Source organism: Mixophyes fleayi, chromosome 2, assembly GCF_038048845.1.
Source record: "Mixophyes fleayi isolate aMixFle1 chromosome 2, aMixFle1.hap1, whole genome shotgun sequence".
NCBI classification, from domain to species: domain Eukaryota; kingdom Metazoa; phylum Chordata; class Amphibia; order Anura; family Limnodynastidae; genus Mixophyes; species Mixophyes fleayi.
In genome coordinates, this window is record NC_134403.1 from 281,713,494 (window position 1) to 281,857,672 (window position 144,179).

Genomic DNA, 144,179 nt, shown 5'->3' on the forward strand with positions numbered 1-144,179 from the left:
AGTGAACAAAGATGTAGCGTCAACATGAGAGTGGATATTGTTTTCAACTGGTTTTTGTAATACAAATTATTGCATGTTATTACTGTCAAATGTATCAATTGTAGAAGAGGCAAAGGTAAGTAGGATATTTTTTTTGACAATTGTATATATGCTTATCACTTCTATTAACATCTTTCTGCATCTTATTCTTGTTTACAGACTAAGTGAGTACTTTTATACCAATTCAAAGCCCTGCGCTACAGGTGGACAGAAAGTCATAATTAGGGGTGCAACCTGAGGGACACAAGCTCAGGATTTGGGAGGTGGGCTATTTATAATACCCTCAGTGGGTTGGTAGTTTCCCCTCCAAAGTAGATCTGTGACTGCAGGCTTTTGTTTGATAATTACTGTTTATAGAGAGCAGTTGCCCAAGCTTATGAAGGCCAGCCCGATCTTATGGGGCATTCTTAGTGGTTGCTCTGGACAGGTGCAATTTTCTAATTTCTACTGGCCGATGCAAATCAACCTACAGATTCCTGACTGTTTCAGCTCCCTGTCACATGGAGCAGAGCGGTCAGATACAGTTCTGGAGGTTAGTCCACAGTTGACACCATTTTTCCCCTTAATTTTCTCCACACTCCTCCCCCATTGAGGCCATAGACAGTGAGCCACACATGAGTCATACAACTCCTGACATGCCTATGCTACACCTACATTTGTTGGTAGCAGCTATAGCAAGAGAAGCAGACAGAGGAATATGTGTTCTGCAGCGTGCATCTATGGATGAAAAAAAGTTAAGTCTTGGAAAGCTCAACATAATGTGGGTCGAGTGGTGTACTATTAACTTAATGATGGGGTGATGTGTTGGGGCATTGATGTCTATTCACTTAGTGAGGGGCTGAGAAGGTAGAGCTTATGTATTAAAGGTAATTGTTATTAATTTAATGTCAAGCTGTGGGGAGAAGTAGGCCTATTTTTTTCAATTAAGTGTAACTTTGATAAATATAGACCTGCACAGTGATAAATTCACTTAAGCACCAGACCTGTAAGAGTACATTGCACTTACTTTCAGGGGATAACGTTTCCTTGCACATAAATTAATGACAGTTTTCATTTGATTTGGCCTGTGCTTATTAATGTGTTGCCTTACTTATTGCTATTAATTATTTATATTACTTATTAATATGTTGTTAACTTACTTAGTGCTTCTTATTTCATGTTATCAATATTTCTACAATATTTCTACCTATCACATTTTATTTATTTTAGTCATCCGGTACTTAACCACTTAAACCCTTAAATTTTTCCACGATTTTGCTTTTTTGGGTACTGAATATCTTTCCACCCTTTTTCAATTTTTTATACCAACATACACAAGTTTTGATCCACTTGGGTAAACTCAGGAACTCTAATCACTATAATAACCCCTATATTGTATGTTTTATATTTCCCTAATGTTTGTCATTTTCATTAGTGATTGCTCTCACTATTCCTTAAAACCCTTGAAACCAGATATTACCTTATTTCCCATAAAAGATGGAGCAGATAATATGTACAATATATTTGAATATTATTATAAGCTATTCCACACAAAGATTTTGTCATTGTTTATGTGTGATATCTACCTTATGATTCTATACATGAATGCTTTAAAATTTTGATCTTGGAACATTAGAGGTGTCAATGCATGAAACAAATGCAAGAAAAACATTACTTACTTAAATAAAACCAGCAGATGTTACTCTACTCTAGGAAACATATTTAATTAATACAGAACATGACTAAAACAAAAGGTAATTGCATATGCATCTTATACCAGCAAATCCAGTGGTGTGGCAGTTTTAATATGAAAGGAACTCCATGTTGATACACATCAGACATGATCATAAGATTGCTGACAAAGTAGTATGCTATATTATATTTAACTATAACTAATGCTAAATATGTTATATCCCCCAAATGATGACTGTTAATTTTTTTTTACATTTAATCAACAAACTTTATACCTATTCGGATTACCAACTCATAGTCTGAGGAGATTTTAATATGGTTACATCTGCACACTTAGATAGAACAGCCCCAACCTCATGTCAAAAATCCCACAACCAAATTAGCATACAATATATTAAAAACCAGCAGAGATTTGCTGGGTAAATGGAGAACTAGACATCAAAGTGATCTGGAATATAATTGACGTCGACAGCCCATGATACTTTGTCCCGCATTGACTATTTCCTAATTTTCCAAAACCTCACCACTAAAACTATAGGATTATCAGACCTTGCATTGATTTCGGTTTAGATAGAAAGCAGAGCCACACGAAGAAGTCATAGACAATGGCGATTTCCCGCTAGTCTCTCTAACTCACTAAATTTTCAGATACCTAAGTATATAACAATCAACAGCACACTGAAACAGTTATCCAGGGAGATATTATCTCCTACATAAAAAAATATTGAACAGATCAACAAGAAGCTTATCTAATAGCCCAATATGACTTGACAGATTCTTTTAAGAAATTCAAACACCAACCCACAACAGAAAATAGGACCCATTTCTGAGAAAATCAAATTAATTTCAATCATATTTTACAACACCAACGTGAGCACCAAATAGCTGCGGGTAAATTTACTTTTTATAGATTTGGCAACAAATCTAGCAGACTCCTCTCCAATTTATTGAATAGGACCAAAATCCAATAAACAAGTAATGGCACACTTAAACATAAGGGGACAGAGATTATCAAGATTTGAAGAGCCTGTTATACTAAACTTTATAGATAAGATCCAATTAATGCAGATTTACGTGGCTCTTTTTGGAAGTCAATATACCTTCACAGATTGACAGATCTACAAGCTGAATCAGGAATCTAAAATCTTTTAAATCCCCAGGCCCAGAAGGACTTAGCAGAGAATTTTATAAACTTATAAGACAAGTTTATTACCCCACTAACGGAATTTTTCAATATAATACTCTCAGATAATAAGATTCCGACACATTTTAATAATGCTATAATCAAAGTACTCCCAAAGACAGGAAGAAACATTACACTCCCAGAATCTTATAGACTCAGCAATTGATGCTACCCTATTATTATCTTTAGATGCTGAAAAAGTATTTGATCTTGTGACATGGGATCACCTCTTTGGGACTGTCCAGAGATTTGGATTCCCTGGCCAATATATAGACACCCTGAAAACTTTATACCAAACCCCTACCATGCAAATCCTAGCAAATGGTTTAATTTCTTCTCCATTTGTAGTAGAGAGAGGTACAAGACAGGTATGCCTGTTATCCCCACTACTATTTGCACTCGCCTTAGAACCATTAGCAGTGGCATTGAGAACTAACACAGACTATCGCTGCATTTATCTATGGAGATGTGAGACTAAATTTGCACTTTTTCGTGGACAATATGCTAATCACAATATCTAATACCGATAGATCTATCCCCGCTATCTTACATACTATTCACGGGTTTAACTCTTTTGCGGGCTACAAAATCAATTTTGATAAATCTGATCTGATGCTGTTATCGGGAATTTCCGCTATTATGTGTAATGTGGAACTCAACTCCCAGTTCATATTATCACCAACTAAAATAAAATATTTAGGAATTTACATTTCTTCTAAATTAAATAATCTATATACATTTAACTACCCACCTATTATCAAAAAATATCAACACTTATGCTTAATTGACATAATCTCTCACTATCCCTCTTGGGCCACAATGCTCCCCTAAAAACATAATTTTTCCTAAATGATCTTTTCCACTTCAAATGCTCCCAGTCAGCTTAACGAAATCTAATTTATTTACATTTTCTATATTTATATGGAAGTCCAAGAAACCTCATATAGCCAGACATAAACTTATCCTTGGATTGGTCCAAGGATATTTAGGATTGCCAGACATATTTTCCTTAACATAAGCTTCCTTGTTCCATTATGCTTTAGATTGGCTCCTTCAACATGAACATTTTACAAACCAAGTACTGGAAAATGTATTATTCTTTCCATATTCTGCAGCGGCTTTACTACGTTTACCCAGATCCTTGATACCTACACAGTATTATCATAGTTTCCTATTATGCTTAGAAATCCTGGAGTTACATTAATAAGACATATAAAGAGACTTAAAAAAATTAGATTCCTCCCAATTTGGGGCAATCCAGCATTTCCTCCAAGTCTAGAAAATACTAATTTCTCGGCATGGTGGGTGAAAGGTGTAAAAGAAATTATGATCTTTTTAATTAAGCAATGTATAGCTTGAATAGAAATAGTTAATGTAGAAGTCAATTAGTAAAAAATGATTGATGTACAGACCTTCATAGCAAAATAAATTCCACTTAGATTAATGACTTCTGTTTTAAGCATGAGCGGTTTTACTTCAAAACTTAGATATAACTAATTTTCAGTAAAGATAAGCAAGATAAGCTGTCTGTCCTGCTCTAAGTAAGAAATATTTATAGATGTCTTTGTACAATTGATTGAAGGTCATAACTACAAGGTAAATGAATCTGTTAATTATTATACTATGTAACCAAAAGAGTATATGCTCTGTTTTCTGTATAAATATTAGGATAGCAGTTTCAGTAAAACAGAACTGATTATTGCAGACAACTGTGTGTGTGTGTGTCTGAAATCAATTCTCCAACGCGCACTGTATACCTGAATTAGAAGGGATTTTACAGGTGGAAAAATGTATATTACCTTTAACAAAGGGATAATAGTAATCAAAGATGTATTTGACTCAGGAGGCAAACTCTATACTTTCCAACAATTGCGAGAAAAAAAATAATATCCCAAATGCACAATTTTACATGTATCTTGAACTCCACAATTAGATAGACTCAATACAATTGCCAATAATAACACCTGAACACCCTGATGGTTTAGATACCTTACTAACCTTTCTAAAATCATTACCTTAGATACCTATACACTGATCTCATCCATATAGACCAAGCAGCCACCTGAGGATGAACATTTGAGGCATGGCAAAAAGATATCCCAAACATTAATGATTCCAAAACTTGAGTTCATTACTTTGAATCCACATGGAAAATCCTAACCTCAGTTTGTCTTCAGGAGGTTCACCTAAAAACAATTCATAGTGCTTACATTACTTAGTCCAGATGTCGATTCATGATTGAAAAGGAAAAGGGGCTATGCCCAAAATGTAAAAGACTAATAGCAGATTTTACACATAATTTGTGGGATTGTAGAAAAATCAAAAAATTCGGGAATAAAGTTATTAATTTCATTAACCATAGTTTCAAAATACATGCAACTATAACTAAATAACCACTCTTTCTTGCTAATTTTGATGCTTGGAAAGATGTTCTATTCGCCTGTGAAAAATTTCCTGCCCTAACAGTAATAATTCCTGTGGCTAAACAACTAATTCTAAGGCAATGGACATCCCCGGGTAGGGTCCATAACTCCGATGTCGCCACTTAACCTGCCAACAAGACTATGAGAGCAGTGTAAATGCAGACACTTGCATTGTGTTGACAAGTGGTCAACATCATCAGTGCGCTTGGCGGCATTCACCATGCGGTCAATCACAATGCCAACATGAAAAGACCAATGCCTCTGGGTCTAGGGTATAGCCGCCGCTGCATTGTTCTTTTAATGACAGCATTGGGATTGGCGATATTGTGAATATCACCAATCACACTGACGACATTGTTCACCTGTCAACACAATGCAAGTGCCAGCATTTAGCCTGCCAACATGAAAATGGTGGCAGGTTAAATACTGACATTTACACCGTTGGAAATCTGACCGCCAAAGGACATCCCCAATCCTGGGGCAGGGACTCATGTGAGTGAGTTCTCTGTAAAGCGCTGTGGAATTAGGGCGCTATATAAATAAATGGTGATGATGATCCCTCTAACCTTGGGTGAACTCCAGACAATGTTATTAGACATTATTTATCTAGATAGAAAAGCTACACTCACTGATATCGAAAAGGGGTAATAAAGTTTCACAGAAAATGGGGATTGTACATGGAATCATTAGCAACTCCTATTCATCAAAATATTTTCAAACTTTTTGAACTCACTACATGGTATCTTTTTAGGCAACTGGACTGAAGCTAGATAAACCTTGCCCTCATAATTTTTGTTCCTCTATAATGTATAACTGCTATAATTAGATTCTCATTTTGTTACCATCCTTCATATCCTCCCCATAAGTATATACGCTTTTTACTCAGGATTTTCTTACCATTAGAATAATCTATTCCTACTCTACTGTAGACAACTACCATTCCTTTAATCCCCCCTATTTATATCCCTATTGGACTTTTTTCTGTTTCTTTATACATCACAACCTGCGCGACTGTCAGAACGAGACACAGGACCGAGGAAAGGTACATTTCCTTACATTACTTTTGTTTTCCCCTTTAAAAAGAATAATGCAGTTTAAAAAAAATGTGTTGCCTTATAATTGAATGAATTGGTATTGTGAAAGAAAAAAAGATGGCCTTCAGGAAATATAAGCAGACTCAGAATAATGAAGAAAGAGGTGCTAGATGGAAGGAGGCTAAGAAGGTAATCAGATGTGCAAAGGCACAATCTGAAGAGAAAATTACCCAGTCAGTAGGTAAAAGGGGGCAAAACTTTTTTAGGTATATAAGTGAAAAGAGAAAAAACAAAAGGACGAATAATAAGATTAAAGACAGAGAGTGAAGCTCTTGTTGAGGGAGACAAGGTAATAGCAGATCATCTTAACAATTATTTTAAGAGCTGGTAAGGGGCCACAGTTAAATTGCAAGTATACTCATAATAATGAGGTAGATACAAGTACATTTACAGATGAGAAAGAGCTCTCAAAACTGAAAGTGGATAAATCAATCGGGCCAGATGGGATACATCCAAGGATGCTAAAAGAGCTTAAGGAGGTGCTGGTAACACCATTAACAGAATTATTCAATCAGTCACTAGCTACAAGAGTAATTCCAGAGGACTGGAAAAAAGTAAATGTAGTCCTACTGCACAAAAGTGGAAGCAAGGAAGAGGCAAGCAACTACAGACAAGTGAGCTTTACATCAGTAGTGGGGAAATTGATGGAAACACTCTTAAAAAAAGAGTTCTAGAATATATCAAATCCAGTAATTTATAGGATCCCAAAAAACATGGATTTACCTGGGGGATATCATGTCAAACAAATCTTATTGATTTTTTTGACTGAGTGACTTAAGTAGCAGATCAAGGGGATGGGCGTAGATGTAGCTTATCTAGAGTTTAGTAAGGTTTTTGACACTGTCCCACATCGAAGACTGTCAAATAAACTCGAAAGCTACATTGACATCTTGTCTTCCCTTACCACCCCCTTTCCCTTCCCTGGTTCCTTCCCCTTACCTACATATATACAGAAAAATCCAACACTGTACTTTTCCCAGGCTGGATTCCAGGATTAGATTCAGATCCAGGCTTTTTCTGTCAGAAGCAGGTTTACTGAATTTCACTATTGCAATAAGTTATTTTGGAACATGCTCCTTACTCTACGAATATATTTAGTAGGACATGTATAAACTCTATTTTCTAGCTATGTAAAATATATGTAATAATATAATTTTTGTTTACAATTCCAATATCTAATCCCAATTGTTTTTCACTTCATGTTCCTGTTGTTGTTCCAAATAAACAGATTTAATAAAACTTGAAAGCTTGGGATTGGATTCTAAGATGGTTGTATTGATACAATCTTGGTTGCAGGATAGAAAACAGAGAGTTATAGTAAATGGAGTGCATTCACAGGAGGGAAAAGTTACCAGTGGAGTACCCAAAGGATCTGTACTTGGACCAGTGCTTTTTAATATTTTTATTGGAGACATAGCAAATGGTATTGAAGGCAAATGGGATTTTTGCAGATGACACGAAGATATGCAACAGGGTAGACCCACCAGAAGTCATATAACAAATGATTGATGATCTAGGTAGACTAGAGGAATGGTCAAGAGAGTGGCAACTATAGTATAATGCCAAAAAATGCAAAATCATGCACTTGGGTTTCAAAAATCCAAAGGCTAAATATAGTATTAATGGCATTATAATGGAAACTACTGAAGAGGAAAGGGATCTAGGAGTCACTATGTCAGGGGACTTAAAGTTAGCTAAGCAATGTAACAAAGCAATGAGGAAGGCAAGTCAGATGCTTGATTGCATAGGGAGAGGAATCAGTATCCGAAAGAAAGAAGTAATAATGCCACTGTATAGGTCATTAGAACGGCATCATCTAGAATACTGTGTTTAATTCTGGAGGCCATATCTCCAGAAGGATATAAATACATTAGAGACTGTACAAAGAAGGGGAACTAAAATGATGCATTCCTACAGCACAAAACTTACCCGGAAAGACTCAAAGATCTTAATATATATAGTTTGGAGCAGAGAGGGAAATGGGGGATATGATAGAAACTTTCAAATATATTAATGGTTTAAACAAGGTACAGGAGGGAAACATTTTTCAAAGGAAGAGAAATGTTATAATATGAGGACATGCACTGAAAATGGAGGAAAGTAGGTTCAGAGTAAATTTGAGGAAAAACTACTTCACAGAAAGGGTAGTGAATAAGTGGAATAGCCTCCCATCAGAGGTGATAGAGGCTAATACAGTAAAGCAGTTTAAACATGCTTGGGATAGACATAAGAATATCCTTATAAAGAATAAATGATCAAATAGGGTTTAAGGTAATAAAAAATGAACAGACTGGATGGGCCAAGCATTTTTTATCTGCCGTCAAACTCTATGTTTCTCTGTTTGGGAAGCTCCCTATATGCTGTACCCACCTATTGTATTTCAATGGGTGGGTACAGATTCTAATTTTGAATATTTTTATCACTCAATAAAGTTGTTTTTTTCTCCCCTCTGACAGCACCACCCATAGTTATGAGTGCACCTGCTTGGACTTGAGTGGGGTGGAGTGACCAATACCCCCTTCCCTCCGCTAGGGGAAGGGGGTGTTTGTCATCCCACTGTCCCTCTACTCACTACAGGGCATGCACCAATACACCCCTGCTTTGGTGCCTGCACCTACACCCCTGCTTCCACCATGCCCATTGTCTCCCCCCAAATGAGAATGAAGCTGTTTCCTACTCCTTCTCTGCCCTTTGCTTGATGTGTTTCCCTCCACCCCATTGGCAGTTATAGTGAATTGAGAGTCAGACAAGCTGATATCTGCAGGCAATATCCAGATGACAGCAGCTGCTGGCCCTCCTCATGCAACTACTGTCCCCCCTCCAGTGCAGACCCCGTTCTCTCAACCCCCCACATATGTTCCCAGCCTTCCCCCTCTTTCATAACATGTTGCCCAGCCATGACCTGTCCCCAATCCCCCCCTCTCTTTTATGGGTGCCCTCCCACCTTTTGTAGTGTGCCCCCGTTGTCGCCTGCAACTCCTTGGCCAACTCCTCCATTGCTTATGGGCACCCCTCCCACCACCCATCCCCTGGTCATCTCCCCTCCCATTTCTTCAATGTCCATTATTTTGCCAGTACCCAGGCTGCCACCCTTTGTGTCAGAGGTCTCCTTCAGTCAACTATGGCCTTAACCCCTCACTTGCTGGCCACCCCTTATAATATCATATAATATAATAATTAGAGATGAGCAATTTGGATTCGGAGAAATCCAACTAATCCAAAATTTGGGGTTTCAAGTGAAACAGACTTGTTTTTTTGCGCCATTTTCGGATCTCAAGATGAGGCAAAACATAATTTCTGGGAAAATATTAATGAAAAACTTCCAAAAGTGTATATGTTCTATATATATATATATATATATATATATATATATATATATAACCCTCCCTCATTTTCTCATGTGCCATTTTAGAATAGGCAACGTCTAGGGAGGATGTTAGCTGCAGTGTTCTGCTCTGAAAATAGCATTCAAGGTGAAAGAGGGACATAGAAAACAATTTAAATGTTGTTATTATTGTAAAGCAGGTCTGAAGGGATCAGTCAGCTACAGTAGTTTGCTGATCAATTGGTTTTAATTTCAATTTGTCAGAGAGTTTAGTCGGAGTAGTAGCTCCTGGTTGCTCTTAATGCATATATATGGTACTAGTATATAGACTAAATTAGATATCAATCTGAACTACGCAGCATATTTAGTGGAGGAAAACTGTGTTTTTGCTGTATGTCTATTAGCAGCAGAACCCCCAAAACAATTAGATTTATTTATTTTAAAAACTCAAGTTTTTCTAGTGAAAGCAATCTTGTATGGGCGGTGACATTTGTATTAAGTGGGCATTTTCGAATTTCAGTGTCTTCATGTAGAACATTGCAGTGGGTGTTAAAAAATGTCATCTGCCATGCCACCAACTTAAGCAAGCCAATTAGATAAATTAAGGAACAAAAACATTTAGTGTAAGGTGCAAGAGATAAAAATGTTGAAACACTACACACGCTAAATTTGGAACGTTAGACAGCATGCATCATGGAGAGTGAAGAGGCAGTAATAATCAGATGTTATTAGATGGACAGGGGCATCAGTAGATATTTAGACAAGTAGATACCCAATTGTAAATCACTATGTAATTTGCTGTCGCTATATATAAATAAATGATGATGATAGATGAAGATAGCATACACAAATATTAAAAAAATTAAAGGCTAGTACTACGCACTCCTCTATGGGCAGAGCATTTATCAGTAGCCATGAGTGGAGCTTTCAAATATTTTTTTTTACTTGAGTGGTTGTTTATGCTACTATTATGGTAGATAAAGGCCATAATGCTGCACTTGTGAATCAATCAAGGGGACTCTGATATATATGCCAGTTACAATATACTGTTCATCTACATCCAGTTACCATTTATCTACATACTAATGTCAAGTTTGAGATTAAAATGTCAGTCTATATTCACTCTTTTGGCTAAACTCAAGTGTAATATATGACCTAGTGGAGTTGTTTCGGGACGCCCTGAATGGGTTTGTCTCCTTGGTCTAATGCTGGAAGGCCAGTGATGTTTAGAACTCGAGGTGCCCGTGTCTCCAGAGGACAGGGCCCATAGGTGACATGAAAATGCAGTGGGGGTGGGACTGGAACTCTCACCTTGCACACCCCTGGGGTGAGGGGGACTGCCTGAGACTTGCGGCGGAGGCTTTCCCGAAGACCCATGTATATAAATATGGAACGTATAAATAACACAGCCCAACAAATGAAAAAAAATGTTTAGTAGCTAAGGATATTTGTACGAATTTAGGGTATTTTGTGGCTGTTTAATTAAAAAATGAAAGTACTTTTTACAAATTGTATCAATTAGGAACTTAGCCATAATACCTGTATATGGGAATCTGCCAGAACATTCTAGAAGGTGAGACACACGAAAATATTCTAGGTGTTCACTCTATATATACATTTTTTTTGTTTCTCATCCGCTATATATTTGTATCATGTAATTAGTGTAAATAAGTCAAGTTGTATGCAAAGTGGTTTTAGTGACAATTTGTATACACAGAATGGTTCAAGTAAGAATAAAGTCAATTGGTTGAGAGGGAAAAATAATTCTCCCACCATTCTGCATCAAGCTGAGACTAATGAAACAAATTGTTAAGGCTTTGGACAAAGAGGTTGATTGCTTCAAATACATTTGTAGATCCCTGTACTAAGTATGGAAAAACTAAAATCTAAAAGCTTTAAGGCCCTAAATTCCTCAACTTATCAAGCATTCTAATTGCACAACATTTATGAATGGTGTGGAAGCTTCTCTTTGGTACTGTTATGTCTCAGTTGTCAAGAACTTCCTGGGTAACCACAAAACAGACAATTATGAAGAATTGGTGCAAAACATGTTTTAAAAATGGGAGTACTAAAATGAGCATAAATGTATACTTTCTCCATAGCCATTTACACAGGTTTCAGGATAATGATGATTTTAGTGAGAAACAAGGGGAAAGGTTTCATTAAAATATAAAGGCGATGGAGGAAAGATATCAAGGCACATGGGCAGACACATGAAAGCAGACTATTGCTGGAGCCTCTAACACTGATAACCCAGATAAAAGAAAATCAAACAAACATAATTTTACTATGCATTAATAGTAAATATCCAAATCAGCTTACTATATTTATCTGTTATTATACTGTATAAAATGCCATCATGTATTTCATATGTTTTCTTTTGTTTAATTTAAGACAATGTCAATGCGATTTGTAAGTAGGCTCTGCCTGACATGAAATTTTTGTCATTTTTATTTTTTCCAATTATCTGAAAAATTAGAGCCAATCTATCAAATCCAATGTCATATTTGGAGTCAGCACCACAAAATTAGCCCAAAATCACTCTATTATGATTGGCAATAAAGTGAGTATTGATCAGTGTAATATATATATGTTATACAGTAAAGTGTAATAAATATGTAAAACAGAGAGTAAGCCTTCCAAGTGCCAGAATAATATAATAATTCAATAATTTTGCTCCCTTAAAAAAAACTTTTCATTTTTTTTCCTCATTACAAATTATAAATTAATTTTGCACTTATATAAATTATTGAGGCGATCATTATTTATTTATTTATTAATGATTGATGCTTCCTCTTATGTTCTGAATGGCAAAATAGTTCAAACAGCATGCAGTTTCAGCAATCTTGCCACTCACAATCACCTCTTTCATTTTGGCCGTTTGGATGGCTGTTTTGCCGTGGCTTTGAAAACCCTAGTTTAGAAAATCTGGTTGCTTGTATGTTCATCATTGTTAATATTGGGGTGGCGATATGTAAAATGGTGGTTTTGAAAAATGCCCATTCTGGCCGTTTTAACGGCGGTTTGGGCTTTAGTAAATCCGACGGTTTCAAAACCGCTGGAAAAATAGCCAAAAAAAAGTTGGTTTCACCAAACCACCCTTTAATAAATCTAGCCCTAAGTGTCTTGGGAGGAGGGGGATGTGCAGGCCTTGTTTCAAAGATTTGGTGCATAATATGATTGCCAGAGATTGAGCTCCAGAATTTTTATTGATTCATTTAGGAGACAATAACTTGGGTAAAGGGAAATCTATTGGGCTAATTTTGCAAAGCAAAATTGCAGCTCATTTGCAGCTCAAAGCCAATAGCTGGCCTACAATTAAGATTTGATGGTCCAATGTCATCCCTAGACTATCTTGGCAGGAGGTTCCCGTAGTGGACTGGTCATGGAAAAGGTTAGACGACAGGTTAACTGTTCTGTTCCTAATTACATGAGGAATTAGGGTGGAGTGGTTATTCAACACTCTTTCATTGTATTCAGCCACCCTCTTCTTTATAGACCCAATGGGGTGCATATCACGAGTGAAGGTTTAGGTATTTTTTATAGCCTAAAATTTTGGCTGTTACATTTCAACCAAATGTAAATATTGTTCAATGAACAATGAACAATCCTTTTGATCTTAATGTTTAATGTTTAATGTTTAATATGAAAACAAGATTGTAATATACTCATTGTTAATGTATTAATTTGAAATTATATGTGAATGTTTTGGTCTGTACCAAGCTCTGCTTCTGATGTTTAGAAACTTTACAATATGTTTGAAAATTTTATGCTAATTACTTATCGAGTCACTTTTGAGATTAAATCTGATTGGATAACATAACTTTTTTATTTGATGGTTAACGTCATTTCCCTAAATCTTGAAAAAGATACTTCAGCATAGTAACGCGTGGGTTAATTACACACTCCATGCAGTTGGACTCTTTTTCCTTCGTTGATTTTCCTCCTATGGGGTCTTCTCAACCCAGGTGTATTCCAACTTTAGAACTGCTGGAGATTAAATCTCACACTGCCTTTTACCACCTGTCTAGTAAATATTGCTTGCTAGGAGAAGCTTTTTGTTTCATATTTTAACTATATTTTAAAGTTGTTTTGATGTAATATTAAAAATGTTTACGGTTTAAAGAAATCATAAGATGGGATTTTCTTATATTCTACTGGGTGTACACTGCTGAAGTTCAAAAACCTGCCTAAAGAGGGTTGATTATTTGATAAGCAGCTTTATCCTTGTTTATATGTGTATGCAAAATGTGCCATCTATTATAAGAAATTGTTAATCAAACAATATCATACCATTGTAAACTTATTTCCTTACTTTTTTGAATTGTCATTACATAGTGTAAGTAACACTTCAATTGGCATACTTATTAAGTTCTGATTGCATGTTGGTTTCTTTTGAGATGTGAGTGTATCACCGGGTTTTTACTTGTCACAAGATACACTGATGTTGGATTGATTTAAAGCAGATGTTTTTTATTTTGCAGACATTTTGGTGTTTTACTGACACATCGTTTCTTATTAATACGAGGTATATTTTCTTCAAAAAAGTACAAAGTCTGGATACAGTTCACTAAAGAAACATCACTATCCATTATGGTTGTTTTGAAATTTGTAAGCTAAGATAAATTTACGAGCTAAATCAAAACTAAAAGACCAAACTCCATCTGATATACACTCTTTGTTGCTCTCCAAAACCATTCAAACAAATACAAGGCAGTTTGCATTATAGTTCTCCTGCAGAATTCATATAATGTGGGTATTATTTTATGAGCACCAATTTCTTTGAAAGGTTTGTTTTTTTCAAAGGAGACACTAAAAGATTTGGTGCATTATTTTCAAATTAAGCTTCAAAAAGATGTCTAAGTTGAGGGTATCTGTGAAATGCAGATTTAGGTTTAATTCTTTTTGAAGAAATGTAAAACATTTTAAGTAATTTTTGGAAAACAACTGACGAATCTTAGTAATATAATAAAATAAAAGATAATCCAGCCTTCTAAAACAAACAATATATAAATCACAATGTTTTAGCATATATAGAAGTAGGAAGCATTTTGTGCACAGTATAGCTATATTGCAATAAGCTCACCTGCCAACGTTAAGGCATCTCCTTTACTTAAATCCCCTACCTGTGTAACAAGTGTATTCGAAGTGCAACAATTGAAGAATCTTCTGAGTCTCCATTTTTAAAGTATGTAATTGTGACAAAGTTTTGCAACAGGCCTCTAAGAGAGGAATCAGCTAATCGGGTAAAGGCTGCAGACCGGGGTACATACAGGTATAGCAGTGCACCTAGGTTAGGTATACAGGTGTAAGATATATGTGACAAAGTAAAAGTATAAAGTGTAATTTACGTTCATTGAAACTGTCTTTTCCACAGCTATGGCAGGCTGTGTCTGTGGTGAAGAGTGGCTACAAAGCATCTGCAGAGTTTTTCTTTGTAAAGGCAAGGTAGAAGTGTCGCCTGTCCATAAAGCTAAGACTGTGGGAAGAGTCTCAAATATATAAACCTGTGTTGTGCACTTATGCTTTGTGACCGCTTCCAGCTAGTGGCTGGTGACCAGAGAGAGAAACTGGGACTAGCTAGGTTGCCTGGTGTCATCCTGACGAAAGTATGCTGTGTTATTATGATGAAACAATATAAGCAGTGCTTTCAACAAGATGTTGTTTGTGTATGAATCACCTAAGGGAGCCTGTGTCACAGTAATATTATAATGTATAGTAATATAATATCCAGACCAAAATCTGTAATTTCCCAGTTTAATAAATGTGTACATTTTATCATTTTACCAGATTGTTTTTTCTAGGTCTGTTCTATTGCATTCCATTAATGAATGCACAGTGTTGCAGATATTGATAGCTTGTAAAAAAGTGTGGCTTCTTTTGATTCTGCCTCCCAAACGGGCCTGTAGAGATGTATGACCAAACCAAACTTGTTCGAATAGGAATGCATGCAGATCATTACTTGGGGAAGTGCCTACAAACCAGTCTCAGAGTTGGGCCAACTGGAATGCAAAATAATTTGAAGTGAGGATATGTAAGACCTCCACAAGCATGGTTTCAATATAATAAACTTAATATTATTATTACTTTTTTATCCTCTGAGATATCATTATTTATAATTTTCTAAATATATGTCCAGGAATATAAACTGGTGAATGTTGAAGTGCATTAAGGATGTTTAGTTGAATCAACATTTTAATGACATTAACTTTGCCAGGCACTGAATGGGTTTTCATAAGCAGGTAATCAAATAAATTGTTAATTTTAAGATAAACATAATCTGCTGAGTTATAACTGGTTGATAATAAGAGAAACATAAACTGCTGGTTTGTGAATAATACAATCCCTAAATATTTTATTTGATTGACCATAACAAGGAAAAGGAAACAGTAGAATCCTGTGGTATGTCCCTTCCAATTGGAAACATGATCAATTTGGTCCAGTTAATTTTTGAAGTATAAAACATTGAGTCTTTTCACCAACTGCATTAAATTTTTAGTGGACTTTGATAAATCTTATAAAAATAGCTACAGATCATCTTCACATAAAGCAATTTTGTCGATATTGGTTTCAATAGTTAAACAACGAATGCCATTATGATTTTCAATGAAACATGCAAGAGGTTTTATGGTCAAATAGGGTTAATGATAGTGGGCAACCTTGATGTGTTTTCTTTAATATTTTAAAAATACTAGAAATATACCCATTTACTAATACCATTTTCTTCTATGTCCTTCCTATACAACCTAGGAAGCACATACTTTCATAAGTATGGTCAATTTCACATTACATTCGATCATTTAACAACTATAAGCAACATATCTTTTCAAGATGCAGAACAATACAATGGGCCAGTATGCTATAGTGATAGTTTTTGATAAATTGGTCCAATAAGTAATTTTTTTTAAATAAATTATATTGCCGCTGTTTTAGCCTATTAATGTAACTAGTACTTAATTATTAGGTAGTTGGAGCCATTTCAGAAGGTGTATTTGCCAGAAATGTGCAGAGAACAACACTATAATATTGCAAAGAGCTTATTATGGATATAAAGTGTGAATGTACACTGAGGTCAGATAATAAATGTCCAAAGTGCAATCTAATATCTCCAAACCAATCTTATTGTATTTGGATATGTTCTTAAATACAAAGTTTGGGAAATCAATTTTAGTTTTTAGTCTTAAGATGATGATTACTTCCACTAAACTAAATTGCAGTTTAGTGTTTTTTTTATAAAGGTCAAACTGCTCAAAATTGATTGTCACATTAGAGATTAATAGTCATTCCTAAAAATATCAGAAAAAATTCCAGAAAGACACTATAAATGGCCCCACATCATGAAACAATGAGGATTGCCCAGCTAGCAATTGAAAAAAATAAATCATTTTACCCCTTAATATAATGTTAAAATAATATTGACATTAATTACCCCCCTTCCTCAATATATTCATCAATTATTACCCATGAGATCATTATTTGTTTTGCCCCTTAATAAATAATAATATGTCATGTAAGTATATTCTGCCTGTATTTATGTCCTAAATGGCAAGATATCTCAAACAGAATGCAGTTTGAGCTTTTTGCCTCTCGCAACAATCTGTTTTTGGCGCTTTTCAAACCAACACCCGTCTCCGGTGTTTTAAGTTTTCACTCTCCGAACCACTAATTAGTAAATCTTTTGGTTGCGAGGGGAAAACTGTTTAGCAGTTTGAAACTCCACAAAACTTCGCTACTTGATAAAATTTCACCAGTCATTAGGTTTCTGCCTTCAAAATGAGAAATGTCTAAAATTAATTCTTAATGCAGAATACTGCATAATCTGGATTAGATACATGCTGACAGTAGCTAGGAGAGGTATTATTATATTATTATTACATTGGGTCAAGAATGCTCCACTAACTCTAGTCATTGAACATTTTAATCAATCCTTTTTTTTATCAAGAGAGAGAGAGAGTAAAAGAGAGAGAGAGCGAGAGAGGGATCCTACAACCAAAGATTTCAATCTGAAAGAAATATGGAAACTATTTATAGATAAAAACTTGGGCCTACTTATATTTGGTAGATTTAAAAATAATCCATTTATGTGATGATCAATAAAAATAGTTTAATCAAACATAACCTGAAGCTGACTAAACACAAGAAGTTGCTGAAATCTGTACTTTCTAAGCACCCTATGCAGGAGCAAACACTGTATACTTACATGTAAAATAATGTATTTAGGGAACGATGATTAAAATAATAGTCATTTGAAATAATTGCAGATCTGATGCCTCTCAGGAGTCATATGAAGTTATATGACTTTCAGGACTTACATGAAACTTACATTAGGGTAACCTACCAGTGGCCATCAGACTTGGAGGATTGCATGTACATGAACCATAAGATTGGGAGGTCTGTTTCATTTATTAGCCAGGCTTATGTTTTATCTACTAGCCACCAGGTGGGGTCTTTCTAGGAGGCTGAAAATGTTTTAATAGTGACCCCAACTGAAATAGTTCAGATAAGATCAATATTTATATTTCAGTTGTTAATGGGCTCCAGTTTTTTCCATGTTTTAAATATTAATATTTTTTACTTTTATTTGCAGCTAATTATCCATTTTGCAATACAATTATGTAGTATGTTTGATTATTCAAATTTCTGCAAAAGGGGATAATATTTTGAGTATAAAGAAATTTTAACACAGTAAATAAAGTAAATCCAGAAAATTTCAATTTGAGAAATAAATACAAGGCAATTGTCTGCACAAATGTCTCACAGTGTAATGTTACATTGCCAAGAATGTTGCATTTGCTTAACTTGAATAGTATTGTGCTCCAGCCACTTGTATCTATTTATCTTGCTCTCACAATCGCCTATGTGCTGGGAAATGTTAAGAGTGTTCCTTTATCAGCAGTGTCTCTATTTGCAGCTACCAGCAACTTTTCAATTGTAACAAGATGATAATTTTCTGCTTCTGTGGCTCAGCTCTATTCATCTACTGGAACATAATTAGCATCTCCGTTGTGCTCCTTTTATGACCAAATAATTACAGCTTGGTTCAGGAGCCGTTAATACCTATCTATTTAAACCTGTTATATCTAATTAGAGACCAACCAAGGCAGAAATTTGTAATGTGGGAATAATGCTGTCTGACAAAATGAGACTGCACTGATATCAGACCAATTATACTGGAAAGTGGAGCAAACAAATAAAACATAGCACTTGCATGACAATATAAATGTGTGTGCATTGGTGTTAGGAAACATTGTGCTATGATACTTCTTGACTGAGGATGGACATTAATTTGAAATTGCCAATCAGTCAGCAGGTGTTTTGGAAAAATCATAGACTGCTGTCATATGTTTTCTCAAAATAACATTATTACTTGTTAGATTATAAGGGAGCACTGATTTATAGATGCAGGAAATGCAGTGCACATGGGCCCATATTCTCATTGATCTGTAATTCCCCTGCACCCATTCCCACCTCAGCTACCTTGTAATAAATGGGCTTGTGCATGCAGCTACTGGTTTGATATCATGATCCATCCTCCACTTTGTTAATTTTGTGGGAGGAGATAGGCGATTATTTCCAGAGGTTCATGGCATTCATAAACAGCCCCTCTAAAGGAATTTACTTTGTATTCATGGTCATTTATGTTTGGAGGTTGTTGAACAACCAAAGAGAATATTTAAATAACCAGTTGGAATCAACTTTCTCTCTTTCCCACCAACCCAGAAGTATAGGCAGCTAGGATAGAACAGTGATCATGCAAGTATTAACAGGAATGGACTTTAGATAAAAACTGCAGATGTAGTTAGAAGTAATAGTGTTCAGGCTACCCTTAGTATCTAGTTGACATGTTCTGATAATTAACAACTTTTATTGCCTGGTTTAAATATATAGCTAAAATAATTAACAAGATTTTATGTAGTTAAGTTGTGATAAATATCAAAGATTTGAGGATTCTGGTAGATGTGTTATTATATTACATGGGTGTATGCTAGGAGAACCCTGAGCATATTGGGGCTCATTTAGAGTTGGACGCATATGCGCTCTGAACATACTGTGGAAAAAGTTGGATGTATTGAGTTGGAAATGTCAGCATTTGTGCTGATGTGCATCAGCCCCTAAGAGTGTTTATAGAGAAAGGACAGTTATTAAATTATGTGAAAGCCACATTTTTCATATAAAAGTCATTAAAAACAGTGCAGTAGTCCAAATGTAAATTTTAATTATGTAATGCAAATAGACAGCTGCAACTTTATATAATATAGCACAATGCTAATGAATGAAATACCATCATCTAGTGATAGAAATATGATTAATCCAATCAGAGACAGCTGGATAGCACTGCTGATAGTCTCTATCTTTATTGCATATCCCACCTGCACTTTTCCTCAACCATCTGCAAGAAATATAACTCCTAAAGGTAGTATCTGTGGATGCACCCATGTCTAATAGTAGGGCCCCCTGCCCACCTCTTTTCCAACTCCGGAAGACGCAAATCATCAATATTCAAAAATGTATATATGGATGTATATGTACTCATTTTTGGTGTGCATATTCAGTATGGAAATACTTATTTCATACAAAATAAAAAAACGACTCTAAATGGGCCGCATTGGGTGTTTATGTATGTATGTATGTATGTATGTATGTATGTATGTATGTATATATGTATGTATGTATGTATGTGTAACGTGATTACACCTTCAAAACCCTCTTTTGGATCAGAATCCACTTTTTCCACAGTTCTTGCACTGGCAACAACTGTGTTTTTTATAGAGCACTTGCAGCTGGAAAACACATATTTAACCTGGTGCTGGTTTATTTCTTTTCCATTTTGCTAGCAACTAAAAGAGCATGATGCTCTCCCAGAGGCTACCATCTACATGCTGAAAAGTGCTGTGGTGCTTCTACACATTCCTAGGCTGAGTGATTTTGGATAGTTATCAAGTTTGAGACCCTAGTGGTCCTTTTGAGATTGGGGCTGACTGCCTGTGGGTGGAAGCTGTTTTTGTGACCCATTCGCAATCAGGTTTTCACTATGGTAGGGGGAACCCCACACTTGTGAATTTTATGTTATATTGGAAAGCAGCCAAGAATCTCCAGATTTTCACAACTGTCATCTTTTTAGCCTTCATTGTAGCCCACCAAAATTCCTTCCTTTGCTCGAGCTTCCCGCTACATGCACTTTTTCTTTGCTCACAAAAGCCTTACTTCTAAATGATCTAATATGCTGCAGCTCAGGCTTCTTTCTGTTCTACTGTTCACTTGCAGGCTTAAAGGATAAACATTTTTTTAGTTCACAGATTGTCTTTATTGCTTCACCCTAAAATGTGATTTGCACATCTGCATTTAAGAGCATACTTCTCTAACTTTCATAGAGAGTACAGTACTTGATATCTCCTATGCCAATCTCTCCAGGGGTGCATGGTACTGTTATCTGGAAGATAATCCATTTTTATTCAGCATAAAGCAAAGAGTTTCCAGCGCAAAAGAATATTTTCACACAGACAAACAAAAGAAGAAAATATTTGTATCTTGAAGACTTTTCAGTCTCTCTTCCAATGGTTGTTGTACAAATTATCGGCTCTGACAAAGCCGACACACTTAAGCACTAAAAAATTAAGTCTGAAAGCAATAACATTGATAGTATGAGAATGTAGACTTACCATATAGCAGGCAGTCATTCTGTCCAGAAGCTCTAACGATCTACAAATCTAAAATGCGACTGTGAGAAAAATCTAAATAAAGAAATGACATAATTTTAATAGACTGAGTGCAAATGGCGCTTTTAAAGTGGCAATGACTGACCATTGCCGCTTTAAAAGAGTCATTTGAGTATTTTTTACAACAGGGTATAGGGTATTTTCTACAACACTTGTAATTAATTGGATACAAGATCACACAATATTGATTTGTGATTCCACTTTATGGATACCTTCTTCACTATAGAGTGATATGGCTGACGGCTCTAGCATGAACTTCTAGAACAGGTGGTAGAGGTCTTCACCTATGGCAGCCACCTTTTCACTAGAGCTTGTTATGCCCACAGGAATTTGGATGCCCCAAGGTCTTAACTTTTAGGTAGTAGGAGCTTATGTTCATAGACCATAGCGCAGGAGGTAGGAGGAGTAACTGAAAAACAGGAGACAATCCAGGAAAGGTCCAATGAGTCGTTGGTCCGAAGCAAACTGAATGGTCTGAGGCAGGCCGAAGGTCAGGGCAGGTTGTATGCAAGGCAAGTCCAGTATACAGGCAGAAGACAGAGCAATCAGCAAACAATCAGGGTCCAAAACTAGCCAAGGGTCATAACAAAGCTCTGTCAGAATTCAGGCCATGTATTCACAGGCAAACCTGGAGCTGGTGCACAGAAGCTATAAGTTTAATAATTGGAAGAAAGTGGTAATAAATAATTTCTGTTCACTACAATTAGTTGTGCTGCGATTAATATGCAACGTATTTATTATGGTATCAACATTTAACTTGTATTTTCTATCTTCTAATACAAAATATAAAGTGGTGAAGAAGCCAATTGAGTTTGAAATTGCATGAGAGCGTTTCCGGTGTTATTTATGTAGTATTCGCACCTTGCGAATGTTAGTTCTAAATAGTATCACTTTTCATACACTAAATTAGCTAGTTCACAGGGATCAAAACAGAACCAGTTTGTACAAGTTTCGAGGCGGGAATCTGAAGAAGGACACCTGGCAATCTAAGAACCAATGACCAGAGAATCATCCAATAATACGCTGAGTTCTTGGGATGTCAATACCCTTCGACCTATGAATGTGGACTTTGCTGTAACTGTGTATCTTTGTGATATCACTGTTTTTTTACAACTGTACAGTGTAAATTGTTCACCTCTGGCTTTTGAAACCAGAGTGTTCTGATAGAAGCTTTTGTAGGTGTCAACAGGCGAAAGCATATGTATGCCAAACTCTGGCTTTTAATACATTGCGGATAACACCTATGTGTTTTGGAACCACAGCAATCACGTCAGAGAATCTTTATTGCAAACATTAAAAACAAACGTATGAGAGGCTAGGCCCTCCCTGCTTTAAATAGTACTGGTAGCCAACGAGAAGGGGCCAGAAACGAGTCCAACAATTGGGAGATAATTAATTAATAATAATTGCACGTGCCGCAGGAGCCTGATCTTAATGCTAGGAGCAGCGTACTCACAGCAGCATCTCTGTCGCCTAGGCAACGGCCAGGACACGTTGGCTGTAAGTGACATCCTAGCTGTCAGTGGAACAATCATGGCACAGCCAGTACAACAAACAGCCGAGCCGTCACAAGTAGTGTGGCGACTCGTGACATAGAGACAACCCATTATAGTACATGAGGCATCTCCTAATGGTTGTTTTTTCTGTTAGAGAGACCTACAACAAACCGGATGCCCAGCCCAAGAGATAATGTATGTTACATGGATCAGAGACCATGGGGATATGTTAACGAAGCATTGGCAACACTATAACCTAACCAGTTAAGGGCTCCATGTGAAGATATTCAGCGCACCACAACTTTGTAACAATGACTTAGGTGGCAGAGATACTGTCTGTGGTAGAAAAGAGTCTTTTTAATATGTTGCAAGATAGAGTGAGAATGCAAAAGTTTTATTTGAGCATCAATTAGTACAGATTGTGTATCTCTAAAGCTTCAAAAGTAACTATTACTCCACTACCGTTTGTTTCCCGCACACTTCTTAGAATGCAATCTCATCTGGACAGGGCCATCTTTGCCTTCTGATTCATGTTTTCGTATGTAATTTATTGGTATTATGATCCCTCAATGTATAGCGCTTTATAACATGTCAATGCTTTATAAATAAAATAAACAATAATAATTACTAATTTTTGGTAATAGCAGACACATATTTATTGTTTTGTGCATTCTGATTGCTTCCAAATGAAAAACACAAAGAGCAGCATCTGCATTGAATGTACCCAGAGAAAATTTAAAACCTATAGAAGCTTAAGAAAATTGAAAAAGTACAAATAAAAGCTAAAAATAGTTGAATAATTTTGTTAAAGCCTATGGCATTGATACATGGTTTAACTCCCTAATATAATTGGCAGCTTTTTAAAGAGAGCACATAACATTTTCTACAGCATCGTTGTTTTTCTCTGTTCTTGCTCAATCTGCAGTAAAATGTTCCCTGTAGTGATTTGCTTTATTGAATGCTCTGGTCAGTAAAATCAGATGTAAGAGTGGAAAAAAAATCAAAGCCTGAAACATCAATAAAGCTGATTAAGGCTGTGTGCAATGAGTAGCAATAACCCCAAAGGTATCATGAAAATAAACTCATGAACAGACTTGGATGTGAAGCTTATTCAAATCCTTCCCGTCGGGATGTGAATGCAGCCGTTGCCAGTACCTTCTGCCCACAGCATCAATAAAAATAATGTTTGTTTTATACTCCAATTTTATTCATAGTACTTTACCAGATTAAATATTATTATTCCCTAATTTTTACCAGTTAACTTTCTATCTATTTCAGGAGGATGTGGTGCTCACCTGCTCAGCATTTGAACTTGTGACCCAAATTTATCAGACTGACTTAAAGGTAAAATTACTTTGTGTATTTGGGGAATAACAATATTCAGCTGTCCAGAATTTGCTGAATTACATCAATCATGGTAGATGACTCTACATGAGGTAGTTCAGTAACTAGAATGAGATTAGGTATGGGAAATACCTGCTATTCATAGAGTTCAAGTTGTAAAATGCTTGCAAGTTGTAAAAGCTGTTATTTCATGAAGAAATGTATAAGTTGCAAATAATTAAGTCCGAAACAAAAGCAATAGTAAAATTTTTTTATTATGGACTACAATCTCCCAAATTGTCTGCATGGAGCTATTTCCGAAAAGCAAAATGGGTGCATAAAGCTAGGTATGAGAAAAGTCGAAAGTGGGTGCATTTGTGCATCAATTAAACCTGTGGTAATAAAATTCTTAAAGAAACAATAAGGGGTAGTGGCAGTGGGACAGGAGGGAGTTGAAGTTGTCAAAGAAGTGATGGGGGTTAAAGGATTGGGAAGAAATGAGAGCTTTGAAGTAGGGCTGTTTAGTGAATGGGGTGGAACTGTAAAGAGGAGAAATTAAACTTAAAGTCCATGATTTCTTCCAGATCTGTTCCATACTATGGGAAAATATTAAAAGATAGTGGGTAATTTTGCAGTGCCAGGGTTGAGACAGTGGCCAACAAAGCTTGATAGTAACAATTGGGGCAAGACAGGGTCAAGTGCAGTGGTAAGGGTGTGATTATAGAAGGAGACAGCCTGATCAGGGCAAGAAAGGGTGGTGATTGGGAAAGAGTGAGACCAGGGAGGAAGAGAATGTGGTGGGATCCTTCTCGACCTCTTTGCTCCTTTGATACTGTTGACCACTCCCTTCTTTTATATATAAGGGAAAGAGCCCACCACACAGGAAAAATGTTGGTCTTAAAAGAAGTAATCCTCTAATTTGTAGAGTAGATGTATTTGGGTGCTCTCAAAGTAGTACATTGGAAAATGCAATATGAAAAGACAAAAGAACTGCTGTTTACATGAAGCACTACTTGGGTATTTATGAAGGTGTATTATAAAGGGATCTAGTAAACAATACACATGTCAGTTACAAAATAATCATAAACATACGTTAATCAAAGAAGGAATGTCTTTGTGATGTCAGCCACAGAACGACTGGGGAATTGGGGATAATTCAGATTAAACAAATCTAAGGACAAATAATATAATGCAACTAAGTGGTACGCTATATGAGTCAGGACAACTTTGTAAATAGAACATTTATAACACTAAGGGAAAGTCACGATCAGACTTCGCTAGTCAGCATGATATTGCACTATACTCTGCATTTGAAAACCTCCCAGGCATCCAGCACACAGACAGACACGAACACTGTGTTGCAGATGCATGCAGTGACAGATCCTACAAGCAAAGACATGTATTTACTTATTGAAGTGAGAAAGCTAATATACAAGGCAATACAATTGTGACAAATTCCAAACAATGAGATTAAATATTGATGATGCAGTATTTATATTATTAAATAAATATTAGCCAATAATAAATGAGGATAATATGCTGTTGTATTTAATAGATCTGACATGTGAGGAAGAGCACATGTATCAATTTACAAATAGCAACACCATGTTGCAACATTGTATTCATACATCATACATACATCAATATTTTGTATGGGTCAATATTTGTATGTGTATTCCACTCAGTAGAAAGGATTAGAGTAACAGTATAGGTCTCATGTTAAATATACCCTTGTTATAACACACTGAATAATTAGTGGTATCATACAGGAGCAATAACAACTTCAATCTGTTATTTTTTTTTCTTGTTACAAACTACTGTATGTGAATGGTATTTTGAGGAAATAATGCCAACTTATATTTGTTAAATACTGAAATTAGTTTCCAATTGACCCACAATTTATTGACTTTCAATTTGGCTCTGAAATTATTATAGCCTATTTATAAATTATGGAGCTCAAAAGTTTATCTCAACCCATTATATAATATACCCTTTATAAGGTATAGTGAATGCATCACTTGCCACTGGATTTAATAGATTCTCCTTCTTTTCGTTCTAATTATTTTAAAGTTTTATATTTCGCTTTAATTTGAAATGTTTTTAAAGATCAATAATAAGAGTTATATTTTATCATCCTTCCATTATTTTGTGAGTGACATGGATTTTCTACTAGATTCCTATATAATGCACCCACTCCTTTCTTTTACAAAATCTCCAATCTATGTCCTCTTCTGGTTTTCCTCTTTCTTCACCAACAGCTCCTTTTCTTGGTGACCTCATCAGCTCATTTGGCCTCCAGTACCACCTTTACACTGATGACACCCAAATCTCTCATTCCTCGCTGGACTTCTCCAGTATCCTTTTATCTCATGTCTCCTGCTGTCTGTCAGGCAGAATCCCCGCATCACTTCCTTACAGCTGGGACGACCGCCTGACATTTCCTTTCGGGGGAAGCCCTGTTGCTTTGCAACAGGGACGCAGCTTCACCCAGCCGTCCGAGGGTCTCCAGATGCATCCTGACCTTTCTTTTGGATCACCCTTGGTACCGCATTTCCTGGTTGGCTTGACCAGAATTGTCCTGACTACTCTCACCACTATTACATTAGTATATGTCCTGAAGAAACATAACCTGCGCACCTCTTGCAATGAAGACCAAACCTCCTTGCGGAGGTCCCTGGTGAATACCAGGGGTACGTTAGACTCCGCATCTCCTTGTTCAGTTGCGGCAATACCATTTAGTAACTCCATACAATACATTATCATGACAGTATACTCTAGCGCCAAGATGGATGGACAGGGTGAACCGTCTGCACGGAATATTCTACTCCATTTAGCTCAGCGTGTGGAGCAGCAGGAATCCAATCAGGCACAGTTGCTTCAATGTATCCAAGAGTGGTTTATCACCTGGATTCTCTTCAGGTCCTCTAACCACTCAACCCTATGTTCTGGCTATCACAGCTTTCTCTTCCACCTTTACTGGCACCGTCAACACCTCTGTTTGCAGGGGCCTGCATATTCCTACCCCAGAAAAACATGACGGCTATCCTAAGGGCTGCTGAGTCTTCCGCAAGGTCCCTTTCTGCCGGACAATATGCAGTTCACTTATGGACCTTAGCCTTGGAGCTTAGGTGGAATAATGAGACTCTAGTTGCCACCTTCTGGCAGGATTACTCTGACCAGGTTAAAGATGACCTAGCTTCTCGTGATCTACCTGCTAACCTTGATGATCTCATCTTCCTTTGTATCAAGGTGGATATCCGCCAATGGGATTGCTCCATAGAGAAAGATCAAGCCCGCCAGTTCTCTCCATGCCTAGCTCCTCGTTTTCAAAATCTTGCTCCTCCCATTGAAGAGCCCATGCAGATTGGCCAGTCCAATCTCTCTCGTGAAGAAAGTGAGCGTTGCATTAAAAATCATATATGCCGTTACTGTGGGGAGGCCAGACACTTGCTATCTTCATCCTAGGGTTCAGTTTCCACACTCCCTGTTCACTAAAGAAAGCCAATTTCCTTATGCATGTCACCTTCATTTTTTCGGATGATCCCTGCACATGTTCTGCCTACGTGGATTCTGGATCTGCAGGTAACTTCATATCTGCTGCTCTAGTTTCGGAACTCCACTTATCCTTTCATTCATTGCCGCAATCCCTGGTTTTACCCGCAGTGGATGGTAATCATGTATTCAAAAGTTCTATCTCCTGTATCACTAGTTAAGTATGGTTGCAGGTAGGAGTCCTCCAAACAGAGTGGATCAAGTTCCTAATTCTTCCTCAAACCATCAATTCCACCATCCTTGGATTACCATGGCTAAGGACACATTCTCCGCAATTTGATTTGAAGAGAGTTCAAGTCACCTCATGGAGACTCTTTTGCAAGAAAGATTGCCTTTCCGAGCTTCTTCCTCTTGACGCTCAGATCCCATATTTCTCCCTCTCATCCCAAATGGTTCTCCTGGAACCCTATATAAAGCTCCTGGATGATTTTAACAAATTTGCATCAGAAAGATTGCCTCCACATCAGCCTTGAGATTGTCCCATTGACCTTATTTTCTGGTAAAACCATTCCTAGAGGCAGAGTTTATCATCTATCTTTGCCCAAGACATAAGACATGTTGAATACATATCTAATAATCTTAATAGGGTTTTATGTGGAAATCTACTTTTCTGGCAGTAGCGGGTTTTTTCTTCATCAAAAAGAAGGATAATCCTTCAAACCCTGTATAGATTATCGTCGCCCGAATGCTATCACATTCAAAAGCCATTATCCTCTTCCTTTTATTTCAGAATTTTTTGATCCTATTCATGGAGCCCAAATCTTCTCTAAATTAGACCTCAGAGGAGCCTACAACTTGATACACATTCACAAGAGTGATAATTGTAAGGCTGTTTTTAATACTCGTGATGGGCATTACAAGTATCTTGTGTTGCTTTTTGGGCCTTACAATGCCAATGTGGTATTTCAAGAATTTGCAAATGAGATATTTTGAGACCTTCCATACCAATCTGTGATAATCTAACTCGATGATATTCCCATTTTTCTTCCTGACATCTTCACCCATTGCAAGCAAGTCATGGTTACAGGCCAACCACCTCTACTCTAAACTCGAGAAATGTCTTTTTGAACTCCCCCTAAGTTTCCTGGAATCTATTCTTGACTGGTCGACTGGCTACCCAGTGGTCTCAAATCCACTCAACGCTTTATTGGTTTTGTGAACTACTATGACCAGTTTATGAAAGGATTCTCTAGGTTGATTGCCCCCATTACCTTCCTAGCCAGTCCTTGTGATACAGTTTCTGCCTTCAAAACCTTAAAAGAAGCCTTTATTTCTGCTCCATTTCTCAAACAACCTGACCAAGGCAAGCCCTTTATTCTAGAGGTCCATGCTTCCTCGGTTGGCATGGGTGCAGTCCTTCCTCAGACTCAGAAATCTTCCTTTGGACTCCTCGAACCTTGTGGATTTCTCTCCAAGAAATTATCTCCTTGTGAAAGAAATATTGGTATTGTGGACAAAGAACTTTTAGCTATCAAAATTGCATTAAAGTATTTGCGTTATCTCTTTGAGGTTACAGTTACAGTCTTGACTGACCATAAGAATTTAACCTACTTACAAGAAGACCAATGTTTCAACCCCAACCAGGCCTATTGGTTCTTATTTTTCTCATGCTTTACTTTAAGCTTGACCTATCATCCTGGTGCTAAATCTCTAGAGTCAATGCCCTTTCCAGATCCTTTGATAGTTCTGATCTCATCTTTTTTCCCTCTTGCAATCCCATGTTATGTGCGATACATGTTGTGGCCTTGACAGATTCTTCCGTGGTATCTCCTCCTGTTGGGCCCTCCTTTGTAAGCCCCTTACATTCGTCCCAAAGTCATGAAATGGGCTCACAATTCTAAGTTTGCTGAGCATGCAGGCTCTAAGAAAACCATTGCCATCCTTTCCAAACATTATTGTTGGCCCTCCCTCAGCTCAGATCTCCACAAATACATGCAGTCCAGTAACTTCTCCCTGTTATAGATTCTCCCTGGCCCAGCATCACTATAGACTTTATTACTAAACTTCTGCAGCGATATGGTTATAATAAATTTTGGTGGTGGTGGACCAATTTTCTAAAATGGCCCATTTCATTCCTTGCAAATGGTTACCCTCCTCCTCCAATTTTTTTTATCAATAACATCTTCCGCCTCCACGGTTGCTCTTGCGAGATTATCTTGGACCATGGGTTAGAGTTTATTTCTAAATTCTGGAGGAACTTTTGTAAAAATCTTGGGATAAACCTTAAATTTTCTTCTGGATATCATCGCCAAACCGGTAAACCAAGATTTGGAGGCCACTGTCAGGCGCCATCTCCGCACCTCTGTTGGGTGCCAGAGATGGATGCCCTCTGGCCGCAAGTAATGTCCCGTTGCTGGGCAACGGGACGCGATCACATGATCGCGGCGCATGCGCGATGCGCTGCTTCGGTTGCTAGGCAACCCAGACGCTTCCCGGCGATCAGCTGGGACTGATCGCCGGAACTTTCACTCCCAGGGCTTCCTGTTTGCCTCTATTTAAACTCCACTCTGGCACCATTAGGGTGCCAGAGTATTGGTTCTATCCAGCTCCAGCATTATCGTTGTCATACTGTTCCTGATCTCCTGTGAATTGACTCCTTGGCTTGTTTTGACCTCTCTCCCGGATCTCCCTTGTACTTCGCTGCCCGCACTGATATTGACCTTTGGACCATCCCTGACTACTCTTGTCTTCTCTTCGTGGTACCTCGCTTCTCTGGTTTCGACCCGGCCTGTCTGATTACCCTTCATTCGCTGCACTGGTAACTTCCTGGGAGAACTGTGACCTGCACATCACACGCAGCAAAGCCCAAACCTCATTGCGGGGGTTCCTGGTGAACACATCGGTGGTGTGTTAGACTCCGCGTCTCTCAGGTTAGTAGCGCAAATACCAGTCAGTGATATTCCTAGTGAAATACGTGACAGCCACTTTACAGTACTACTTGTCTGAATGCCAATCCTCCTAGAGACACCTTCTCTGTTAGGCTGAATTTACACACAATAATAATCACGTACATAATTCTATTGAGTTTTCTCCCTTTTTTACAATTTTAGAGAGACATCCTGTTTTACTCAGTCTTGTCCTCTCCTTAAAAGTGGGAGGCACATATAGAAACCGTTGTAATTCCTACACCGTTCACCTGATTTGGGTGTAAATTCTTCAAATTAAAGCTGAAAGTCTGCAGTTAAAGCACATCTTGTTAGTTTAATTTCAAATCCATTGTGGTGGATATGAGAATTGTGTCGATGTCCCAATATTTATGGACTTGACTGTATAGTATACAAATCACTTTTTATCTTTTGCAATATGGCTGGACCAATATGGAGATGTAGATTTAACCTCATGAACCCGACCCCCATTGACCTATAGATTGCAAGCTTGCGAGCAGGGCCCTCTTACCTCTTTGTCTGTTATACCCAGTATAGTTTATTACAGTTTATCCCCAATTGTAAAGCGCTACAGAAATTTTCTGGCCCTAGATAAATGTTGATGATGATGATTATTGGAGAGGCACCTACTATATAAGAGACTGTACTCCTCAATATGAATATGGGATTAATATGCCAAGTTTACTGTACATATAGAACCAGCAATAAACTTTAGCAATTTTATGCAATGTGATGTAATACAGAGTAATGTAATACAAATTATATTCCATTCATACAGAATGTGTAACCTACTGTACTGCACATTATAGTATCACATAATAATATAATGGATAATCCAATATTTAAATTTTTGAGCACTATATGTTCATGTACATCATAGTTGTTCCTGGAGGAACAAAACAAAGACAATAAGCTGGAAACCAATACTGCAAATGTGTGATTCAACACTTTGTATTCCATTAAAATAACATATGTGCAACAGGTTATCAAAATTATTTTCATGAAATACTAGCTCAAAGAAAGAATGGCAAACTGGCATAAAATGTATGGTATAGGAATTTGACACGTTGGAACTGAACTACCCAGCATCGTTCTGAGAACACTGATTTGCAGCATATACTGCTGCCATCCAACAGGGGATGAGGTCAGGCAAGTGCAAAGGAAATTTACGGCAGCTCCCTAATCACAATATCACCAAAGTCCAGCCTAAGAAAAGAAAGGTACAGCTTCTGGTGGCTGTATTGGATCCTCTGGTCTTGAAAGAAAAGGAGAGATAACTCCTCTGCAGGCTGACACCTAAAATATCCTATCAAACAAAGAGAGGGACACTTCTGAAAAAAATACCTTTACATCTAAACCAGCAGGGGCTGGCTGGCAAATTTTAGCCCTGGGCACAGCAGCCTATTAGAAACATTTTAAAAGAAAAATAATGCAGGTAACCCAGTGACCCAGCCCAAAGCAGCTCACTGTTGGACTGGCACAGGGGACAGATGCCCACCTGCCCTCCAGCCCAGGCAGCCCCTATATACCAGTAAGAACGTTTGCTATATTATACTGGCAAAATGTATTAAATGTAATACCTCAGTGGCAGGAAAAGACATCATCTTAACCAAGCATCAGCAACATATAAATGCTCCCTCTTGAGACTACCACTTATCTGGAGCATACCCAGTATTATATAACTGCTTGAGATAGTATCTGCACATTTCCTCCACATGTGCAGTAAATAGTTTCAGTTAATCAAGAACTAACATTATAAATATGTCACTATCACAGAATCCAAAGAAAATACAATGCAGTTCTAGCAGTAGAACTGAGAAAAACAGAGAAAATAGAGAGAAAAGGAGGCTACGGAACACAAAGAAAAGAATACAAAAAAAGAAAAAAACATGGATACATTTGTCAATACCCCAATAGCTGCTAAGCAGCAGCACTTTAATAGTAAAAGGAAACATGCTAATATCAATAAAATGCAGGACAGCGAAACAAGTTAATCTAATCTACATAAGATTTGATTGCGAATTTACTTTCACTAGCCAAAATCTAAGCACCAGCCCTTTCACAATTGCATATGAAGTAGTAGTCAGTGCTATTAAAGAAACCATGAAGCCCCTGTTGCAGGAGCAAGTCAATAAGCTTACGCCTGCAATACAAAAATATACAGTCAAGCAAGTTAACTTCAATGAAGAGAAAATTGGGGGAAAATATGCAAGAAATCTCTATTCTGAAAAATCAAGATTAACTACAACACAAACCTCAGAAGTAGATGATCAATAAAATTGAAGACCTGGCAAACAGATCCAGGTGGGACTATCTGCACCTGGTAGTTCTCTCAAACGCCATAAAAGGACAAGCATTGACCAATTTTCTGTTATCAATCCTACCAAAAATTGTCCAGATCCCGTTAGAACAAAGATCAAGTGAAATAGAATGGGAACACTGAATCGGCCCTCCGTAAGTTAACATGGAACAAATGCCAATGACTGTCATATTTAAGTACCTAAATTTTACACAGAAAGGGATATTATGGCTTGATTCATTTTATTGGGAGAATAAATGCCTACTCCTCCTCCAATACTTATCAGCAAGAGTTACAAGAGTGATTAAAGAATTCTCCCCAGTGTATACATAAATGAATAAAACAGGTAAAACATTTGTTTTATTGCACCCAGCATGTCTGAGAGTCTTTGTTGCCGGCCCAAAATATTTAATAAATACAAATATTTAAAAAATATTTATTACTAATAGAAATAATAAAATATCTTGCTTCTCAGTGCTTAGCTCTAAGGGTTTGTCTGATAAGCTCTTCCAAAAAATAATATAATTTTTTTTAAACTTAATAGAACTCTTTGGCAAATTTGATCCTGTTATTTCGACTCACATGGAAAAAACAGGACAGATTCAAAAATTCATTATCTGAGCAAAGAATACAAATGATTGTTATTATTTGTTATGTTACATGCAAAGAAAACTCTGTTCTCATTGAAGAACACTTTTTATTCTACTTAGAAGTGGATGACTCAAGTGGAGAGGGGCTGTGTGACTTCATTATCAACAAATTGCACAACTGGATTCTGAACATTTGACATATAAGAGGTCAAGGCTATGACAATGGTGCCAACATGAGAGGTAAAAAGATTGGCCTTCAGAAGTTAATATTAAACAAAACCCATGTGCTTTTTATGTACCATGCACTGTCCACAGTCTTAATTTGGTAGTTAATGATGCTGCCAAATTTATTTGTGAGACAATTCGTTTTTTTTGGAACAGTTAAAGAAATAATAAAAAAAATTCGCTTTATATGATATTTTAGCAACAAAAATTTTGATAAAGAAACAAGATATGAGGCTCAGATTTTCTGCACCAAACTTAAAGATTTTCAATTTTTATGCTCCCTCGTACTGTGTCATGACTTGCTGAATCATATCAATCCTGTCGGCAAGATGCTTCGGAATACAGAAAAAAATATTTGCCTTGCTTTGACAGAGATAAACAATTTAAGAACATTTGCATTGAAATACAGTACTGACGATGGCTTAATTCAAACCTCCAAACAACTTTGTGAAGATCTTGATGGAAAGCCTGAATTCAAAGCAATAACTAGCATTTGTAGAAGGAAAAAGTCTACACAGTTCCGATATGAGCACAAAGATGAATCCCCTAAAACACCTGAAGATACATTAAGAGTTATTTTTTTCTACACTGTTTTAGATGTTGTGATGTCATCTCTTGATGAATGTTTTGAGCTGTTGCAACAACATAACAGTAGATTTGCATTTTTGTAAAATATCAGTACATATGATGAACCAGACCAGGACACATTGATACAGCAATGCAACAAATCCATTTATCTGACAGTGATAACAGAGACATAAAAGGGTCAGAATTATATGATGAACTATGTACCTTCAAAGATCTATTTAAATCGGAATTACCTAAATTAAGTAATCCTTTTAAAGCGCTGAAATTTATTCAAACCAATGATTTGTCATTCCCGAATTTTAGCATTGCCCTAAGAATATTACTGACAATTCCGGTTAGCATAGTCAGTGACAAACCATCTTTATCAAGGTTAAAATTAATAAAAATTATTTGCAATCCAGCATTTTCCAAGGAAGACTTGTAAACCTAGTGCTAGTTGCTTTTGAGAGCGATATATGTGCCCAGTTAAAGATTGATGATTTGATTTCTAAGTTTGCAAGTATGAAGGCACGCAAAGTTAAATGGTTGTAACTAATATTTTTTTTAAAACAATATCTCCATCACCCTGTTACTGCAGCATGGTCTGCAAATCTCCTTCATCAGAATGATTCAATGACTGATATGTTAGGGTGGAAGATTTAACTCACTGTTGTGTAGAGACTTTAAAACAGTTATTTACTTGTTGTATTTTAGTATTGTTCACATTTTTTTCTCCTATACTTCTCATCAAACTAATTTGCTAAAAATGTAAAATTGTATTTGAAAGAATACATATTCTTTATTTATATTACTCATTTATCAAAACATGTTAGCTGTTTCATGTATTTTTTGTATTACTCTCTTTATTACAGTTTATTATATGATTTGTATTAAAAGAAGAAAAGCATTATTGAATTAACAAATTATTTATACAAGGGCATATTTTTTTTTTTTGCAGGGGGGCACCAGACATGCTAGCATCGGCCCTGCTTCAATGACAGAGAATATAAAGATTTTCTGACTGCAGCATGATGAATGCAGAAAAGTCAGATGGATGAAAAAGATACAGGGACAAGCTCTACCTACATAACTATATTTGTCTTAAAATAAAAATGCAAGTTTGCTAACTATTGCATATAAACTGCTCTTTGTATGTATTACTTCTAGCTCACATATTTTAATCCAAGACCTCTGAACCTGAACATGGTGCCACTGATGATTACAAGTAATTTATTATATCAGCAGATCAAGATTGGTTCGGATTTCAATATAACTCTTCAAGAGCGTATTTCTTTAAATCTAAATATTGTTTCTTCTATTCTTAGTATGTTTACATGTCTAACTGCTGTTGCTGTTGAATACATAAATTTGCAATATCACTTAAGTGTGGAACTGAGTGCTGTGATGCTCAAGCAACTAATGTATCCGGATGGTTCAAATTTACATAGTTATGTTTATGTCTTACAGTTTAATCACAATCTCATATTTCAAAGTAATCCAAATCATTTGATTGCCAGATTGGTAATAATTTACATTTGTTTATGTTGTCATTTTGTATCTTTCAAGGAGCCCTTTTCAAAATTTCGGGATGGATAAGAGGATGGGAGGGCAAGGGGACAAGGACACAGATATTAACATCAGCTAAGGGCCACTATGTAGTATTATTTATAACCAATACCTAATTAATATGAGACCTAAATTTCTTTTCATGGAATGTAGGAGGTTTTTATTCTCCTATAGATAGGCGTAAAATGATTACATATATAAGTAAGTTAAAGGCAGATCTAACTAGCAAGAGATGCACCTGATAGACTATGAACACACCAATGCTGGCCTGTGCCTCGTATAACTCTAGATCGAGGGTGTAGCAATTCTAATTTGAAAAGGTCTCCAAATAGAAAAACTTTATACATTTATATATTAATCAGGGAGATTTGTGATACTGGATATTGCCATATAGGGAACAAGATACACACTATATAATGCACCAAACAATTACGTTAAATCCTTTTTCTTTAGTATCTTAAATAAGCTATATATGTTTATGGACTCTAATATAATTGGTGGTAATCAAAATCCTGACGCTTGGGATATCGACACCAACTATACCTACAAAAAAATCACTGAAGACTGAAATAACTACCTAATTAAAAATTACACTTACCTTAACCCTGACAGCGGAGATTAGCGAAAGCACAGGCATGCGACTACTGGTACATGCTCAGAGGCTGGATGCCACCGCTTCATTATGACATCACCAAAAACAATGACATCTACATTTAAAGTGGTAGGTTAGGGGTTAGGGTGCACCGAACATTGCTAACTTACCTGACATCACAATGCAGCACCGGAATCCAGCATCTTCGCATTTACCAGCAGTTACATACCCGTGCTTTAGCTAAGCTCTGCCATTAGGGTTAAGGTAAGTGTACTTATTAATTTGGTCATTATTTCAGTCTTTGGGGGTTTTTTTGTAGGTATAGTGGGAGTTGGTATCCCAAGCGTATGGATATTTTACCCAACCCAATATAATAATAAAATGTGATTTTTATATTGTAGCTTCACAATACCTTGAAAGGAATGGAGTAATAAACATAAAATAGGGATAAACTACAATCCAACAAATTTGGAATATAATTGCATCTCAACATCTCACAATACATCATGACCTATAGATTATTACCTGATTTCCTATTTTCTAGAGCATTGATCTCTAGAACAGTAAAAACCATGATAAAGTCCATAGGCTTATTAGAACACACTCCAATCTCGATAACCATAGATGGATGTAGCCCACAAGGAGGATATGGAAAATGGAATTTCCCTACAAATGTAGCTAACTCAATCAAGTTTAGTAATATGCAAGAGACAGTGTGGGTCACGTATGTGCACTATCAACAGCATCACACTGAACACCCATTAGAATTCTGGCAAGCGGCTAAGGCAGCACTAGGGAGATTATTTAATTTGTCAAACAACAAGAGGCACCAGTCTGAGGTATACCCATAAACACAAAGAGAATTAACTGAAGCATGTAAACAGCTGAAAGCTAGTCCATTAGAATTAACTTATATATCAACAGAAAAAGGCACACTTCAATAAAATTATGTTCCAGTTGGGGAATAGGTAAATCAATTCCAATTTTACAAGCATAGGGACAAATCAGGAAGACATCTCTAAACTAATTTAGGGGGGATAAACCTAATATTAACTAGACTACAGTGTGTATTGTTCTCTGTATATGCGCATCTACAAATGTCTATTTGTCTATAGAAGATCACACAGGTGTGTGTTGTGAAGCTGCCTCTCCATATAGTGGAGAGTGAAATGGGTCAGTGGTGAAAATACAAGCATTATGAAGCCACTTTTTAATCACTATTTCGAAACCTGTAGAAAAATTGCTAAATTGTGGTATAAAATAATAGTGTTCACAAATAGCTTCATAATTACTTTACAGAAAGATCAGGAGACCTTCTTTCTCACAGATTTAAAAAAAAATGGCTACAAGATATGCCCACCCATAATATAAAACCCACACTGACAGCTATAATTGCTATAGCAAAGAAAAGTGATATTTAGATATTGGATTTCCCTCTCTGCTCCTTAGCTCAACAATGTAAATCCAGAATTATTAGACTTGATTGCTCATTATCATTGAGTTTGACATACTCTAAATGGCACTGAAAAAATTTAGTTATATTAATATTTTTTTTGTTTGTTTAAATTGAAACTTGGTGTACATGCTTAAGATTACTTCTTACTATAAAACAGAATTTAGATATTAAATTAATGAGAAAAAGACAAAAATAAGAAAAGAGAAAACACTATACACCAAGGGCCTGATTCATTAAGGATCTTAAAATAAGAAGTTTCTTATTTATGTCTCCTGGACAAAACCAGGTTACAATACAAGGGGTGCAAATAAGTTTACTGCTTTGCACATAAGTTAAATATCGACTGTTTTTTCATGTAGCACACATTACATTTTATTAATGAAATACAAGATTAAAAGGGTGTTTAGGTGACAGCAAAATATGTTCAGTGACAAGTTTAGTGCTGATGAATATAAGACACTTTCAGATATATGGGTGAATTGATAGGCCTAGGAGAAAGAGTTATCAAACCAATAGATCTAAACAGTAACAGGTTCTAAAGGAAATCAGTTTCTCACCCTCCAATAAACCAGAGTTGTTCCGTTGCATAATTATGGATGTTAAATCGATAAGACTAGAAAATATTTGTCCACGAAACCTTTAGACATAGGTTAGATTTTGGTCATTCTAGCCATGTATGGCCACAGTCCTGTATTGCTGAAATAAATAGGAAGTTACATTATTGCTCTATGTATAAATTGTTGAAAGGTAATCTTTCTGTACAATCAAAATAGATTAAGTTCTTTGTTAAGGAGACAGTTGCGCTGCGTTATTCAACTGTGAGTGGCATTATCCAAAATTTCCTAGGCACCTTGTGTGATACATGTACATGTAATGAAAGCTTGATGCTATTAATAGGATCAGTTTATTTTGCCATATAATTTGGCTGGATTTAAGGTGGTTACTCACGAGGGAAAGAAGAGACAAATCAACTGTCCTATGCCTTATAAAAACGACACCACCAGACCGAACAAGGCACTTCTCTGGTGCTTGAATTTGCTGGTTCCTGGAATGCCACTGGATCCAGACCCTCACTCAGTTGGAGCTGCCGCACTCCAATGATCCTTCCCAGCCTCCTCAGCTGCAGGCATTACACATAAATCTGACTCCTGATGATTCCCAGCACATCACTGGTATCAGACCCTCTCCGTCCCACTCTGGTCAATTAGCCCTACCTTCCAGCAGCACCTCCAGTTACTCCCCCTTTGCCTCCAGCATCGATGTTCCTGAAATCTGACCTGTCTACACTCCACCATTAACCTGCTCATACATCTTTGAACAATACTCCAGCAACTGATTATCTACCCAACCTCCTGTGAAACTTTACTCACTCAAGCCTCCTTTGACTCTTCTGTATTTTTCCTATAACAGACAAGCTACCTACCCTTCATCCAGCCCTCCTGTGTTCACTGCTGCCATCCCTTTGTCTATTTCTTCTAGTGTGTTTTATACCATATACCATTACCATCTACCCTTTTGGGCATTATGCTTTCCACTTATTACCATTCAGCATCCTGCCTAACTACCTTCTAGCATTCTATTCTACCACTACTCCCATAGGAGGTCTGTCTTTTCCCTCTACCCTACTTCCATCACACATAATCAACATGTGCCATCAACCTTTCTCATTTCCCCTTCCTTCTCAACTTTTTTCTCTGCTCTCCATCATGCCTAATCCCTCACCCCTGGTACCCCAGATTACTACCCCCATCTTTCTTCTTCCACCCATAACTGTTTACCCACCTCTTGTACTCTCTCCTATGTCTCTTCTGAATCATTGTACTTGATCCCTTGTCCCATATCCACTCTGCTTCCCCTTCCCACCAATGGTCTTTGCCTTCCCCCCTTTCACTTTCCTCCACTTTCCTACTTACAAATTCCTTAACCTCACCATTCCATCCTCCCCTCCTCCTTCCCCTTCCCCCTTCCTCAGCAAGATATGATCTTACCTGCATGAAGCTCTACCCGCTTTCCCACTTCTCCAACCATCTGTTCTATGGCTAAGATCCACTCACCCCCTTCACTCCCCTACCCAACACAATGGATTCTTCTAAATCACTCTCTCATCCACTGCCCTTGCACACTTTTTCATCCTCCTCCCTTTTGACTGCAGGCGATGCCTGACTCATCCCTGAGCGTCACCTTATTTCCGCTATTTGCCAACTGTTCTCTTCCCACAATTATCATCCCCGTCCTTCACACTCCTCCAACCTCCCCAACCTCTCCAATATTATCCTCATAACTTTTTCTCTGTCTGTAACAGGCTTGCTCCCATCCATAACCTATATCTCATCACTCCTTCAGCCCACTTACCCTCAATGAAACCAATGTAACTGCTCAACTCTCCTTGACCCATTACAATTTGGATTCCACCCTCTCCACACCACTGAGATTGCCCTCATAAAATGATCTACATTAAACTAAATCAAAGGGCCAATTTTCCCTTGTCTTACTCTTTGACCTCTCATCCACTTCTGACACAGTGGAGTGGACCACTCTCTCATCCTTGATACTCTGGCCTTTGTGGCACTGTCCTTTCCTGGCTTAGCGCCTACCTCTCTGATTGTGCCTTCAGGATCTCATCACTGAAGAAGCCTACTACTAAGGATGAAACGCATTGTACCAATCAACACACCGATAAAAACAACACAAATAACTTTCATCTCTCAGCCGTGTACCTCCATCACGCCCAAGCATGAAAGGAGCAAGAGTGGAATGTACCTGCATTCCAAGTAATAATCACCTGAGCAAGAACAACTATGTACCACTTTCAGCCTGGAAAAGCAGTAACAGAAAAAACACAACTGACCCATAAAGAGCACCTCACATCAATCACACACAGGCATCCCAGAGTCCTCACTCATCCTACTTAGCCACATAAACAGTTTCAGCACCAGCACCACGTACCACAGTTAATAACGTGTAAGAACATCCCCATCAACACACCTGAACATCTGCTCCTCGTACCAATTTAAAATTACTATCTGACACTGCTTAGGATTTAGCAGCAAATATTATAACACGGAGCATGGGTAACCACTATATTCATTACCAGTGGCTGTTTTGGGTGCAGAAGGAATCTTTTCCCCAGGCCAATCCCATAGTGGGCTACCTTGGGCTGAGTAAATGGGCTACCTACATTTTTCTTCCTTTAACATGTTCCTAATAACATGTTCCTAATAGGCTGCTGAGCCGAGACTCATCCTGGGCTAAAAATTGCCAGCCAGTCCCTGTTCATTACCACTGACTCACACAGGGAGCCATTGACATGCTATAAGATAGTGTGAGCCATAGACATCATACTCACTGGGACCTAAACATATTCCCAAACCTGAGAGCCATAAACATTTCACACTGAGCAACAATAATTATATCAGCTATTAACATTCTTAGTTACAAACAGAGTGGACCAGAAGCAACGGATGCTATGAACATTTATGTTAGAGATGGTCACTGACCCCTGTGTTTTGGTTTTGGATTCGGTTTTGGATCTGGATTACCATCGTGTTTTGGTTTTGGTTTTGCAAAACCGCCATTGCGTGTTTTGGTTTTGGTTTTGTTTGGTTTTTTCTTGCTATTTTTTTGGAAAATCCATGTTTTTGGGCCTAAATTAACCCAATTTAGTGCTCCAACTGTTTTAGAGACAAGTAATCTAATTGTTGAGGTAATAAATCATCCAAAAAAACAGTTTAATTCTTCGTTGGTAGGCCTATTCTACACACAAAACAGATTGTCTTCCTCTCCATCTATGCATATTGGCAATGCAGCCATCGTCTTTGAATGTATATTACACCCTACACTTATAGTTAAATATGTAAAGAAATGGAAAAAGCCAGTTTGGTTTCTGTCTCTCAAGGCCCCCCTCCACTTGTATAAAATACCAAAAAATTCAGCCATTATAGACTGTACAATATTAATTAACATGGAGAAAGCCAGTTTGGTTTCTGTCTCTCTAGGCCCCCCTCCACTTGTATAAAATACCCAAAAATTCAGCCATTATAGACTGTACAATATTAATTGACATGGAGAAAGCCAGTTTGGTTTCTGTCTCTCTAGGCCCCCCTCCACTTGTATAAAATACCAAAAAATTCAGCCATTATAGACTGTAAAATATTAATTGACATGGAGAAAGCCAGTTTGGTTTCTGTCTCTCTAGGCCCCCCTCCACTTGTATAAAATACCCAAAAATTCAGCCATTATAGACTGTACAATATTAATTGACATGGAGAAAGCCAGTTTGGTTTCTGTCTCTCTAGGCACCCCTCCACTTGTATAAAATACCCAAAAATTCAGCCATTATAGACTGTACAATATTATGAAAAATGGACAAAGCCAGTTTAGGGTCACTCTGTCTATGACACCCTACCCTTAAGGATAAATTGCCCTAACAGCAGCCTTTCAAGATGGTATGTGATATGGAAATGCCACAAGTCCCTTTCCTCTTTGGGGGTAGATTGCACCCTACACTTACATAGAAAGTTTTAAAAAATGTTATCGGCATCATCTTCAGCTTAATCCTCACCCTCATCAGTGTGTACGTCATCATCACAGACTATCAATTCATCGCCGCTTGAATCCGCCATTAGAGAACAGTCAGTGCTTGGATGTCTTGGATGGTGAAGGCCTTCCTCGTGGAAGATGTAGTTCATTTTTATAAACATCATTTTCTCCACATTTTTGGGAAGTAACCTTCTACGGCGATCACTGACTAAGTTCCCTGCTGTGCTGAACACTCGTTCAGAGTACACACTGGAGGGTGGGCAGCTTAGGTATTGCAAAGCAAGTTTGTACATGGGTTTCCAAATGGCCTGCTTTTCTTCCTAGTAAGGAAAGGGACTGTCTGACATTTCCATATCAACTACCTCTTGAAAGTAATCCTCCACCATCCTTTGCATGTTTATACTTGTATTAGATGGAGTTATGGGCAAAGTGACAAATTTTTTTGAAAAATCCTTCAAACCAGCCCAGATGTTAAATTGTTCTGGTCTCCCCCTGTGTCTTCCCTTCTTCTTTTTGGAAATTTAATTTTTTACGAGCAACAGCTTGAGAAAGTGAAGGAGGACACGTCGTCAAGCCGAGGCCCAGTTCAGCGGCCAACTTGCTGAGCAATAGCTCCTTGCAAAAGTTCACATCTCGCTCATTTACAAGTAAAGACTCAATGTAGGTTTTAAACCTTGGATCAAGCACAGTGGCCAAAACGTACTGATCCGAGTTCAAGATCTTAATAACTCGAGGATCATTGTGAAGCGAATTAAGTACTTGATCGACAAGGCCAACATACTTTGCTGAATTGCTTGCTTTCAGCTCCTCCTTCATTTTCTCAAGCTGCTTTTCCAATAGTCTAATTAAAGGAATTACTTGGCTCAAACTAGCAGAGTCTGCACTCACCTCATACGTCACAACTTCAAATGGTTTCAGCACCTTGCACAGCACTGAAAGGATTCCCCACTGTGCAAGAGTGAAATACATCCCCCCTCCTTTCCCAATGTCATGGCTTGTGCAATATGCTTGGATGGCTTTGCGCTGTTCCTCCATCCTCTGAAGCATGTACAGGGTGGAATTCCACCGAGTTACCACCTCTTGCTTAAGTTGGTGGCAGGGCAAGTTAAACTGCTCTTGGAGCTGCTGTAATCTCCTACATGCTGTGGCTGAATGCCTGAAATGGCCTGAAATTTTACGGGCCACCGAAAGCATCTCCTGCACCTCACTGTTATTTCGTAGGAAGCTCTGCACCACCAAGTTGATGGTGTGAGCAAAACAGGGAATATGTTGGAAATCACCCAGCTGTAATGCTCGCACTATATTGTTGGCGTTATCTGAAATTACATACCCTGGGGAGAGTCCGAGTGGTATAAGCCATGCATCAATCACATTTCTCAGTTTGCGTAACAAATTGTCAGCCGTATGCCTGTTAGTGAAGCCGGTGATACAAAGAGTGGCCTGCCTGTGACAAATGTTACGTAGTGGTGTACATGCTGCTGCTGTTCCTGCTGGTGAAGGTGAATGACCAACCCAGTGGGCTGTCACAGTCATATAGTCTTTGGTTTGGCCACTTCCATTTGTCCACATATCTGTGGTTAAGTGAACAGTGGGCAGAATGGCATTTTTCAGCGCAATCTCTACATTTTTACACACTTTTTGGTATAGTTGTGGAATAGCTTTACGGGAGAAATGGTGTCGCGATGGAATTCTGTAATGCGGACACAAAACCTCAATTAACTGTGAAAAACCAGCTGCGTTTATTGTGGAGATTTTGACGCAGATCTAACACTAACATTGCAGCCATGGCGTCTGTGATTCGCTTGGCGACTGGGTGACTGCTGTCATATTTGCTTCCCCTCGCAAATGATTGTTTCACAGTTAATTGCTGAAATGTAGGACTGCTCATTTAATTAACCTGCCTCTGGGATGACGATTCACCCCCAGCAGCAGCAACAGCAGCAGCAGGACTAACGCTTTCTTCAGAGGAATCAATAATAGTGCCGGAGTCATCCAGCCTTAAGTGTGATGCTGGGCTAACTCCGAGCGCTACTGAGGATATTGATGAAGATGGTGTGGTGGGTGTATTTTGTAGCCGTCGGTATGTCGGTGAGCGGAGGGTCTTAGCTGATGAGGGAGTGCTTGTATTCTTTTGGGAAGAACTTTCAGCTTTTCCCAACACTTTGCTATGAACTCTCGTTAAATGGCGTAACATAGACGAGGTTCCAAGATGGTTAAGGTCCCTCCCTCGACTGACTGTGGCTTGACATACACTACAAATGGCTATATAATTGTTGTCTGGATTTGGGTAGAAATAATTCCACACATAAGAAGTGGATTTTTTTGTTTTATGCCCAGGCATGACAATGGCCTTTTTCTTGTCACGTGCCAGAACTGCTGCCATTGGTGCAGGACTTACACAAACAACCTCATACTCATCAACATCCTCATTAGCGCCCTCGTCGCCTACACAAATCTCCCCCTCATCCTCTTCTAATTCCAAAGTGGCATCCTCAATTTGGGTATCACCGGCTACACTCGGGCTATTAAGGCACACATCAGCAGAATGCTCACGATTAGACATCCCACTGTTGGATGGACTCTCCACAGGGATTGTTGTCATTTGTGAATCAGAGCAAATATTCTCCTGTAATGCCTCACTGTTATCTTGCAGCTCGGCTTTGACGCGTAACAGTAGTTGTGCACCAATTGTAGGCTGGGTAACTTTTTGGGATCTGCCACTAATAGCCAAAGGTGAAGGCCTCATTCTCTCTTTGCCACTGCGTGTGTAGAATGGCATGCTTGCAATTTTTTTTTTATCGTCACTTAACTTTTGCTCAGTTACACTTCTTTTTCGCTTCAATACAGTAAATTTTTTTTTGTTTTTTGTTTTTTGCACTAATTTGAAAACACTCTGTTGTTTGACATCGCCTTGGCCAGGTGACGTACTGGGAACACTAACATCAGGACTGGTGACAGAACCTGGTTGCTCATTCAGATCATATGTTGACTGCTTTGAATCCATTCTGAGCGCAAACCACTGGGGAGTGCTAAAAATTATATGGTAGATACTGCTGAAAGATATGACTTTTGACAGCCAGAAATATTAATGCACAATTAGGGAGGACACCCCAAAAGCACTGAGGAGTGCTAAAAATTATTTAGTAGATACTGCTGACAGATATGACTTTTAAAAGCCTGAAATATTTATGCATAATTATGGGGGACACCCCAAAAGCGCTGGGGAGTGCCAAATATTAAGAAAAAGTAATAAACCTCTATCCTCCTCTCTGCACTAGCGATTTTGGTTAGAGCAATTGCAAGAACAATATTGTATTCTCTGTCCCTGCTCTAATCAGCCTATGACTACACCCTGCTCTCTCCCTCTGTCAAATTGCGATGGATTGCTGTGGAGGCGTGTATTTATAAAGTTGAAGTATCGCGAGGACCGAGCCCCGAGATCCGACGACGTCACGATGACGTTCGGCCTCGATTTGGATTCGGAACGGGCGGGAGAGTACCGAGCTGCTCAGCTCGGTACTCGGATACCCAAAGTTTGGGTGGGTTTGGTTCTCGGAGAACCGGACCCGCCCATCTCTAATTTATGTCACAAACATAAAGTGGTATAAACATTGTGCACTATAAACAGAGCTGTAGACATTTTATGTACGTTATAAATTGAAAGGACCTAACACCATCAGCTTATATTTAAGCACAATCCAGAAAAGAGCTATAAGTCACTGCTAATAAACAGCATAAATATAACAGTGTCAAATATCTAAGTAAGCAATTTCCTATAATAATTGATCCAAAGACTTCCAAACAAAGATAACTGATACAATTTTCCAAGTTCAAATCATCCACACTGAGGAGCAGAGCATCAAGTAAAAGGACATACCTATAAGGTAAGCCACCACTTGCAGATGTTTATCTCCTGTTTTCTACCTACATACAGGCAATAGAGCTGAAAGGCATCCACACCTCCACAAATACTGTGCCGCAGGATCTCTCAACACTTCCGATTTACAGGACTGGACTTGAATGCTTCTATCTGCTGGGGTTCCCAAAGGCTCTGTTTTTAGCTCATTGCTTTACTCTCTTTACACCTCCTTTCTTGGTCAACTCATTTGCTCCTTTGGCCTTCAGTTTCACTTTTATGTTGATGATACTCTAATCTACCCTTCCTCCACTGACCTCTCCCCTTCTTTCCTCTCTTGCAAGTCCAAATGCTTATCTGCCATCTCCACCACCAAACCCCTTGTCCAAACTTGTATGATCTCCCGCCTTGATTACTGCAATATCCTCCTTTATGCAAAGCCCTCCACTGGCTCCTCATTCTCCCTAGAATACAAGTCATGCGGCTTACTCTCACCTTACTCTTACGGACCTCCTGCTATCTCACATTCCCCTTACCCACCTGTTCCCACTTCAATCCATTTTAAATGCCACTTCAAGACTAACCTTCCTCTCTCACTACACCAGATCTGCAACATCATGTTGCAAATTCCTATGCTGGCTCCCGGTGTCCTTCTGAGTCCAATTAAATTTACTCATTCTTGCCTACATAATCCCTCAACACCACCACCTCATCATACATCTCAAATATCATATCAAAATACTCTCCTTTTCACCCTCTTAGATCTACTTCTCACTTGTACTTTGCCTCATCTCTTGTAGCCACTTTTAACCGCCAATATTACTTGCACTAATTCACCTTCACAACTGTCCCTATCAACACTATGAGCCACAATCGCTCCTCTTGTTTCAGCTGTACCCACTTCTGCTTATTCCAAGCAAAATATGTGAACACACAATAGTGCACCTAGTTCTCCATCTGAATATAAAAATGTGTTTTTTATTAGCTCGATTACATATTTTAATAAAGTTGAGAAACTAATTTGGATGTGGTGGTAATCTTGTTTTGTGCTTTATCTAAGCCTATTTCAAAGGGCATTCATATGCACATGCAAACCAATGCAAACTCAAAATGTATTAATGTAAACTTAAAACTGTTTTTAAGCACAGATAAGCAACAATTTGGGAGAAAAATAGAAATATTCTAATTTACAGGGTGGATTAAATATGATGGTAAGGAGTGCTTTCATGTGAAATTTTCATTTTTGCTGACACAGCTATTTCAATCCTAAAATACTGCTTGGTTTAGCTCATTTATGTCTTCAATTAATCATGAAGCTGTGGTAGCACCTAGACCGTTTTTATTACATGTCACTTTTGTGTGTTTTATTACATTGGCCGAATTCTGCCTAGAAATGCACTTTCCTTCAGAGGTACAACTCTAAAGTGTTAAAAGCATCCCATTAAAAGAAAGAAAATAGAAAAAACAGAGAAAGCAGCATTAATGAAGCATGAAATAAACTGTAATTGTATTCGTTGCATTACATACAAGGCAACGGATTGGTCCTAAACCTTTAATAAGTCATAAATATTATACAATGGAACCTCTTATATTTTCATACATATGGTACCAGAAATAGCTTAATTATCTTATTGTATCTCATTCGCGAACAGACACAAATTTTATTGTATGAGCAACTCTTGAGATCTCACATATCAATTAATCATTTGTATGATAAACAATAATAACAGCTCACAATCAAGTGTAGTAAACTAACAAACTATGCACTATCATGTGACTATAGATGTCTTAAAAAGAAACTGCTTAAATGGAAAGTTGCTCTGGTGCCTGTAGGTCCTTAAAACTCCGGTATTAAACCGAAAACAAAAATAAAAAGTACAGTAGTATACACTCACCAATTTTTGGTGGTCTATGCACTTTAGACATTATTACACTGCTATCCTCTGGTGGATGTATGGAGTGAGACAGAAATGGAAGTTGCTCAATCAATTTATAGGTTCACAGCAGGTGCTTGAAAGGGTGGGGTTATCCAGAGAAGCACAAATACAGAGAAAAATCTTCCAGCACACTGCTGTGAACCAGTAAAAGAGCTAATATTCTACTTGTATGCATAAACCTCAGTTACAACCATTTGCAAATGAGCCACCTACCCCCATTTCAGGGACTCTCATTGTTTAGAGTTAGGGCCACCCTGTTAGCACAAGTGCATTGACATGGTGGGTGGACTGTCATACATTTGCAAATGTGTTTAACTGAGGTTTTTGCAATTTGTGTACAAGTAGAATAGCATATCTTTCATTGGATTACAGTAGTGTGCTGGGGGGTGTTTGGAGTTAGACTGTTGATCCTTGTGTCCCTATGATCAGACCTTATGGGGTACGTTCTCCTCTGAGTTGTTAATTTTCTGGAGGCTATGTCCCCAAACAAGAAAAGTAGACACACCAATAGTGTACACTGTGGGGTATAGAGAGTTGTACAAAATTCTAATGTTCATGCACTCACCTTGATTAAAAAAATACACCACTTGAGTCATTCATTATACCCATGTCCGTTGGTGGCCTAAAAAAATCTCTCTTGCGTGGAACACTCTCAGAATAATAATTTTTTCATATACATGTGAACGAGTGTTTCTTTATCAGTAAAATTAATTTCATGGAAATATTTTTTCATATATACTGTATATAAATCATATTTATTCTAATAAAAAATGACAAATGATTTAAAATCAAATTGCCCAAATAAAAACAATACAAGTCCTTTCAAACTAATTAAAAGTATATAGAATATTATAGAGTTAAAAATACACCCCTACTCATCAGATACAACGCGTTTCCCAGATCTCTGTCTACTTCCATAGATGCTGTCTAGAAGGTTTGCCAAATTAAATTTTAAAGTTGTGAAAATAGGCCATCATAAAACTAGTGCAATATCATAATTAATATCCTTTTCCTGAGGGTATAGTGAAGCTCATTTGCGAAGAGCAAATTGACTGATGTGCAGAATCCATTGGTGGGGCCATGTGTTCAATTTGCGCAAGTGCACAAAGATTTCTGATAGAACATATAGGATTGCGATACAAGATTGTGCTTGTGGAGAAGTAGCCATTTGCATTGGCTGATGGTAGAAATTGGATGCAGTCAAGACTTTCTTCACATAGTAAAGAGGAGGCAACCACTAGTTTTGTAGAGTGAAGCATAAAATAGTATTAATTTTGGACAGTCTGATAATTGAAATGATATGAACTTATGGGGAGGGTGCATTTTAATAGGATTCCTTTGCATTTTCAACTCCACAAAATGACTTGATTTTACACCAGCTCTGAACTGCTTAAAACCAGGTAATTTTCTATAATTTTAATGGGAAGCATTTTGTGTCTTTCAGTTGCACTGTGGCAGAAAAAAAGATTTCTAGGTCCAAGGTAAAACAAAGCTTTAAATATGCAAAGTGCAACATATTATAAAGACAGTTATGATGTCCCATTACTCTCATGATTAATTTAGGCCATAAATGAGACTTAAATAAAAAGGATATATTTATGAAATGTTTTTTTGTAAATGGGCTGTCAGACTTTTGCTGTGATGTTTACACTTTATTCCCTTTTGTCTCTTTTAGTCTTTTGGGGTCTCCCCACACAAAATGCAGTCTGCATTCACTGTGCTTAAGACATGAGGCCCGGTGTTCCTAACACGTGTATCCAAAACAATTCCTTATTGAATAATTTTATTCTCTCAACAGTAGTCCCATTACAAGTGTCAGATCACTGGTACTTCATAAAAACTTCTCTTTAGAGACAAAAAGGCTGTATCTGTACTGCTCTGTAGATGTGTCCACTCAATCCCCTTATTTCATTTAGCTAATAACTCCCCTCAAACAAAATATTATTTTGCATGTCAGTTTTCTTTTGTGCCTAATCAGGGCCAGCGCTGCCATTTTCAGCACCCCCCTTTCCCACCCGCCAGAGCTTTTCATGCTCAGTGAAGCTCTGTTGGGACTTTGCTGTGCATGCGATGCTCCCCAACACACACTCACCTATTCTGATCTCTCATCTGTTCAGACTCAGGGACTAAGGGGGAAGGTGCCCATGCCAAAATATATGTTTTCATCACTTGGCAGGCTGGTGGGGAGGCCCTTTAAGTGTAGGCCTTCCTGCTGCTCTTACCAGGCTTACTGTGTGCCACCTGTCCTGGGCCTAATTTATACATATATATATATATATATATATATATATATATATTTATTTATTTTTATTCTGTTTTGCACATAAGTTAAATACTGTCTGTTTTTTCATGTAGTACACAAATATCAACTTTAAAATTCAGCGTACAAATAAGCTATCAAGTATTTGTGTGTTACATGAAAAAACAGTCAGTATTTAACTTATGTGCAAAACAGAATACTAATTTGCACCCCTTGCATTGTAACATGGTTTTGTCCAGAAGACTTAAATAAGAAGTTCCTTAAGATCCTTAATGAATCAGGCCCATAGACTTTAAAATTTAGCCACAACAAGTGGACAAATCAGACAGATCCCATACAGCACAATGAGTGTGGTCTTAAAATGTCTGCACATATGGTGAAACAGCCATCATCACCTGACCGTATTTTCTTTCAGTCCCGATCAACATTCCCATTCAGATGTTATTCAGAATTTGTGGTCTTTTAATGCCCTCACATGTTGTGATTTGCATCCAATTAGAACTAAAATTATTTATTCATTTGACAGCCTACTATGCAAAAGCAACTTTGTATTCCGAAAGAAAACGCTATCTAAATGATTGTTCTTAAAATTACTATTACTTTAGTGTAATGTCACTTTAAGTACATTTGCACAAACACATGTACTCCTGTAGATGAGACTGTCCGCTGAGTTTTAGTGCATGGTTTATGGAAAAGCATTGTCTCTGCCTGTCACATTGATCTATGACCCACAACTTTACTGCACAAGATTTTTTTTCTTCTTTTAAGCATCTTTGTGAGATGAAGGCAATTCTAGATCTCTGACACGAGGAATGCTAATGTCAGATTAATGTGCCGAATGCCTAATGAGATACAAGTTGGATCACTTAACATTCATTTTGCTAGGAAAAATATATCTCAGAATACTACATTACTATTTTTTTCTTATATCATGCAAAGCCTAAATTTGTACAGATTGAAAATGTAAATGCATGGCCCAATTTCAAGATCCTTTATGAATAATGGATTAGTTAGTACATTTACCTAGTATAATCTGTGCAACCTATAGCAATGGAAAATGAGGAAGTGTACTGATGCTAAATTGAGCCCTGAATAACAACATAATAATAACAAATAGTGACAGATGGATAAACACATATGATTCAGTACTAGATCATCTGAACTGAAATCCAATGAAAGCTTTAAACATAAAATCTATGTCGCTTTCTCCATCTTTATTACTTCTTTCCCCATTCTTTTCATTCACATGCTCTCACCTTGTCTTACTTGGTCCTAAGGATGAGCAAAATTAAATAAAAGTTTTGCAGAATCCAGTTATGCTGTGGAACAAGCTTATTTACAGAAGTGTGAAGTGTTAGCTATACAATCTTCGAGTTCCACGTTTGTTTCGCAAATTGGATGTCAATGTATTTTTATAGTTAGCATTTTGAGGGAATTATAGTCTATAAACAGAGCTGGGACAACAGTCTATTTAGTCTATTGTGGGGTGAGGTTGGGGTAGGGCCGAGAGTGTGGATAGAAGAGGACTAGCAGCAGGGGTGTCGAGACGGGGGTACAAAGTAGGCTGAATACACCCTTGGCCTTAACACACACAGGTGGTTTAATGTGGTAATTAGATCAATGGGGAGAGTTTTTCATATATAAACCTGTATTGTACATATGTGCAGGGCAATGCCACATAATGACTGGTGACTAGACAGAAGGACTGTGTGTAGTAAGAGTTAGGGCACCTGGTGTCATCCTGATGGAAAGTTTTATCTGATGTGAACAATAAAAGCATTGTTTATTCATCAAGAAGCTGTTTGTGTCTGATATCTTTCAGGTGTCAGTGTCACAATGCATATAACCCAAAATAAGATGCATTAAAGGGGGTGTGCTCAACTTGCATCTGCACTCCCTAACTGTACTGCTCTTATACGTGAATGTCTTTGATCTGCATGTCTTTGAACTGCAGGGCCTGATTAAGGGTTCTGGCCGCCCTAGGCTAATACACCCGTAGCAACCCTCCCCTCCCCCCAAATCATTAAAGAAAAATTCAGGAGTATTCTTCTGCAAACAAATTCTCTTACCTGTTCTTGCTGTTCTTTCTTGCCTGTTCTTGCAGCTTTCTTGTCGTTTAGCTGTCTTCTGTAAAGTTAGGCTCCTATTTGTAAAATGTGCAAACATTAAAAGCCCTCAATGATTAGGCTCTTTAGAGGGCATTCTCATGAACGCCACACAATACAGAGATCATGCCCCCCAAAAGCAGTCAAATCATGAACCCCCAGTCATTTCATTACACCACAGAGGCCAATTCATGACTTTCCTTTCTAATATATAACTCTATAACCTCTCAAAAATGCTACTTTGCCAGATCCACATCTATCCACACAGTCCCCCCAGATTCCAGCATCCCAGGCTGCAGCCCGATCAGCCTATTGGTTGATCAGGCCCAGTTGATCTACCTCTTGAACCACAAATGTTGTAACCAAAAATACCGCAGTATGCTGTGTGCACATACAAGAGCAACAAGTTTTATGAGAGAGGCATATTTACGGTCCAAAAATGTATGTGCTTCTAGGTCTAAATCACCCCTGTAGATTCTAAGTCATTTGAGATAAACATTATAGGTTTTAATGCATCTTAGTTTTACTTTCATATAATTTTAATCTATGTACACTAGAGATGTTCCCTAACCCCCATGTTCTGGTTTTGGTTTTGGTTCTGAATTAACTTTGTATTTTGGTTTTGGCAAAACCGCCCTTGCGTGTTTTGGTTTTGGTTTTGGATCCCCAATTTTTTCTAAAATCATTTTTTTTTTTGCTAAAATCACATCATTTTGCTTTTTTTCCCCTACATTTTTATTAACCTCAATAACACTAATTTCAAGTCATTTGCAGTTAATTTGGAACATCTCACAGGTCACAATATTATTTTCATAAACTTTCAAAGACTGCAGCGACCTGGCTGGATGCTAAGCAACAGAGCAATGACTCAAACACACAGCAGTTCATAGCACATCTATGAAACATTGCCACACAGCAGTGTCAGTAAAGAAAAGTGGTGAAAGATGGAATTGTCCTTGGATCATTAAATCAGTTATGGTTCATTTGATCGCTCCACCCATTCCTTGGATAAATGTGGTAATTCTACAGCTAAAACATGGCGATGAGCGCTAAACCCCCCTTTCCGGAATGCGTGCTTTTATCAGACCCAGACGAATTCAGGGTGCCAGACAATGCACTAAAAAGAGCCATTGTAATTCACAGCAAATAGCAAGTTCGTCACTTAGCTTCGAATCAGCCCCAATTCACAAAAATGATAATAAAGTTAGGTACCTTTGATGTAAAGTGCTGATTACAAACACTCTCTGCAATGCTGATAAAACAGCAACAAAGTGGAAGGTAATACATATACACGTCTATTTAGGCATCCATGCTTACATTACTTCTGCAAGCAACTCTGTTCTTTGTTAATAAAACTGTTGTCTTTATTCCGTTCAAAAAAATTAAAAATAATCCTCCACCATTCTTTGGATCTTGATAGTTGATAGTAGGATCAGGTGGAGTTACAGTAGAGGTATTACTAATACTGGTCATTTCTTTTACAGTAGACAAGACCAGATGTCAAAATGTTGTGCCAAATCATCTGCATCATCAATGGGTATCTAAGATTGGCACACAGCGGTAGCTGAAAGGAAATATGGAGCAAGATGGAATTGTCCTTGGGTCCTACCACCCACCCTTATGTTGGATCTTAAAAAGGTCATGCTCACTTTAACAAACCAAGCACTTCAACAACAAGGAGTGTCACTTTTGAGGCTGAGATGCTTGGTTTATTTGAGCCCCCACAAAACAAGCTAACAATGGGCTTAAGGCCCCTAAAGAAACAGTGCTGTTAATGAACTCTACTATGGCAAGATGTTGTTGTCATCATCCTCAGCCTCATCCTCACCCTCATCAGTTTGTACATCATCCTCACACATTATTAATTCATCACCGCTGGAATCCACCATTACAAAAGTCTCAGTATTTTGATGTAATTGGTGGGAAAGGCCTTCCTCTTGGAAATTGAAGTTCATTTTTTTGAACATCATCTTTTCCACATTTTAAAGGAAGTAGCCTCCTACGCAGATCGCTGACAAGGTTCTAGTCTGTGCTGAAAACTCTTTCCGAGTACACATTGGAGGGTGGGCAGCTTAGGCTGTACAAAGCGAGTTGGTACATGGGTCTCCAAATTCCCTTTTTTTTCCTCCCAGTATGTAAACGGACTGTGTGCTGTGTCTAATTCTATGCTGTCGTGAAAATAATCCTCCGCCATTCTTTGGATGTTGATAGTAGGATCAGGTGGAGTTACGGCAGAGGTGTCACATTTTTTGGTCCATTCTTTTAGACCAGTCCAGATGTCAAAATGTTGTGCTGAGTCATCTGCATCATCCCTGAGTCTCTTAGGAAAGCTAAGTTTTTTCCCAGCAGCAGTTGAGGGAGAAACTGAAGGAGGAGACACCATCCTGTCACGTAACATTTGAGCTGTCATCTTGCTCACCAGGAGCTCCTTGCATCTCTTCAGATCTGGGTCAGTTGGAAACAAAAAGAGAAGACATAGGTCTTAAACCGAGGATCAAGCACAGTCGTCAATATGTAGTGATCCGATTTCAAGATTTTGATAACTCTTGGATCCTGGCAAAGCGAGTAAAGTACTTGATCTACAAGTCCACCATGCTTAGCGTAATTGCTTTGTTTAATCTTCTCCTTCAGTTTCTCATGCTGCTTTTCCAAAAGTCTAATTAAGGGAATCACTTGACTCAAGCTAGCAGTGTCTGAACTCACTTCACAGGTGAATACTTCAAATGGTTTCAGCACCTTGCACAACACGGAAAGTATTCTCCACTAAGGGTAGATGGCTTTTCGCTGTTCCTCCATCCGCAGAAGCATATATAGGGTGGAATTCCACCTTGTCACCACCTCTTGCTTCAGTTGGTGGCAGGGCAAATTAAAATGCTATTGTAGCTGTTGCAATCTCCTACATGCTGTTGCTGAATGCCGGAAATGGCCAGATATTTTACGGCCCACAGACAGCATCTCCTGCACGTCCCTGTCATTTTTTTTAAAAAGCTCTGCACCACCAAGTTTATTGTGTGAGCAAAACAGGGAATGTGATAGAATTCATCCAGCTGTAATGCTCTCACAATATTGGTGGCATTATCAGAAATGACATATCCTGAGGAGAGTCCAAGCAATTGTTGCAATGACATTGCTTAGTTTTTGTAACAGATTGTCAGCTGTATGCCTCTTAGTGAAGCCGGGGATACACAGAGTAACCTGCCACTGAAAAATGTGACGTACTTGTGTACATGCTGCTGCTGTTCCTGCTGGTGAAGGCGAATCACTAACCCAGTAGGCTGTCACAGTGATATAATCTTTAGTTTGCCCAGTTCCACTTGTAAACATAACTGGTTAAGTGTACAGTGGGTAGAATGACATTTTGTAGCCCAATAATTAAATTTTTACGATCCTTCTGGTAGAGGTGAGGAATAGCTTTTTTTAGTAAAACGGAGTTGGGATGGAATTTGGTAACGGGGACACAAGACCTCAAGTAGTTGTCTAAAACCAGCTGCATCAATAGTGAATATTAGACACAGATCTAATACTAGCCTAGTCATCATGGCTTCTGTGATCTGTTTTTTGGGTGACAGCTTTTATACTTGCTTCCTCTTGCAAAGGATTGTTTAACAGTCAATTGTTGTAAACTACTAGTAGTCTTCTTCTTGGTCTGCTTCTGGGATGAAGATTCACCTCCAGCAGCAGGACTAACGCTCAAGAATTCTTCTGAAGAATCCAGGATAGGGGAGGAGTTATCTGGCCTTAGCAACTTCTATGCAGGACTAACTCCGATCGCTACTGAGGATATTGATGAGGATGGTGTTGTGGGTGTAGATTGCAGATGTCGGTATCTAGCTGAAAGAAAGGACCTAGTTGATGATGGACTGCTTGTTGCTATTTTTTAGCATAAATTTCTGATTTACCCAACAGCTTGCCATGAACTCGTCTCAAATGGCGTAACATGGATGAGGTTCCTAGATGGTTAAGGTCCCTACCTCTACTGACTGTGGCTTTGCAAATACTACAAAAGGCTAGAAAATTGTTGTCAGGATTTGGGTAAAATTAATTCCACACATAAAAGAAGGATTTTTTGGCCTTATGCCCAGGCATGACAATGGCCTTCTTCTTATCACATGCAAGAACTGCTTCCACTGGTGCAGGACATACACAGAAGACCAAGGGGTAAATGTATCAAGCTGAGAGTTTTCAGGTGGGTTTGAAAAACCAATCAGATTCTAGTTATCATTTATTTAGCACATTCTACTAAATGAGAGCTAGAATCTGATTGGTTGCTATAGGCAACATCTCCACTTTTCAAACCCACCGGAAAACTCTCAGCTTGATACATTTACCCCCAAGCCTGTCAGACCATTATTTTTATTTCAGCAATAACATTTATTAATGGAGCTCTGCTCTTTGTATGTTACCTTTATAACACAGTACAATGTGACTGCAGATTTAGAAGACCAAGCCTGTCAGACCTATTATTTCTATTTCAGCAATGATAATTAGAAATGGAGCAATAGAGCTCTCCTGAATTTCACTGGAGACTTTGAAGAACACTGCTACCCCTCCTCTTTCTATTCTACCTATAACGCTGCCCACCTGCACTAGAGACTGCCAAGAACTGTGCTACCCTTTCTGTGTCCCTCTGTGAAATGACGCTGGATCGCCGTGGAGGGCGGTACTTATAGAATCCAAAACTCGCAAGATCAAAGACAACGTAACAACGTAAATGACGTTTTGCCTCGTTTTCAATTCCAAGTTTGTGCGAAAGTACCGAGCTGGCTTGACTTGGTACTCGGATCTGCTAATTTCGGGTGTGTTCGGTTCTTGGGGAACCGAGCCTGACCATCTCTAATGTACACACTTACATATTTTTTTTCAGAATTTGTTTTTCTGATGACAAAAAAATTAGATTCATTACAATAAGCATTGTTTAATGTAGAAAGTCCTACACACAGTTGTATTCTACTTTACCCAGCTAAGCATTATTGCAAGATGCTGTCCGTAAGATGACTGTTGTTACCAGACTAATTCACTTCTTTTACTTTTCTTCTACATTTAATCATCCATGCACTCCAATAAATTCACATGAGCTCAAGAAATTATGGAAGTGCTTCTTTACCTTAGTAAATTACCCTAATAACTTATGCTGGTCTGTCAATGATGCTTTGCGATTCCAACATTCTCCATACTAGGAAGTACAATATTCAAAAACAAATCTACTCGAACATAATCAGTGTCATGCTGGAGTGTAAAGGTCCCACTAGTAAACCTAGCTATAGAGAACGTCTTCTGATTTAAATTTATAATATTTGTATCTTACATATCATTGTACTGTAAATTTGCAAAATATACAGTACAGAGATTGTGTTGGAGTGTAACGGAGACATGCATGAAAATAATGTATCATTTCATGTTTTACATTGTCAAAGCAGGGCAGGGGGCATCATATGTTTAGGTCCCAACAGAGAATGATCTGGTAGCTTTAATGATAAATTTACAACTGCATAATATTCAATGGAAAGGTCTATATTCTTGTCACGCAAAAACACATATTCTGGATGTATCTTTACTGTAAGGGAAGAGATGAATAAATGTTTCTATTTTTAGAATTTGACCTTAAATTTTCTATGTGGAATTCCATACTGCTACCGCAAACTCACCACAGAGCAAAATGAATCTCTGCGACCATTGCCCCAGCTCTATTTTTAGACCATATATTGAGCAAAATGCAGATTGTGGAACTTACAAATACAGTGCAGAGTAGCAAAGCAAAAACATTGCATTTCTGAAAGTTCCCACCTGTGCAAAATAGCCTATTCCGCCGTGAAAATTAATTTGCAGGAAATTCTGACACAACTATGCTCATCTCTGCTATAGTGTAAATTAATAGGGACAGGAAGAACATGAATGACTCACAAATTTTCTTAGTCATTAGAGTTAAATAAAGTCTTCCGCAAGCCAGGAAGACTGGCATTTTGACATTGGAAAGCTTAAAATGTTAACCTTGCACATAATATATTTTCTCCTTTGACCAGACCATTACAACTGAGGCATTTCTGTAGCCAAATACAAATGGCATAATAATTTAAATAGTTGGCATTATATATGTTGTGTCAATTCTTTTAAAACATTAACAAGAGAGTCCTTAGCACTCTATTAACAGCACATAAATAATCTATTGATGCAGAGGCCTATATAAACAAAACAATGCTGTGTTTTAAAATAGTTTATACATTTAAAGACAATGTATGGCCCATGAATAGAAATAAGGATCTATAAGGAAGTTTGTGACCGCATTCAAGCAAGGCATGTTACCATATAGGTAACTGTAAAAATAAAATATAAATTAGTACATAGTAGTAGTAGTAGTAGAAGTAAGGGTAAAGTGGAACAAAATATTATAGATAATATTATATTTAGCTATATTATAGTAAGAAATAAATATGTTAAGATATAGTTTATAGGCATAAATGTGTCAAATAGGGAATAAGTTTTCGATGTTAAAATCTGATTTCCAACAAACAAAAGGATGGTAGGAGAGGCAGCTTAAAAGATCACTGATTAGGCTATAAAAACCAGGGTGTACAATAGATTACAATCAAAACACATGACATCTGTGTAAGTTAAAAACAGGGTTTGTGCACTAAACTCAGATATCACCAAAAGTTCCCAAGCAAGATGCTATGAAAGTCAACTATTGATGAAAAGACATCTCATGTTTTATGGCATCCTTCTTTCATATCACTTAGAGATGAAATTATTTAAGACACTCTGGACAAGCACTCAGGCAAGGTTTATATTGCATTTTTTTAATACATCAAAAACACTCTTTATGACACCCGTCTTCCTTCCTTTGGGCAGGATTTTTTTACGACACTCTGAAAAAAATCACTCAAGGAAGATTGTATTATGGGTAAGTTCCAGTGATGTATGTGGGAGGTATGGTATAAATATGGAACAAATTGAAGTAAAAGGGAAGGGAGGGCAGGTAAGTAAAGTGCAGGAAGAGATTAAGTTCAGTAAGTTCAGATGGAGTTGGTGAGGAGACAGAATGAAGGACCTATGACATCTAAAGGAAAGGTAGATATATATTATGCTCATATTCTTGCAAGGATACAATATGCGTATTAATTTTTCAGTGTTTGGAAAACAGTCTTGTGTTTGTGTTATGTAATGTAGGTAGCTAAGGAAGCATACAATTAGAAGACTTATTATCATTGTGTTTTTCTTATCTTGTAATTTGTATGACCTTAAAATAAATTTATTAGTAAATAGAGCTGAGTTTTAATCAAATTTACATTTGGAATAATTAAAACTATAGACATATATATTAAAAGTGCATAAATATATATTTATGTCAGGCTTCAAGGTTGGACAAATTCCGCAAAGTCAATGAGCCAAGATAATATATGTTTGTATATAGTATATATTATCTATATTATCACATAGATATATTTCTTGGACTGTAGCGATATATATATATATATATATATATATATATATATATATACACACACATACATACAGTATTCCCCTGTAAAACACCTGAGCCAGTTACATGCGCATACGTATAAATGTGTTATGTAAATGTTATGTGTTATGTAGATGTGTTATTGGACTAGTTAGTAATATCGAACTTTAGTCATAAGCCAACCAATTATGAGCCTGATATAATATATTTGCAGGCATATATGTGAGACATATAAGGTATATCTATATAGATATATATTAATACTTATATAGTAAATAGAATAAAGATATAAAGATTCTGCAACAGGCAGAAGGACCATTTGTATGTCATCTGTATTCATTATATTTGCAATAAGTGTTTGTTCAAATCACTGTCCAAGGTTATCATGTACCATTTCAGAACTTGGAAACTAATCCCCATGTGTTTATCTTCTTGTTGAACATATTCCTAAGGTTAAATGGTCACTTGTTCTGACCCCCATAAAAAAAGCGAGAAGAGGTGGGTTGGTTGGCGGTGTTGATTTCTAATAAAATACAGGCCTCAACATTCCAGTCTTATCTGAGTACTTTGAGTTGTACTTACCTTAAAATACATGCAGCTCAAAATATTGTGTAACGATATGGCTGCTTCACAAAGTTAATGATACATATGGAACATTTTATGAATGAGTTTCATTAATACATGTTATACATAGAAGATACATATGTTATTAATTCATACCGCAAATGCAGTCTATACTTAAGAAATTAATCAGAGGACCTTTGCTCTGATTGTCTAGAGAGTAAAAAAGAAACTTTGATTGTGGATGGGCCAAAAGATTGATAGAAGAAAGTAGATGAAGAAGAATAAAGAATATTCACTAAAAAGAAGTTGAAGACAGCTAGGGTCAAAAGAACAGAAGTTGAAGATCCCTATAGATAGAAGACCAGAATATGAAAAGATCTCTATGGATTTACACAATAAATAAATATGGAATTGAGGGCATGTATAAGTCTTCATTTATATTAAAATAATGTAACATCAGTGTTACATTATTTTAATATTAATAATTAATATTATTTATTTATTACTGTCACTTGAATTTGCGTCATTACTTATGCCAGCAGGCTATTCCTGTCAGGTCATGTTGGTGCTTTTAGTCCTACAAATGCCAGCATGCTGTAACTTTTTTATATGTTGCAAAATGTATGCTGCTAATCAGCATCACTGGCACATAACTTTGCACTAGGGGTCGAGTGAGGTTAAGAAATACGCCTGTTAACTGAAGTTGCCGCTTACTTTGAATAGGACATATCTGCCACATTTACGAGTGCATACCCTTACTGTACTTTAGTTGCACTTTTACACCACAAGAAGGTATCAAAGCTTAAGCAGAAAAGGTCTCTGTTACAGCTAATGTTACTAATAATGACCTAATGGTAGAAGATAAAGAACCTTTATAAAAGAAAAAATTAAGATAATGTTTGATGATGACACTCATTTCATGCAAGAATTTATCCAAATTGCAAAACTGTTATTAAAGTGGAAATAGAGCAAGGATGGTTTACTAAATTAATATCCTATGACTTGATTGGCAGTATGTACCAGGAATACAGAATATTGCATTTTAGTAATAAACTTATTGGGGATCGATATATTAATAATATTGTTATAATTCATTGTGGATTTTTTTAATACTAGTATACTAGTAATACTAGTATTACTAGTATAATAGGTTTATTTATAAGAATTATATATAACTATGTATCTGTTAGATATATGACCCCATAACTTAAAAGACCTATAATCTGTATGTTGTCACTCACCGGACTGTGAGTGCTTCTTCCCGGACATTTAGGAACCGTGGCCGTCCTCCATCCTGAGGGACTGCGCATGCGCAGCCCTTTCTATACCTCCAGTGTATGTTCCTTTAACTTAATTGGCAGATCAGGCAACCTCCCTATATTAAGCACCTGTGGTCATCACCACATTGCCTGATCTTGGAGTCTCATTCCCCATGAGCCTCTGAAGGTGTTCCTGTGTTTCCTTGTTTATTCAGCCCTGCTGATTCCTGTGGTTTCCAAACCACTTCTACCTCTGTGGTTTCCAAACCACTTCTACTACTGTGGTTCCCATACCACTTCTACCATCTACTGTATCATCGTGACTGTGAGCTGATTCCTATCCGCTGCCTCCGTGCACTACAGTCTTCTAATCACTTCAACTCTACCATTTATCATTGGGACTGTTAGCTGATGCCTATCCGCTGCCTCCGTGCACTACAGGCTTCAACCACATCCACTCACCTGTTCATGATTGTGACTGCCAGCTGATTCCTATCCGCTGCCTCCGTGCACTACAGGCTTCAACCTGCAACTCGTCTGTGTTTCATCATCGTGACTGTTTGGCTGATTCCTATCCGCTGCCTCCGTGCACTACAGTCTTCAACCTGCAACTCGTCTGTGTTTCATCATCGTGACTGCTAGCTGATTCCTATCCGCTGCCTCTGTGCGCTTCAGTCTTCAGTCCTTGTCAACTCTACCGTGTTTCCTTGAGTCTGCTGCCACTATTGCTACCCGCTACTCTCCGTGATCATCTGTTCCAGTTCAACTCTGCTCCGGGGTCCCATCGTTACTGCACCTGCTGGTTGCTATTGGTTACCTCCGTGTTCCCGCAGAGACCCGCTGCTGTTACTTCTCAGCGCTACTCATCCATCTACTGCTGATCCGCTCTCCACGCCTTCCTGTGCTCCCTGCTGGTCTACCTACCTGTGCGCTGCACCTGTTAGACCCCCGCTTCACCCATCCAGGGACTTGTATCCTGCTGGCCTCCTGCCCTTCAGGTATCTCTGCACTCCTGTCTGACTGCCTTCTCCTGAACCACGGTATGCATACTTCCCATTGACTGTGCTGTGTATTGCATACCTTGCTGGACTGTGTTGGTTCTCCTCTGGAGTGTACTATCTGCTGACTCTACTGCCATCATTGACTGTGTTATCTCATGCTGGATTACTTCAAGAGACTTTCTATATTGGCAGTGTTGTTCAGTCATTTATACATTTATATTGTGCATATTACTGTGGATCAAAGTCAAGGTGCCCGTGTATATATTGTGTTGCAGTCTCTCCCCGTGCACCTCCTCACATATATATTCAGTGGTACAACTTGCTAGTGGCAGACTACTGACTCCTGTTTACAGTTTCACCTGTTCCAGTATCCTCTCACATAGCAGTGGTACAACTTGCTAACGCAGACCACTGACTCCCCGGATACCTCCACTTGGATTCCATTCCTTCACTCAGACAGCGGTACAACTTGCTATCCGCAGACCGCTGACTCTCATCACCTCCTCGTTTCTGTTGGACATTCCTCCTCATTATAGCAGTGGTACAACTTGCTACCGCAGACCACTGACTACCTTCACGTGTCCTTTGTCCATACAGTTCCTCGTGTATTACTACCTCCATATTGCCAGTGCTGCTAGTCATAGACTTTCCTGAGCATCTCATCATCTGCTATTTCCTGTTCCGTGATCACCCTGCTACCAGAGTACCATATTACCACCTATACTGCTCTGGTAAGCCTATCACCTGGTGATCCCTGGGTAAAGACTCCTAGTGCCCGTGACAGTAAGATCAGGCCATGACAGACCCAGATACGGAACCTACCGCTAAAGAGATGCTGCAGCATCTGGTCAGCCGTGTGGAGCAACAGGATGCTCGCCAACAGCTGTTACTTCAATGTTACCAATCGTTAACCTCCCAAGGAACATCTGGACAGACTGTTACAGCTTGTATTGAAGCTCCTGTGCTTTCCTCCGTTTCCCCAGTGCCATCCCAGGTGTCTACAGCTCCTACGCTTCACCTGCCTACTCCGTCAAAATATGACGGGGACCCCAAAACTTGTAGAGGTTTCCTTAACCAATGTTCAGTCCATTTTGAACTCCAACCTCAAAATTTTTCTACCCATCGTTCCAGAGTGGCCTATCTTATCTCATTGTTTTCTGGACAAGCCCTGGCTTGGGCCTCCCCTCTGTGGGAAAGAAACGATCCAATTCTACAAGATAGTGCCAAATTTATTTCTGCATTTCGAAGTGTGTTCGATGAACCAGGTCGTGTGACCTCCGCTGCTTCCAGCATCCTCCGTCTGCGACAAGGATCTCATACTGTAGGCCAGTACGTCATTCAATTTAGGATTTTAGCCTCTGAACTTCAGTGGAACACTGAAGCCCTAGTTGCCGCCTTCTGGCAGGGGCTTTCCGATAAAATTAAAGATGCACTGACTACTCAAGAGCTTCCTTCGTCACTTGAAGATTTGATCTCTCTTTGCCATCGTGTAGACATGAGATTTCGTGAAAGAGAATCTGAGAAAACAACTTCTGCTAAAGCACCTCTTCGTTTAAACCCTCAATTTCGTCCAGTTTCACCTTCTGTGATTCCCATGGAGATAGGACGTTCCAAATTATCTTCAGAGGAAAGGAAACGAAGAGTAAAGAATAGACTCTGTATCTATTGTGCTGATTCCACGCATATGCTCAGCTCTTGCCCTAAGAGATCGGGAAATGCCAGGCCCTAACTAGTTCTGGAGAGGTGAAGTTAGGGTCCCTGGAGTCCTCTCCATTTTCTATGAAATCTAAAGTCTGCGCTTTTGATGTTACGATTTCCTTTGCTACTAAATCCTTTGAGTCACAGGCATTGATTGATTCTGGAGCAGCAGGAAATTTCATTTCTAAATCACTAGTGAATCAATGGTCCCTACCAGTGATCACTTTAAAAACACCCATTACTGTGACGGCTATAGATGGATCACGCCTCATCAATGGTCTCATCACCCAGAGTACGTCTCCAGTAACCCTTCAGATTGGTGTACTACACCATGAAGAAATTTCGTTTTTAATTCTTCCAGTTACGACAAGTCCGATTGTCTTAGGCCTTCCATGGCTTCAGTGTCACTCTCCCCAGATTGACTGGCGCACCCCTCAAGTTACGTCTTGGGGGTCTGAATGTCACCATCGTTGTCTCTCTCAAGTTATTCCTCTTAAAGTACAGCGATCTTCCATCTCATCTTCCTCCCCGGGACTCCCTCCTCAGTATGCTTCATTTGCCGATGTGTTTGATAAAGCTCAGTCTGAACGTCTTCCTCCTCATCGTTCTTGGGATTGTCCGATCGACCTTCTACCTGGCAAGACTCCTCCCAGGGGTCGGGTCTATCCTCTCTCGTTACCTGAAACTCAAGCCACATCTGAGTACATACAGGAGAATCTCCAGCGTGGGTTCATTCGACCTTCCACCTCTCCCGCTGGAGCTGGGTTCTTCTTCGTCAAAAAGAAGGATGGATCATTACGCCCTTGTATAGATTTTCGTGGACTCAACGCCATTACTATCAAGAATCGGTATCCCATTCCGCTGATCACTGAGCTATTTGATCGCATCAAGGGAGCTCGGATATTTACTAAGTTGGATCTTCGTGGTGCCTACAATTTAATTAGAATCCGTTCCGGTGACGAATGGAAGACCGCGTTTAACACCAGAGATGGGCATTACGAATATTTAGTAATGCCCTTCGGGCTGTGTAATGCCCCCGCTGTTTTCCAGGGTTTCATCAATGAGATCTTTCGGGACTTATTATATGTATGTGTCGTTGTCTACCTAGACGACATATTGATCTTCTCACAGGACCTGCCTTCTCATCACCAACATGTGGCAGAGGTCCTCTCCAGACTACGGAAAAACTCGTTGTTCTGTAAATTGGAAAAATGTTCATTCGAGTTACCCCAGATTCCATTCTTGGGGTATATAGTTTCCGGAGTTGGCCTGAAGATGGATCCAGACAAAGTAAATGCTGTACTACATTGGCCTCAGCCAACTACTCTTCGTGCCATCCAGCGTTTCTTAGGTTTTGCCAATTACTATAGACGCTTCATTCAAGACTTTTCATCCATTGCATCTCCCATTGTGGCCCTAACTCGGAAAGGGGCTAATACTAAGCAATGGTCATCTGAGGCTCTCCAAGCCTTTCAAATCCTCAAAGAGGCCTTCTCGTCTGCTCCCATTCTGCGACAGCCTGATGTGACACTCCCCTTCTTCCTAGAAGTAGATGCCTCTAATGTGGGCTTAGGAGCTATTCTCTCCCAACGCTCGGAGCAACAAAAATTACATCCTTGTGCCTTCTACTCTCGGGGCCTTCTGCCCGCAGAGAAAAATTATACTATCGGGGACAAGGAGTTGCTGGCCATCAAAGCTGCATTAGAGGAATGGAGATACTTGTTGGAAGGAGCTCGCCATCCGGTGACGATCTTCACGGATCATAAGAACTTGTCATATTTGCAATCTGCTCAATGCTTGAACCCTCGTCAAGCAAGATGGTCTCTTTTCTTTTCCCGTTTTGAATTAATTATAACCTTCAAACCAGCCGCTAAGAACAAGAAAGCTGACGCTCTATCTCGAGCTTTTGTGACGTCCTCTGATGTAGAAGAGGTTCCCAACCATGCTATTCTAGACCCCAAATGTATTTCTCTGGCTGCTTCATCCACCAAAATGCTACCATTTGGGAAGACCCTTGTGCCTCCTACTCTGAGGAGGAAAATCCTTTCGTGGTTCCATGCCTCTCGTTTTTCTGGACACGCCGGTGAACACAAGACCTTTGAGATTCTCTCTCGTAGTTACTGGTGGCCTTCAATGAGGAGAGACGTCAAAGAGTTTATTGCTTCCTGTGATTTATGTTCTCAGTTCAAATCCTCCCGCAGAACTCCAGCAGGGTTGCTGCGACCACTACCCATTCCGTCCAAGCCTTGGACCCATATTAGTATGGATTTCGTTACTGATTTGCCACCAAGTAAGAATCACAATACTATTTGGGTAGTGGTAGACAGATTTTCGAAGATGGCCCATTTCGTCCCTCTGTCCGGTTTACCTTCCTCGTCTACTCTGGCTGAACATTTCATTAAAGAAATCTTCCGCATCCATGGATGTCCGTCTGAGATTGTGTCGGATAGAGGAGTACAATTCGTTTCCAGATTCTGGCGGGCCCTTTGTAAAACCTTGGGCATACGATTAGCACTCTCATCGTCTTACCATCCGCAATCTAACGGACAAACGGAACGAGTCAATCAAGATCTTGAGACTTTTATTAGGATGTTCTCTTCAGCCAACCAAGACAACTGGGTAGAATTGCTCCCTTGGGCTGAATTCGCCCATAACAACATGTACCATGAGTCATCATCCAAAACTCCATTCTTTGTGGTCTACGGTCACCATCCGTCTTTTCCGGAATTTCCTGCCCTCCCGCCCACCCAAGTTCCTGCTGTGGAGACTGCTTGTCAAACCTTCAAAAATATCTGGTCTCAGGTCAAAACCTGTTTAAAGAAGACATCTAATAAATATAAGTCTTTCGCAGATAAGAAGAGGCGGGCTATTCCACCACTAAAAATTGGAGATCGTGTCTGGTTATCTACCAAAAATATTCGTTTGAAGGTTCCATCTATGAAATTCGCCCCTCGTTTTATTGGTCCATATAGGATCATTCAAGTTATCAATCCAGTATGTGTTAAACTTCTTCTTCCTAAGAATCTTCGGATTTCCAATGCCTTCCATGTGTCCTTGCTCAAACCTCTCATCATCAACCGTTTCTCGACTCCTCCCTCAGCACCGCAGCCAGTTCAAGTTCATCAGGAGGAGGATTTCGAGATTACTGAGGTATTGGATGCAAAAATTTCGCGAGGAGTCCTCCGTTTCCTCGTTCATTGGAAGGGCTTTGGTCCTGAAGAGCGTTCATGGACCAAAGCTGAAGATCTTAATGCTCCTGCCCTTCTGAAGAAGTTTTATTCCAAAAATCCGGACAAGCCCGGTTCCAGGCGTTCTGTGCCCACCTTTAAAAGGGGGGGTACTGTCACTCACCGGACTGTGAGTGCTTCTTCCCGGACATTTAGGAACCGTGGCCGTCCTCCATCCTGAGGGACTGCGCATGCGCAGCCCTTTCTATACCTCCAGTGTATGTTCCTTTAACTTAATTGGCAGATCAGGCAACCTCCCTATATTAAGCACCTGTGGTCATCACCACATTGCCTGATCTTGGAGTCTCATTCCCCATGAGCCTCTGAAGGTGTTCCTGTGTTTCCTTGTTTATTCAGCCCTGCTGATTCCTGTGGTTTCCAAACCACTTCTACCTCTGTGGTTTCCAAACCACTTCTACTACTGTGGTTCCCATACCACTTCTACCATCTACTGTATCATCGTGACTGTGAGCTGATTCCTATCCGCTGCCTCCGTGCACTACAGTCTTCTAATCACTTCAACTCTACCATTTATCATTGGGACTGTTAGCTGATGCCTATCCGCTGCCTCCGTGCACTACAGGCTTCAACCACATCCACTCACCTGTTCATGATTGTGACTGCCAGCTGATTCCTATCCGCTGCCTCCGTGCACTACAGGCTTCAACCTGCAACTCGTCTGTGTTTCATCATCGTGACTGTTTGGCTGATTCCTATCCGCTGCCTCCGTGCACTACAGTCTTCAACCTGCAACTCGTCTGTGTTTCATCATCGTGACTGCTAGCTGATTCCTATCCGCTGCCTCTGTGCGCTTCAGTCTTCAGTCCTTGTCAACTCTACCGTGTTTCCTTGAGTCTGCTGCCACTATTGCTACCCGCTACTCTCCGTGATCATCTGTTCCAGTTCAACTCTGCTCCGGGGTCCCATCGTTACTGCACCTGCTGGTTGCTATTGGTTACCTCCGTGTTCCCGCAGAGACCCGCTGCTGTTACTTCTCAGCGCTACTCATCCATCTACTGCTGATCCGCTCTCCACGCCTTCCTGTGCTCCCTGCTGGTCTACCTACCTGTGCGCTGCACCTGTTAGACCCCCGCTTCACCCATCCAGGGACTTGTATCCTGCTGGCCTCCTGCCCTTCAGGTATCTCTGCACTCCTGTCTGACTGCCTTCTCCTGAACCACGGTATGCATACTTCCCATTGACTGTGCTGTGTATTGCATACCTTGCTGGACTGTGTTGGTTCTCCTCTGGAGTGTACTATCTGCTGACTCTACTGCCATCATTGACTGTGTTATCTCATGCTGGATTACTTCAAGAGACTTTCTATATTGGCAGTGTTGTTCAGTCATTTATACATTTATATTGTGCATATTACTGTGGATCAAAGTCAAGGTGCCCGTGTATATATTGTGTTGCAGTCTCTCCCCGTGCACCTCCTCACATATATATTCAGTGGTACAACTTGCTAGTGGCAGACTACTGACTCCTGTTTACAGTTTCACCTGTTCCAGTATCCTCTCACATAGCAGTGGTACAACTTGCTAACGCAGACCACTGACTCCCCGGATACCTCCACTTGGATTCCATTCCTTCACTCAGACAGCGGTACAACTTGCTATCCGCAGACCGCTGACTCTCATCACCTCCTCGTTTCTGTTGGACATTCCTCCTCATTATAGCAGTGGTACAACTTGCTACCGCAGACCACTGACTACCTTCACGTGTCCTTTGTCCATACAGTTCCTCGTGTATTACTACCTCCATATTGCCAGTGCTGCTAGTCATAGACTTTCCTGAGCATCTCATCATCTGCTATTTCCTGTTCCGTGATCACCCTGCTACCAGAGTACCATATTACCACCTATACTGCTCTGGTAAGCCTATCACCTGGTGATCCCTGGGTAAAGACTCCTAGTGCCCGTGACATATGTACACAATATAAGGGTAAATATGTTATAATTAAATTATTACATATATTGAATTTAAATATAATTTTATGATTGTTTTAATTAATAGAGTAAACTTCATTTGACCTTTTTATCATATGACCTGCACATGACACTATAAATATGTGCCTGTACGCTGAACCTGCACCTACCTTGATAACGACCCCTTTTTGGGTCAAAACGCATTGGAGGGTGCAATTTGAGTGCTACAGGGAAACCTACTGTGAACCAACATTTAGAAGTGAAGTGTTGGCTGTGACTATAGTCTGTGATTGAAATAACACCTTTCCTTGCCTTTGACATTCTATCTGGCAAGAGTACCTGTACTTCTCATTTGTTTTATTATTTTATCTATGTGGAATTTTTATGTCTAGTGTTGAATAAAATCTTTTTGATAATACATTTTAAAAACATCTATCACCTCATCTTCAATCTAAGGCACCATTGGGAATTTGAAAGATTTGAGATATACAAAGATTTTCAACATTATATCTAGTAAGCATACCACCTTTATGGGGAATCAAGTTGGCATGTTGGAAGGTAGCTTACGAGATTGGACAATATGAAGTCATTATCACAAGTTCATGTTTTGTAAGTTCAATCACGAGAGGGAGTTCACAGCTTGGAGGAACATTCTGGATTGTTAATCACTATATTTGTGGTCATTTATAAATTTGGATTTCTCTTGCTAATACAGTGTTGCACTATTATCTGTATACTTTTATTTTGTGCATGCTTGGATCACATTGTTGTGAATCTGTGGGGACCATAAAATCATTAAAATTGAACGTGCAAATCTGGCAGGAGATGCCAGATTTGCAGCAGAGAATTTCAGTTCCGAGTGAGGTTAAAAAGCTGACAAGCTTGAAAGCGTGTAAAAGTGTGTCATCTTCTCCAACGTTTCCATTCCTGTTATTAGTTACGAGAAATTGATACCTGCTAGCTGATACCCTACTGGGATTGCTGTGTGTGACCAAGAATTACCAAGTATCAACATACCAGGATGAGCTGATGTGGTTGTCATGGAATTGAGACACAGATAAGCTGTTTTTCTTATTATCTTTGGTTCGCGGCCACCCGGTGCTTCTACTCTTTATTGTTTGATTCCATGTAGAAGGAAAATATCTATGGTCAAAATTATTATAACATCTTTTTCTGGTACACCTGTATCTTGGTGGCTGAGCTATAATGCAAGTATTTGTGTAAAGCTATCACACTATCTCTCTCTTTTGCATGGATTTATGAGATACAGCGGACCTACCTGGCCATGGCCAAATTTTCTATCCAGTATATTGATGAGCTGTTTTCAAGCAGACATTTGGTATGCATTTGCACATACCTTGGCTTTGGGGCTACCTTACCCCCAACAATACACCAAAGGCGCCATCCATATATATATATATATATATATATATATATATATATATATATATATATATATATATATATACATATACATACACACATACTATCTACATACACGGTAGCTGGTACTCTAAGCGTTTTGACAGTCTGACACCCAATTGTTCAACAAACTACTCTAGGTGACTGATCGCTACAGAAATGAACTGCATTAAAAATAGTCAAAACGATTATTTTCTGTATAAAATTCTCTATTTCACCCATTCTAATGCTCTAGTCGCTCTCTACAAATTATTTTATGAGCACAGCCTGCAATCCACCCTCTCCCTACTCTTTCTGTGTTCTAAAAATGGCAGATGAGAACAGGGGGGGGTATACAGTATATATATACAAGATTATATCAATCTAATTCTGATCTATGTTGGAGAGGCTGTGGAAAACATGGATCCGTCCATCATATATGGTGGACTTGCTCAAAAATACGTTCCTTTGGGATGATGTTGCTGCCTTGATTAGCAACATTACCAATGTCCATATATATTAATGCCCATGGTCCTTTCTCCTTGGATCTCCTATAAATATCCTAAATAAATCCTCGGACAAATTATCTGTTCAGATTCTTAATGCAGCCAGATGTCTTGTTGCAAATTATTGGAAAAACCCAGATCCCCTTCTAGACAATAACTCCTAAATAAAATTTGGTATTTGGCATACATGGAAAAAAATTAAGCATATTTAAATAAAAGAAACCATATCTGGAGTGAGTGGTTCATTTATACGAATTCCTCTTATCCCAAACCATTGGCTAAGCAAACTCAAAATGTATCTTCCCTTTTCCTACAAACAATTTTGAATACAGACAAACACAGAATCATATTACAAAATATCAGTCCACTGGGAGTCCCAGATTAGGTCCCAGATTAGGTCCCAATGCCCCCCTTTTTCCCTCTTACCTCCCCCATTTATTACCTTATTTATAGTCACACTCCCTCCTATCTCAACATTAGTTATTAATAGCTTTCAATTATTATATCTTGTCTATATGTATGTATTATGTTATAATCCCGTTTAGGATTGTTCTTTTTATTCCTATTTACATAAGATGTTATTTAATTAAGTCTTTAATGAATTATATAAAATCTTTATAACATGTGTGACAAAAAATTTACACATAAAGTATTAAAAAAAACTTGTGTATCTGAACCAGTGTTGTGAATTATTGAGTATTAAATATTTTTAATATGCTTTAAATTGTGTTGCCTTTTCCTTTATTGAATTGTTTTGGAAGGAAAGAAAGAAAAAGAACCGCAACACATCGCCAAATGTTTAGTACGCTAATCCTCTTCATTTATTATAGGGCAGTTTGAGGCTTAACTGTCTAACCTTGGGGATGTGTGGTGGTTTCAAAACACCTAAACTGCTGGCTGTTTACTAAAAAATGCCATTGATTTATTCAAAACTGCCAGGTAAAACAAAAATAAAAAGGTAGATATTTGAAACCGGATTCTGATAAGCTAGATAGCTCAAATTACATACAGAACATTCTGTTCGCAATCGCATGAGAACTTTTCCAGTGTTATTTATGTAGCATTCGTACATTGTGAATGCTAGTTATAAATAAAGGAACAATGACCAGAGGAAACCACCAAGGCCACATCGAGTACTTGGAGGTCAAGAACCTTCAACCTATGAATAAAGACCTTAAAATGTAACTGTGTCTTGGCAATGTCACTGCTTTTTACAACTGTACTGGGTATAAATTATTCACCCTGGCTTTGGAAACCAGAGCGTTCTGATAGAAGCTTGTGTTAGTGCTAACAATACCTTTACCAGACATTGTCGTATGGATGCAACATCCTCTACTGATGCACAGATTGGAAGGAAATGCTACAGGAAGTTCCTCAATAAAACATTAAATCATGCACTGTGTTATTGTTTGTTTTTTAAGGTCATACAATCGTAGCTATTAAAGTGCAAACAAATCAGGTAAATTGACTAATTGTCTAATGAATACAAAATAAATGAAAACAATCAGAAAATCTCAAAAGTTGCAGCAGAATTAAGGTTAGATATGTAATTATCAATCCGGGATTTTTTTTTTTGGAAAGGGAAATGGAGGAGAAAAAATAGAGAAGAATTTTTGAGGAAGGGTGCTTGGTGAGGGTTTGAAACCCAGGGGGTGGGAGGTGAATTAATAAAAACATGTTAGGTGGAGTTTATCAGGCTTCCGAGTGATGTGCTATTGTTCTTAAGCCTACCCTAATTTTTATACAGCTGTGGTGCATCCCACTGTAAGGGGTGTCAAGGAGTATGAGAAGGAAATAGAAGAAATATTTCTGATTACATTGATTTAATTTCCTTGAAATAAATACTCCATTGCAGACTAATATTTCATCCCATGTTTTATGTTTTTTGATTTTGCGGGACAGCTTGGGAAGTTTCTCAAAGACACCAGGAGGAGGGAGAAATTGCCTTATGTACCCTCATGGGGTGTTTCTTTTTCTGGCTCTACAGCAGAACAAGGAGGTTAACTAGCTCTAAGGGCTGCCATGAAGCATTTTAAGGGAATTACATTAACAGTATAATTCTCCTAATTGTATGCTCTGCTCTTACTGTTCAATATCATACAATTTAATTTTCACCTAATTTCCATGAGTAAGGGACAAAAACACCATCTCAATACTAAACAAGATTTAGGTTCATTTTATATGATATAAGCAGCAAGAATGCAGTTTCACAGTCTGCTGAGGAAGGCTGCGAAACAACTTAGTTCTGTCATTTATCACTGTCACTTCTCCAACACACTGAGGTAAATATACTGCACTGTATATAACATCTCATTGATTTCAATTGGGATGCTTTTACAAGATAGATTTAGTGCAGTTTGCTCCAGTTTCGCAGCTGGGAGAAGTGATAAATGACCACCTTTGAGAGTCATATTTTTATACATCTAAATGTCCATTTACCAAGGGAAATCTGTTATCAAGTTTTGCTTACTAAGGATTTTTTTGGCAAATAGAATTGCAGAATAATACAAACACACCCATAAATCAGTTTATAGTTTAAAAAATGCACAATAAGATCACATTGTAATTATAATAATTTTCTCACATATGGCATCTAATAAACTTTATTTTCACATTATCTAAGTTGTTTGTACATATACATTTATTTTCTGGATTTTTCAATCAACCAATAATCAAACAATAATATTGCTATTTAATTCCTATAATTCTAGAGATGTAGGCAGATGCATTGGCTTTACATGTATTAGATATAAGAGTATATGACCCTAACAATTTGCTTATGGTGGGAAATTGAATATTTTTTCATTTGATTTGTAGCATTAAAAATAGTTTTTTTCCAAATACAGAAACATATCTTTTAACATTACCTTCACAAACTGATTTCCCAGCCATGAAACATGTTCACAATCATATTCACAGGAACTCAGAATTTTCTAAAACATTGCGATCATCTCATCTCTCATCTGAAATAGGGAGGCCAATGTCATCGACTACTTTTCTACCTCCTCCAAACTTATGCAAGTGGTCAGGGGAAAGTAAAAGCTATGATTTGTATCCAATAATTTTTCTTATTATTTCATTAAAGGAAATAACCCACACAAAGGTGGGGTGTTCTTTATTGGTCCTCTATAAGAGGTCAAGTTGAGTACACCTACTTACAATCACAAGCATTACTCAAATAGGTATTTTTGTTAAAAACAACAAAAATCACAATTGGTACACTATATACAATTGATACACTATACAAACCACTCGCAGAGGTGTAACCCCCAGCAATATCATAATCATTTTCCTAAGCTATTTTGATCACTAGGCATTAATAAAGATTCATGCCTCACAATTAGAAATGAGTGAAAAAAGCCCTTATTACTCATCATTCAGGCTCTATTTATTCTGTGAAATAATAGAATTCAAATTGATGAAGTGTTAGCAGAACTGTAAGATTGTATTGACAGAAATTTGTAACAACGAAACAGCCTGTACCAATGCAGACAAGGTTAGTAGAATTTCACAATGATTTTGCTCATCCCAGCTAATAAACTGTAACAGATTATTCATCTAATCCTATTTCACATCAAACACTACAATTTGGAACTTTTAACAGTTTCTGGTATGTGCCCCCTGGGCCGGGTGTCTTTTGATTGCCTGGGGCTGGCCTTTTTGCCAGTAGCAGATTACCTTAGGCAGGAGCCTGCTGCTTGGAACCTAAGCCATATTCCCCATATTTGTCAGCAGAAGAATGGAATGACTGTAAGGGGTGCTAAGGGAGACAAAGTCACACAGACTACAATCCCCTTCCCTACATACCAATGACTCACCCGATCCCGAGGGAACACTATGAAGCACACCGCACTGTCCACGACCTGTTCAAACTAAAGATCAATCTTACGTCGTCTCTCTCTGGCACGCTCTCCTATACTGATTACTGAGGAAGAAAACAAAAGTGAGGATGTGCAGGCACCAGGTGACAATATGTCTGAGACCCCAACAAAGGGGCAGAGACACTAACTCTACCAGGTCTGCCGATACCTCGTTTTACTCTGGGCCAGAAACCAGCGCTACAAACACTTGGGACTAGAAACAGTGCAGCCCAAGTACTCTACTCACCAATAGGCATGGACTTGCTCAGAAGTAGGGAAACCTAGTAGGTATACTCACTGAGTTGCTCCCACTTCTGACTTTTGCTCCTTCGCGTTCCTCCATCACCTGCAACGACAACATACAGCCTCCCACCTACACTAACCGTGGGACTATAGTGTACCACCCACAAGATGCTACTAGCTAAACAACAGGCGCCTTGATCCTACAACAACTAATGACCAGTCGGAGCAACTCTGCTAGCAGCTATATGTCCCCCGCCCTCTTCCTGGGGAAGCACCAGCCGGTACTTACCCTCTACTCTGATATATAGGCTAAACCCAAACCCCAGGATTTACCAAGCAGACTGTCTCCTCATTAGGGGCACTTACAGAGTACCAAGGACCAGTTGCAGATGCTGGACCTGAGCCCACTGGAGCAGCGCGCCACCTGGCAAGACGTCTCTGGTTGGAACCGTCAGTGGCCACTGCCGGAACTCAGACCTAACACGCCCAACCCTGTGGTAACACCTCCTGCACTGGAACAGCCAGGATGACCTGTCAGAATTCAGTCAGGCATCTAAGTGGAACCGATGGAAGAACCCCTGGAACTCAAATGGGCCATGCTGCACTGCCAATGGGGTACACCCTATCACTGCCTCGGTAACCAAGCCTGACTCAGGGAACTACGGGTCAGAAAAACTACTGTGTATTCTACACCTAACTTTATGTGATACGATTTAACTCTCTTTACTCCCACAAAGGAACGGATAAACACAAGGGAGAGGACAGGAAACAATAGCCTAGCTTTAATGGGGGCCTGACATCTTGCACCTGTGAAGACACTTCCAAGAAATACGCAATGCTGTATCATCACACTAGTTCAATAACACATTATTACTGCTTAGGATAGTCTGACAATAGCAGGCACTTGCGCCGAGTAGCTAATAAGCCTGGTACACAAACAATAACAGGAGCCTTCTGAATGAACAGAAAACCCATGCCTATTGCCTGAAATTAACCCCATGGTGTCACACTATACATATGGGCCTTGTGCCCAATAACTACTACTGGGGCCTTGTGCCCCCTTACTAACTATAGGGCCTTGTGCCCCTTATCTAACTATGGTCATAAAGCCCACCTATTTATGGGGTCTAGTGCCCAGATAATCCCTACTTATACCTAACTGCACCAGGGCATTGTGCCCAGTATCTGTTTCCACAGGCCTAGTGCCCGAAGTGCGCACGGGCTTTGTGCCCGACCTAGCAATATATTTTATACTCACCTGCTCTGTGTAAGATTCTCAACTTGTCCCGATGTCTTCGTCTCCGGGTCTTCCAGACCCTCCAGCCAGCTGCGCCTCTTCCCCTCTTCGGCGTGCGCTGCTCCCCGTTGTCTTCCCAGCAGGGGCGCTCCTAGCCCCTACAAGAGCTCCCCACCAATTATCTGCTCTTCTTCTTGATCTTGGCGTCTTCTGACTTCCACGCCGGCATTTCCTTTTGCTGCGCTAACTTCTCTGACGTCTTCTTGTAGCAAGGTAGCTCCTAACCCTTATCAGGGCTTCCTGCCACTTCCGCCGGCTACTTCTGCTTCTTCTGCACTGGACGTCCCACAACGTCCTCTTCCGTTTCCTATGCCCGACGAACTGAACTAAAAATGGTGGCTTGAATAGTTGCCAGCGCACAGACATCACTCGGCGGCATCATGAGGCCTGATTGACTCACAGCGGCACCAATAATTCAAATGGCCGGAGGTGAGCCATAAATGAACACTTACCAGCACATTTAGATTCACATTTACACAGATCTTGCCCTGTATCCATTACTATGTGGCCTTCACCCAGCAAATTCACCACCCCATCCCCGCCCTTTAGCCATCAAAAGAGAGACAACATAATAGATTACAGTGACTTTAGTAAGTGCATGTACAGTATTTTTAATGTTTTAGTGTTATTATAAATATATCAATGCTTTTATTAAAATACCTTTTAGGCACAAAATATTTAAAATAAAGATAATATATTACTTTTATCAAAGTTTTTAAAGCAAATTAAACGTGTTTAATTGACTAAAGTTATTTTTTTTTTGCATTTCTACTTGAACTGCTGTTTTCAAATCTTTGTTATAGGTCGCAGTGGTGCCTTTAGCGGCACATTGTTTACAGTCTGGTCTCATCCTGGTCATCACTATGATGACCGGGATATCACTTTCCTCTTCTCCATCCCGGTCATCACCAGAGCAACTGCCGGGACACTTCTCTAATCAACAGTGTGTCTCGGCAAATATGGGGAGCCTGACATGTGCGCATTAAGTCTATATTAATTAGTAGCCTCCTGAGGGGCAATTATGCACATTGGAGCCCTGGCGCTTCATTGGTCAATTTGAGTATTTAAGGCATAGCCTTCCTCTCGGTTATAGTGTGGATTCTGTCGGTTGCTGACCTGCTATGTTACTGTGTTCTGTGGATTCTCAGCAGTACTTTTGATTGACTCTGTTGTGACTCCTAGCCTGTTAATGGACTCTGCTTGTATTGCGATTGCCTTGACCTTTGGACCTATTTTTTGGATATTTCTGCTTGCTGCCAGCCCTGACCCATTTGCATGTCTATGACCATTCTGTCTGCTACGGATCCCTGACCTCGGCCTGATATTCACCACCAGCTCCATCTTTAGCTACCAGCTCCTATCTGCCAGCTGTGGTATTGCACATAACCTTTCACTAGAAGAGTTAAGTCCTGGGGGCATCCAAGTACCTGTGAGCGCAGCAAGCTCTACGGGAAAGGCGGCTGCTATAGGTGAAGATCTGTCATCTGTTCTGCAAGCTTATGTCAATAGCCGCTAGCCATAACAATCTTCTGTTGTCTGGCTGATGGGATGAGATATTCACTGACTTGAGGATGGCGCAAGGGATTTGTAAACAGGGGTTCAAGTGGAAGAAGTGGGCACAGTGCTGGTGAGCTACAGTGGCACTTTCATTTTTTATTAAAAATATTTTAAACAGACCTGCATTAAAATAATGCTTCATTCTAAGAAAAAAAAAAACATTTTTAATGCTTGGTTCTGATAACCTCCTAAATTGTTTAAATAGCCTCCCACAATGGGGGTAATCACTGGCAGAAACTTCATGAGTATATAGAGAAAGTGAAAACAAGTCCTTTCACATGTAATAACACCAGTTTTCTGGCTTATTGCCCTTTGATAAATAAGCCTGTGAGTTCTTAAACTGCTTCTTTGGGTCATGCTCATGAGTCAGTGCTGTGTACTTCCCCTTTGCCTAAACACTTTTGGAACAATTCAAGAATTCATCTGATTGCATGGAGAAGAGAATGGGAAACACTTTAAAGAGATACAAATGTACACAACTCCAAAAACATCACAACAGAAGCATTTCACTCACCAGCAATGTTCTTTTTTATAGAACAAAATATAAAAAACTTTTATAGCCTCTATCCTCATATCTTTAGGAGAAAAAGCTATAATCAAGCCATAAGAAATTATCAGATTAACCATGTAGCCTCTGTGCTGTTGGGTACCTTAAAGCACCTGGTGGGGAGATGGGTGGTAAACCTCACAGTTAGGATTATCTCACCTTTTCTTAAGTTCTCAAATGTAGTGCATCCATCTGAGTCGTGATCCCACTCTGGGCTGTAGATCCTAGAGGAGTCCACCAGGGTTGACTTGGCAAACCCCTGTCAAACTCCCTATAAGTAATTTGCGAAAGCTGACATAGGCACACTACAAATAAAAGGGAAAATTCACAGAACCAGTCTATTATAATCTTATGTAATTGATAGGCATTTATACTATGTGGGTAATTATGTAGGTGGTTATAAGGTGGATGGTTAAAAATGTGAGTGGTTATAAGGTGAAGACTAATGTAACTGCAAGTTGAAAAATTTGCAATAGCAAAAAAATGATTTGTTGCAATAAAATTAGCTGATCAGTAATGTACCATAAGAGTACTTGAAAAGACAAATAGGGATAGCAATATCTGAATGCAAATGATATAGGCTGTAAAGAAGCTGTAGCATCATGAAGTATATCAAAAGTCAAACAGTGATTAAAATGGGACATTTATTGCAAGCACACAAAGATAAAGAAGGTTGTGGAGTAGCACACAGATAACAAATAATAGAAGTCATGATTGAACCCAAATAGCATATTATGTAGATTCCAACGAACAGCAAAGCAATAGACAACACATGGCAGTCCATTGATTACAAGATTGCACACAGGTAATAAATATCAGTATTGGGCATAAATAGAATAGTGTGTAGATACCCATGGATAGCAAGGTAATAGAGGAGTGGCAGTCCACTGATTACAAGTTTGCACATAGGCAGCAAGTCAGGCTGAAGATGCACTGAATAATTAGGACAGGAGCAAAGACTGTATAGTCTACTGGCTACAGATTTGCAGAAATACAGGATAACCAGGTCAGAAGCAAATATTACAGATGCACTGGATAATCAGGGCAAGAGCAAAGACTGCAAAGCTCACTGCATACTTGTATGCAGGCACACAGGGTAACCAGGTCAGCAGCAAGAGTAACAAGGTTACCAGATATAGTGGACTTCATAAATTGGAACAGACTGCCACCATCAACTCCCCCACTGACTCAATGATCTGGGTCAGACTACTGGAAGAGCCTGGATTTTAAGAGCCAGACACAGGTGCAATTCATCAACTGCTGAGGGATGCAGTAGAATGGATTAACTGCTGCATTGCTGGAACGGCTGGAAGCCCAAATACAGCAGCATAGAGTAGGGTGCTGCACCAAAAATCTCAGTCCACAGAGACGAGGACTCACCATCCTAACATAAGCAATACTGAATACAATTGATTGAATGAACAGTTGTAACAATCACAGGGTTGGTTCTTTGATCTAAACAATAAAAATGAGGGAGTATTTTAAGCACTAAAGGCCTGATTCACGTTTGACGTTTATCCATTTATGTAGCTTATCTATGTTACATGAATGATCTCAATTGCATGCAATTCATTTCTGCACACAATTGACACTTATGACTCCAAATGACTTGAGTGATACAATAGGGAGGGAAAGGGGAGGACTAATGTAGGTCATATACAGGAAGGGCATTCTAATGCAGATGCTGCCAATTCAATTCCTGTGTTTGTCATAAGTGTGTTTCTTTTCACCTGTATCTTTTTCATCCACTACAGGGCATGTGTAAATGCTGACTGATAGTGATGACTGACATGGCACAGTCGTTGAATTACAAAGTAGGCTTATGCCTACCATTAGCTATCACAGAACAACTATAAGCAACTAAGATATACTATAAAAACACATAGTATGTACAGTGCATATTGAAAGCATATTTTTATATAAATAATATAAAAAATATATTATAATAATAATAATAATAATAATAATAATAATAATAATTATAATTTAAATAAATATTTATATAAAGGATTATACTGTTAAAAGTTGTTATTTTATTTTATGATAAAATAAATGTATGTGTTCTGCTGGCCTTTGATTGTATATACACATGTGTGTACACTGCAGTCTGTTCTGTGTGTCCATGTGCAGAAAGCACTGTCTAGACTCTAGACAGAGCGAATTTCATCCCAGATTCAAATCAAAATGTATCTTGAGATAGGATTGAAGTGGCTGGAACTATGATCAATGTTCTTTTAAAAAACTAAACTTAAATGCAAATTGCGTTCAGACATGAATCAGGCCCTCAATGTACTGTTTGATTAAATACCAAGATAGCACAGTAGTAAAGAGATGTATTACTCTTAATCAACCTACAGATCCTTATACAAGGGATTGAATGTAAACACATATCAAAGGCTTAGAAGGATCTCCAGTTACCCTTCTCACAAAATGGTAATATAGTTAGGGTATTAGCAATAGAAGCAGCAGGGACCTAGAACAATGGCAAAGAAACAGACAACTGGAACAACTCTGGACTTTTCCTGGAAACCTGAGCTGTGTCTGGGCTGTATCTGGGCACCTACTGTTTCTCTGGCAGCTTGTACAAGACCACTGGCAACTTACTCTGGCACTGAAAGGATACACTCTGGGATTGGCAGTTCCATTTGTTAGTCTGGTAGCTAGCTTTAGCAATCTGGCTGCTCTTCATGGTAGTTGAAGCTCTTTGGACTAGACTGACAGCCTTATCTATGAGGTTGTCAGCTTTATCTGTTAAAAGTGCAGCTTGCTCTGTGAGAGTTGCATCTCTGTCTAAGGGATAGGTGACCCTTCTCATTGTCTGACACTTTGTAAGTCCAGTATACTCCTTATACTTCTCGCCCTGGCTTTAAGATGCTTTACTCAATCTCACTGTGTGATTAGCAATGGCTTTGCTTACCATCTCCTCTGCTGCACTCCCGTGCTTTTCCTCCTTTTCTAGTAGTTCTGACGTCAAAGTCCCCTTTTGGGCAGGCTCTGACTTCATTTCCTGTTTCCAAGCACTATGAAAATGTTGGAAACTGCACCCAAGGTTGGATGAAGTAAACTAAATTGATTAATATTGTTTTAACGTGCGATTGCAATTAGATTGACAACACACACATTTACATTCGCACTTACATTTGTAAATAATACACATTTATTAAGGATGCAATCCACATTTATTTATTAGTAAAATGTAAATGTATAGAGATTAATTATACAAAGATAATATTAAAGTTAGGGTATTTATGGTTCAAGTTCTCTAAAAGGTAAAGAGTTTGGTTTTATAATAAAGCTTTAACCCCGTGTTGACAGAGTAGGTATCGCATTTAGCAGTCGCAAGTTATAAGCAATATGAGATTAATACTCAAAAACACTTTGTTTATGGGTCAGTTTAAACCAGTTCTTCTTGTATTCGGTTTTTATACTTTCTTTTTTATTGTTATATCTTTATGCTTCAGCATGTCTTGCCCTAAATCCTGCTATCTTTTGCTATTAAATCTCTTTGTGCGCTGGAAACATAATAATCGCATTGTACAATGCTTATTGGTAGAGATAAAATGAACATAACACAAGTTATTTCATCAACTATCCCCCAGCCAAATTTATCATCCACCTAAGCTCCCCCCACATATCTATCTTCCACTTGCCAATTTATAACATTATGAAAGGATGTATGCATATATGTTTCTTAACCCCCAGTGGCAATTCATGACCCTCTTAACCCCAGCCATTAGATCACTGTGCCCCTTATCACACTGCCACCTCAATACACTATGCACTTTATCACATTGTCCCCCTTGCAGAACTCACTGCTCACTTGCAACGCAATTTGCTTCAATAGCAGCACACTCTGCCCTCCTTACAGCATACACTGTCCCCCTCATCAAAAACTGTCCCTCTTGCAGCACACTCTGCTCCCCTTGTAGCACACACACTGTCCCCATTGCAGAACACACACTGTCCCCCTTGCAGCACACACACTGTCCCCCACAGCACACACACTGTCCCCTTATTACACTACACCCCTGTATAAACACAAAACTCTACTTACCTGGCTTCCGTCGGCAGTCAGTTAATCTAACTGCAGCTCCTCACTGACACCGTCAGGACGTGATGATGACATCACGCCTGACAGTCAGTGATGAGGGAGGAGAGGGGAGGAGCGGAGAAGGGGAGGAGTGTGAACGAGTGGGGAAGAGGGGGTGAGAGTGACAACGTCAGCATCAGCACAAGGGGCAGCTCGGGGGCGCATAATCAATAATAAAAAATATTGTAAAAAAATCTTAAATACTGCTGGTGCTGTGCCCCCCCCCCCAGATTCCAGTGCCCTAGGCTGCAGCCTGATCAGCCCCTGTGTCCTCACACTTTCCCTCCCCTTCCGCCCACAGGTAAAGAGTAAAAAGTCGGCAAGTATGCTTTATCACATCATTTCCCGCCTTTATGCTTTGTTTCATGCCAATATGGCAGCTGTAGTGGCGGCACAAATGATTGTTTTGATGATGAACAGTTCAAGGCTTAAAGACAAAATTGCAATTGTACTGTGTTGCTGTAACAGATACTGGACTACTACTACTAATCTTGATTAGCGCTGGCTTACCTGAGGTGCAGAGTCTAACGATCTCCCCGGTGTTCACCAAGAACCGCCGCAAGGCAGGGTGGGCTTCGCTGCCAGGAGTCACAGGTCGCAGTCCTCAGGTTCGCCCAAGATGTAGTGCAGTGGAGTGGAGTGGAAGATGCAGAGTCAATCAAGCCGGGTCGATACACAGGAATGGAGGCAGGCAGAATCAGGAGGTAACTTGGAGTCAATCAAGCCGGGGTCGGTACACGGGCCACAAGAATAGAGGGATAGTCAGCAGGCCTGGACGGTACACAGGGGTTGGAGAGCCAGGACAGTCAAAACAGGCAGAGATCAGAACACAGGAAGACACAGGAGACTGGAAGACACAGCAATCCACGAAGCACAGGAGCCAGGAACAGGTAAGTGTTGCGCTGACACTCAGCAAATGTCAGAGAGAGGTTTAAATACATTTGGGGATTCAAATTCCCCGCCTCTGGATGCGATCACGTGATGGCGAAAACCGGAAATGCGGCATTCCGGATGGAGCGACGGAAAGGTAAATTTTTAACAGTACCCCCTGCCCTAAGGTGGACTCCGGACACCTAATATTGTTTCAATGGAAATTTCTTATGGATAGAATTGAGTAGACGGGGAGCGTGCAGATCAACGGCTCCTACCCAGGAGCGTTCCTCAGGACCGTAACCCTTCCAATCTACCAAGAACTGTATGGCATCTTGAACCTTACAAGAATCTAGAATAGCCTTAATCTCGTATTCGACTTGATCCTGATCCACAACAGGAGGAGGAGTTCTGGATGAAGTGGAGAATCTGTTGGTTACCATTGGTTTTAACAAAGAGACATGAAAGACATTTGGTATGCGTAAAGAGGGAGGCAGACTCAATCTAAAGGCTACCGGATTAATAATCTCAGAAATAGCAAACGGACCAATGAACTTGGTAGCAAATTTTTTACTGGGAACCTTTAAACTAATGTTTTGAGTTAATAGCCATACCCTATCACCGACCAAAAAACTTGGAGTTGCTGTTCTCCTCTTATCGTAGAATCTCTTGGAACGATTGGTTGCTCTCTTTAAATTTATCTTAGTCTGTTCCCAAATAGAAGAGAAGTTACGAAACAATGAGTCCACCACCGGAACTTCGGAAGGTGTAATTTGTGAGAAGGTGGGTAGTCTAGGATGGCAGCCATAAAGAACAAAAAAGGGGGAGTTAGAGATGGCCTCATGAAAATGATTGTTATGGACGAACTCAAGGGAGAAGATCCACCCAGTTATCCTGATTACTTGAGATAAATATTCTTAAGAATTTTTCTAATTCTTGATTGGTTCTCTCTCCGTAGACCCATTGGACTGGGGATGATATGCCGAGGAAAAATCAAGCTTAATTCCGGACTTACTGCAAAAGGACCTCCAAAATGTTGATATGAACTGTGATCCACGATCGAAAACAATATGTTGAGGACAACCATGGAGGCGAAATATCTCTTTAATAAAAATATTGGCTAAGGAGGAGGAAGATGGAAGACCTTTAGGAGCAATAAAGTGGGCTGTTTTAGAGAAGCGATCTGTGACCACTAGCACCACAGTACAGGATTTGGAAGGTGGAAGGTCTGTGATTGTTAGGAACTTACCTTGTCCCCGTTCCGCTGCGCTGTCAGCGGGAGCTGACAGCGGTGTCCATATCTTCAGCGCTGCTTCTGTTAGCGCTGCCGCACTTCCTGCTTCTCTCTGCTGCTGATCATGTGACTCCTGGGCGGGGAATTCAAACTACTATATCTTCCCTGCTCTGACACGCTTCCTGTGTCAGAGCAATGTGTTTCCTGTTCCTGGCTACAGTTCCTGTGTCCTGACTCCTGTGATCCTGCTCCCTGTTTACCCCTCTATTCCTCCTACTCCTGTGTACCTACCTGGCTGTGACCGACTATTCTCTGGATCTCCCTCTGGCACCGTATACCTGATACCTTCTGTGTACCGACCCGGCTGTGTTATCGACTATTCTCTGGATCTCCCTCTGGCACCGTATACCTGATACCTTCTGTGTACCGACCCGGCTGTGTTACCGACTATTCTCTGGATCTCCCTCTGGCACCGTATACCTGATACCTTCTGTGTTACCGACTATTCTCTGGATCCTGCCACGCACCCATTGCCTCCGTGCATCTACCGGTTACTGTTCCAGACCTACTACGCCTGGAATTCACGGTTAGTGCCTGTACTTGCACCGCATTGTCTATTTTCTTGTCTGCCTGCCATCACTTAGAACTTTCTCCCTTACGTCAGTAGGCTAATCTGGGGGCCGCGACCTGCGGTTCTTCGGCAGCTAAGCCCACACTACCTTGCGGTGGTTCTTGGTGAAGACCGGAAGGCCGTTAGACTCCGCGCCCTAGGTAAGCCTGTGCTAATACTGACTAAGGCATCAAGATCGTAACAGTTTGCTCTGACCCCTTATCTAACTGATGGAAGCGACAGGGAATCCCACTGCGAGAGTACTACTGGATAACTTAGCGGCTCAGGTTGAGGAACAGGGGAAAAATCAAGAACAGTTATTACAGATTTTGCAGACTCTGTCTAACAGGTTGGATACGCTCCAAGCAGCTCAGGTGGCAGCTCCTAATCCTCCACCTGCTCCGGCCCCACAGCCTGCCCCCGCTCCAAGCGGTTCAGCTGTATCTGCTCCCACCACCTCTCAACTCCGCATACCTAACCCACCCAAGTTCAATGGGGATCCTAAGGAATGCCGAGGCTTCTTGAACCAGTGTGCTATTCAATTCGAACTTTTGCCCGGGAACTTTCCCACACAGAAAACTAAAGTCGCCTATATTATTTCCTTATTGTCTGGTCAAGCGCTTGCCTGGGCTTCTCCTCTCTGGGAACATGATGACCCCATTCTCCATAATTGTGCCACTTTCTTGGAAACCTTCAGACGCATCTTTGATGAACCCGGACGAGTCTCCAGTGCAGCTTCTGGACTCCTCCGTCTGCGCCAGGGTACCCTTACTCTGGGCCAGTATGCCCTTCAATTTCGCACTATGGCGGCCGAACTTCGTTGGAACAATGAAGCTTTAGTGGCCACATTTTGGCAAGGCTTGTCCGATCGTATTAAGGACGAGCTAGCAGCCCGAGAGTTACCCACTACCCTGGATGCTTTGATCTCTCTCTGTAACCAGATTGATATACGTTTCCGTGAATGCACTCAGGAGAGAGAGAGTTCCCGTCGATCTACTTTCCGTTTGGCTCCTCGCTTCCAAAGTCCTATTACACCGGAGGAAGAGCCTATGCAGTTGGGAAGAGCACGTTTATCCCAGGAGGAAAGAGAGAGGCGGTTCAAGAATCGTTTATGCCTTTATTGCGGGGAACCCGGTCATGTCCTGAGTCAATGTGGGAAGCGCCCGGGAAACGATCGGACCTAACTGATGACGGAGAGACTAAGTTAGGTATGAACATTCTCTCTCCTATGGATTCTAGTTTTTCTATCCAAGTTATTCTGCAATATACTGATAAACAATTGTCTCTTCCAGCGCTTATTGACTCCGGTGCAGCGGGGAACTTTTTACGAGCTGACATTGTAGAGCGGTTATCATTGCCTAGGCAACCCTTAGATCCACCTATTGCCATTACAGCTATAGATGGCAGTCGTATCATTGGAGGATCCATTAAGAACAGAACTGTTAACATGTCTCTACGCATTGGAGCCTTGCACACTGAGGAAATCTCCTTCTTAGTCATTCCAAAGGCTATCAACCCGTTGATCTTAGGCCTACCTTGGCTCAGACTTCACTCCCCCATTTTAGATTGGCAGAAACCGGAAGTTCTTGCATGGGGTTCAGAGTGTCATTCCCGATGTCTTCCCAGGATTCATAGACCCGCTATGGGCTGTCTCCCAACACCCTCCGGTATTCCTCCTCAATATCATTCGTTTTCTGATGTCTTTTCTGAAAAGGAGGCTTCCAAGTTACCCCCTCATAGACCTTGGGATTGCTCCATTGAATTGTTGCTGGATAAGATACCACCTAGAGGACGGGTATTTCCATTATCTCTACCCGAATCAGAGGCCATGTCCCTATATATTAAGGAGAATTTAAACAGGGGTTTTATCCGGAAATCCTCGTCACCAGCAGGAGCAGGTTTCTTTTTCGTAAAAAAGAAGGACGGCGGATTGCGTCCTTGCATAGACTACCGTGGCCTCAACGCCATAACGAAAAAGAATAGGTACCCCTTACCATTAATCTCTGAACTCTTTGATAGGATCAAGGGAGCTTCAATTTTTTCTAAACTGGATTTGAAAGGGGCCTACAACCTTATCCGTATTAAACAAGGGGATGAATGGAAGACGGCGTTCAATACGCACGATGGGCATTTTGAGTATCTTGTCATGCCATTTGGACTTTGTAACGCTCCTGCGGTTTTTCAAAATTTTATTAACGAAGTCTTTCAGGATTTCCTGTATCAATTTGTTGTCATCTACCTTGACGATATTCTTATTTTTTCACCTGATATTATTACTCATCGCCATCATGTCTCCTTGATTCTTCAACGCCTTCGGTCGCATCATCTGTACTGTAATGTGGACAAGTGTGTCTTTGAAAAAACGCATCTTCCTTTTCTTGGTCACGTGGTTTCTGGCTCCGGATTACGTATGGACCCTGAGAAATTAAAGGCGATTTCTGATTGGCCCCAACCGGTTGGACTTAAGGCCATCCAGCGTTTTATTGGGTTCTCTAATTATTACCGCCACTTTATCAAAGGGTTTTCGTCTGTTATTGCACCCATCACTTCCCTGACCAAGAAATCTGCCAACGCTAAGACCTGGCCACCAGAGGCGGTAGAGGCCTTCAAGTATCTTAAAGAAGCCTTCATATCGGCACCTATTCTTCAACAGCCAGATTCTTCCTTCCCCTTTTTTCTCGAAGTTGACGCATCCTCCACTGGAGTAGGAGCTATTTTGTCTCAGAAGAATTCTACTGGAAAGTTTTCTCCCTGTGGCTTCTTTTCTCGTAAATTCTCATCCACCGAAAAAAACTACGGCATTGGAGACAGAGAACTACTTGCTATCAAATTGGCCTTGGAGGCCTGGAGACATCATTTGGAGGGAGCCAGATTTCCTGTTACTATTTTTACGGATCACAAGAACCTGCTTTATCTACAAACTGCATCCTGCCTCAATCCCCGTCAGGCCAGATGGTCGTTATTCTTTTCACGATTCAATATGATCATTACCTTCAGACCAGGGTCCAAGAACAAGAAGGCTGATGCCCTCTCTCGTTCCTTTGATTCTATGGATACCGAAGAAGAGAGTGTTAGGTCTATTCTAGATCCAGAATGTATTTTGGCTACTACTCCTACTCGGGTGATCATTCCTCACGGGAAGACTTTGGTTCCTCCACATCTCCAAACTAAACTCCTTAAATGGGCTCATGCCTCCCGTTTTTCTGGTCATGCCGGTATAAAGAAGACCTTGGAATTTATCTCCCGTAGTTATTGGTGGCCGGCTATCCGTTCGGACGTTCGACAGTTTGTGACGGCGTGTTCCACTTGCGCTCAGAATAAAGTTCCTCGTCAAGCTCCATACGGTCTGCTGCAGCCTCTGCCAATTCCGGATCGACCTTGGAGTCATCTCTCCATGGATTTTATCACAGATTTACCCTCCTCCAGAGGGTTCTCAGTAGTGTGGGTGGTCACCGATCGCCTTTCCCGAGCCGCTCATTTTGTGGCATTAAAAGGTCTCCCTTCTGCTCCTGTTCTGGCTCAACTCTTCATTAAAGAAATTTTCCGCCTACACGGCTGTCCAGATATTATCGTTTCTGATCGAGGAACTCAGTTTGTGGCAAGATTTTGGAGGGCCTTTTCTCGTCTTTGTGGAATTAAGTTAAATTTCTCTTCTGCATATCATCCGCAAAGTAATGGTCTCACGGAAAGGACGAATCAAGAATTGGAGAAATTCCTCAGATGTTTCATTTCAGCTAAACATGATGATTGGGTTGATTTATTACCTTGGGCAGAATTCGCCCACAATAATAATTCACATGACTCTACCTCCATTTCTCCCTTTTTTGCTCTTCAGGGATTTCATCCTAAAGTTCCACCCTTCAAAGAGTTAACCGCTTCTGGGGTTCCTGCAGTGGATTCCCTTCTATCGGACTTCTCGTCTAGGTGGGATCTTATCAAACGCAAATTACTTCACACCTCTGCCATCAGTAAAAAAGCATTTGACAAAAGAAGAAGACCGTCTCCACTACTCACTCCTGGTGACAAAGTGTGGTTGTCTACAAAGAATCTTCGCCTGTTGGTTCCTTCTAGGAAATTCGCTCCCCGATTTATCGGTCCCTTCAAGATCATTGAGGTCATTAATCCGGTGGCCTTTAGATTAAAATTACCCCCTACCTTGAGGGTTCCCAATGTCTTCCACATTTCCCTTCTCAAACCACTTGTTGTTAACAAATTCTTCTCTTCAAGAAGACCTCCTGCTGCTATTTCTGCACCAGATCAGGAATTTGAGGTGAAGGAGATTCTAGATTCTCGGATTTCCAGAGGTTCCTTGCAGTTCCTGGTTGACTGGAAAGGTTACGGTCCTGAAGAGCGTTCTTGGATTCCTGCACGAGACCTTCATGCTCCGAGTTTGTTGAAGAAATTCCATACCAAGTTCCCTCTAAAGCCTTATAGGTTGTCCGGAGGCCACCCCTGAAGGGGGGGGTACTGTTAGGAACTTACCTTGTCCCCGTTCCGCTGCGCTGTCAGCGGGAGCTGACAGCGGTGTCCATATCTTCAGCGCTGCTTCTGTTAGCGCTGCCGCACTTCCTGCTTCTCTCTGCTGCTGATCATGTGACTCCTGGGCGGGGAATTCAAACTACTATATCTTCCCTGCTCTGACACGCTGCCTGTGTCAGAGCAATGTGTTTCCTGTTCCTGGCTACAGTTCCTGTGTCCTGACTCCTGTGATCCTGCTCCCTGTTTACCCCTCTATTCCTCCTACTCCTGTGTACCTACCTGGCTGTGACCGACTATTCTCTGGATCTCCCTCTGGCACCGTATACCTGATACCTTCTGTGTACCGACCCGGCTGTGTTATCGACTATTCTCTGGATCTCCCTCTGGCACCGTATACCTGATACCTTCTGTGTACCGACCCGGCTGTGTTACCGACTATTCTCTGGATCTCCCTCTGGCACCGTATACCTGATACCTTCTGTGTACCGACCCGGCTGTGTTACCGACTATTCTCTGGATCCTGCCACGCACCCATTGCCTCCGTGCATCTACCGGTTACTGTTCCAGACCTACTACGCCTGGAATTCACGGTTAGTGCCTGTACTTGCACCGCATTGTCTATTTTCTTGTCTGCCTGCCATCACTTAGAACTTTCTCCCTTACGTCAGTAGGCTAATCTGGGGGCCGCGACCTGCGGTTCTTCGGCAGCTAAGCCCACACTACCTTGCGGTGGTTCTTGGTGAAGACCGGAAGGCCGTTAGACTCCGCGCCCTAGGTAAGCCTGTGCTAATACTGACTAAGGCATCAAGATCGTAACAGTGATAAAGTCCATCGAGATCTGTGACCACAGGTATTCAGGAATGGGTAATGGGAGCAACCATCCATAAGGTCTTTTCCTAGAGGTCTTGTGTTGAGCACATTTGGAACAAGCAGAAACAGATCTCTTCACATCCTCCAGTAAGGAAGGCGACCAGTAACTTCAGGACAACAAGTCCCAGGTTTTGCGGATGACGGAATGCCCAGAGAAGAGAGAGCGATGAGCCCAGCTGAGGAGTTGAGTGCGCAGACATGGCAAGATGAATGTTATGCCCAGAGGGCAACCCTTGTTAAGGTGTGTAGTTGGCAATATTCGACAGGGGTCTAAAATTTATTTATTGTCCTCCAAAGGTTCCATATCAGCTGAATCAAAAGAGCGAGATAAGGCGTCCGCCTTCGTATTCTTGGATTCAGAGTGAAAGGTGATGTTAAAATCAAAGCGTGAGAAGAATAAGGATCACTTTGCTTGCCGAGGGTTTAGACAACGGGCAGTACGTAAGTATAGTAAATTCTTGTGATCGGTATATATGGTGATTGGAAATTGTGCCGCTTCTAGTAGATGTCTCCATTCGGAGAGAGCCAGCTTGATGGCCAGGAGCTCTTTGTCGCCAATTCCATAATTCCTTTCAGCAGGTAACAAGTGACGGGAAAAGAATCTGCAAGAATGAAGTTTGCCAGAAGGGCTCTGTTGTGAAAGTATGGCTCCTGTACCAACGGAAGACGCATCTACCTCCAGGATAAAAGGACGAGAACAATCAGGCTGTTGGAGAATGGGTGCAGATGAGAAGAGAGACTTTAATGATATAAAGGCTTGGATAGCTTCAGCGGACCATACGCTAGTATCAGCAGATTTACAGGTCAATGCAGTGATGGGAGCCACAAGAGAAGAATAACCTTTGATGAACTGACGATAGTAATTGGAGAATCCAAGGAAGCATTGGTTAGCCTTAAGACCTGAAGGTTGAGGCCAATCAAGTATGGCTTTCAATTTGGTTGGATCCATCTGCAGTCCGGTGCCAGAAATAATATATCCCATAAAAGGAATTTGTTTCTGCTCGAAGGTGCATTTCTCTAATTTGCAAAATAGATGATTCTTTCGGATACGAGAGAGAACCTCCAGTACATGGCTGCGATGAGAAAAGATGAGGATGTCCTCCAAGTAGATGGCTACGGATTGATATGAGAGATCTTGAAATAGCTCATTCATAAAGCCCTGAAAGATAGCCAGGGCATTACATAACCCGAAGGGCCTGACCAGGTACTCAAAGTGGCCGTCTCGGGTGTTGAACGCTGTTTTCCATTTATCCCCCTCCTTAATGCGTATGAGTTTATACGCTCCTCTGAGATCAAGTTTAGAGAAGATGGTGGCACCCTCAATACGGTTGAACAATTCAGAAATCAATAGCAGAGGATACCGATTTTTAATGGTAATAGCATTCAGGCCTCTGTAATCTATGCAAGGGCGGAGACCCCCATCTTTCTTTTTTACGAAGAAGAAGCCAGCTCCAGCTGGGGAGGCAGACTTGTGGATGAAGCCCCCCTTTTTAGATTTTCTTGGACATACTCCTCCATAGCCTTAGACACCGGAAGGGAAAGGGGGTAAACACGTCCCCTGGGAATAGGTTTACTAGGCATAAGGTCAATGCCACAATCCCAGATTCTGTGAGGAGGGAGTCTTGTGGCCTCTTGTTGACAAAAAACGTCAGAGAAGGTTTGGTATGGTTCAGGCAGAAGAGTCACTGGAAATATTTGGGAACGTTTGGGAATATCTGGAGGGACCACCTTCTGAAGACAGTGAGAGAAGCAGAACTGTCCCCAAGACAATATGTGACCTGATTTCCAGGCTAGGGTGGGAGAATGGAGACAAAGCCATGGAAGTCCTAGGATTACTGGGTTGGTAGATTTCTGAATTACTAGGAGATTTTTTCCCGATGAAGCGCTCCGATCTGGAGAAGGAGGGGAATGGTGTATACCAGGATGTACTCCTCAGGAATTCTTCCCCCATCAATGGCCAGCAGGGAGATGGGTTGTTCCAAGGCTTGCGTGGGAATGGAGAATTGTTTAACCACTGCTGCTGAAATGAAATTTCCTGCGGTTCCGGAGTCAAGAAGTGCAGACTGCATGAAAGTATTATGTCCTAACTGAAGGGAAATAGGAATAGTCAGGCAATCATTACTACAAGGAACTGATTGACACTGAGAGAAGAGGCCCAACAATACAGCTCCCGAACTCGTTAGGCCCTGTCGTTTCCCGGACGTTTGGGACAAGAACTCAGAAGATGGCCAACCTCTCCACAATACAGACATCACTTGTTCCGAAATCTCTTCTCCCTTTCTTTGGCCGAAAGGCGGGTCCTCCCCAGTTGCATAGGTTCTTCGGGAGGAAGAACAGGGGTTTGGAAATTGGGGGCCAAGCGAATCATACTGCACCGAGATTGTTCTCTTTCGGAATTACGCTCCTTGAAACGCAAATCAAACCTTGAAACAGAGGGAGATGATATCGTCCAGAAACGTAGGGAGTTCCTGAGACACCAGCTCGTCTTTGATCCGATCTGAAAGGCCCTGCCAGAACATAGCCACTAGAGCCTCGACATTCCAGCGAAGTTCAGAGGCCATTGTTCTGAAGTGGACCGCATACTGTCCCACAGACTGGTTTCCTTGGCGAAGACGTAATAAGCCGGAAGCGGCATTAGATACCCTTCCTGGCTCATCAAATATCTTCTTGAAAGTGTGACAAAAAGGTGTTGAAATTATACAGAATGGGATCATTCCTCTTACATAAAGCGGAAGCCCATGCTAAGGCTTGACCGGACAACAGTGAAATCACATAGGCCACTTTAGTTTTTTCGGAAGGGAAGTTCCCTGGCAAAAGCTTGAATTGTATGGAGCATTGATTCAAAAATTCTCTGCAATATTTGGGGTCCCCATCGAACTTAGGTGGGTTAGGTATCCGTAATTGCTAGAAAGAAGCTGCCGCTACGGGCAGGGGTTCTGGGGCTGCAACCGCCAGCGCAGGTGGTCCGCTAGCCACCAGGGTGTTCTGGACAACATCCAACCGAGTAGATAAACTAGTGAGGAATTTTAAAAGTTGCTCTTGGTTAGCCTCTTGCTTATCCATTATTGCCACTAAATGCTCCAACAGATCTTTTGCCGCTGAATCCATGGTCAGTGCAAACTGTAACAGATACTGGATTACTACTACTAATCTTGATTAGCGCTGGCTTACCTGAGGTGCGGAGTTTAACGATCTCCCCGGTGTTCACCAAGGTGGGGTGGGCTTCGCTGCCAGGAGTCGCAGGTCGCGGTCCTCAGGTTCGCCCCAAGATGTAGTGCAGTGGAGTGGAGTGGAAGATGCAGAGTCAATCAAGCCGGGTCGGTACACAGGAATGGAAGCAGGCAGAATCAGGAGGCAACTCGGAGTCAATCAAGCCAGGGTCGGTACACGGGTCACAAGAATAGAGGGATAGTCAGCAAGCCGGATCGGTACACAGGGGTTGGAGAGCCAGGATAGTCAAAACAGGCAGAGATCAGAACACAGAAAGACACAGGAGACTGGAAGGCACAGCAATCCACGAAGCACAGGAGCCAGGAACAGGTAAGTGTTACTCTGACACTCAGCGAGTGCCAGAGAGAGGTTTAAATACATTTGGGGATTCAAATTCCCCGCCTCCGGGGTGCGGTCACGTGACCGCAAAAAACGGAAGTGCGGCTTCCGGACGGAGCGACGGAAAGGTACGTTTGTAATAGTTGCTATGTATGTGATATTAGAATGCATTCCAAACGATGGAGATAAGGAAAACTTAAATGAGTTTGCTACTTTGTGCATTCATGCAAAGCTTTTGCACTGTTCAGTCAACTATGTTTTTAATGGTTACAAACCCCACACTGCTTTATCTGGAGGAAAAGCAGAGGCCTCTAGCATTGCTGTAGAGTCACAGGTTGTGAGTACTATTAACCTTAGTATTGATTGCAAAAGCTATATATCAGAGAGAAAGATTGCAATAGGCATATGACTGTCACCAGGGCCGGACGGGACTAAAAATCAGCCCTGGCATTTAAAGTACACAGGCCCACCTCAGTTCCAGCAGGAAAGAAACTTTGTGCCGCCGCAGGGCGTGACCACATTGTGTTGTGGGTTTGGCCAACATGGGGCAATGATACATACAATAAAATAAAACATTACATTTATCACGTCATCCTCCGAGGCACATTATGACACCCCCACCCCACTGCATCTATGCTTCTGGTGCTGCTTACATCCATCAGGAGATTACCAAATCTTGTGAGACTTAGAGCTCCTTGGCTTGCTCTGCAGTCTGTGTCCTAGCTCTCTCCTGCTAACCAGAGCCGGATTAATGCTCGGGGGGCCCGGGGTATTTTAGACAGGGAGCCCCTATTATGTAACATGGTTATCATTTTAGACAAATGTTAGACAAATACACAGGCAATACTACATGCAATACTGTTAGTTGCACGCAGATCTGCTTTCACAAGCAGTACAGTGTGAAGTGGGACATATCTCCCAACTGTCCTTGTAGTCGGACCAAATCTCACTAAACGATACAGCCACCAAAATTCGGGAATTCCCCACCAGATTCAGGACAGTTGACAGACTGTCCTGCTCTCTCCTACCTGTCTTGGTCACATTCACCACCTGTGGCTGCTGGTGTCTTTAGTTCAGTTGCTGCTTGTCTGAATACTGTAATCTTGGAGTACCTATTTGGAAAATAATGGGTACATGTAATTTAGAAAACTCCAACTAGCCCTGGGGGTAAATGTATTAAGCTGAGAGTTTTTCGGCGGGTTTGACAAACCAATCTGAATCTAGCTATTATTTATTTAATACATTCTACAAAATGACAGCTAGAATCTGATTGGTTGCTATAGCCAACATCTCCACTTTTCAAACCCGCCGGAAAACTCTCAGCTTGATACATTTACCCCCTGGTGTTTACTTAATACAACCCATGTTTTATAATTAGGCCTCACTCCAGCCCCAACATTAAAATACTAGTATTCACATTTAATATAATTAGCTGCTGCTGATGATGATAAATAAACATATTTTCCTCCCTTCAAACAACCCCAGCAATAAATTAAAAGCATTTACGTTTAATAAATATACATATTTCCTGCAACCATCACTGCCATTAAATAATTAATATTCAATATTCAATATAATAAAAAGACATTTTATTCCCAAACAGCCCCACTCTCAATTAATAGCCCCCAAACCACCCCAGTATTAAATTAAAGGTACAATCACCCCATCACCCCCTATTGATATTATACCAAACAGAATTGCCCACAAATCATATTATACCACACAGTAGTGCCCCAAAATCATATTATACGACACAATAGTGCCCCCAAATCATATTATGCCACACAGTAGTGCCCCAAATTATATTATGCCACAATAGTGCCCCCAGTTGATATTATGCCACAATAGTGCCCCAAATCATATTATGCCACACAGTGGTGGCCCAAATCATATTATTCCCCCATTCTCTGTGTGGTATCCTCTCTTCTCCACCCCACCCCCCCCCCATTTTCTGTGTGGCACTCTTTCTGTAACCCCCCTCCAACCCCCCCCCCCCCCCCCCCTGCAGAGTGCATTACACTTGAGGTATGTGTGTACTATTTCTTTATTCATCAAGTGCATTATCCAGAAAGAGCAATGTAAATGCTAGGAAATAATAATTACTTGATGTTAATTATTTAGTTCACAATAAAATGTACCATATAAATTCCAAGTGACTATTTATCAAACTCACTTTTGTCCACTTTTGCTAACCCATACCCATAAGAAAGTGGTAAAAAAAAAGATTGGGAAAATAAATATTTTTTTAAATAAAACATTACTTTAAAATTACCAACATGTTAACTTCAGATTTCAATACTGAAATCTGTAGCCATAGTTAGTCACACTGAAGTTATTACACTATTTGTACATTGGGATCAGTAATTACAGTGTTTATGCAATGTTCCAAAAATAAGATAATTATAATAGGCAATAATTATGTCTCTCTGGGTGGATGAAATGGCATCTTTGATTTGGTCCCTCAGGCAATGCTGTCATCTAGATCTTTAGCCAGTTATCACAGCTAAATCTTAAGTAGAAATATTACAAATAGTGAAGTCAGATTTAGTCTTAAATTAATAAGGATTTAACAAGAGATATGATAGTGATATTTTACGAGACTCTAAACCTTTAACTTAATAATTATATTATTATTAAGATATTGAAAATATATTATAGTTGATATCAGAATGTTAATTAGGGGCTGGTTCCCATAAACATTGTTTGTTGTCTCAGAGAGGAATACTATTTATCACTGTGAAAGTATTAAAAATGTTAAGAATTCTTATTAAAAACAATTATTCAAGCGAATGTAGATATTATTGTATTCATGCAATTATAATCACAGCCAATAAACATATCACTGTTAGTTACCATTTAACAATATAAACATAGTCTATTGGATATTCAAAGTATATTGTTCAGTATAGTGTTAAAATAATTTTATCATCCAAATGATCTCATCAATGATGTATACAAAAATGATCTTTAAATTGTCGGTGGATATATAACATTTAGTTGTTAATATAGTTACCACAGATGTGATTTCTGTCCTGTGGATATGACACAGGACAGAAATCACTATTGGATGACAATCCACAGATTAAAAATTCTTGTGTGGCGACAAAATATTTCAGAAGTTGCAGTAGCCAGAATTGCAGTGAGTATTAACCAGCCCATTTTCTATGTCGGCATCCCTGGTTCACTGATCTCAATGTCTATGGCTAGTAAAATAACTAGAGAGGTCATCAGGTATCACATTATTTTGTGAAGTTCACGTTTACCTATAAAGACAGCAGCTGAATACCCACAGTCCTAAACGGAGAACAGAATAGCGACTCGATATTAGTATTGCACCTGTGTCTTTTATGTGGTCTTATACCCCAATTTATTCACAGTTTGTGATAAAATTTCTATTTATCATTGTGTTTACATATGACTTGTGAATACAACAAAAGGCTGTGTTTATACTAAACATATGTGCAGATCTAGTTTTTACATATATATTAGGGTTCACAAGTAATACATGAGACTCTAATTAATATTCAAAGTAGCCAGTGACAGAAAGTTGTTGTATATAATATACAACTCTTAGTTTTGTATCTTAATTATTAAGTAGAAATATAGCATCATAGACCAATACAATGAACTGACAATTAAAGACTCAATCTTATTGATTTATTAAAAATTACACGTTAACACCCTAACCCTAACCATGTCCAGGTCAAGGTAAAGGGTAAAAGCCTGCACTCAGAATAATTACCTGGAATCTACTTACTATGATAGATGCAAGAAAAGAGAAAAGTTGAAGTGCTAGACCCTGTGTCTGTTGCGGATATGTGCTCTATTTTGTATTCTATTCTTATCCAGTGGTGTCTTTCTCCAACAGAAATTAACAATATATAGTAAGGATGAGCGGACTCGGATTATCGCAATCCGAGCCCACCCGAGTGCGGATCCGAGGGCGATCAGAGCACTGTTCGGGTATTTCCGCCGCTAAGAAACACTGAAAATGAGGCTATGAGTCCAAATCCCGCCGTCGGATCTCGCGATATTTGGATTTTATAAATTCCCCGCTTGCCGCCGCCATCTTCACTCGGGCATTGATCAGGGAAGCGGGAGGTTGGGTTTTGTTAGTGGTGCTGTGTGCTGTGCTCTGTCCTGCTGAGTCCAGTGGTGCTTTGTCCTGTGCTCTGTCCTGCTAAATCCAGTGGTGCTTTGTCCCGTGCTCTGTCCTGCTGAGTCCAGTGGTGCTTTGTCCAGTGCTCTGTCCTGCTGAGTCCAGTGGTGCTGTGTCCTGTGCTCTGTCCTGCTAAGTCTATTGGTATAAAAAAATTATAAAAAAATTAGTACTGCAATATCTAACTACGTTGACTGTTACTGCAGTAAAAAGGAATTTCTACTGCAATATCTAACTACGTTCACTGTTCCTGCAGTAAAAAGGAATTTCTACTGCAATATCTAACTACGTTCACTGTTCCTGCAGTAAAAAGGAATTTCTACTGCAATATCTAACTACGTTCACTGTTCCTGCAGTATAAAAAAATTAGTACTGCAATATTTAACTACGTTCACTGTTCCTGCAGTCCAGAAAGATTAGTACTGCAATATTTAACTACGTTCACTGTTCCTGCATTATGTGCTTTTTGGGGCCTAGCTTTTGAAATCCTGTCCACCACTGCAGTGCCACTCCTAGATGGGCACGTGTTTGTGCCGCCCACTTGTGTCACTTAGCTTAGACATCCAGCTACCTCGGTGCAACCTTTTGGCCTAAAAACAATATTGTGAGGTGTGAGGTGTGAGGTGTTCAGAATAGACTGGAAATGGGTGGAAATGAATGTTATTGAGGTTAATAATAGTGTAGGAGTGAAAAAAAACAAAAATATGGACTTTAGCACTTTTTATGCTTTTTTTAAAAAAAATCAGAACCCAAAATCCAAAATCAGAACCAAAACCTTTTGTGGGGTGTTTTGGCAAAACAAATCAGAGCCCAAAACCTCTAGCTAATCAGAACCCAAAACCCTAAACCCAAAACACGAAAAGTGGCCGGTGCACACCCCTAATATATAGTTGGATTTAAAGTCATTATATAGATGGAAAAAACTTCTTATCCCAGGGATGTGCATGTCTTGCTTTCCGTTGATAGCGACTGTCTCATCTGTTTCCAGGATATATAGAAGAGGTTACTATTTCTCTTCTTTCTTTTTATAAATAATAAAACAAAGATTCAAAGGTAAGTGGTTGCCTGATTCTGATGTAAGCGCATTTGTTGCTCTGATGATGTTAGGGCAAATCTGAAGTTTCAATCTCTGGTATGTATGCTCCATGTGCGTTCCACTGTAAAATTCATAGCAGTTTCCAGGTGTAAGTCTCTGATCAGTCAGTGTTTATTAATATATCCTGATTGCAGGTTAAAATTAAAGCTTTCTTGTTCAGTAGAAAATCCTAATGTGTGTTGATAAATGCCTATCTAACATGTTTCAGCTGCTTAGTCGTTTTCTTCAGAGATACATTGTGAGGGTTCCCAAGATAAGATAATGGCAAAGTGGTTTATTAGAAACACAGGTAATACAGTTTCAGTATGCAAAACTGGTAAAGCAGTAATATAACCACAGGTCTTAACAGTGGAATAGGCAATGCTGTAAAGCGATGGAGAGATGCAGTAGTCAGCGGGTTGCAGGCTGGATACCTCAGGAAGAGGTGGAGAGATGAGTAGTCTACGGATTGCAGGATTGGATACCTCTGGAAGAGGTGGAGAGATGAGTAGTCTCCGGATTGCAGGATTGGATACCTCTGGAAAAGGTGGTGAGATGAGTAGTCTCCGGATTGCAGGGTTGGATCCCTCTGGAAAGGTGGTGAGAAGAGTAGCCTGCTGATTGCAGCATTCAATACCTCTGGGAAGGTGAGGAGATGAGTAGAACAGGTAGCAATAATATGCAAGGTGTTACCACAGGATAGTGGAGTAGACACAGTGGCTGAGATGATCTGTGGATAGATGCGCTGTGAACTGCAGACAACAGGTAGCAATAATCTGCAGAGCAATACTACAGGATAGTGGAGTAGACACAGTGGCTGAGATGATCTGCGGATAGATGTTATGGGAACTTCAGACAACAGGTAGCAATAATCTGCAGAGCGTTACCACAGGATTCTGGAGTAGACACAGTGGCTGAGATGATCTGCGGATAGATGTTCTGGGAACTTCAGACAACAGGTAGCAATAATCTGCATATCGTTACCACAGGATTCTGGAGTAGACACAGTGGCTGAGATGATCTGCGGATAGATGTGCTGGGAACTGCAGACAACAGGTAGCAATAATCTGCAGAGCGTTACCACAGGATTCTGAAATAGACACAGTGGCTGAGATGATCTGTGGATAGATGTGCTGGAGATTGCAGACAACAGGTAGCAATAATCTGCAGAGGGTTACCACAGGATACTGGAGTAGACACAGTGGCTGAGATAATCTGTGGATAGATGTGCTGGGAACTCAGAGAACAGGTGCCAGGGAAAGGAGCACCAACAAAGGTAAATGCAACAGATGATCTGGCAAGGTTTGCTTGGGACAGGCACGCTTATATAAGCCAGAAGCAGGTGTTTAAGCTTCCAGCAAACAAGGCAGGTAAGAGAAGTATAAGTACCACAGTGGCCTCCTTGGTGGACAGTGGTACTACAGGCAGGATACAATTATATAAAAAGGTCCAACAAAGTATCTGCAGACAGGAGCTGCAAGATGCAGGCCGTGACATACATGTGTTGACTGTAGCAATCTTTGATGTTCTTATAGGGTCCAGGTCCAACCTCAAGCAACGCCTACATTAACCAGACCTGAACTCACAGACACCATCTTGTGGCCGTTTGAGTTTACTTTGTTGCAAGTGATAAAATGAAAAATATCAAATATCGCTGGGGATTTCTATTCCAATTGCACAAGGAAAATCAGCTGCTCTTAAGGAACCATCAGAAATCTCTGCCTTTTGCTCATCTCTGGACATTCAATGTATCTTGATTCCAGAATGGCAAGAGTCACTCACATGCCTGACCCCGATGGATGCCCACAGAGAGCAGAAAGGTTTCGACAATCTGGCAGACTAAAGAAGATCCCCCCAAAACCAGCAAGTACAGAAAGATACCTGAGTTTCTACGAGAGGACGCATTCAATCGTTTAAAACAAAGGAGTATCTCTTGAAACCCTCATACCTGCCGCCCTCTAGAGATGGATTTCTTCATTATCCATCTCCAGACTGCTTTCCCGACAAGCTATGTGTCATCTCGTTTTCTCCTTACATTTGTCTATACTGGTATTAGAACTTACTCCTGACAGAAGATTTCCCAGACGTCCGTTAGTAAGACTTCCTCAAGATTGATATAGGATTGATATAGTGACCATGAATTTACTTCCTAGAGTCCTTTATCTATTACATACACTCTCGATTCACATCCCCACCTCATGGTTCAATAAACTACATAAGGCCATACGACATTTTGTTTGGAGAGGTAGACGACACCGCTTCAAACATTACTTTCTATACAAGCGCAAACATGCTGGTGGTTTATAACTGCTGCATTTCTACATACTACAATGCCGTCATGTTGAATAGAGTCTTTGATTGGACTAGAGGGGGATCAGACAAACACTGGTTCTTGATTGAGGAATACACCCTACGCCAGGGCCGGACTGGCCATCTGGCACTTCTGGCAAATGCCAGAAGGGCCGATGGCTATATGGGCCGGCCCGACTCCCCCTGTCTTCTTGGTGGCTGGGTTCAGGAACCAGCCACCTCTGCTGCGCGCTCCCCAGCTCCCTCCCCCGTTATGCTGTGCAGCCAGTTACACTGGTGAGTTTACTTTTTTTTTTAATATGTTTTTTCTTTTACTGAAGAGGGGGGGTGTCGCGATTTTCGGGGGGGAGGGGGTCGCGGGGGTGCCGCGATTTTCGGGGGGGAGGGGGGGTCGCGGGGGTGCCGCGATTTTCGGGGGGTACCCGCGATTTTAGGGGGGTTCGCGTGGTGCCGCGATTTTAGGGGGAGTCGCGGGGGTGCCGCGATTTTCGGGGGGGGGGTGTCCGCGATTTTCTGGGGGGGGGGGTCGCGGGGGTGAGAGCCCGGGGTGCTGGGAAAGGGGGTGAGAGCCAGGGGGTGCTGGGAGAGGGGGTGAGAGAGCCGAAAGGGGTGCAGGGAGAGGGGGTGAGAGCCAGGGCATACTGGGAGAGGGGGTGAGAGCCAGGGGGTGCTGGGAGATGGGGTGAGAGAGCCGAAGGGGGTGCTGGGAGAGGGGGTGAGAGAGCCGAAGGGGGTGCTGGGAGAGGGGGTGAGAGAGCCGAAGGGGGTGCTGGGAGAGGGGGTGAGAGCCAGGGCATGCTGGGAGAGGGGGTGAGAGAGCCGAAGGGGGTGCTGGGAAAGGAGGTGAAAGCCGAAGGGGGTGCTGGGAAAGGGGGAGAGAGAGCTGAAGGGGGTTCTGAGAAAGGGGGAGAGAGAGCTGAAGGGGGTGCTGGGAGAGGGGGTGAGAGAGCTGAAGGGGGTGCTGGGAGAGGGGGTGAGAGAGCTGAAGGGGGTGCTGGGAAAGGGGGTGAGAGAGCTGAAGGGGGTGCTGGGAGAGGGGGTGAGAGCCAGGGGTGCTGGGAGAGGGGGTGAGAGAGCCAAAGGGGGTGCTGGGAAAGGGGGTGAGAGAGCCGAAGGGGGTGAGAGAGCCAAAGGGGAAGAGGTGCTGTGAGAGGGGTGAGAGAGCCAGGGGGTGCTAGGAGAAGGGGTGAGAGAGCCAGGGGGTGCTGGGAGAGGGGGTGAGAGAGCCAAAGGGGAAGGGGGTTCTGGGAGAGGGGGTGAGAGAGCCAGGGGGTGCTGGGAGAGGGGGTGAGAGAGCCAAAGGGGAAGGGGGTTCTGGGAGAGGGGGTGAGAGAGCCAAAGGGGAAGGGGGTGCTGGGAGAGGGGGTGAGAGAGCCAAAGGAGAAGGGGGTGCTGGGAGAGGGGGTGAGAGAGCCAAAGGGGAAGGGGGTTCTGGGAGAGGGGGTGAGAGAGCCAGGGTGGTAGGGAGTGCAGGAAGAGGAGTGAGAGAGCCGGGGGGTAGAGGGTGCAGGAAGACGTGTGAGAGAGCCAGGGGAGTAGGTGGTACAGGAAGATTTGTTAGAGACAGCGGAGAAGGTGGTGCAGGGGCATAGGTAAAAGAAAGTGTAAAGGGAGAGACATCTTAAGAATGGGAATGTCAGGGATGCAGCCATCATAAAACACAAGTAGTAATGAAGAATGGAAATGCACAGAGGGGACAAGTGTTAAAAAAAATAAAAAATCAAGCCTTCATACTCCATTCACTTATATTTTCTATACCCCCACTACTAAATTTCTGCTTCGACCACTGCCCTCTATTCCTGCTCCCCACTGCCTGTGTGAGCTGACAGCTGCTGATCCCTCCTCGCCCAGCGTGCCCAGTAGGAGAACAGAACACAGGATGCCATAATCAGGTAAGTTCATATATTTGCTCGTGTGGAATATGTTTTTAACCATCCTTTCTTGAACTGGGAACACTACAGCGTATCCAATAATGTTTAACACTATGTATTGCTCATTATTGCGCTGTAATGTTTTTTGCATATTTATCTGTACAGAGATTTTTAATTAAGAGGAAAAAACATTGCTTGTCATAAATTTTATCTGTAATTATGTCAATATATCTATTTTTGTTTGCATTGTAAATGATGTATTAAGCTGCTCTTGGGACTCACACTCAGAATCTGATATGCTGTACCAATTTTTATTTGTGAATGAGTTTTTGTCTGAGCTTTACTAATGATTTGGGGGCACTACTATGGCATAATGTTATTTGGGGTCACTATTGTGGCATAATATGATTTGGAGGCACTGTTGTGACATAATATGATTTGTGGGCACTACTGTATGGTATATGTTTTGGGGGCACTACTATGCCATAATATGATTTGTGGGCACTTCTGCATGACCAAATATGAATTGAGGGTAATACTATGTGGCATAATATGACCTTGGGGCACTACGATGTGGCATAATATGAACTGGGCACACTACGGTGTGGCATCATATGAACTTCTGCCAAAGGCAAGTTTTTCATTGTTGAATATGATGGGAGCCCAAAGAAGTTGCTGTATCAGGGCCCAAAATTCCTCTTGTCAGCCCTGCCTGTGAGTCAAGGGGGTAGACGTCTCCAGGTAAATAATCTAAATGTTTCCTATCTAATCAAACTGATGGATCATGATGGGTCACATCCAATTATTTCTCACCCACCTCCTCTATCCCCCTTAATTTATATACTGTGTTATTTAAAATGAATAGAAAAGACGCATATCCAATTACTGTAGTAAAACAAAAATATTTTTCTCTGACATTTTGCTGTAGATGGAAATACTTTTAATGCGGCCGTGTGGGTTCAACTGATCATTCAATAGTTATGTTTTTTTTAGATATATGTTAGTTTTATTTCATGTGGAATGATTCATGAAAATTCTGCCATTACTATTTCATTGAGGGAAAAGGGTACCTGTTACCTATATGTGTGTGTAAGTACTCTGTTCGTAGTTGCTATTTTGTGGGAGATTTGAAAAAAGCAAAACATTGTTTCCTACAGTGGCGTCTGTATAATTGGTGGTATTGCTGTAGTATGGGGTGGCGTGCTGGTGGTAATGTTGTAGTGTGTTTGGTGCTTAGTATTGCTAATAAGTAGGAGAGGGTATTGCTATAATGTGGGGGGTGACGCTGGACGCTGTAATGTGGGGGGTGATGCCGGTTGCTGTAATGTGGGGGTGATGCTGGACGCTGTAATGTGGGGGGTGATGCTGGACTCTGTAATGTGGGGGGTGATGCTGGACGCTGTAATGTGGGGAGTGATGCTGGATGCTGTAATGTGGGGGGTGATGCTGGACGCTGTAATGTGGGGAGTGATGCTGTAATGTGGGGGGTGATGCCGGTTGCTATAATGTGGGGGTGATTGATGTAATATGAGTGTGTGTGGGGGGTTATTTATTGCTGTAATTTGGGTACTAATAATGTATTGTCATGGTATTTATTGATGTAATTGGGGTGCTAATAATGTAATGTTGAGGGTCATTAGGAGAAATAAATACCCCCTCCCCCCCCACACACACTCATACTACATCATGTTGTACTGCGCCAGCATCAGTGTGCAACAATATAGTGCATGGATTCCACGTGGGCCTGTGTGCTTTAAATGCCAGGGCTGATTTTTAGTCCCAGTCCAGCCCTGCCCTACGCACATAGATTAATCTTACACCCTGGCAATCATCTCTTCCCATTGCCACACATCTGACAATTCTCCTAATTTGACCAAATGGTCTAGACTGTGAACTGTCCCACACAGCTCAACCCAATGCTCACCCTTGACCCCACTCTTCAACAACCCAGACTTCCCTCCTGGTTTCTCAAAACAGGCTTTCCAACACTGGAAGCAGGCTGGGGTCACTCGTCGTCGAGTCATATCTTCTGCTGATCTACAGTCAAAATCAAAACTAAATAATGCAGAAGTGTGGAGGCACTTAACACTAAGACATTTTATATGCTCCCCGGATGTCCGCGAGATGGCAGGGAGGACACTCACACAACTTGAGTCCCTATGCACTGCTCCTCAGTACCTTAGGCCCACCTTATCCCCCATATAGAGAACACTGATCGAACATTTCTTTAATAAACCACCCAAATTCACTATCGATTGTCTGTCTGGCTCCCTCTCTGTGTGAGTGTGTGTCTATATTAGGGAATTTAGACTGTAAGCTCCAATGGGGCAGGGACTGATGTGAATGAGTTCTCTGTACAGCGCTGCGGAATTAGTGGCGCTATATAAATAAATGATGATGATGATGATTGGGAGTGTGAGTTGGCATTTGTTATTCCCGAACAAGAATCAGGCGATATATTCCAGCGCATTCAAGCCAGCTCATTCAGTGTGTGAGTGATTGAAACACAATATAAAGTGCTTACTCAGTGGTAACGGTGTCCCAGCCAATTAGCTAAAATATTCCTGGTACTACCAGACCTCTGTTAGAAATGTCAAATGGCACCGGGCACTCCACTACATATTTGGTGGGATTGCACATCTCTCAGGCCCTTCCGGGACACAAATTTACTTATCTCCAAAGCAATTGTGGGAACTGAATTACCTGTCCAAAATACTTTTTACATAACGATATCAAATTGCCTATTTCCCAATATAAAAAATCTACTGTTAAATACCTCAGCAATGCGCCAAAAGCTGTAATACCAGTCCACTGGAGATCCCTAATAGCCCCTTCTATGAAAGAATGATTTTTAGACTTTTATATGTCTATGGAGGACATGATTTACTCCTCGGCTGATAATTATAGAGTATACTACTTACTATGGTTTGAATGGATGGAATTCAAAGAAAGCACATTATACACCCAATGGAATAAATGAAACCCAAATCACCCCCCCCCCCCCACCTCCAACCTTCACTTTCTCTTTTTCTCTTCTTTTTTTTTTTATCCAACAAAGTAGTTAAACAACTACACATCTCTTGGTTTGTTCACTTATATCTTCTGCAGCTTTGCTTGCGAAACCTGTTGTTCATTTTTTCAATTTAAAATTGAGAAATTCAAAATGTTTTCAACACCTTTCAGGTGTTGTAAACTATTCAAATGTTGTTATTTAACAGACAGCTAACAATAATGTTTAATCGTGTTTATACTGTTGTATGCATATGTAAAAGCTGTTCCATTTTCAATTAAAACAGATTATATAAAAAAAATAAAGCTGGTATTAAATGCAACATATTGTATAAAAGCAAATAAGAACAGCCTTAGAAAAAAAATTATATATGGTGTACAATTATCAGTGACCCACTGGGGGTCATTTAAAGCCAGATGATACAGTATAAAACTGCACAACTCATTTAGAAATGCTGAGTTCACTTTTATTTGATTGCATCTCCTTGGTCACAACCCAGCATATGTGCCAGTTTGTAATAACTATGCTTACTACAAAGTGCCTGATTCAGAATAGAGCTAAACTTAGCCATTTTGCATATTTTAGCCCTTATGCTGAGTCAGAATCTTTGGAAGATGTATTCAGCTTTACATATGTAGCATATGTGCCATGTTTACAGCAAACATATTTAGACCCACATAAACAAAACCAAGTTGTAAGCAAAATAAAACTTTGTGAACATTTATTTTCATAGGGAAACATTTATTTGCTATTAGGCTTTGAATAATACAGCCTATACAAATACACACACAAAATCCTATAATATAGGCATGATCAAGTAAGCTCCCAACATCTTCAGAGATAAATCACAGTCAACTAATCAGACGTTGTTAGCTAGTGCTAGCTATTGTCAACATCAACATCTCCTTTCAGGTCTGCATTGGCTCACTATTCCATGAACACTTTCCTTATTACGCTCGGCCTATGTTAGATCACCACTAACCTTCCCCACCATGCCTCTTCAGGCACAAGCAGGCAAAAGAATGGATATGTGCAACTTTGCATAAGCGAACATGCATGGGCCTACATTTAACTCTACATCTAGAGCCCTGTGTGCAAGGCAGCAAAGGTAAAAAAAAAGTCTGGTAAAAGCAATGCCTACTTGCACATTTGGATTGTTCCACCAGCCTATATGCAGAAGTGTTGCTTATTTGTCCCTTATTTAGTTCTTTAATTAAGCATAATTGTATGGGAATATTGCAGCCTGGATTGATTAAAAAAACTCATCTGAAAAAAGCAAATATGAGATATGATGTTAAAATTTTGGTTTATTGTACATGGGAGGGCTGATAAATTTTAGCCCAGGGTACAAGACTCGATTCAGCCTAGGAATATTTTAAATTAAAAAAAAGCAGGAGGTCCAGTGACCCAGCCTACGGTAGCCCGCTATGGGACTGGCTTGGGGGGTTGATGGCCCCCTGTCCCCCAGACCAGCCTGCCCCTGTACAGAAAAGTGAACTGTTGTATTTCTGGTTTTGTTCCCAAAACCATTGTTGGAATTATGGGCAGCATTTGATTTCAGCAAACCAAGGCTGATTTTGTTTTTGCATTTTATACAAAATGTAAGTTGGTTTAAAAATAGCAGAAAACTCATAAAAACATGTAATTTTCAGGGTTTTTTATAACGTTTATATTTACACTAATTTAAAGTCTATTTTACAATGGACATAATTATCAGCTACATCAAGTTGGCCGAGCAAAAATGCCTACACCCTATAGCAAATTGATTTGTTTAACAGCTCAATGGAAAACTAGCTTGTTCTCAACATTACACACATTGATCTAGTATTTTCCTGTTGCCTAGAAAAAATCTCTAGCCTCAAGACAAAGTTATACCTTTCTGTTACTAGAAGATAGCAATGGAAGTAAATTAAAAAGACTGTCAGAATAGCTCTAAATTAGTAACACTCGAGGCAGGCACCAATGCCAAACTAGTTGACTGGCTACAGAAACTGGCATCCTATAGGTAATAGGACTAGGAAGGTACTGTCTCAAGTATAGTTGGTTATCAGGTATCGGCCACCAATGTCCTTGTTTTATCATGCCGACATCTTGCCAGCGACTAGGCAGCAACAGCTAATTAGGCTGGTCTGTCCTCATTGACCTCTCTGAAAATAAAATATATTCCTGTTGATCATCTATGCTGGTGATACTTTCTGCTATAGCTAGTGTGCTGTTTTGAACTCTGACCTGCTTTAACTTCTTTATGTGACCTGAATTGTTCAATGGATTTTGCTGCTTTCACCTGCCCCTGCCCATTGCCTGTTTCTAGATCTGCTATTAACCTCCTCCTGCTTTGACCTTGTCCTGATAACCACATTTTGCATTGAACTCAGCCAACCTTGACCTCAGCTTATCTTTTACTCACAACTTTTTGCTCAGCCTACACTGAGCTTGGCTTATATTACGGACTTCTCCTGTTACCGTCTTCCATGTTCTGTTCACACCATCGCCAATATTGTGCTTTAAACATTACTGCTACCATGAGTTAAAATTTGGGGGGAATGCAGTACTCTGAAGCATATCATGTTCCAGCTGCTATAGGTGAAGATCTTGTGAAACTGTTCTAGTAATTTATCATTCCTTTGAAAATTGTCCATAACACAAATAGGCAGTCAGATGATAGTTTAGTAAAACATTTCCTGATAGTGCAAGGAGAAGGCACAGGCCACAAATTAAACAGAATGGTAAAGCAATACTAGACAGGATGACAATTTATTATCAATACAAGGGATGCAAATGAAATAAGCAGGATCTCTTATGCATTGTAACTGCAGTTTAATAAATGATAAGTTTCTTAATAGTTCCCACCCACCCTTATTTTTTCAGTTAAACAGGCATATTTGTAAGTGTAGAACTTGATATAGGATATACATATTTGACTATGGATTAGGGTTTAGGTTCAGAGTGGGCATCTTCCTGAGTTTGGTCATCAGCCTCGTCCTCACAAGTGTCAGCACTGATGTCAACAACACAACATCACAGTGCTAGACTGTATCAGATATACTGTGTAAGGCCTGTTACTATTGTCACCAATAAAGATTAGTGTGCTGTCAAAACAAATGAGACTAATAGCAAACAGTATAGCAAAGTATTGTAAAGTATAACCGATACGTATGCAGCGCACTGGATCTAGGAACAGTCATCAATCATGAAGTGTGTGTTGGCAAAGGGGCTGTTACTGTATCAGTGGCCAGTTTATATGCAGTTTGGTTTAAAAAGAACAGTGATGATGTCACAACATACAGAAAGATAACACTAAGAAAGCTTTTCATTGGTTCAGGGTTTATTATACTCCAGTAGAATGATGGTCATAGGTCCATTCAAACGATTCTTCTCCAAAGGTGGGGGCAATTCAGTCCAACAGCTGCATATGTGTCTTCCTGCCAAAAATATGGTTTAAACTAACCATTAGCAGAGTAATCTTGAGAATTAATTTTATCCTAATCATAACTAGCGATTGCTATGTGCGATCACTTCACTGATAATCTAATGATACTGGATTCCTGCTGGTAAAATGTGGATTAATATAACACATTACATTTCTTAGGACCTGAACCATAATTCCCTTTTATGTAAATTTATCTTTGTATAAATAATCTCTAATTTTTAATAATAAAAGAATGTGAGTTGGCACTTCATTAAATGTGAACTATTTACAAATGTAGGTGTGAATGTAAGTGTATTTGCTCTGTTTTCCTGTGTGATTTCATATTTACCCTGACATGGCATACTAATCGCAATTACTCGAAAAACAATCAACATTTATTAATTTAGAATTATTTCATCCAATTATTCAACTTCGACAACCATAAAACTTATGGAGATTCTTACACTCTCCTCAGGATTATGTGAAAGACCACATGGTACTTCTTTAGCCTCAGTGTTGATCTTTTCATTCTTTTATGTGCCTGATTTGGAGATTGCAGATATTTTCTTAGAACTAGAAGGTGCTATATAGAAGTTATAGAAGATGCATGACCTCGGTGGGCTATTGCTTTTGCACTGAACATTCTAGTATGAGTAGTAGCAAATATTTCAATGATCACATATATCCTAATAATCAGTATCACATAAGCACAGGTATTTCAACTTGTATTGTTGTGCATTATTGTAACACACCACAGTATTTCAAATCAGATTACATCACCATTTATTTCAAATATATCAATAATTAGCATTATATATGCACATATATTTAAAATCAATTAATTAATTAATTACAGTAAAAAAGGCTAATGATATAATGCCCAAACAATGAATTAATTCAGAATGAAGTCCAATATAGTTAAGCACTACTGAAATCAGCAAGATTGTATAACCCATCAAATCTTTGACCAACCTTACAACGCTGCACCGATGATACACCTTTTAGTTTATGCATCTCTTGAGCATGCTGAAGGGTTGGTGCAACAATTCACAGTGATTATGACCATTAGCAGCATTATTTATCCTCTGGCTGATAATATTAACCTATTTAGTTGATAGCACTTTAATCATTAGCGTAGCAGCTGTAATATATCAAGTTGTGGCCATCTATACACACTACCATATTAATATTTCCATTTATACTACTGCAAGAAAGAAGATTTTCATTTGTTTTTAAAGGGGGAAAACAGCAGATGTTTGTATTAAATTGAATTTCCATTTGTTTTTTTATATTGAAAATGTACCTTTCGCATATATTAATAAATGTCCAGACACTATTCTTTCATATATATGGCACTTTCTCTCTCTGTGACCACCAATGGTGACATCTGTTTTTTCTTGTCGTAAACCAGGTACATATGCTGCTGATGCAGATGCATCTTGAGAGGTGTACAAGTCTGCATATGGTCAGAAATATGCTATTTTTACATGTCTTTTTTGGAGTCATTTAGTCCTATTTCTCAAGTAATTGGATTCTAACACATTATATGATTAAATATACAAAATCTGTGATGCAGATGGACAAAATCAATTAAAAGCATTAAAATACCAACAAGATGTGGTCAGGTTATGGAAAATTTGGAAAAAAATATTTAAGTAGAAGTGTAAAATTTCACCTTTTTGCTACTTGCTAATTACTACATTCAGCTACCTAGGGCCAATAATGTTCATGTCTATATTTCCTGAATCTACCACTGCAAGAAAATATAAATCTAAGTGAATAAAGACCATGCATTTTAAATAATGCTTTGAACGTGTAGCGTAAAATTCTTCTGGTGTCAATTGTCACATTGAGCTATTTAGTGTAGTCATTCAATGTACTTTTTGTTACATTATTTGATGTCAGCTGGGAATTCAAAGTAACCAGTCATTTTTATGACCTTTGTCTAACATCAGTAGATCCTGGAGCAACAGTGGAGCCTATATTTTCTGCTGAAGGACAAATTCAGTTCAAATAGCATTCATTTTTTCATTTCTTCTTTGTTAACGTAGATAATGCAGCAACAAGTCATGGTAGAAAAACTCACTAATAGGTTTTTCAAAGAATCTAGTTGATATGGAAATCTAATGTAACATGAGACTCTCTCATAGATTTTTAAATGTGGCCTGGGCCACAGCTTAGATGGCACGAGCAGGGCCGCCTTCAGAAAAAATCGGGCCCAGTACGGGCCCCCCCCATGAGCGGGCCCCCCCAGCCATGAGCGCCCCCCCCATGAGCAACACATACTTACCTGGGGCCCGCCGCTGGTCTCCGCTATTCTGTCTTCAGTCTGGCTGTCACCGTGACAGCCAGGCACCAGGATCCAATCGCAGGGGTGGAGGTTTCATTCCCCCTGCGATCGGATCCTGGTGCCTGGCTGTCACGGTGACAGCCAGGCTGAAGACAGAATAGCGGAGACCAGCGGCGGGCCCCAGGTAAGTCTTCGCTGAGCTGTTGTACCGGGCCCCCTGGTGAGCCCGGGCCCGGTACAACAGTACCCCCCGTACCCCCCCTGATGGCGGCCCTGGGCACAAGACTCTGATGTAAACAGTAATTTGGTGCTCTTCTCGATATACAATTTCTAATTAGACACACGGGGAATGCAATCTTGTAAAGCATTTCAATGCTTCACAATGTGCTTACATTGACAGACATGAAATATCAGAGATCACCATCAGTGTATTTTGTATGAAAAAGATGATCTGAGTTTAGTAAAACCAATATCATCTCTGACACAATGCCTCTAATTTTAGAGCATGTAGACACATGCTTAGACATACGCTGGGATGAAATTGCCTGTAGGGGTCTCTTGAGATTTTTGCCTCGACCACTGACAGCAAAAGGGTTGTCATATGTGATATGAATAATCAATGCATACAAAACGGAAGTTGAATAGACAGGTTATGCTGAATTCTTAGGATGCAAAGAGTTAAGTTGACAAATTAAAATGTTCTTTAAGCAGAAGTTGCTTAAGTGTTTGTGATGATACCGGGTTTAATGTAACCCTCAGTGCTGCACAGCAGGCCTACCGGTACCTATCCAAAGTTCATAATCACCCAGGCAGATATTCAAAATATAATATATAGGTTTATTTAAAAAAATGGTAGCACCAACCAGCAATAAACATATTTCAATAATAACCTGCAACAAATTACACTACAGTCTGGCACAGACAACATACAGGGTTTAACAGGTTGTTCAGTGTCAACCCAAAATATCTAGAGCACACTTACAAACTAGCATCCTACTATTTGACAGTTAAAATGTTGACACACCACATTCTAGTAAACAAACTGTTAACATAATCAAGTAATAATTAATCCCTTGGAAAGGCTTGTGAATTTATTTAAAGCATAAATAACTTATTTAAAATTGTAACTAAAGACCCAGTGCATACACTTATTTTTCAAATGCTAGCTTGTATACTGCATGCCTCCATTAAAATTATACTTGAACTTGTTAGGTAAACAATGTTTGATTAAAGTTTTGTGTTACATGTACAGTTTTACACAATATATCATGTTACATATACACATTTAATCTAACTTCAATCATAAATGATTGTAAATTGTATTAAGTTGTTCCTATCACAGTATCCATGTAATTATGTTAACATCCTTTGAATCACATATAGGACATGCATATGGCTAGCCTCTACTGACAGATCTTACCATGCTATTTCCAAATATGCTATTTTTAGACGTATGTTATGAATACTATAATTTGTAAATGTTTTGCACTAAAAATACCTGTTGGTGCAGTAGTACAGTATTATCTGATTTCTTCATCTTAGTACAACTGTTTACCAATAGAACTTGTACTGTTATGCTGTTAAATAAGTGGTCTATTTATGAATAGCTACATATGCTCCTTTGTTAAATAGCATCCCTTATCGCAATTAAAGTAATAATAATAATAATAATAATAATAATAAGAAGAAGAAGAAGAAGAAGAAGAAGAAGAAGAAGAAGAAGAAGAAGAAGAAGAAGAAGAAGAAATAGGCTTTTTGGAGCTTGTGAAATAGCCCTATTGAAAATTATGGGGACTGCGGTTTAAAGCAAAACTTGCCTAATGCTGCAGATATCTATAATATCTCCAGCGTTAGGCTAGAGAGAGGTGCTACTTGGTTTATAGCTTAAAAAAAGGCCCCTAAGTTTTGCTGCAACTTATTTATTGTCTAAGCACCTGATACTTGCCGTGTTGAACCAACCTTTTACAATGCAAAATTTGACTTTAGAGTGTAAATCACTTCTGTGAGAATCCTACTACTGCCAACTATAAGCATTACTGTGCTCCAGATGATCTCGCTGCATATTATCCTACCTAATTGCAGCTGGACTCTGATCTGCTATTTGCCTTCTCTATGCATAAGATAGATGCTGTGTATTAAAACTGGATACTTGCATCTTGGAAACCTGTGTCTTCTTGGTATATTACTATCTTGAGAGGTTCAGTGATAGACAGCAATTGGGGTCTAACCTTGTCAGTGTACTAAACTTATCCTAAAAAATATGTAGTATTTTCAAGTCATCTTGGGCCTGATTCATTAAGGATCTTAAATGAAGAGGATTCTTATTTCAGTCTCCTGGACAAAACCATGTTACAATGCAAGGGGTGCAAACTAGTTTTCTGTTTTGCACATAAGTTAAATACTGATTGTTTTTTCATGTAGCACACAAATATCAACTTTAAATTTCAGTGTACAAATAAGCTATCACGTATTTGTGTGCTACATGAAAAAACAGTCACAATAAAAAAAATTGACTGAAATGCAAACAAACAATACACAAACTGACACTAAAACAACAAGACTGCTCACCTACCAAGCAAATAAATTGCTATAGAGCTTCTCCAAGCTAGCTCACAAAATCTCCTGGCTCCTCCCCCCTGTTAAAGTTAATGAGGAAGTCTCCAGGCTTTTATAATGCTTGGGGCATCAAAATCCCATGAGAGTTAAGCTATCCAATAGGAAACCTCCAAGAGAAAGCCTGGATATATAAATAAATGATGATGATGATGATGATGAATTCAAATGTTGCACTTTTAACACAGTAAGCGTTTTTGAATATTACAAGCAACCACACATCAATTAAAATTGTATAGCTTTTTAGCAGATCTATCCTTTAGTGTCGACTATACTTATATTGGGTCACCTCCCAGCTGACTTCAGCAGTGAAGTTGGTTTCTAGGCAATGTAAAAAAAAAAATCAAATACAAAAAAATTCCACATATAATAAAGACAGCCCCAATATTCAGTCACTCTTGTGATTAATTTTAGACATAATTAAGGGTAAACCAAGCAGAGTTTAGAAATGTAAATTTTTATTAGTTACGGGGTATAGGTGATGGGGTGATGTTCACAATTTTTCACAGTGCACAATGAAATTTTTTTTCACTTGTCCGTACATTTAGGGGTATATTTACTAAACTGCGGGTTTTAAAATGTGGGGATGTTGCCTATAGCAACCAATAGGATTCTAGCTTTCATTAATTTAGTACTTTCTACAAAATGACAGCTAGAATCTGATTGGTTGCTATAGGCAACATCCCCACTTTTTCAAACCCGCAGCTTAGTAAATCTAGCCCTTAGTTTCCAAGGCATCTCCAAAGGCCAGTTAATAGCCATGGGTCTTAAAGTGCACTGGTTGCTCCAAATCAGCACAGTAGTGTAAAAAGAATACCTTTTGTGTGTACATAGATTTATAGATTGAAAGGCTGTGAGAGACAAATGCATAAATCTACCTACATAACACTTGCTGGTAATATATGTTTGTGCAATCCGTGTTGGACAATTTTGTCCTAATTTAGAATGAGCTGGAATTTTGAAGCACAAATGTAAAAGTAAACCTGCAGTCATGAAATTGCAGTCTTACGCACACATCTTAACATACTGTATAAATATGTCTGGTATATAGATACCTCCAACTTAGAATACAGCATAAGATGTGAATAGCATTAAGTTGCATCTGAAGGTATCTCTGCGTAGTGTTTAGAGTTATGTGTATGTCACATTTTTGACAGCTCTCATTGTACTTACACTATTATGTTTTGTGTTTCAGACACTTCACAAGATTATATTATGGCTATTATTACTATAAGCCTTTATTTATAAAGCACTAGTATATTACAAAATGTTTTACATTGAGGAGTTCATGATACAAATCTCTTACTTACAATTATATAAAACAGATTAACCTGCTCAAATGATCTTACAGTATAAGAGGTATTGGGAACAATTAATACATAAGGTACTGGATTAACAATTGCAGCTGTGGTTGGGAAAGGATAAGTGGCTAATGTAAGGCAGTAGAACTATCAGTCAACAATTTGAAAGCAGCAATTGCTGACTAACATTTTAAGCAGCTACTAGTGGTGTGGTATGGTTGGAATGAAGAGACAGTACGAAATAGCAACATTAAAATATTTGTATAAGTCATAAGGCAATTAGCTTCTGTACACCATGAATGTCCTTCACTTCATGTATATGAAGTGAACCTCCTTCCTATTCTGGTCCTGAAGAAGGAATGTGTGTTGCATGGGCACTCAATTGACCACTGATGTTATCAACGCACCAAATTTAAACCAGGTGCTTATATTTAAAGTGCACACTGAGCATTTTTCAGAACCACATTATACGGCTAAGACCTTGCTTCATCATTCTGGTATCCTCTTGTACCCCTCTGTGTTACAAACTTCCAGGGTAGTTTGACCATTCATCCAGTATTTATTTATGCCATGCTTCCTTTACCATCTAGCCTACTAATAATAGCCTGTCATACCAAGAGGCAGATCTAAGGACAGCTACCTGAGGCTACAGCTGACCCCAAACTTTCTTAAGGAGTCCCTGGTGATTACCAGGGGGATTAATTAGACTCTATTCTGCAAGCACTAATCTTTGGTTTCCACTAGTAATACCTCACTTTCTGATCCAATGTTGTGACATTTTCCACCAGGCCTCCAGTACCTGCAAAATGTATGAATCTAAAATGTGTATCTGTAAATGCATCCAAGTATAATTAATTTATATCTCCAGGGGTTTGTGTTACACTTATGTGTAAATACCATAACTGTACTCAAGTGATGCTTGCCAACCCATGTACCACCTATCCAGGCTACAGGTCTAAGATACAGACAAGTCTAAAAATGTACTCATTTTGGTGCACAGGCACAGTACATAAAAGCATATATTCACACCACAGAAATAAGGCCCTAAATCAGGCCCTGTTTCTTCTGTGCCTTACCTATGATTTTTACACATTCTCCTTAATTTTATTCATATTATTGGAATTTTCTTGTTCAATGAATTTAAATTAAATTAAATGTATTTAATAAGGCAACATTGGAGGCACTATGTTATAATGCCTAATGTATTGTGCAGGGGAATTTTGATGCACGGTGTAAATAAAATAAATTATTATTGTTATTATTATCATCATTATTATTATTATTAATAATAATAATAATAATAATAATTTTTAAATGCACATTTTCTACTGTCTAGCGACCTAACATAGCCTGGTGCTAGTTTCCGCTTTGGCAGGGGGACCTGACTCTGTTTGTCTCACTGCCTTAACCGTAACTAGCCAAGGCTTTAACGCTGGTGTAGGTTATTCTTTTTTATGGGGGCACAAGTAATTTTTTTTTTTTTTTTTTAACAACAGTAAACCTACATGCTGATGATCATCGTCAGCACGTATGTTTACACAAGGTCTAAGGGAGATGGATATGCCTCCTTAGAAGCATTCTTGGAGATGGCGCACTCTAGATCTAGATCTGCTTTTAAGGAGACATGCTATGCTTACATGTACATATATGTAACTTGCACTTGAACTCCTTTGATCTGCCTTTCCAGGCGTAGAGGGTTGCACAGTAAAAGCAAGGCCATTTTTTCAACCAGGATTTTACTACAGTCCAACTATAATTGACGAACATATTGTGCACCTGTTGTTTTTTTTTTCATTTTTAATTGATTGTGCCCATGTAAAAGTAAACACAGACTGCAGATGGTACAAAATAGAATTTATTTCTAGTAACAGAGATATCCCAGGGTGATTGGCCAGAGACATGAGGTCTGAAGTTCAAAAAAAGATGTAACGGTATATGGCAAAAATAATACTTTAATACACTGTACCTTACATTTTAGGATTTAATTAGTCTTCAATACAAGATTTAAGGACAGATAAATCATACTAAGGTAATGGAGATTTAATATGGCGGTTACACCGAAGATGTACAGGTCATCAGTGCTTGACATTATACCTATTTCTCATGGAATGTGTACACATTTGGGTCACAAAGGGACACGCACTACTATCCTTAACCAGGAACAATCATTTGGTAAATGTATGTATATAAGCATATGCATAAGTGTCTATGGAAGCATATATTTGCATTTCTGCACTGTGTCTGTTTATTATAAATGAGTGATTAATGATGTGATTTTTGTATGACATACAGGGGATTAATGTGCTTTATCATTATATGCTACATATTTATGCAGTCACAAAACATTTAAATGATAGTGCCAACAAAAAAATATAAATGAGAAAAGGAGGTAGATTGCAGTAATGGTAGATTTGATTGTAATTATCTTTAAATGTGTTCTTGATAAATAGTTGAATGGAATGGACAGGGTGGCGCATTCTAAAGTGAATAGATGGTTAATAACAGCTGAATGGTAAATAACCAACTGTACCCTGTCATGAGGGTTAGTTATATATTACTAAAACAGTACTTTATTAGGTCTTTTATTCTAGAGTTAAGCATTGAATCTAACTGTTCTCCACATACCATTATGGCTAATATTCAAACTGATTTTCGCCATATACTTAGCTATTAGCAATTATATTACCCAGTTAGACTCCAGAAAAATCAAGATTTTTACTTGATTAAATGCCGGTACGTGTAACAGCAAGCTGAGGTAGACTAATTTCTTTTAGCTTCAGATGTATTTCTCAAGTCATCTGTGAAATAATTCATGAGCTTATTTTGTGAAACTAGAGACATTAAATATTCATTGCAGAACACAATAAATATACATTGAATATATGCATTTTCACAATGCATTGGTAGGTACAAATAACAATCAGTAATATTTACTTGTTCTACAAAAAGAGGAATGTGGCTCATTTGAATTTTTCACATATTAACCTTTCCCCCAGCTGCTCATTTTGTTTTGTTAGACTTCTAATATTGAGTGAGATGTAATAGCTAAAATAAATTTAAAAGAAACTACACATTCTTTGTTTATAAATTAACCTCTTCCTGACTGTAATTACCATAGGGTTTCCATGTCTGAGACCCATAATTTTCTAGGTACTCATCCCTGACCTGTCATTTTCAGTAATGATCAGTTCTTCAGGGTTCACACCATGGAGAACTTTAACTGAATATATCCATCCAATTAGCATTATGAATGAGAAATGGATCCTCGTAAGGACATACAGACCTAATCAGAATTCCTATTTATCATAACAACTAATTTTTTACAATCCTTGTCAGTCAGTGTTGACTGTGTGCTCCCATTTTTACAGTACACATACACAATATTATGGGGCTCTGTCCCTTCCTCAAGTAATAATATTTTATATTGCAGCATCTTAGGCTACCCTGACCACTTTTCTATTGAGTTATTTTAAAACTAATGATAAAGTATGTTATTTAATATAAACCGCTTGCAACTATCTTTCATCTCTTTCATTTCTTCTTTTTGTCCTTCTTCTTGTTCTTCATCTTTTCCTTTTTCTCTTCTCCTCTTACACTTTTTCTTCACCTCCTTCTCCTATACCTCATTTTTCTACTTCTTTCTCTTTCTGCTTCTCATTCCGTTGTACAATATGGAAAATTAGGACACAACCTACTCAAAAGCCTACACATACACATGGTGTATAGACTCAAGTTGGCAGATCAATCGCCCACAATCAAAACTCCAACTTTGTAGACAAACCAGGAGCAGGCACAGTGGAGATTGAATTGCAGAAAGCAGGAAAAGTGAAATATTTACAGATACAATCCCAGTTGATTTACATTTAATCAGCATTATATCACAACAAAGATCTATCATATTTGTCTCATTCTCATCAATGTTCCTTAATAAGGTGCCCCAAAATTTCTACAGTGCTTTGGGTAACATAGAAATTACAAATATAGAAAAACAGTAAAAAAAATCATATAGTAAAAGAACTAGAATGAAAAATAAATGATGCATCAAAAAGAACCAACTATTTACAAGACAGAAAAAAAGCAGAACAGATGTTAGACCAAGTTTAGAGAGGGTCCTCCTTTTGCAGAGGCCTGAATCAGGTGGCAGATATCAGAAAGAGATGGCTAGATTAAATGTAACCAGCCTATGAAATCCAGGGCACAGTGCTAGGTAAAGGTGCTGTAGCACTGGGTAAATGTGCTGCAATCAGTAAGATTCTCCAGCAACTCCTATTCACTTAGCTACAAATAAAATATATGTATATATAAATAAATATATATATATATATCTTGTGAGAAAGTACAGTCTTTACAGGAATCCGACACAGGATATGCTGAAATATTTAACTGTTTATTAGCAGTTGTCAGGATGGTAAACAGTTCCAATGCTGGTTCAGCAATCATATCCAGTAACAATACACAAAAATCCCCACCATCTACAACTGGCTAGACATAACTTCCCTGTCTGCAAGCTGGCCGCTTACTGGCATTGGTGGTCCCACCCACACATACAGATAGTGTCTTTAACCTCCACCCAAGCACTACAAACAAATCACAGCAACCCAATCACACCCATGTGGAACACCTGTGTATGTGTGTGCTAAAAAAGGATCCCAGGGAACCTTTAACCCTGTCTGCAGCCTGCCGCTGCAGACTGGCTGTGCTTTTATCAGATCCCTTATAGGGGAACTGTGGCAAAGAGGCATATTTTCCACATACCCCTACCCTTAGCGCGCCAACCATGGAAACGCTGGCACTGTGGAGAGCGCATCCCAGTGGGAAAGGGCATTCGCAATTGTGTGCAGACTCCCTGGCCTATGCTCCATTGTGATGGGGTAGGGCTGCAGTGCCAGGAACCACTTAGTTACCCGAGCATTCACTTCCTTGTTCCTGTGCCACCACTTCAGTGGAGTATCGTCAGTGACTAAGGTGAATTCCCTACCCAGGAGGTAGTACCTGAGAGCCTCGGCGGCCCATTTGATGGCTAAGAACTCCTGCTCCACCGTGGAGTATATCTTCTCCCGGGACAGAAGTTTTTTGGCTCAGATAGAGGATGGGTTTTTCTTTCCCATCAAACCTCTGTGACAGCACGGCACCTAAACCTACTCCAGAGGCATCCGTTTGGAGATATAATCTCCTGTTGAAATCTGGTGCTTGGAGTATTGGTGCCGAACACAGAGCCATCCGAAGATCCCGCCAGGCCCTCCGCTGCTATCGACCAGTCCAGCTTGTCTGGGAAAGTCTTTTGTAGGAGCTCTGTAAGAGGAGCAGCCCTAGTGGCAAAATTAGCCATAAACCGGCGATAGAAGTCCACTCTGCCTAAAAAGGTTCTCAGCTGGGTCTTCAGCAAATTATACTGTTGGTATAATTTATTTCTTCAATTAATAAGTAAAACAGCTCAACATAATTGTAAGGGTCTCGCTGAGATATTGGGGACTCAAGTAGTCACATTTTACAGTCAAGTATAATCTCATTCAAACAGAAATTGTTCCTGGAATCCAGAGCCATGTCAGTACACTATTCCATATTAAACATTATGGGGCTCATGAAGAGTTGGACGTACATCTGTTTTATTGGTGTAAAATACTAATTTCCATAGTTTGCATCTTACACTTGTGACACCTTACGAGAGAATCAGAATGGGGAAAGGAAGGAACGACTGGGAGAGCATAGGCCAAGTACAGTAAGCTCATATTCACATAATTGTGACTGAAGTAGACCTGGATGCAGACATAAATGCATGTACACTTGTTAGGTTGTATATGTATCTATTGCTGGTTCTATAGGGACGATGCCCTGGTAGGCAATGATAGTGAACGAGACCAGCAGCACTTTCTATCACTTCTGATTGCCTAATTATGTTTTGACCACTCCACTTCACTATTATGTGAGCTTGCGGCCGTCTATTCACTTTTACTTTACTTTGTTGCTATTTCCATTTAAACTTTAATTTAATTTGTGTTTGCATTTGTGTTATTATTTTATATGGTAAATGTGATTTGCGCATTTATTAATAAGACTGAATGCAATATTCTCTGTTTTGAATATGACATTTCATGACTTTATTATACTATGTACAAATAGGATAAAATGACTTTTACATTTACTGCTAACACTGTCAAGCTACATTTGCATGCCTTCTCTATAGTATTGTTGTTAGCATGAATATATACTTGTTGCCCCTGAGGTAAACCTGCCACATATATTAGTGTTGCAGAACTGAACAACTGAACACATCATAATATCATTTTTCATGCGTGCATCTATTCCTGCTAATTTTAAGGCAAAAACACTACATAAACCTCTATGGGTCTTTTAGTTTAGTTTCACAATTCAAACACTCATTCACAAATCGATCATTAGATGATGATGATGATGATGATAAATTTTACAAATTATTTATTACCATTAGATAAATATTTCACTCAGAGTAAAGAATGGGTTGAAGCTCAAAACTTAAAATATAACTTAAAATGTATATAGATAAGTATATTTTATGGTCTATTTTCCTATTTTACATACACAAGAGGAATACAATTCCCAAATCTTCACGTTTTGCCTGCAAAAGATTTAGTATCCAGCAATTTTAAGAGGCTCATCTCATCAATGCAAAGTCAGAAATGGAAAAATTACCATAATTCTCATGTATGCACAGAACAAGGTTTAATATATCTAGGAAGAAAGAATGTAAATTTCCTCTTGCAATATATATTGAAATAATGAGAATGTTAAGACATCAGACCTACTTGCACTTATGTTTCATTTCAAATATGCACCATTTTTAAAGGGATGTCTTTGTTATATGTATTTAGTGCTCTGCAGCTAGGTTATTTTCAATACCAGACTACAAAACGTAACAAACCAGTTGTGCAAAGACATGATGTGGATGGCTTTAACATTTTCGGTACCTACGCAGCACATGTCATAGTGCATTTTTCTTTCTGGAAATAAATACAACATTTTTAATGTACTATATACTATTGTAAGTCGTTTATCTACAAATTCACTTACAAGTCTTTCAAGCAGTTAAAAACACTTTTTTTAATGTTTCTATGAACTCGCATCAGTCTCCGTTGTTCTTTGTTTAGATCTGACCAACGCTTCTGTACTCGAAATTTATTTATTGTCTTTCCAAGTTTTTCCTTAATTTATTTTAGTAATTTCTGCATTATTAATTTCTTTCTGGTATTAACTCTTCAGTATTTTCTCTTTTGGCAGTCATAGTCGTACTGGTCTAGTACTTTTACCATCATCTCCACCTCTCGGGCTCATTGCCTTTGCTCTTTTCAAGCCCGTTAATTGTATTTCTTCTTCTTCTCCATTCCCCTCCACTACCTCTACAAATGTTTTCTCTACTTCTCGCACCCCCACCGACACCTGCTCCTTATCCGCCATCTTGTTATGTCCCTCAGCTCCAGGCAGGCTTCTCTGTAATTTTATACACTCAAACATGGGTGTTTGTTTCAGTTGTGGACCACTCAGTGGTGGTACCTGTACAGAATGGAGAATTGTGGGTGAAGGTCATTCATGTATGATAACTTTGAGTTTGGCGAATATATCAATATATTTACCTTCTAGTGGTCCGAGAAATGCAAACTGATACTACAAGCGTTTTACACCTTACATCCATTGCCATACAAGGTAAGTTGTGATTATTAATTTTTTCTTGTACCAGTGTGCTTGGCGTAACAATTGCATAAATAAATATTTTGTGAATGTTAATATGTGTATATGCAAAATAATTTGGTTATACTTTTTAGTATTATTTACGATACACTAGAACTAGCACATAAAATTATACTGAAAATATTTTATAAATATAGTACCAAATATTGTAGAGGGTTTTTTTTATATTATCAGTGGACAAAAGATGACCATGACTCTTTCTTTTTATTTTTAGACAGAACCTAGCTCTGCAGACAAACAGGTTACCACTGGAATGGCGGCAGAAAACACTTAGGAGGTGTTTGTTCAGAAGTCAGCAACTTCCACAGGAACAGAGGAGTAGCGCTTGTAGTAGAGTGTTAGCTCTGCAGACAAACAGGTATGAGAGCCACATCAGCATGAAGGTAGCAACACGAAGAACAGACACAGAGGATACCAAGGCCTTTTAAATTTTGGAGCCAGCATTCCAGCCAATAGGAGAGAGGGAATTGACAGAACGGGTCAGCGGATAAGATGACGGCGCCCAGCCCCGACTAGCGGATGGCAGGAGCAAGTAAGAGCACCGGGGATATGGCCCGATTGCCAAGTATGCCCCTTTAAAGGTGGGCACTGCATGCCTATTACAGGGCTTCAAAGGGAATTTTTTAAGGAACTTTTCCAACAACTGTGGTGCATGAATGTCAGAGGACCATAGCCATGACCGCTCTTTGGGACTGTAGCCTTTCCAATCTACTAAATATTTCAGACCACCTTTATAGTAATTGGAATCCAGGATTTGTTTCAGTTCAAATTCCTCCTCCGGATGAACTCTCCAGATTGGTGGAGAATGCTGCTAACAAGAAGCGATTGATCTTTAATGGTTTCAACAAGGAAGCATGAAAGAAAATAATTATGGAGGGAAGCAGGTAACCGTAACTTGAAAGAAACTGGGTTAATAACTCGAACAATACCGTATGGACCAATAAAACGCAGAGCCAGTTTCATACAAGGCACCTTGAGACGTATGTTTTTGGTGGAGAGCCATACTCTGTCTCCAACTTTGAAGGGAGGAAGTACTCACCGTTTTTTATCCATAGATAATTTGTAGCAACTAGAGGACTTCTTAAGGCAGACTCTTACTTGGGTCCAGATGGAGTGGAAGTTGCGGTGTAAGGCATTAGCAGCAGAAACCAGGGTGGGAGGGAGGGATGTGAATTTGGGAAGAGGAGGATGATGATCATAGACCACCAAAAAGGGAGAATTAGAAGTAGATTCATGGAAGGCGTTATTGTGGGCGAATTCCGCCCAAGGTAGAAGATCCACCCAATTGTCCTGATTGGTGGAAGAGAACATCCCGTGGTAAGACTCTAGGTCCTGGTTCACACGTTCCATCTGTCTGTTGGATTGAGGGTGGTAAGAGGAGGAAAAATTTGATTTCATTTCCAACAACTTGCAGAGAGATCTCCAGAATTTCGATACAAATTCGACGCCTCAGTCCGAGACTATTTCGGCTGGACAGCCATGCAACCGGAATATCTCTTTGACAAAGTGGGATGCTAATTCTGGAGAGGATGGCAGGATGGGCAGAGGAATGAAATGGGCCATTTTGGAAAACCGGTCCACCACGACCCATATGATAGTACAGTTCTTGCTAGATGGCAGGGGGGAAATGAAGTCCATACTGATATGGGTCCAAGGTTCCTGTGGAATGGGTAATGGAAGCAGTTGGCCCAAGGGAGGCTGGTGCACAGACTTGTGCTGTGTGCAAACATTACAGAAGGAGACAAAATCCCTGACATCGTAATATAGGCTTGACCACCAATAATTTCTGGATATCAATTCAGTGGTCTTGCGAACCCCAGAGTGACCGGAGAAGAGGGTACAATGAAAATGTTTTAGAAGCTTCTGGCGGAGACTGGAGGTAACAAAGGTCCCTCGCAGTTAAGGAACAGAAGCTCGGAGCCCTGTGGTGAACACGAGGCATTTGGGTTCCAGGATAGGACGAGAAGAACAATCCTCAGAAAGCATATGTGAAGAAAATGCACGAGATAGAGCATCCACTCTTTTATTTTGGTTCCCAGGTTTAAACGTTACAGGGTATACCCGACCCCTTTGGAGGATTCTTCCCAGGTTGAAGTTTAATAGGGCAGTCCCAGGGGCGGTGAGGAGGCAATACTTCAAATGAACTTTATCAAATACATCCAAAAAGAAATGGTAATGTTTAGGTAGAGTCACGGAGTTGGGTTCAGAACTGGTAGAGATGAACTCGGGTGAGGCATTTCTGAAAGCAAGCAGATCCCCAAGACGGGATTTCAGATGGGAGTAGTAGTAGTAGGAAGTATGTGGAAGGAAATCTGCTCATGAAGTAAAGCCCCGACCTGGAAGGTGATAGGTTTAGTGCAAAACTTCACGGTTTCGTCACCTATTCATGACCCATCAATAGCTGTGATGGAAACAGGAACTTCCAGGGGGTCAACAGGTATGGAGCCCTGCGAGACCAAAGAAAGAGAAATAAAATTTCCAGCAGCACCAGAATCAAGGAGAGCTGAAGAGTAAAGGGGACCAATAGGCCCGTGGAGGATAACAGGAAAGGAGCAGATTTTGGGAGCTTCAAGAGGAGGAGAGGCTTTGGAAAGCCCTAATCAGACCTCTCCGGAGTAGGTTAGGGTCTGACATTTCCCGACCTCTTGGGACAGGTATTCAAGAGATGGCCAGGATCGACACAGTATAGGCACAATTTATTCTTCAGTCTCCTGTCGTGTTCCTTTGGAGTCAAATGCAAACGTTCGATTTACATGGGTTCGTCCTCCAATACAGGATGAGAGAAGCGGGGTGCCAATATAACGGCTGCACGCCTGGATGTGTCTCTCTCAGCAGATCTTTCCCGGAAATGGAGGCCTACCCGGTTAATAAGGGAGATCATGCGTCTAAGGTGGTTGGGAGTTCTTGTGAAGCAAGGGTATCCTTGATCTTGTCCGACAGGCCCTGCTAAAAGGTGGCTACCAGGGCATCGTTATTCCAGCTGAGTTCCGAGGATAAGGTCTGGACTTGGACAACATATTGGGCCACCGAGCGGGAGCCTTGGCGGAGACGGAGAATACTGGAGGCAGCCGAGGTGACTTTTCCGGGTTCATCAAAGATCTTACAAAAGGCCGTGATAAAGGCAGCACTGTTTGCCAGGAGTGGATTATTTCTTTCCCAAAGAGGGGAGGCCCAGGCTAAGGCCTGACCAGATAATAGAGAAATTAAATACGTCACCTTAGACTTTTTGGTTGGAAAATTCTGAGGCTGTAGCTCAAAATGTATAGAACACTGGTTTAGGAAACCATGACAGTATTTGGGGTCTCCATCAAAATTAGACAGAACTGGAATGTGTAGGGTAGAGGTATGAGCAGGGGCTGCCACAGGTGCTGGGGGTTTCGCAGCTTGAGCAACGAGTGGTGCCAGTAAAGAGTCTATGCGGGCAGGGAAACTCTGAAAGACCTGAAGTAACTGATGCTGGATTGCATCCTGCTGCTCCACTTGATTGAGCAAGTGTTTAAGCATGTCCTTAGCCGAGGGCAACATCTCCACTTTTTCAAACCCGCAGTTTAATAAATATACCCTAGTCATTTCGGAAAAAAAACAACTTATACAAGAAAACATGAATTTATTCAAATAAACTCCTATTATAATAACAATATAGATTAGTATTGAGCATTAACAGTGTGTAATCAGTAGTAAATGTAAGGTAAGTATTCAATTATGAGCTGCATATTTTTAAAAACATTTTGGATGCAAACTCACATTGCGCTTTTTTTTACAAATAAAAGGAGTCTTGCCATGGAAAACTTTACAACATTTAGGCTCCTTATTCAGGTTTCTACCAACGAAATGTTGCAGACTTGTAGTTGGTAAATGTCTTTCACCTTTTTCATGATCAACTGGTTGATCTGTCAATAAAAGTGCATGAGTGACTTCATCTCTGAATTCCACATAGACTGGGTTATTTCACTTTTTGGTACCAAAACATGTCATTTTCATGCATTCATCAACATGTTTGAAAGTGTATTTGTGAAAAGCGTTATCGTGAAGGTCAAAGACTCCCATGTTAGTATTATATTCCTTGATCAGCAATGAAACATTGATGTTGACATTTTTTTTGCCCATGATCGTAACATTTGGGTATGGCTAGTGGTTCAACAGTTGAATAATTTGTCAACACCATAACATTTCCGTTCTGACCTAAGCGAGCACCTTTACACTGTCATACAATTTAACGTACTTGCCTTTCTTCATTTTCACAGGTAACTCGGCACCACCAACTCGATTTGCACGAGCAGTACCTAAAATAATAAATATAAATGTGATTTCATTAGCTGTGTTGTTTTGCATTTAACTATGATATATTTAGAATTTTATTGACTGCGATATATATTTAACCAGTAGCAAAACATTTGTCAGTCAGGATACACATTAGATGATAAACTGTGAAAAAATTATTGAAATAAACACAGTGACATGATGGCAATTCTACATTTTGAAGCAAAGTGAGAACAACATCAGCTCCAAGCCAAACAGTTTTGTCATGTGGTATAGAAGCACCACCATATAATAAGGTTTAGTATAAGTAACCATTTGCAGAACACAGACAATAGGCTTTGAATCCAAATCTGATAGTCTTCCCGCAAATTAATATTTTACATTACTACAATACAAAGAAATAAACAGCGAAAATGTACCATGTTATCATACAATACATTTAAACAAACAAATAAATTATTAATAGATAATATAAATGTAATAACTTTATTGCTTGATCATTCAATGTGAAATAACATATTAGTCGGATATCATATGTACATTTCAGCTACATTTCTCTCCACCACACCCTGAGCTCCCCTCTCTCCATGTCTCTGCCTCCCCCTTACCTTTATTCTATGTACCAGACTGTGTGGCTGGGGCAGGATCCTGTTGTAGCTCTGCACTCTCTGGCTGCCTTCCTCCTCTACTGCTGCTCAGCCTCAGACAGAAAGTAAAAGTAAACACACTTCCTGACTTTGAATATCAGTATCTGACAAATATGTCCAAAATAGCTAAATCTATTGGCTCGTTGGAACTAGGGATGTGCACCGGCCACTTTTGGTGTCTCGTGTTTTGTGTTTTGGATTCGGATTTGCTTGAGGTTTTGGGTTCGGATTTGTTTCGCAAAACACCTGACGAAAGGTTTTGGTTCGGATTTAAGGTTTTGGATTCAGATTTATTTTGAAAAAAACATAAAAAGTGTTAAAATCAAGTCTTTTGGTTTATTTTCACTCCTACGCTATTATTAACCTCAATAACATTCAATAACAATCATTTCCACTAATTCCCAGTCTATTCTGCAGAATCAGTGAACTTTGTAATATTGCAGCACCACTGGACTTATACTGCAGAATCAGTGAACTTTGTAATATAGCAGTACCACTGGACTTATACTGCTGAATCAGTGAACTTTGTGATATAGCAGTACCAATGGACTTATACTGCTGAATCAGTGAACTTTGTAATATAGCAGTACCAATGGACTTATACTGCAGAATCAGTGAACTTTGTAATATTGCAGTACCACTGGACTTATACTGCTGAATCAGTGAACTTTGTGATATAGCAGTACCAATGGACTTATACTGCTGAATCAGTGAACTTTGTAATATTGCAGTACCACTGGACTTATACTGCAGAATCAGTGAACTTTGTAATATTGCAGTACCAATGGACTTATACTGCAGGATTGTTTTTGGATATTTTTTTTTAATTTCTTTTTTTTATAATTTCTTTTTTTTATTTTTTTTATAACTTTTTTTAAAAAATTTTATAACTTGGGAATAATGGGGAAATAACAATGCCCTTAGAAGGACAGAGCACAGGACACAGCACCACTGGACTGAACAGGACACAGCACAGGACCCAGCAGCACCACTGAACTCAGAAGGACAGAGCACAGGACACAGCACCACTGGACTGAGCAGAACACAGCACAGCACAGCACAGAACTGAACAGCACAGCACAGCACAGCACGAGATATAGCAGGACAGAGGACCACCTAACACAACCTCCCTCTACCCTGATCAATGCCCGAGTGAAGATGGCGGCGGCTAGCGGGGAATTTATAGAATACGAGTATCGCGAGATCCGACAGCGGGATTATGACTCAGAGCCTTGGTTTCAGTTTTGCAATTGGCGGGAATACCCGGATCTGTCTCGGATCAGCAACGTTCGGGTGGGCTTGGATTTCAGATATCCGAGCCCGCTCATCTCTAGTTGGAACTACACACTGATTTTTAGATGCAGATAATTCAGGTGTGCATGAGAGGTAAAAAATGATTACACATGTGGTGACTACTATCCTTGGACATCATGACACAGGAATAATTTTTTTTTTCTGTTTAAAAATGTTGTCAATTTTTATTCCAAAAATGACATTTTTGGTAGGGTTACATTTAGCTTCAAATGAATGAAAAAATTTTAAAGTCCTGGGTAGTAAACTACCCACCTGGGTCAAAAAAGGTTAAGCTATCATTTTAGGGAGAGTGCTCTAGGATGTGTCTAATGCTTCCAGAAGTGATGGTTGACGACCATATTCATGGAATTATTAAAAATATTAATTAACTGATGATTTCACAATTGTCATTTATTTACAACTTTCATCCCAGAATGATAAACATGTACATCATTACCACTCATTCCTATCAGAAAGGACAACAATACTAGATATACTATTCACATGTTAATTTTTGGGAAGGCCTTATGGTTTGTCAAGTTCTGTGGGTTACTGCTAAATGAGACCGTGATGTCTTATCATACTGAATATTGGATCTGAACAACCTCAATGACAACCTCAAGTGACCCTTTGTGAACATACTACTTACTTGAACATTGCCAGGCTATCCATGTCACTCAGAAAATATTTACAAACCAATAATATTTTACTTGCAATTCTGACTAGTCTTTTACTTAATGGCAATGTCTGGAATTGCATTTTTATTTTAACTTAGCCTGAGATAAATTATAGTTTTACATACACCAAAAACAAAAAAGAGACAAAAAAGAGATCTGCACAAGGTCAAGACTGTACTTATTCCTGTAGTATCATCTCTATTATTAGCATAGGTGAGGGGTAGCTCTTCCAACTTTTAAACGTTAAAAAAAATTAAGAAACAGTAATTGGAAACATAAGAAGACACTCCACTCTGCGACTATTGTTTCATCATTATTCATTATAAATTATATTTTACAGTATCATTTTTCGGATGCGGACTAGGGCAGGTTGATTCTTTTATGTGGTTGGTGGGGCAGGCTTTTTTTCACACTTATCATAGGTATGCTGAATTGCAGCTACATCTATTGTGTCTTCGTCATCACCGCCTAATACAACTTTGCAAGCAGTTTGCTATGCATTGCATACCAATTTGACAACTAATTTTTTCCTAAATAAATTAAATTGAGGATGCATCAACACTAATTTTCCTTACTTCATTACTGCTGACACTAGCATTGTTACTTTTCTTGTACAATGTATATGACAATGCGGAATTGTCTGAACATATTTGCCTTTTTTGTATATGTTCGAATTAGGTTATTTTTAACATCAGAGTGCAATTGTCATACCATATTTATCCTCAACTCTGTGAATAATCATTTTCCCTAAATTCAGATGTTTTCAGGATTGCTAGGGCGAGACATGTTGGGCCTGATTCATTAAGGAGAGCAAAGCATAAAATGAAGTAGCTTTGCATTTGGGCAAAACCATGTTGCATTGGAGGGGGAAGTAAATTGAAAAAAGATGACAATAGTATCATCAAACCGAGGAGGAATCGTTATGATGGATAGATGCCAATATATAGCAGAACAAGAACGCCTCCTATCAGATGAAGACACCTATCAAAAACTGGACAGAGACCCTACAGTACAATACCAGAATGAACTTCAAGACCTTTTGGAAGAAGGCTTTCAATTAGGCATTCTATCCAAACAAGAATTTAATTACTTACTGGGTGAAAATCCTTGGGTATCATTGTTTTATCACTTACCAAAGATCCACAAGGATATCCAGATTCCACCAGGATGCCCTATAGTGTCAGGGGTTGATTCTTTAACATCTAATTTGTCAGGATATATTGATGTTTTCCTACAGGGAATGGTGCATAAGCAAAAGAGCCACCTAAAGGACACCACAACCATCCTGCAGATCTTGGAGAACATGAAATGGAAAGAAACATATATTCTGTGTACATGTGATGTAAAATCACTATACACATGTATTTAACATGCGGATAGATGTGCACTTTCGTATAATTATCTTTGTACACAAACAGATCTGGAAAATGAGCAGATCAACATCATTATGAGCATGATAGAGTTCATCCTCCAACACAACTATTTCTGGTACGGAGGCAATTTGTTCATTCAAACAACAGGGACTGCAATGGGGGCTCATTTCACCCCAATGTTACACCAACCTATTTGTAGTGAAATGGGAGGAAGACCACATATGGACCAATAGTCCCTGCAAAGAAAAGCTGATATGCTGGAGGTGGTATATAGACGATTTGTTCTTCATTTTGGAGGAAGAAAGTGATGAACTTCAGACATTTCCCATGTACATTAATAACAACATACTCAATCTTGAGTTTACCACTGAAATCAGCAGAGTACAGGTGAATTTCTTGGACTTAACAATATACATCGAAGAAGGTGAGATTAAGCAAACTCTCCAGAGTTTTCTTTAAAACACGCCAGATACAACACGCTGCATTCTAGCAGCGTGTTCAGTAAACACATCACTGTCCTGCTATAGAGCCGGAGGTCCCAGCAACTGTCAAAACTGATAAAAATAAATAAAAGTTAAAATAAAAAAAAGCGTGGGGTCCCTCCTCTATTCACTAGTAACCCTTTGGCTGTCAACCTACTGCTGGTTATGTGAAAATTGGGGAAATATTTTGCGTTGGGTTCCCCCGATTTTAACATAACCCACACTAGGCAAACCAGCCGGGGTTGGTGGCACTATAGCAGGATGACACGTGGCAGGAATCCCCCTGCCATAATGACAAACCAACCCCAGGCTGTTCAGCGCTGCTCTGGATTCCCTAGGAAGTGGGGTCCGCCTGAAAAAAAATTAGATGCCCCCCTTTAGGGACAACCTGCCCAGTACTGAAAGCACTAGGGCTCTTCCTACACCCCTTGGTGGTGGGTGTAGGGTATATACGGCGATAAAAGTTTAAAAAAATAAACGGGCTCCACTTTGTTTTTGTGGAACTACAAATTCCAGCCAGCCAGGGTGCCATAAACAGTGTGGGCATGCTGATACTTGTATAGCTACAAGCACCGGCATACTCATGGCAACCAGGGCATGTTGGCAGTTGGAGAACCACAAGTGCCAACATGCCCTGACACCCACGGTTGGCTGGGACCTGTAGTTCCACAAAAGAAAATGTTAAATAAACTACCACAACCTCATTAAAAACACACATTTAATAAAAATAATAAACCCCAATAAAGACACTAAACACCCTCAATTATACCACATATTTTTATAAAAATAAAAAAAAATCCCCATATACTCACCACTGATGTTTTCATCTGTTGCCAGCAGCTTTTAATCCTAAAATGGCTGTAAACCAAGTCCCAAATAAATTTGTATCTAATAGTCCGGCTTGAACAAGTCCAAATTAAATTTGTAATTCTCAAAGTCCGGCTTAAAATGTCCAAAAGGAATTTGTATTCAAAAGTCCTGCTTGAAAAGTCTTCTCTTCTTCTTGGGGAAAAAGACGCCCTTCTTGCTTGAAGTCTTCATTTCTTCTGGGCCAGGAGAGTCCCCTTGTTGCCTGAAGTCTTCTTCTCTTCAGTCAGGAGGGCCCCATATTTGTAATATCCACTCTGGAACACGCTTGCTTGAAAAAAATAAAAAAGATGGGAGCTGCTGCAAACAGCTTCTACAGTGTAGAAGCTCCGATATGCAATGAACTTAGTTCATGTGCTAGGTCTATTTATAGTATCAGGGGTTTCCCATGACAGTGTGGGAAAATCCCTTACTACTATAAATAGACCTAGTGTAGGAAGAGCCCTAGTGCTTTAAGCACTGGACTGTTTGTCCCTAGAGGGGGGGGCACTCATTTTTTTCTACAGACCCCACTCCTTAGGGAATCCAGTCCAGCGCTGAACAGCCTGGGGTTGGTTGTCATTATTGCAGAGGGACCCCTGCCGCGTGTCCCCCTGCTATAGTGCCATCAACCCGGCTGGTTAGCCTAGTGCTGGTTATGTGAAAATCGGGGGGACCCCACGCAAAATATTTCCCAGATTTTCACGTAACCAGCAGTAAGATGGCAGCACTAGGGTTAATAGTGAATAGAGGGGGAACCCCATGCTTTTTTTTTTTTTAACTTTGATCTCTTTTAAACAGTTTTGACAGCTGCCGGGACCTCCGGCTCTATAGATAGGCAGTGTAACAGTGATGTGTTTACTAATCTCGCAGCTAGATAAGGACAACACAGGAGAGTTTGCTAAACACGGAAGTGTTTGACATCGCAGCAAGCGCCAGAAATAACCAGCATTTTGAAGATCAGGGTAAAAATCGCTGCTTAATACATTTGAGAAATTTTGGACTAAAATTGAGGGTTATCAACCACGATTTGCAGCAATTTTAACACGCTGAAAAAATCGGACCTTGATACATTTACCCCCAGTATTGCTGAACATATAAATAACATTCGAAAAGGGATGACTACCCACAATGTCTCTGACCACTTTCTTAATGTGCACAACTGTGAACGAAAAGGATTAAGATTTTTAGGAATTCAATGGGTCAAGAAGTATTGGAGAGGCGTGGACTTTATGGAGAGTATCTCATGGATAGAAGCAAAGTGGATATATCAGATGAAATCTCTGGTACCACACTGACTTAATATTGATTTTGACCTTGGGTCCTTTTTAACAGTTGAAATTGTTTGCATTATTAACAAAATAGGTGGGAGATTATGCTCGTCTATTAATAAAAAAATATTCTAGTTCTTATTCTTGCTCTTACAGATTCTTATTTATTTTAAGCACACATATATCGCAATTATCATAATTTTAACTTCTTTGACCAATAATTTTTTTTAACCAATCAACATAGGAGGCAGTGTATATAGAACCACAGCATTGCACTGAACACTATCCTTGAAAAAGTCCAAAATACGGATGAAACGCATTGGGTACTTTTCTGCACATACCAGCCACTGTAGCTTGTGTTCCAAAGGTCACTTCCGCGTTCCCGATGCAACGAGAGCTCCGGTGATACCAGGCGTGGATGCCGAATACAGGCAAACAGAAGGAGTCAGGACCAGGACCGTTTGTAGGGATTTCTAGGATAAGAGTTTCAGGTCCAAGCTTACTATGTGCATATTGTGATTCCATCATGTTGGGAACAACGCTACTTTTCTCCTGAAAGAGCTGTAATTATTTACGATGTGAGTCTCTGTGTGGTGATTTATTTACTTTATTTCATCCCATTGCAACTACACATATCTCCATCTATATATAGAAGTACACATAGCTTCCTTACTTTGCGCCCTCTTATTTGGTGTTTGACTTTGTGTTTAGGAGGTGCAGCATCTGGTCGGCAAGAGCGCCCTGATTCCTATATTTGGATAGATTTATAGTTGGGGTAGGGCATGTCCTAGATAAATGTTAAATTTCATTTTAAAAATGAACTTATTAAGTATTTGTGTGCTACATGTAAAAAACAGCCAGTATTTAACTTAATAAACTAATTTGCACCCCATGCATTGTAAAATGGTTTGTCCCGGAGAACATTTACTCATTTATTTATTTTTTGCCTTACTTTCCTTAATGACGCGTCCACAAAAATTTGACTAAATAAAGGTACCTTTGTGTCACAATTTAATTAAAGAGATCATAGAGGTTCACAAGTTTCATTATCAGAATTAAATATTACAATAGTTACTGGCCACTGATATGTCCTAGTTTATGCCTCAAGAACCACCTTGGACTGATTTGTAAATCGCTGAATGGCAACCAAATTTCAGAATCGACACAGTCTATGCATCCTTCTTTAGTTGTAACAATATTGAGCTTACTAATGTAATGTTATATGAGCCCCATCAATGCCTTTACCCTAACCTATTCTACTAAAGACTGTTTCTAACAGTTAAAGCTAGGTATGATCTTTTTGCAAAGTACACTGTATTACATTTAATTATATAAAGGAAGTACACATGCTCTAACAACAATGGCATGCTATGCTCAAATCAAATATCCGACCATGTTTTACAATGCCTGCCAGCACATCAGTGTAAAAATCAGTTTAAAGAAGATACAATAAACATATACATTATTACATTATTTCCTTCTTCACTGTAATTACCCACTGTAAAAGCACAATGAGCTGCTTCAATTATCTGTCTCTTGCACTGTGAATAACAAGTGGCTTCCGTTGTGAAAACACTCAAATTACAGCTTGATGAACATTATTTAGCTGTTTGCTTCAATAACCTCTCCTTCCTTTTAAATTAGCCTCTCTGCAGTGTTCTTGTCATTTCTGTTTTCAGCTACAGTATCTTGGTGGGAATACACTGCATGTCTTTTACTGGTAACATGTTCTGCTCTTTTTGAGGCCTACTTTATGTATAAGTCTGCGTCTCATTTCACACACTCTTATTGTTGTGTTTTCGTACACAAAATGCCATTAAAATGAAACTAGAAATGGGATGTAAATGGGGCAAACAAACACATACATAGCTTGCAGGTTTCCTTCACCTTCATGGTAAATATGTTTTAACTCCTTCATCTCCACCAAAAACTAGATTTCTTTGTTTTGGGTGCCATTATCCTTGTACTACAATTAGCTCTACAACATACTTGCCAACTCTCCCAGAATGTCCAGGAGACTCCCAAAATCTGGGTAGGTCTCCCGGATTCCCGGGAGAGCAGGCAAGTATCCCGCATACTGCAATTTACTTGCCAAAATGACGCAATTCGCAGTGATTCGCGTAATTTTTGTCCGCCCTCCCCCAGCAGCAAAAACGTAATTTTTGGGGTCAAAATGTCACTTAAGATTCACTTTTTACATTCCCATATAGGGGTAAATGTATCAAGCTTTGTTTTATTCAGAGATTAAAAATCGCTAAAAAGTTTTAGTCCCCAAGTCGCGAAAGCTGCGTCTTTTTCTCTGATCTTCAAAATCACTGGTCATCTCTCGCGATTTTCTGGGATTTTAAACATTTCTGTGTTTAGCCAACTCTCCTGTGTTTAGGTTAAAATGTCCATAGACAACACACAAAATAGATATATGTTAATAAAAAAATTGCGTGGGCCGACCACTATTAACCCAAGTGCTTCCAGTCTACTGCTGGTTGCGCGAAAATGGGAAAAAATTTGCGTGGGTTCCCCCCCGAATTTCAAGCAACCAGCACTAGGCAAACCAGCCAGGGTAGTTGGCACTATAGGAGGGGGACACACGCGGTAATGGTCCCCCTACCATAATGACATAATAACCTGCCATAATGACATAACACCTGCCATAATGACATTTCAACCCCATATATTTATACTCTATGGGGAATACCCATGACATTGTGGATATATTGAAATGCAAATATTTTCGGACATGGTTGTCAAAAAAATTTGGATTAAAAGCTGCTGATAAAAGAAGAAGTCTTCTTATTGGTGAGTATATTGTACTTTAGTATTTTTAATAAATTGATGTGATAATAAGGAGGCTGTGTTATGTATTTAATGGGGTTTTTATTTTTTATCAAATTTTTGTGGTATTAATCACTGTGTGGTGTATTTTTTAACATTTTGTTTTGTGGAACTACAGGTCCCAGCCAGCCATGGGTGTAAGGCCATGTTGGCACTTGTGGTTCTCTAAGTGCCAGCATGACCTGGATGCCCTGATCTTGCTTGTTCTTGTAGTTTAACAAGCATCAGCATGCCCAGACTGTTTATGGCACCCTGTCATGGCTGGGAGTTGTAGTTCCACAAAACAAAAGGGCGTATGTTTGTTTTTTTCACTACTTAATCGACGTTTTTACCCTACACCCACCGCAAAGGGGTGTAGGAAAAGTCCTGGTGCTTTTAGCTGAACAGCGTGGGGTTGGTATGTCATTATGGCAGGGGGAACCCTGCCGCGTGTCCCCCTACTATAGTGCCAACCACCCCGGCTGGTTTGCCCATTGCTGGTTGCTTGAAAAGCGGGGGGACCCCACACAAATTTTGCCCGCTTTTTCGCACAACCAGCAGTAGACTGGCAGCACTAGGGTTAATAGTGGTCGGATGGGGGGACCCCATGCATTTTTTTTACAACATTTATCTTTTTTTAAACTTTTGACAATCGCCGGGACCTGCGGCTGTGTACTCATACAGTGTAACAGTGATGTGTTTATTAATCTTGGAACTAAAAAGCAGCGTGTTGTATCTAACGATTTTTAAAGCAAACTCGGGAGAGTTTGCTTATTCGCAGCTTCATAAATTTGGAAATTTGTATAGTTAAAGTGGCAAACAGTCAGGACTTTGATCTCTAGCGATTATTGAAATAGCGATTTTGAGAAAAACACATCTCTGGTGATTTTACATCAAATCTCAGGTTAATACATCGGTGAGTTTTATATCTCTGGCCTGTGCCTCTGAGATCACTGGTCTATTGCCACTTCTGGCTGCCAACATGGGAACCAAAAAAACATGTCTAATGCACCGGCATCTACGGTTCAGTTTTTTAAACTGCAACAGTCATCTTTCGCAGGAGCCACCACTAAAAAAAATGGCCCTGGAGAAACTCACAGTTGATCATCTTTGCTACCTCCTGCCTCAGCACCCTCTGTTAACACTCTCAAAATCCAATCCTGATGGCCCGCTTACTATCAAAATTATGCAAACTTTGCAAGGCTAATTTGATGTTTGACATGCGCTCCTCTCTTAGGGGAGTTAATGCACGAGTTGCAGAGTTGGGTGGGTGCACTTCACACATTGAGGATAAGATGGAGGAATTGGAGCTGTCACACAATGATCTCATCACTTCACATGAACGGCTGGAGGCCCAAGTCATTTCCATGTCTGACAAACTGGCCAATATTGAAGACCACTCTTGAAGGAACAACCTTAAAATACGTGGTATGCCACAGTAAGTTTCTAATTCTGAACTCTCAAGTTTTGTTCAGGACCTTTTTAATAAACTGTTTCTGGATGCATCTGAACAAGACCTGCTATTGGACTGTATACCCAGATTGCCGAAGCCAAAGTCCGGCTTGGAGACCATGCCCCGTGACACACTTATGTCCATTTCTATCATATTAAAAAGAGGATAAAAAGGGTGGCCAGAGCCACAAAACTTCTACAGGAACTACAGCGTTTTCCTGACTTCTCTCCAGCTACTATCGGCAAGCGGCAGTTCTTTCAACCTATCACTGTTAAGATTCCTAGTAAACTCAGCAAGCAGCCACGGAAGTATAATACAAATGTCTTTATTCCAGCAAAATATATAAGCAGTGGTTCAGTTCAATGAACATGCAGGTTTTCAGAAACAGGTATAACTCCCAACATAAACATGAACAGGTGTGGCAGGAAGGTACACAGAAATAACAGGTTCCACAGAATGCCAATGTAGTTTGAATGCAGGGATAAGAATGGTGAGTTAACCATTTCCAGGATGCAAAAGTCTGTCCAGGAAGCAAACAGAGTCCAGGCAAAGTAACTAAAACAAACAAATAATCAAAGTCCAGAAGTCAGGCCAAAAGGTCAGGGCAACAGGCAAAACAGCGTGGTCCAAGGTACAGGCAAATGATTCGGGGTCTCAGGCAAGCAGGCAAGGTCCAAGGTACAGGCAAATGATTCGGGGTCTCAGGCATGCAGGCAAAGTCCAAGGTACAGGCAGGGGTCATACACAGAAGTTCAGTGCAGCAGGTATATATCAAATAACACAGGAGCAGGTTAGCAGCAGCCAGGAACAAACGGGATGAACTGCACAGAGCACAGCTTGAGGCAGGTATTTAAAGCAGTGTGACAGGTGCAGTTCTAATTAGGCCTCAGGCAAGAAGATTAACTCCTTCAGGCATGCTAAAGAGTTTAGGAACAGAACAGCAGCACCTCTGGTGGTATAAGGTACTGCTGCTAGATACAAAACACAGGAAGAGTTGTAACAATCACCAGACCCCTGCGTGACCAAGAGATTCAATATCGCTAGTGTTTTCCAGTGAAACTCATTATCCAACGCAACAACTCCACCCATATCATGGCCTCCGTTAATGGTGGAATACAACTATTGCAATTTTGGGATATACCACTGATCCGTCTCCGAGGAAAAGAGTTTAACAGGACCAGTCATGTGTGACGAAAGACTGAGCAATGAGCTCTCTGCTACCTCTCTTTATTAAAGTTTGTACTGCACCAACGGGACCCATGGTACTGACTTGTTGCTCCCGAGGGCCCTATTGATTTCTGGTTCGGGACATCCTTTATGACTCTAACGGCAAGAAGGCCTCCCTCCTATGGAACAAGGTGCGGGTCCCAGGCGGGTAAGCTGGACTGTGTCCAATAGACTTTCTCTTATCTAGTTAATCTATTGCTTATTCTTATATGTTCCAGCCTCTTCTGCATTATGTTAACTGAGTTTTTCGTGTACACAATCCTATTAGTATTTATGTACGGTTGTTAGAGTTAGATTCTAAGTTAGATTTTTGACATTATGGTGACTCCCCCCAGTAGGTTATATTTCCAACAAAACCGATTTTGCCTATTAGTTCCTCTTCCAGTAACTGCATTAACCCCAACACCAGGATTATTTCTGTACCTTTTTCTTCTTGACCCCCCCCCACACCCTCACTCTCCCTTTAATCTCCTTCCCATCCCAGGTACATGCCATCACCACCTGTGAACTCCAATAATAAACAACGCTTCCACCAGCAGAGGGCGGACATTGTGGCTGTACAGGAGACTCATTTTCTAGGCAAGGCCACTCCAGTTTTTAAAGACCATAGGTTTCTGACTAGTTATACTGCCAATGAACCTTTTACATGCAATGGCGTGGCCCTCCTGTTTATCTCCAAGTCTAATTTCACTTTTAGCAGATAAATATGGCCATTACTTGACTTTGATAGGAACCCTGGATGGACAGGTGGTGACAATTGTACCTCTATATGTCCCTAGTTCATGCCAGGTCACTTTTCTCAGGATATTGACACACACAAACAGGGTAAGCTGATTATTATGGGTGACTTTAATATATTTGCTGAACCCAAACAGGATAGATCTTACATTCCTCACTCTCGTTTGGCAGATAACTCGCTTGGCCCCACCGCAGCATTCTCCACCCTGCTGGCGGAGTTTGTCCTTTATGTTGTCTGGAGGGTTCAGGCCCCGTTAGAGCGCCATTATATGTATCACTCCACTGTACGCAAAACATATTCTAACATTGACTTAATCCTGACAGATAAGTGATCGCTGCAGAACACTAAATCAGCCCGGATCCTCCCTATATCATAGTCTAATCAAGCCCCAGTGGTTTGGACATGGCTGTTTCCTAAACCAGTAATCCCCCTGAGCCCCTGTCATCTTTTCCCATATCTTCTTACCTTGCTAGAAGCTAAGGAAGCACTTAAGCAAACAATAGTTACCTATACCAATAACAACACTCTGGAGGACACCTCCGTTTTCACATTCTGGTGCGTTTTTAAAGCAGTGGTGAGGGGCTCCATCTTTCAAACAAGAGTAAGAATCAAACACTCTACCCTCCATCATCAGAGAGAATTGGAGATGGTGTTGTCTTCTCTTGAGTTTCTTAATAAAATACAGACCTTAAGTAATGAATTACCCTGTTAAAGACTAATTGCAGAAATTACTACTTACCCATACCCAATAAGCGCTGAATAGGCCGAGATAGAAGTTCTATGTGGCAGGCAACAGGGTGGGTAGATTGCTTGTCAGGAAACTTAAGGGACAACAAGTGAAAATGTTTATTAAATACTTAACGATTGCCTCGAGGCCCAGAATTTCTAATCCTTGGGGCATATTCAGCACGTTTGAGGCTTTTATTTCAAGTTATACAATCTTCGGGATGACAGCCTTATGCCCCAACTGACTCCCTTGATAGCGGACTTCCTCTACCTCCTAATAATAGATGACAACTATAACTTGGCTCTCAATGCTCCATGTACACAAGTCGAGATCCTGACTGTGATTAAATCATTGCCTAAGGACAGGCTCCAGTCCCAGACGGGTTCAATAATAACTTCTATTCCATGCTCCTCAATTCAGATATAAAAATGTATGCTAAATTAATTACAAACAGACTTAACCTTTTTATCCTGATCCTGGTTCATAAGCTAGGTTTTTCCTGGGCAGACAGGCATCCAACAACACCCACAGAATGATTAACATCATTGAACAGGTCGACAAAATGGGTCAGGAACTACTGATATTGGGCCTGATTGGGCTCATCTTATCTGCCATTTTTTTGCGGATCTTACGAAAACCTTCTCTGTGCATGCCCAGAAAAGGGAGATAAGAAGGAAAATCTGTTGCGCATGTTAAGAATTTCTTAAGTTAAAATGAAAATCCTTCTTAACTGCACTTAAGAAGTTCTCCGAACGCTTAAGAAAAAAGGTTTGGGAAAGGAAGGGGAATGGGCAGAGATTGGGTGGAGATGGTACTGACTTAAGAAGAGTAGGCGTTTACCTCCGGATCCATCAGATAGATAAGAAGAAATGCTCAGAGTTTTTCTTAGCTTCTTGCTTAAACTTAAGGAAGCTTGGGGTCATGTTTAAGTCCAAAGCAGCTATAGCAACAGCACTGAATAACACCACTAAACTGTTCAAAAAGCATAGTTTGTTTAAAACACTCACAACTAAATATGCACAACATGCATCTTAATACTTTTCACTCAAAAATTATTTATTTTTATTTTATGTTATTTTATATTTATATCAAACATTAAACAATGTGTACTCTTTTTTAAACGCAACCATGGTGGATGCACAGTTGTAATAAATTGCAATGTAAAGTGGTTGATGTGTCTAATACGTAGCCTATACCTTTTTTGATATTTTTTAAAAAATGGCTACTAATACACTAATAATAATTATGAAAGCCATAACAGCTTAATTTGTTAAAATTGCTCAGATAAATTGTGCAAACTTAAACCAAGTGTACTCTTGCATAAGGGACACATAGGAAATCCACACAAGCATGGGGATTATATTTAAACTCCAGAGAGATAAGGGCATGAGTGAGGATTCTAACTCAGGCCTTCACTGTTGCAAGGTATATTGTCTAACCACTAAGCCAACGTTAAAGTGGAAGCATTATGTGCATGATATAGAGCAGAACGAAAAGCTGAGCATGAACTTCTCTCATAACAAACTTTTTTTCTTTTATAATTTTTATTAATGTCAATAATTAAACAATTAAATATTATATCCCAAAGTCTTTTTTTGTTTGGGGGGGGGGGGAAATCTTGTGTAAAGTTTTTCAATCTAATATCTATTAAGATGATTCTTATGTGT